This window comes from Microcebus murinus, chromosome 26, assembly GCF_040939455.1.
Source record: "Microcebus murinus isolate Inina chromosome 26, M.murinus_Inina_mat1.0, whole genome shotgun sequence".
Taxonomy (NCBI): Eukaryota; Metazoa; Chordata; class Mammalia; order Primates; family Cheirogaleidae; genus Microcebus; species Microcebus murinus.
Window position 1 is genome coordinate 6,514,729 of NC_134129.1, and position 125,602 is coordinate 6,640,330.

At 35.4% G+C, this 125,602-nt stretch overlaps 3 protein-coding genes across 4 annotated transcripts in view; 2 read left to right on the plus strand and 1 right to left on the minus strand.

The window, feature by feature from the left end:
- Positions 1-2,875, plus strand: part of GNRHR (gonadotropin releasing hormone receptor) — a 12,343-nt gene extending 9,468 nt beyond the window's left edge. Inside the window, exons 2-3 of one of the 2 annotated variants that reach the window (XM_012760966.3) lie at positions 114-333; positions 2,631-2,875. In XM_012760966.3, coding sequence (XP_012616420.1) covers positions 114-333; positions 2,631-2,875 — 465 coding nt within the window. The remainder of the gene's footprint in view (positions 1-113; positions 334-2,630) is intronic. The other variant, XM_012760967.2, reaches the window with a different exon arrangement.
- An 8,743-nt stretch (positions 2,876-11,618) lies between these two features.
- On the plus strand, positions 11,619-79,354 carry UBA6 (ubiquitin like modifier activating enzyme 6). Its single transcript, XM_020284242.2, has 33 exons — positions 11,619-11,732; positions 15,103-15,165; positions 23,923-24,017; positions 24,510-24,538; positions 29,190-29,284; positions 29,973-30,084; positions 33,148-33,228; positions 36,075-36,197; positions 36,570-36,693; positions 40,210-40,313; positions 41,545-41,607; positions 42,393-42,469; positions 42,973-43,039; positions 48,170-48,313; positions 49,975-50,042; positions 50,768-50,846; positions 51,721-51,801; positions 55,469-55,546; positions 57,719-57,900; positions 59,198-59,303; positions 61,536-61,625; positions 61,730-61,810; positions 62,711-62,839; positions 64,317-64,368; positions 64,454-64,517; positions 65,506-65,575; positions 67,107-67,178; positions 70,314-70,431; positions 71,530-71,723; positions 72,464-72,591; positions 73,506-73,593; positions 73,810-73,904; positions 77,172-79,354. Exons 1-33 carry the CDS (start codon positions 11,662-11,664, stop codon positions 77,305-77,307), a joined length of 3,159 nt encoding a protein of 1,052 aa, XP_020139831.1. The 5' UTR covers positions 11,619-11,661; the 3' UTR covers positions 77,308-79,354.
- An 8,558-nt stretch (positions 79,355-87,912) lies between these two features.
- On the minus strand, positions 87,913-119,750 carry STAP1 (signal transducing adaptor family member 1). The gene is given in 10 exon segments (XM_012760995.3): positions 87,913-87,936; positions 87,938-87,975; positions 92,249-92,345; positions 95,426-95,495; positions 101,906-102,034; positions 104,575-104,747; positions 107,680-107,736; positions 109,397-109,510; positions 114,796-114,867; positions 119,542-119,750. Coding segments are annotated over 10 exon segments (894 nt in total). The 5' UTR covers positions 119,662-119,750.
- Between the last annotated feature and the right edge of the window lie 5,852 nt (positions 119,751-125,602).

Genomic DNA, 125,602 nt, shown 5'->3' on the forward strand with positions numbered 1-125,602 from the left:
CTTAGAAATTGCTTTAAGCAATAATATGTTAGGAGGCTAGCCAAATAGCAGAGAGAAAATTTTCAAATAGTGTTTGGGAAAAAATAACATAAACTTCTTGTTTTCTCATACAGTTATACATCTTTAGGATGATCCATCTAGCAGACAGCACTGGACAGACAGAAGTTTTCTCTCAATGTGTAACACTCTGCAGTTTTCCACAATGGTGGCATCAAGCCTTTTATAACTTTTTCACCTTTGGCTTCCTCTTCATCATCCCTCTTCTCATCATGCTGATCTGCAATGCAAAAATCATCTTCACCCTGACACGAGTCCTTCATCAGGACCCCCACAGTATGTATTCCTTAGATTTGGTGGTAATCATGGGCAGCTTATAGACAGCAGTACTCACAACAGAGGGGCAGTTACTATGTGCTAAATGCTGTACTAAAAAGTTTATATATACTAGCACATTTGATATTCACAGACACCCTATGAGGTAATACTTTTATTATACTTTCATCATCCTCAGTTTACAAATGAGGTCATTTAATATCTCCTAATGTTCTACATTTGCACCATGAAACTAAGACAGAAAGGACAATTACTCCATTAATACCCAAGATAAGCATTGGCAAATTGTTCCTGCTGGGCCAAAGAACAATACACCAAACAAGTGATATTGAGACTATAGCAAAGTATAACCTGTTAAGTGCTAGCCGATAAAATTGTTAAAGCTGTTTTGTTTCACATTCAAATCTCCTATATCTACACAACATAAACTGTTCACATTTGTATGTGTGTTAGTGTACAAAATATGTAATTGATTATTTCATCCAAAACTTCACAGATGTGTTTGTACCTTTTTTGCTTCAGTAATCTGCTGCATTCCCCAAAACTAAAGTTTACAAACTTATAAAGTAAGCTTACTTTTAACTTATAAAGTTACGGTTATGTTGGCAACATCCAGAAGACATGTTGTCAGTAACATAGTGCATAAATTATACCTGGTATAATTTAACAGGGATATCATTTTAATTATTATGGTGTGAACACTCTCAGTGCATATTCTCACAGTCATGGTGATGCTGGTTAATAGGTATTTGGGCACTTTCCACATGCCAACACAAAATGGTATTTGATATTTCCAAAAAATATATACTGCAAAAGCAATTTGCCTTCCAAATTTTATCCCAGAAAGATTCTGTTCTATAAGGGATATCTAAGAAGGGCACAGAGAGAATAAGAAGATGAATTTCAAATAGGGGTTAGAGGGAAAAAAGATATGAGCAGTGCAGAAGCATAAAAATAAAAAGCAAAGGCAATGAGTAGTGGTTAAATATTATTAACACATTTATTTATTTAATTTTGTATCTATTCAACTAATGTGTACTGAATACTAAATATTGCTGGAAACTGCCAGGTTGGGGATACTATGGTGAATAAGATAAGCTAAGTAGCTCTCCTGCTGTCATGGGCTACAGTCTAGCAGAAAATGCAGAGAGTAAACAGTAAACTAATAATCAAGCATGATGATATTTCAAAAGAGGGAGAAACATAGCATGTGGTGGATATCTTTATAGTTTTTTCATATTCAGCCACCAAGCTGAGCCAAGATGCTTTTTATAAAATGTGTTCACTCTGATTGATTGCTTTATTACTTATATGTCACTAAAGTTTACAAATCTTGAAGATTCAGTGAAACAGCACGTGAAAAGAGCAAAGCCCATGGCAAGGCACACAGTAAATGGTAATTAGTTTTGTCTAAACAAAAATTCGTAACCAATCTTTAGTCAATAAATTACTTATTTTAACATTTCTACTCAAAAATTAATTTCATTATTAAAACATGCTAAATGTAAAAGATTTTCCTCTATATTTCCACTCTTTGGTGATCAATGAGTAAGAAGTTGCCAAAGGACTATTTCTGAATAGCATTATCTGTTTCCATTAAAAAAAATATAGTATGTGAAGAGTATTTCTTATTTTAAAGTACCAGTTCTGGATTATGAAACACAAGAACAGATTTTAAGCACTTTGAAATTGCAGCTTTTTGCCTTAAAGGACAAAGTCCTAAACTTCAGATAGGCAGCCTGACTGTTAAAGTCAGCAATTCCATTAATTCCCATTAAATTTCTTTACAAGAAGAGGAGCCTATGAACTTTAAAGGATGTATTAACATGAAAAGTGAACTTGTTTCAGAGATCATAAAAAGAAGCACACAGTTGAGGTGGATAATTTAGGGCAGCACACTTCTATTTGTACACAATTCTCATTATCCTTAGTGGCAGAGGCATTCAAGTAATATAATTCTGTTTTGAAGTCAGAATTCAACTCAGTCCAACCTCAGCCTATCTCTTCAATTTATATTTTAAGAGTTTGAATATCCCATATGCAAACCCAGATTCATTTGGTAGAAAATTAAAATTAACAGCACTATGATCTTTGATGTTTTCTATTCAGTACGTGACATATTAGAAAACTTGGTATAAAAATATACTTTTCAAATAAATTGTCATTATTAAAAATTTTGAAATTTTTCTCCCATTATATTCATTAGGTTGAATTAGTGATGGTCTCTTTCTTTTTGTCCATTTTGGTTTTGTGAGAAAACTGCTCTTTAAACACCTGCTCTTTTTTCTATCTAATAGAACTACAATTGAATCAATCCAAGAACAATATACCAAGAGCACGGCTGAGGACCCTAAAGATGACAGTTGCTTTTGCCACTTCATTTACTGTCTGCTGGACTCCCTATTATGTCCTAGGAATTTGGTATTGGTTTGATCCTGAAATGGTAAACAGGGTGTCAGATCCAGTAAATCACTTCTTCTTTCTCTTTGCTTTTTTAAACCCATGCTTTGATCCGCTTATATATGGATATTTCTCTCTGTAATTGATAGGCTACACAAGAAGTCGAGTAAAGAAGGTCAGGTAATGAATTTCTCCATTTGAGAATGACAAACACAAAGCCTTCAGCTATTTATGGACAAAGCAAGATTTAAGCTGAAGTTACAACTCTTGTTCTTTTTTTGTTTGTTTGTTTTGTTTTTGAGACTCAGTCTCACTCTATTGCCTGGGCTAGAGTGCCATGGCATCAGCCTAGCTCACAGCAACCTCAAACTCCTGGGCTCAAGCGATACTCCCGCCTCAGCCTCCCGAGTAGCTGGGACTGCAGGCATGCGCCACCATGCCCGGCTAATTTTTTTTTCTATATATTTTTAGTTGACCAATTCATTTCTTTCTATTTTTAGTAGAGATGGGGGTCTTGCTCTTGCTTAACCTGGTCTCGAACTCCTGACCTTGAGCCATCTGCCTGCCTTGGCCTCCTAGAGTGCTAGGATTACAGGTGTGAGCCCCCACACCCGGCCCAACTCTTATTCTTTTAAAAACCACATTGTCAGAACCTCAGTTACAAGGGTGAAAAAAACTTCAGGAAAAAGACTGAAACATTGTCTCATAATCATAAGCTTCTAAATTAATCTCTATGCTTTCAGACCTCATATAGCACATTATGTGGGTTTATTATCACTTTCTCCTTGCATAAAAATGTATAAATATTTAAAATAGACACATCTTAAAGCAAAAAAGGTACCAAAAAGGAAGGCTGGTTTACAACATAGTCCTAACCTCAGCCTGCTATGAAGTTTTTCTCCAAAAGGGATTTAGCAGTAATTACATTCTTATGCTATAACAATACGTAGAGCACAGAGGACAGTATGTCCCCTACCCATAAGATCAATTTTCCCTTTTGTGATGTAAAAACAAACAAACAAAACCCAAAAACCCAGTGGATCTAATTTTCTCTTTGGCTTCAAATGCATTCTGGCATTTGGAGTGCTCAGCAACCAAGTCCCCCTTCCCAATCCACTCTGCCAATCTCCTTCATGGTACAGGTTATGACGTGCCTCTATATAAAGAAGGATTTTAGAAGGGTTAGGATCAGACAGGGGTTTAGAATATTCCTCTAGGCTGTAATCCATGGAGATTGTGGTCATTAATTGCTCTAATAATGACAGTGCTTTAAAATACAGTTAAGAAAATGCTTGTACTGATTATGCTGTATGCATAATATACCCTCTGTTTTAACAAAATGAAGAAATTTTTGTCTGTCTCCTGAGTATACTAAATCCATTATCCATAAATCACTGAGAAAAGTCAATGTAAAATCAAGCAGATGCACAAGCAAAAAGATGTTTGATACATAAAAGGAACTCTGGGAAGAGAACTGTACAATTTCAATCTTTATAGGTCAAAGAAGACAACAGAGTATTGGACAAGGGGGGAAGGAAAAGAAAACTTCTCTGTAAATGTGAAACTAATGCCTACTGATATTCACATTAAATAGTATAGTTTCTAAAACATGTTTGCACAATAATATCTCTTTTATTTAATTCAGGCCTTAATTCTCCCTTGAAAAATGGGAAGGAGTGAAAATAATGGAAGTATAATATCCATTTAATGAGAAAAATATAATAAAGTTCTTAAAAGAAAAATCAAGCATTATTTAAGGCTTTTTAAATAGGTAAGATACCATTATACTCATAAGAGCTATGTAGTCCCACACAAAAGATGAAATGTAATTTCTAAATTACATTACACATTACATGTGGAAAATAGATTTCTCACTGAAAAGAAGTCCTTCCTTTCCTTGTTTTCCTCCTCTCATACTTTCAGTTTTGTGGAGTTGCTGGGTTTTTCCCCATCCTATTTTATTTTTCAATTGTGTCTCCTTTGAGCTCCTTTCCTGTACTCTTTCATTTATATCTTCTTTTTTAATAAACTCATACCTTTAGTTAACCAATCTGTGGCCCAATTCTACAGTTGAATTGGGTGAGACTAAAAATTTGAAGTGTGCTAAAATGCTCAAAGTTGACATGTACAGTGATTCCAAGATTCTATAGTTCTGCTAGATGACACAGGGGGGTAGATAAGTTGCCAAAAAAAAAAAATCTTCTCCATGTTTCTTTTTCATATACTTATTGCTAAATTGATAATAATTCTTACTTTGGATTTAAAGACAAAAATAACACACATGTACAAGGAACAATCTAAGGGCTTTATTACATGTGTACTTAATGAATGTATTTCAGCTTGGTTCTTATGTGTTCAAGAAACTGTTCTATTTAAGTATTTCCTCAGGCATTTTTTTGATACTTTAACTAAAGGGCTATTCAAAATCTTGATGTGGGGTTTTTTCATCTACAGTCCATGCACAAAACTATATTTCAATGTAATTGTTTTCATTTAGTCCTGTTTGTATTATTTTATGCATTTAAAAACATCATCCTGAAAGGGGGGTTAATGACTACATCAGACTGCCAAATCATCCCTGGTACAAAAAAAAAACTTGAGAATCCCTGCTTGATTTTGTATCTACACATAAGGGAGTTATACAATATTTATATTGTTTTTATACAATAAAAATGTATCAGAAATTATTCATTTGTTTATATACATGTATAATAATCTTAATATTTAAACTGGATTGCTTCAATATGCTTAATTATTCTTTTCAAACAAATTCTTTTAAGGTTCAATCTGTAATGAAAACAAACTTCACAGAAATAAATACTGTATATGAATATTATGGTCCATGAATTGTAATGTAGAGATGAATTTAAACTAAACTTCACAGCCCAAAAGGTAAATGTGGATTGTAAATTAAAGATATACTTCTTGCCGGGCGCGGTGGCTCACGCCTGTAATCCTAGCACTCTGGGAGGCTGAGGTGGGCGGATTGCTCGAGGTCAGGAGTTCGAAACCAGCCTGAGCAAGAGCGAGACCCCGTCTCTACTATAAATAGAAAGAAATTAATTGGCCAACTAATGTATATATATATATAAAATTAGCCGGGCATGGTGGCGCATGCCTGTAGTCCCAGCTACTGGGGAGGCTGAGGCAGAAGGATTGCTTGAGCCCAGGAGTTTGAGGTTGCTGTGAGCTAGGCTGACGCCACGGCACTCACTCTAGCCTGGGCAACAAGCGAGACTCTGTCTCAAAAAAAAAAAAAAAAAAGATATACTTCTTAACAGACAGTAGCTCATATTCAATATTACAGTCATTTATTCTATTTCCAAGTATATAATAAAAGATGAATATTCCTTGTAAAAAAAGAAATGTTCTACAGAGTAAATCCAACATATCAGATAATTATTAATAAGATTCTATCTTGGTGTCTTCTTTACTTAGCCTATAAAAGTAGCTAAAAATTGCATTTCTTTTAGCAATTCAGTTTAGTAAGAAAGTGACATAAACTAGTGACAATGAATTGAACAAAGTTTACATTAATTTCATTTCAGCCTATTAAGCAGCGATATAGTAGCTTAAAAAAATACTCTGGGAGAGGTATCAGGTACAAACATTATCTACCAGGAAATACAAATTAGCATGAATGAGTTAGGAATGGGATTTTGTCAGAACTGATGTGATAGTCATAAGGCATAATATCTTAGGCAGTTAAAGTATTTTTAGAATTTCATCTATTTTACCTGTGGCCCCTTTACATGTTAAACCAATGTCTTGGGCTTTTGTAATTACCATATAAATAAAAGAAATAAAAGAAAAAAGAATAAGGTTAAATTTAATCTTGCTTATTATTTTTATGATTATTAAGTTAAAAAATCAAGTTTAAGATAATTAGTCTAATTTTAAAAGTTACATAACATGAAATGCATGCATAGAAGCAATAGATAAATGCATGCAAAAGTGTTAATATAGCTAACTCTGAGTGATTTTTGAAATTTTCTTCCTTGTGAATTCCTATAATTCCAAATTCCCAAAATGAACATATACATTGCTTTTATAATGAGAAGAAGCACAATAAAAGTCATGTGTGTGTGTGTTTGTATGACTTTTATTTCATGCATCTCTGTTTCTCTTAGAATTCTTTCTGCTGTAAGGAATAGAAATGTCAAACTAAAAGTGGCATTTTTCCATCTCATGTTACAGGATGGCCAGAGGTAGGCATGTGGAATTGGTTAACCCAGACCTTTGAATCAGCTTTTCTGCTTCCACTAGGCTTTCCTTTCATGACTAGAGGTTGGTTGTCACCATTCTAAGTCTCAAAGGCAGAAAGGATGGGTGGCTTCTTATTATAGATCTCTCTTTCCCATAACCCTCAGCATTTTTTCTTTTTCTTTTTCTTTTTTTTATTTTTTTGAGACAGAGTCTCACTTTGTTGCCCAGGCTAGAGTGAGTGCCATGGCGTCAGCCTAGCTCACAGCAACGTCAATCTCCTGGACTCAAGCAATCCTCCTGCCTCAGCCTCCCAAGTAGCTGGGACTACAGGCATGCGCCACCATGCCTGGCTAATTTTTTATCTATATATATTAGTTGGCCAATTAATTTCTTTCTATTTATAGTAGAGACAGGGTCTCGCTCTTGCTCAGGCTGGTTTCGAACTCCTGACCTCAAGCAATCGGCCCACCTTGGCCTCCCAGAGTGCTAGGATTACAGGCGTGAGCCACTGTGCCCGGCCGCATTTTTTCTTAAATTGGCCAGAAAGGGACACAAGACCAACCCCAAACCAATCACTAGCAAAGAAAAAATGGATTACCTTGAACACTTTAAGGGCATAATTCATCTCGTGGGACAGGGCTCAATATCCCTGAACATTTAACAATCTGGTAACTGGCTTTTTTTCCTTTTTTTTTGGGGGGGGGGGGGCAGGGCTGTGTGTATGTGTGTGAAAGAGAGAGAAAGAGAGAGGGAGTGTGTGTGTGTGTGTGTGTGTGTGTGTGTGTGTGTAAAAGAGTAATGCCTTTTATGTCAGAAAACAGCAGTACTTTTTATAATCACCAATTATCTTTTAAAGCAAAATTGAGACTATATATACCACAACTTTACACAACACACAATTTAAATACAAAGCGTAAAGACTAAATGCAGTTCTTGGAACACAGTAATTGCACAATAAACATAGCCATAATGGAAAATAACATATTTTCATTGTTTTTCACAATTTGAATCCAAGCATATTAAACTCTAGTGCTTGGAATCATAACCTGATGTATAGAGAGTAGGTTCTGCATAATTATTGACTTTCTTAGGAACTCTTGGGTCCTGATTTTTTCTTCATTTGGTTGTCTGTTTTTATAATTAGTCCATTGGGCAATACATTTTCATACGTTTTTAAAAATCTGGCCATTACTTCAGATTCAGAGAATAATTGTCACGTACGTTAATAAATAAATGGCAACTTGAGGTAGATTTCCTGTAAAGCTCATGAAACCTAACTTCAAAGCTCCTCACTTATTCAGTCCACTCCTGAGCCCCTGGAAAAGATGCTATCACACAGTCACATGTTTTTATAAGATTAGCAAAAATAAGATATTTTAATTGCAATTGACTAAGACTATCTCTTTCCACTCTTACGTTCCCATTTTGAAACTTCCCCTGAGATGAGGTGGTGTTGGAATGGCCATGGAAATCTTTGGGATCTAGGCAAGGAGAAATTGAACTAAAGACATCTTTAGATTGAATCTAGAAGGATATTATATGGTTCTTGGTCACTTTCATGTTTATTTAAATCATTAGTAACCATTAAAATAAGCTTCTAAGCATGGTGCTAGATAAAATGCCTATTTGTACCGACTTACCTGTAAAGTGACAGGAAAGCGTAGGGTCAGAGTCATGATAAGAATGTGTCCAGATATATGTCACAAGAACTATGTGAGTTGTGAAGGGGAAACAAGGTACAAAATATACTGAAGGTGGTCAATGGAAAAATTTTCTAAGCCTTAGCACATACACACTAAGGTTGTTCCCAATACAGCATACCATTGTATAATCCCCATTCTCTGAGTGAATCCCCATTCTCTGGCTGGAACCCCTGGCTTACTTTCGACCATACATTACCTATGGCAAATTAATAAAATGTCACTCTTTGATTAGGTTGCATTATAAAGCAAAGGTGCTAAGTACAATGTCAGTCTTATGGTTATGTTATGTTATATAAGACTCTATCTTAGCAAACTGAAGAAAGAAATTCTGCTGTTTTTGAAGAAGCAAGCAGCCATGTTGGGAACTGCCTTTCAACAAGGGTTGTCAAGGAAGAAAGGATTTATTGGGGAGGTCACATCAACCAGAGGTGGGAGGGATGGACTGCCTCAAATCCACTTGCTTGCTACCCATGGACTCTCACTCCCTGGCCCATGATTACATTCGAATTATTGATCAAGTGTATTATAGCCACCTAGATTTGGCTGATCAGCCCTTGTCAGACTCAAATGAGGAGTTCCTAACCGATGGGATCAGCTTTCTAGAGCATGGACAACACAAAACTGAGTGCGCTGTGGTTACCAGCCAACAGGTAATTGAAGCACAAGCCTTACCCTCTGGGAACTCCACCCCAAAAGCTAAATTGATTGCACTGACCAGAGCCATGTATCATGGGAAAATAAGTGTATCACTATTTATACTGATTTAGAACAAAGATATCTTACTTCTGAAAATAAATTAAATATGATCCTCATATTCTTGAATTATTAAAAGCAGTTTTACTGCCTAGGGAGGTAGCCATCACACACTGCCTGGGACATCAGAAAGAGACACTTATATTACAAAGGGAAATACTATTGCAGATTTGATGGCAAAAAAAAAATGGCAGCCCAACCCAATTGACTTTAATTCCCTTTCTTCAACTGTATAAACATGATCCCCAACATGCTGAAAAGGATTTATAGAGAGCTAAAGAAGGGGATTCTCAAAGTATAATGATCAGAATTGGCTCACAAATCTGAAAGGGAAGGTCCTCCTTCCTGAAACTCTCATCAGACCAGTGCTTGAGCAGATTCATCAAAGTACCCCTTTTGGACGAGGTGTCACCTTACAATAAATACAGCCTCACATGGCTGGGCCCAACTTACAGAGAACTATTCAAATGATAGTCCAAAGCTACCCCATATGCTTGAAAAATAACCCAAAGTCTTTGGAAGCCTCTCAGCCACCCATTAAGGAAGGAACACAATGGAAAGGGAGTTTCCTGGGAGAAGACTGGCAGGTAGACTTTACCATGATGTTGAGAGTCCCTGGAAGATTCCAATATTTGCTGGTCTTTGTTGACACTTTTTCAGGATGGGTTGAAGCTTACCCCACCAGGACTGAAAGGATGTCAGAAGTCACTAAGGCCCTTGTAAAGGAAATTATTCCTACGTTTGGACTTCCATCAACTCTCCAAAATGATAATGGAGCAGACTTTGTTGCCAAAATCACCCAAGAAATATGGAGAATTTAAAAAAATAACTGGAAAATTCATTCATCATGGGGACCCTAGTTTTTGGGGAAAACTGAACAAATTAATAAAACTTTAAAGAAGATTCTCTTCAAAATCTGTCAAGAGACCAATTTAACTTAGGACAAAGTGTTATCTCTTGCCCTGTTGAGCATTCGGGTGGCCCCCAGAAGTAAGTTGGCACTTAGCCCCTGAAATTTTATATGGGAAACCACTCCTAAGAGCTTTCAGCTCTTACCTAATGATTGTCTGCTCCCAGAGATGGAGGTTCGCTTAGATGTAAAAAAGCTTCATATTATGCTAACTAGTATTTCTGAGTAAAAAGAAAGGAAATAAACTTAGTGATAGAGCAGAACTGTGAAAGAATAAGACATAGATCAAGTTCATTTTAATGGTTATGTAGAAAAGGTCCACAACAGGACTGTGAAACCTAGATAATGCCATAGGTGAACAACATGAGGCTTCCAGGTATTTGCAGATGTGCAATTTCAAAGACAATGGATAACACAAAGGATAATGCAGTTTTGCCTAGATCCTTGTCTCCACGAGGGAGGAAGAAATTCTAATTAAGTAAAAATATCATACATTACAGAAAATTATATAGTACCCAAAGTCAAGGTGGGTTTATCAATTTTTAAAATCCTCTGGACTTTTCTTCAAATACCCACTCTTATTTAAAAGGAAAGTCAAATCCTAATGTTATTGTGTCCAACTAAGTGTGGTTTTCTAAGAAAGGTGACATAGGAGTTAACAGAAAGAGAATTAGATGAGATGTCCTTAGACTTGTGTTCTGACAAACTGACCTTAACTAGCTCTATGATCTTGACCAAGTCACTTGCACTGACAGGAAGTTCTTTCCTTCACTCATAAAATGAAAGGACCAAACTGGATGGCCCCACGTCATTTATAGCTCTAAAAATCATAGGATTCTTCTACATTTGAGACAGTTCCTCACATGCAGTAGACACCCAAAGTTATTTGTTAAATGTATAAGGCCTTTAAATGGAACACCAGGCTGGAAATCTGGAGCTAGAAACAGAAAACCAGCCTTCGGTTTTCTATTTATAAAATAAAGGAGTTCCCTCTTCTTGCTGTAAGACTCTTAAGGGTTTGCAACACAGTCTCATCATTTCGCGGATCACTAGTCCTGTATGCTTGTCTGCAGAGCCAGCGGTGACGCAAAACTTCAGAATTTTGGCCCCGCATTCATCTGCCGGACCGCAGTGGCAGCAGGGACGCCCACTTCAGCCACCTGCACCACAGCCCGCCGGGCGGCCACACCCAAACCGGAAGCCAGGACGCCCCTGGGCCTGACGGGAAGGCGCTGCTGGGTGCCTCGCTTCCCTAGGCCCGCCCCCTCTGGTGACGTCACCGCTCGCCCCTTGACCCCTCGCGATCCCGCCCCCTTCCCCGTCTCTCCGTCGCCGGCGGCGGTGTGTGAGGCGGCAATGGAGCGCCCCAAGCCGGTCGGCGCCCCACAGGGGGAAGAGGCGTCCTGCTCTTCCTGGGGGACTGGCAGGTGAGGGGACGACAGGGGCGAGAAGAAGCGCGGGGTCGCGGGGGGACCTGGGCTCCAGCTTTCTGCTGCTCCCGCCGGCGGGCCGGGAGCGCGCGGAGGCCCCGGCCGGCGAGGGGCGCGCGGTGGGTGTGGCGGAGCCGCCCCGGCCTCGGCTCTCCCCGGCGGGGAGTCCGCTTCCCGCTCCTTCCCGCGCCTTCTCCGTTCCGGCTGGGCTCTGGCGTCCTCCTCCCTCCGGGTCACCGGACGGGGCTCGGGGCTGCAGCCGGGAGAGTGTTCTGGCCCCGGTCGCTAGTGTGAGCTTCCCGCCGGGTGCCGAAGCTCCCTGCCTGCTCCTCTCGGTGAAGCGAAAGCGGTGGGCGCGCCGTTCACTGTCCTGCTTTGAGATCCTGCTCTGAAAACTATTCGGGGGGAACTTGGTAAAGAATGAATCGGTGGCAGTCTGTGGGGGTGGGGGCGGGGAAAGCCGGGAAAACAGGCGCAAGTTATCCGTTCTTCTTTGCAACTTGGAACCGGGGTTCTCCTTTACGTCTTTACCGCCCCTGCAAAGTTAGGGGGAAATGTTCGTGGCTAGGCCCTTGCCAATCTTTTGGTTCGTAATTTCTCTTTCGGTCATCTCATAATTAATAAAGTAAGTGTTTGTAGTCTGCCCACTGTCAGAATACACTATGCCAAAGGTAGAAGTGAAGGTTGTGTTATTTTCAGCCAATGCGAGAGACTGTTCATAAACCTGTAGCTTTTTCGCCAGTTTCAGACAAAAGGGTTGCTTTTAGTACCATGATATTGTCTGCCATTCCCAATACTGCCACATTTACCTGAGGGCTATTATGTCATACATTACACACCACACCCCTTATTTGAAGCGTTTTTGATTGTCTTATAGATCTTCTTATTTTTAAACATTCTTGAAATATTCCAGTGAGGCAGAACTTTCTGCAAAGGCAGCAGCTTATCTTCTGGTTTGCTTTCATGATTGCAGTCAGGAGTTTTTGTAATAGTTATCCACTTAACTGCTAGAAGCTGATATTATTTGATGATACCAAGTCAATGTTTGGTAAAATAAATGGTAATATTTTAATTACCCATATTTACAAATCCTTTGGCTTATTTATCAATGCTAAGCCTAGAAAATTGGATTCCAAACCTGAATTTCATGTTGTGACATTGTTTTTCAAATCCTGTGATTGACAAGGAGAACTACCCAGAACCTGGAATGGCTTGCACTTTTGCCAAGATAATATTGATCGCAGCTCTCACAGTGGCTCAGGCCTAAATGCCACAGGCTGGTTCCTTCTGCCTGGGAACTATCTGTGCTTCTCAAGTGTTTCCTACAATATCATTTTTTTGTATGCCATGCTGTGAAAAAATGGAGACGGGCTACTGTAAATAATACATTAGTATAATAAGTATACTTTGTCACACTGGTATGTTTAGCTTAGTTTTTATTCCTAAAAAATATTCATTTAACAGATGTTTTAATTGCTTCCTTTATGAGAGGCAATAGGCAGTATAATATGGTAGTCAAGAGCTAGAGTGTCTGAGTTCAGATCCTGGCTGTGCCATTTGCCTGCTTCTGTGACCTTAGGCAAGTTATTTAAGTTGAACTCTGGTTTTTTTCCTGTGTTCATTGGAGATGGCAGTAGTGCCTTTCTCATAAGGTTGTAGCAGTTCACTGAGTTAGTACATCTAAAGCACTTAAAACAATGTGTGGCACAGGGTTAGCTATTACTGCTAAATACCAGGTACTGTTTTGGGTATTTGGAATGCAATAGTGAGTTTTTAACAGACCATACATTCTACTGGGAGGTGTAGGGGCAGACAATAAACAGTTAATGATAAGTGATTTGAGGAAAGTACAGCAGGTTAACCTAAGCATAAGGGGAGTCATCTTATTGATAGAATGAGGGAGTGATCTGTGTAATATTTGTAAGGCAGTATTTTAATAGAGGCTTAAGAAGTCAGCTATTCTGAGATCTGAAGGAATAACATTCCAAGCAGAGGAAATAGTGTAAAAATTCTGAAGTGAGAGCAAGTTTGGCTTCTTGAGGAACAGCAGGAAGGCCAGTGTAGCTTGTAGACAGTAAGCGAGAAAGGAGAGTACTGGGAGTTCAGATTGAAGAGGTAATTGGGAGACAGAACAAATAGGCTGTTTCAAGTGTGGTAAGTTGTTTGAATTTTGTTTTAAGAGTAAAGGAAATCCACTGAAGGATAATTCTAAGTCAAGGAATAATTTCTGACTACGTTTTAAGGTGTTCAGGCTGTTACGTACAGAATAAACTAAAGGAGAAGGGCAATAGTGGAAATAAGGGTACTAGTTAGGAGGTCTTTGAAGTACTTTATGTGAAATGTGATGATGGTTTGAGATTGTACTGACTTAATTAGTAGTGAGAAGTGATCAGATTTGCTCTCTTTTGAAGGTAGCGTTAATAGGACTCACAGGTGGAGAAAGCAAAGGAATGATTTAAATAAGATATCGAAATTTCAAGCCCAACTGGGAAAATAGAAGTACCAAAAATTGTTTGGGAAAGACTGGGGAAGATAAGATTAAGCAGCAATAGTTTGTGGTAACGTTTAGACATCAGAATAGAGTTATTGTTTTGGCAGGTGTTTAAAATCTGGAGTCAGGCCAGGTGTGGTGGCTCACGCCTGTAATCCTAGCTCTCTGGGAGGCCAAGGCGGGGGGATCCTTTGAGCTCAGGAGTTCGAAATCAACCTGAGCAAGAGCGAGACCCCGTCTCTACTATAAATAGAAATTAATTGGCCAACTAATATACATAGAAAAAATTAGCCGGGCATCATGGCTCATGCCTGTAGTCCCAGCTACTCGGGAGGCTGAGGCAGAAGGATCGCTTGAGCCCAGGAATTTGAGGTTGCTGTGAGCTAGGCTGACGCCATGGCACTCACTCTAGCCTGGGCAACAAAGTGAGACTCTGTCTCCAAAAATAAAAAATAAAAAAAATAAAATCTGGAGTCAGAGGAGAGATAAAATATGGAGAAATAAAGTTAGATATCACTATACAGTGACTTCTGTGGGACTTAAGAAGTTTATTTAGGGAGAGTGTGTTTATAGAGAAATTTTGTTCATGAAACAAAATTGCTAAAATATGGATCCATCAGAATATATGTGGCAATGATAAAACACCTGAGAATAAAACCATGGGCTCTATAATCTTATAGTACACACAGGGCATAGCAACCAATCAGAATTTAATTTCAAAACATTTTAAAAATCAAAAGTGGTACATAATAAAATATATATTTGGTGTGTAAAGAGTTTTAGTAACTCATAAATCTGATCCCATGTATAATCAGATGTTATATTATAAAATGTGAATAACCATACTTGCTCTAATAAGTTGTTTTTTTTTCCCAGTACAAATAAAAATTGGCCCATCATGTCAACAGAATCTGTGGAGATTGATGATGCGTTATACAGGTAAGAACCTCATGGAAACAGAAACGTATTTTCTCCATTCATTGTTCTCAAGTAATCAAGTAGTCTATTTGAAGAAACCATTAAGTTTATGCAGCATTATATATATATATATATATCCTGAATGTTCCTCTAGAGTCAAAATTAGGGTTTCAGTAATTGGGGTTTTTTTTTTAATGTAATCTGAAAGTTGTAATAATAATTAACTCTCAGTTGCTTTAGGTTTAGGTGAAAAAACTAATTAAGAAGGATTATGCTGTCCTCAACGAAATATACCTCTTGTTTTTGAACAATAACACATATTTCTTGACAGTGCAGGAGTCTCATTAAAAAATTCAATTTCACCTTATTTAGTCATATAGTAGCATCTAGTGAATATGATTACTTCAGTATAATCTCATTAAAACTTTGCTTGTTTGTAATTTGTAGACAATGGAGAAGTATATGATTGAAGAGTTGTGATTTGAATGGAATTTGGTGGGACTTCTTTTAACAGTACTTTTTCATGAAATCAGAATACTTCAATAATTAAAGAAAAGTTAAAAACATATACATTGCTGTCACACCTAAGAAATTTTTTTTAATAGTTGGAGTTGTTTGTATGGAAGACAGCATAGTCTCAGTTTAAAAGTTATTAGGTTTCCTCTCAATATAACCATGAAAAATATATTTTATGTCAGTCAAATTTTGAAGGATAGACTTATTATGTATTTTTAATTCCTCTTTATATTTTTCTAATGTGGGATGCAGAGTTAATTATGAGTATTTTATTAGGAGTTGATGCATGCCACCTGATATGTTGATTCCAAATTCTGTTTTGTGCTTTGCACTTGGAAAAAGAGATAGAAGACTAACATTTAATCTTGCTTATGTGAAAATAACTTTGCAGGTAGTCTCCTGATTATAAAATATACTTCAGAAGTCACCTTAGTTGGGATTCTTAATCTGTAATTACATTCTTAATGTCCTCTTGGGATAACAAATGGCAACTCTTTGGAATAGTATGGGCTAATTTTATTGATTGCATAGTTATGATTCTTATGAAACTTTTTTTATATCCCTCTAACCCTGTAATGCTTATTAAATAAATATAATTTTGAGTAGACCACTGACTAAATTTTTCATTTACAATGCTAAGTAGAACATAGTTTGCTTGACTAAAAGTTATAGACCATAGCAGTTTTAGCTGGTATTATTAAGAGGTAAACTATTTTCTTTTACCTGACAAAATATCTTTTAGTGTAGTTGTTTGCACTTTCAATGTATGACTTGTTGCAAACATGTTCTTGTTGTTTATCAACATCTTTCTTCTTATTTATATTTTAATATGTTTCTTAAGAATTTGTCATAGTGAGTGCAAGATTCAAGAAAAAATAATACATGATAAAGATAGGAATTTGTGTGGGTACTATTAGTGAATGCTGAAACAGTTACTACTTTTAAGTTTTCTTACTAGAAATCCAAAGATATATGTATATTACAAAGGCCAAAATGTGAGCTTTTTGACACAGAAATCAGCTTTTATGTGCTTAGATTTTAAAATTTATTATAATTGTAGATTTTTTTTTTTTTTTTTTTTTTTTTTTTAGTGACTGTTAGGGCGGGTGTTTTTATTATTACAGTGACTAAACCTGAAGGTTTGGGAGATTTTTTTTCTTTTTAATTTTCAATATATGTCTTTTGCTTATGGCGGACAAATACTAGATTTAGGACTTTGGGCAATGATTTATTTTAGGGACAAAGTGTGAAGTGAGCATCCTTAACCTCTTACCATCTTAGGGAGATGGATTCAGGAGTAAGGTGGATGAAGGTAAGGTAGTGTAAAGATAGATTCTACAAGTTCTCTTTTCTCTGCATTCTCTTTCACAAAGCCACATTTCTGACTATGTTTTCTCATAATACAAGTCCAAATGCTATAACTTACAGGGTCATTTAGAACGTGGTTCCAGTCAGATGCAGTGGTGCATGCCTGTAGTCCCAGCTACTCAGGAGGCTGAGGCGGGAAGATCACTTGAGCCCTGGGGTTCAAGTTCATCCTGGGCAACATAGCAAGACCTTGTCTTTTAAAAAAGTATGGTCCCCATTCATTTTTTTAAAAGATTACTATCATAGTAGAGACACATAACATAAATTCCACCCTATTAACAAATTTTTAAGTGTATGTTAAAGTACAATTGACACTTAAACAATACAGGAATTAAGGGGTATCAACCCCCATGCAGTAAGAAATCCAAGTATAACTACTAATAGCATACTGTTGACCAGAAGCCTTGCAAATAACATAGTCAATTAACACTTTTTTTTTTTTTTTTTTTTTTGAGACAGAGTCTCGCTTTCTTGCCTAGGCTAGAGTGAGTGCCGTGGCATTAGCCTAGCTCACAGCAACCTCAAACTCCTGGGCTCAAGCAATCCTGCTGCCTCAGCCTCCGGAGTTGCTGGGACTACAGGCACGAGCCACCATGCCCGGCTAATTTTTTTTCATATATATATATATTGGCCAATTAATTTCTTTCTATTTTTATAGTAGAGACGGGGTCTCGCTCAGGCTGGTTTTGAACTCCTGACCTTGAGCAATCCGCCCGCCTCGGCCTCCCAGAGTGCTAGGATTACAAGCGTGAACCACCGCGCCCGGCCCAATTAACACATATTTTTATATTACATTTTTTATGTACTGTATTCTTACAATAAAGTAAGCTAGAGAAAAGAAAATACTAAGAAAATCTTGAAGAAGAAATAAACTTACTATTCATTAAGGAGAAGTGGATCATTGTAAAGGTTTTCATCCTGTATCTTCACATTTAGAGGCAGGCACACTCTGTTTAATTTTATGGAAATACATCATAATTTCTGTCTGACTTTTTTGCTTCTTTTCTAATTTGGTACCACTCCTCCTTCCTCTGTTTGCTTTAGTTTTAGTGCCCCTGTCATAGAAGGGTCCATGTCCTACAAGAAGTCAGAAGCAGTCTGGTATAATCAGAACCCTTCGACCAGATTGTCTAATGTCAGTTTGTTTTTTGGCACTGCTTCTTTGCCGCCGCCTTCATCATCTGGCACTAGTTTGGAAGCACTCATCTATATCAAGTCAATATAAAGCCATCTTCTGTTAATTCCTCTGATGTGGTGTCTGTTAGCTCTTAAATTTCTCTAAAATCCATAGCTTGACCCTTCTCCCCCCCCAACCTTTTTTTGTCATATCTGTAATTTCTTTCATGATTTCCTTGATTGGCTCTGTCATAAATCAATCCTGTGAAGTCATACACAACATTTGGACACAGTTTTCTCCAGCAGGAATTTATTGTTTTGGGCTTGATAGCTTTTACAGCTTTTCATGTAACAATGACAGCATTTTCAGTGGTGTAATCCTTTGAGCCTTTTGTGATGTTCTCTCTGTTGGGGTTCTCTTCCGTAGCATTGACAGTCCATAGAGTACCATGTGTAATGAGCCTTAAAGGTCTTTATGAGGACTGAATTAGAGGCTGAATTAGACAAGTTGTGTTGGGGACAAGTAGACCACTTTGACCAACCTTTGGTGTTGAACTCATGGGCTTCTAGGTAGCCAGGGGAATTGTCCAATGTTGAAAGAACTTTAAAAAGCAGCCCTTAACTGGCATGGTGCTTCCTGAGTTTAGAGAAAAAACTATTGATGAAACCAATCCAGAAAACAAGTTTTCATTGTCCAGGCCATTGTACAACCAAAAGACTGGTAGCTGTTAAAATTTATCCTTTCCCTTCGAGGTTTGAAGTTACAGTTTTATAGATAAGGGCCCACCTGATCATAAACCTGACTATTTGTAGAAACCAATAAAGTTAGCCTAGCTTTTCCCTTCCTGTGTTAAATCCTGGTGCTTGCTTCTCTTTGCTACTGATAAATGTCCTTTTGGCATTTTTTCCAGAATAGGGCATTTTAGTCTGCATTAAAATACCTGTTCAGGCAAATAGCATTTCTTCTCAGTGATTTTCTTAATGGCATCTGGAAACTCTTTGCTGCCTCTTGGTTAGTAGAAGCTGCTACTCCTGTTATCTTGACATTTTTTTTAAGCCAAATCTCTTTCTAAAATTATCAAACTATCCTTTGCTGGCTTAAATTCTCCAACTTTAGATTCTTCACCTTCCTTTTGCTTTAAGTTATCACTTTTTCTTGAATAATATTAGACTCTATAGATATGCCTGTCTTATAGCAATCTTGTACTGACATGAGTGCTGCATTTTTAATATGAAATATAAAGGTCTTTTACAAAAGTGCAAGATTTTCTTACCTGCTGGTGTAGCTCCTGTGATGGCTTCATGAATTTCCTTTTTTTCTTTTTTATAATGGTCCTTATGCTGGATTCATTTTTCTTGAAATGGCAGGCAAGCACAGCTGCAGACCTCCATCTCCAGTACATATCAAGCAATTCAGTTTTTTCTTGTAATGTCATGACTTTTATCTGTTTCCTGGGAGCACTTCCAGCATCACTAATGGCACTGTGTATGGGTTCTATGGTGTTATTCAATATTATATAGGTTTACAATATTGCACTAAACATAATGAAAAATACACAAGAACCTCAAGGGATCACTTTTTATTGTGATACACAATTTACTGGAGAGACTAACTGCTCATGCAGAGATAATTAGAGTCACAGTGTTTTAAGCAGCAGCAGTGTTAGCACTTGCAACACTTGAGCTCACCACAATGGCAACAGGAGGTAGCTACAAAATATTATAGTTGTACACTATGTTCTGCAGTTAATTTTATGCAGTTATGATTTACTATTGCATCCTTTGTTTACATTTCTCTCAGCTGCAGATGGTGCCATGTACAGTTTGTGTTTGTATGCATGTTTTGATAAATTTTAACTTTATAGTAGATTTGTGTATATTTTATGGTAGTAAATTATAAAGTAGAGTAGTGTCTACCGATATGTTAGACATTCATGACATACTTAACATTTAATTGCTTTTTAAAATATTTTTCGGTTACACTGAGTTTTTTCAAATTGTCACAAATCTCCAGAAAATGTTCTAATGTATTTATTGGAAAAAATCCATGTATAAGTGGACCCATGCAGTTCAAACCTGTGTTGTTCAAGGTCAACTATATTGTTGACTCTGTGCACATTGTTGTTGTTCTAGAGATCTAGTAGATCTCTAGAATTTTTTCATCTTGGCATGACCAAAACTCTGTGCCTATTGCATAGCGACTCTCTATTTCCCCCTCCCCCCAACCCTTAGCAACCACCATTCTATTTTCTGCTTATGTAAGCTTGACACTTAGATAACTCATATAAGTGGAATCATGCAGTATTTGCCCTTCTGTGATTGGCATATTTACTTAGCATAATGTCTTCAAGGTTCATGCATGCTGTACCATATGAGAGGATTTCCTCCTTTATTTTTTTAAGATTGAGTAATATTCTGTGTGTAATATACCACATTTTCTTTATTCATTTGTAAGTGGACATTTAGATTGTTTCTACCTTGTGGCTATCATGAATAATACTGCAGTGAACATAGGAGTACAAATATTTCTTCAAGATGTTTTTCCAATTCTTTTGGATAAATAACCAGAAATGGAATTACTGAATCATATGATAATAAATTAGTATTTATTTCAATTTTGGGGGGAACTTCTGTACTGTTTTCAATAGCAGCTGTACCATTTTACATTCCCACCAACAGTGAGTGCACAAGGGTTCCACTGTCTTCACATCTTTGCCAACACTTTTTTCTGACTTCTGGAATATCAGTCTTTTTGGATTTGACTCTGCTCTTCTGACTCTGCCATCTCAGATTTGACTTTTCCGTCTCAGATTTTTTTTTAGACTCTCCTCACTTTACATGCATCATAAATGCCAGATTCCAACTTAAGGATTTTTCTGTTAGTTTGCATTCTGGTTCATATCATCTGTTTTCGTGATTTTGGCTATCTGTATGCTAGTGATACTTGAGTGTCTTCTTCATCTTTCTCCTAATAAGCTTGAGACCTTCATTTTTAAATACATACAGGTACATACTTTAAATGTAAAACAGATGTTCAGCAAATATCTACTTCTTAGAGAAGTGTTGTGGTACAGTGGAGTTAACATGGTCTCCAGAGACAGCTGAAAGTTCACATCCTAATCCTGGTATTTCTATGAACTTGTTATTTAATCCTTCTCCACAGATTTCTCATATGTAAACAGGAATAATATCTCATATCTTAATAATATCCTAGTCTTAAAGATTTTATGTAAAAACAGCATGAAATAGTTTTTAGCATAAAATAGCACTCAGTAAGTACCATGGGATCTCTTTTTCTTCTTCCCTCTTCCCATTCCCAAGCATTAATTATATGTATCCACTTAGTCACCTGAGCTAGAAACTTTGGTGTCATTTTAGATTTTTGCCTATCTCATTCTCCAGTTTCAGTTAGTTATTTTTAAAAGTCTTTGTAAACATCTGCTCTAAATTCCTACTGTTTCATTCTCTTCCCATTGCATTTGGTATCTCTTAATTAAACTATTATAATATTCTCTTTCAGATTTCTTTAGAGCTACTTTTGTCTCAAATCCATCTTCCACACTTTATCCAAATATTTTAAAAATCACAGAGCATATGGCTTCTCAGTTTAAAATTTTTAAATGGTTTTTCTGTCATCTTCATTGATGAGACTAAACTGTTGAATGTGCATTTAAGCCTTTTTTTGGCTACAGCATAACCTAGTGGCTGAGAGTATAAGGCTTTAATGTTAGATCTGAGTGTGAATCCTCCATCACCATTTATGAGTGTGTCATCTTAGATAGGCTACTTAATCTCTTAAGCCTAATCTTTTCATTCATTCATTCATTTTTAATACATTCATTTAACAAATATTTAATCAGAAAAATTCATATAAATTGCGAATTAATTATGAAGAATAGTACCTAAGAGCTCAATAGTTTTTAGTTAGTATTTACCATGAGTCATGGCTGTGTCTTTCTTTTTAGCCTCCATGCTGCTCTTTACCACTTTACCCTCCAACAGCCTATTCCTTATCCAGTGAAACCTTATATATATATTGTCAGGGCCTGGTATTTGATTTCACCCTACTTAAAAGTGAAAAACTAGTCTATTATTATTGTTAAGTGGATACTAACCAAAGATGTGAAACTTCTGGGTGAGGGAAAAGGACTTCATTACTCACGACATAGCAAGCAGCATGGGCATCACCATGGTGTCAGTTCTCCTTGCTCTCAAGGTCTAAGGTCATAATCCTCCCTGTCAAAGGGGGCAACTCCTGCTTAGCTCCACCTGTCTATTGCCTTGAGGGAATGTGAATTATGGTGCCAAATCATGTAATTTTTCAAAATATGTCATATACGTGGCAATTATTAGGTATGTATGGAATGTCTGATTTCCTTAAGTACTAAGTTTGACAGTTGATATCTCTGACAGTTCACTTTGACACTTCTTGCTTTTTGTTTTTTTGGACTTTTTTATTGTGAAGGTACGTCCTCATTCTTTCGAATGTACATTGTGGTTTGTGGTTATCTCTCAGTTTTTTTTTTTAAGAGCAATTTTTGTGAAACCATGAATGAGTCAGAAATTCATACTATCTTTAAATATGAATTCCATTATGGAACCAATGCAGCACAGACAGCTTAAAATACCAACGAAGTGTTTGGGAAGGACGTGGCTAATGAACATGAATGCACAGTACATTGATGGTTTGAGAAGTTCCATTCTGGTGATTTTAATCTCGAAAATGAGCCATGTGGGTGACCTGAGACCAAAGTGGATAATGATGAGCTGAAAGCTGTACTGTAAGCGAATCCATCTCACCTACATCTGAATGAATAGTAAGTTTTGACTATTGCAACAATATTGGACCATTTAAAACAAATGAGCAAGGTAAAGAAACTGGATAGATGGGTACCGCATGCATTAAATAAGGATCAGAAAAGAAATCATCTTGAAGTTGCTTGCTTTGCTATCACAACATTAATGCGCAAACCCTTTCTACACCATATTACGTGTGATGACAATGGATTCTTTTTGACTCAGTATTGTCAAAATATTGGTCACAATAATTGGATAAAGATGAAATGCTGAAACACAGTCCAAAACCGAATATTCTTCTAAAAAAGCTAATGGTATCTGTTTGGTAGTCCAGTGCTGGTATTATCCACTACAGCTTCATGAAACCTGGTCAGTCGATTACAGCAGATGTCTGCTGCAACCAATTGGACAAAATGATGAGGATGCTTGTGATAAAGCTTCTGATATTGGTCAACAGAGACGGGCCAATCCTCTTGCAAGACCACATGTCACAAACAATGCTGCTCAACCTACAGAAGCTGTACTTGGACACTCTTCTGTCATCTACTGTATTCACCAGACCTTGCTCCAACTGACTACCACTTCTTCCAGGCTTTGGACTACTTCTTGCAAGGAAAAATACTCAATTCTCAACAAGCCGTGGAAGACGCCTTTCATGATTTCATCGCCACTTGCCCTCCAGGCTTCTTCGCTGCTGGCATAAGCAAGCTACCATTAAGATGGCAAAACTATGTCGATAATTAAGGCACATACTTTGATTAATTGCACTGCTGCTTGAGATATAATAAACTAAACTTTTGATTAGAAATCAGACGTTTTATATTTAATGATGTAATAATTCAGAAATGTTTAAACATTGTGCAAATCATTCAAAACAATTTTGTGGGAAAGATCTAGTACTTAGGCTATTAGTTTATAAACAATTTTAAGGGATAGTTTTGTTGAAGTAATTTTTTGTTTTTCATTGTGTCTTACATGTAGTCGACAGAGGTACGTCCTTGGAGACACAGCAATGCAGAAGATGGCCAAGTCTCATGTTTTCTTAAGTGGTATGGGTGGCCTTGGTTTGGAAATTGGTAAGCAATATTTGTATTCATAATTTTGTGTGATGCTTTTGAGCAATATAAGATAATTTAAACAATTTAACTCCTTCCTCTTGTATTTCCTATAATAGAAGTTTAATCCAAAACCTTGATGAGATTCAGTTTTGATTCTTTTGGCAAGACTGTTTCATGATACTGTTACATTCTTCACAAGGAACCAATAATGGCTTTCATTGCTTCTCTTTTTGTGATGTTAATAGTTATTAATGGTCATTCTCTTTATCCATTAATTCATTACGTTAGTGTTAATAAAAACATGTCTAGAAGAATACACTAAAATTTTAGGAGTGGTTATCTCAGTGTGATTATGCAAATTTTGATTTTTTCCTTTTAATAAGGAACTTGTACTTCTTGAGTAGTAAAAAAGTCAAAATTATCTAGTCAAATAAGTGACCAAGCTCCATGAAGACATATCTAGTATGCAATCCTAATAGTAAGCTATTCCTTTTTCTTTTTCATTTATAGCAAAGAATCTTGTTCTTGCGGGAATTAAGGTGAGTAAATATCCTTAGTAAAAAAAATTGTTATGAACTTTCCCCCTTCCTTTTGTAGTAGTAATATTGTTTACACTTTGGCTTCATTATTGTGTCTTAATTTAATAGCATAATTGTTTTAATGTTCTACTTTAATAAAAAGAGCTTATCATGGAAATTTTAAAAGTATACAAAAGTAGGAAGAATAGTTTTAAAAAACCCCATGTATCCATCACACAGCTTCAGTTACCAACTCAGTGGACACATTTGTTTCATATATCACCTTCCCATTCCCCACTGCCCACACTGCCAAATTATTTTGATGTAATTTCAAGTATTGTATTATATCATCCTTAAATATTTTAGTATTATCTTTAAAAAATAACAGTACCTTTGAAAACATAACCACAATACCATTTTTACACCTAAAAAGTAAAAAGTGCTTAATATCATTGTATTAGTTACCTGTGGCTGTAAAACAGTTTACCTCATAATTTAGTTAGCTTAAACAACATTAATTATCTCACAGTTTCCATGGGGCAGGATTCAAGCAAGACTTAGGTGGCTTCTATGAGGGTTTCTTACAAGGCTATAGATAAGGTATTAGCAGGGCGTGGAGTCATCTTGAGGCTAGACTGGGGAATGATCTGTTTAATAAGCTTGCTCAAGTCTTGTTGGCAGGATTCAGTTCTTCATGGGTCATTGTCCTGAAGACCTCAGTTCCTTGCTGGCTGTTGACCAGAGGTCACCCTCAATCCTTGCTATGTGGCCCTCTCCATAGGGCAGCTCATGGTATGGCCGCTTGCTTCATTAGAGTAAGCAAGCAAGAAGAGAGGAGTTTGCTAACTAGACAAGTCACAGTCTTTTGTAAACTAATCTCAGAAGTAGGTCCAGCCCACCCTCAATGGGAGGAGATTACACAATGGCCTGTATACCAGGAAGTGGGAAGCATTGAGGCCATCCTAAAGCCTGCCTACCACAATCATCAAATATCTAGAGTTCAAATTTTCCTAATTGTCTTAAGGAATTTTTTTAAAGCTTTCTTGGTTCTAATCAGGTCCAAGTAAAATCCATATACTGAACTTGTTTTTTCTTTTAATTTATAGATTTCCCTTCCCTGTTTTTATTTTTTCCTTGAAGATTATTTGTTAAAGAAATCAGTCGTTTGTCCCATATAACTGTACTCCTGTGTTTTCTATAAACTAGTAGTTTTGTTGTATGTACCTCTACCCCTGTATTTCCTGTAAACTGATAGTTATATCTCGAGAATCAGAATTGATTCTTTCGTCAGGACTACTTCATAGTTATACTGTTCTCCATCAAGAAACAATGATATTCTATTGTCCCTCTTTTTGTGATTATTATTAGCCGTTGGTGATAGTTGCCTAGATTCATTATTTCATTAAGGCTGCAGTGATATTCTGTCATTCTTTCCTTATTAGTTGGAATAATATTTTAGAAAGAAAATTTTCCATTTATCACTTGGTTTCACAAAAGTATAAATTGCACAGGTATAAAAGGCAGAATAAATACTTAATTTTTCCTCTTTTATTCACCAGTTTTCAAAATCAGTGGTTCTGTCATTCCCCAACAGTGACCATTGAACTTTTATACATGTGGGTGTACATCATGATAAACTCATAGATTTAAATATATTTTTGTGTTTTGGTTCATTACAGTTGTTATTTTCACTGATTCTCAAATTGGTCCATGTTTGGTTATTTGAATCTTTTTCAAGTTTGAGTCCTTTTGACACAACCCCAGTAGTCTTTGTCACTGTTTATAAAGTGTTTTTGGTGGACAGACCTAGAATACTCTTAATGAGTAAACACTGAAATTTCTGATTTTCAAGTTTAGGATTATAAATATTCTAAACATTTATTACTATAATTTTATTAAATTTTAATATTTAAAATTTAACCACTTTCATACGAGCGTTGACTATAGTTGATAGCCACAGATGAACGCGCACAGCTGGGCGTGGACTGTAGCTGACATCCATGATATGAAGGCACACAGCCGAGTGTTGACTTTAGCGTTAATAACAAAACTTGACTTTTCTAATTTTTCATTTATCAAAATAAAATTGTGAATTACGTTATTTAAAAATAATGTAATAGCATACATGTATATGTTACCTATTTTGATTTACATTACAAGTAAAGCTGCCTGTAAAGTAAAACAAGCTTTCAGTGCTTTCAAGCTTTCCTCATCACACTAGAGCAAAACGGATTAGTCGTCAATGCGCAACACAAACTACCGCAGCACAAACTACCATGGGGACTGTGAGTGCCAGCTGTGGGCAAGGTTTCACAGCCGTTGAGTGCTGTCCCTAAGTGGTTAATTGTGAGATTTTTCAGGGGCAGCAAAAAGAAAAGACAGACAGAGAAAGAGTGGGGCCAAACCACGTGGCTTTGAGGTTCTGGGGTCCCAGCAGGGGGCCCCAGAAGTCCCCTCCATTTGAAGGGGGTGAGGCCTTTTATACATTATGGGCGGGGCTAGAGACTTTTGGCGGGAAGAGCTGGGGCGACCTTTCGTGGTCATTGAGAAATAGGAGGGTATGGCGGTGTTTGCGGAATCCAGGAGCCAAAACTTTCTTATCCGGGTGTAGTAGTTTTCAGCGGGGCAGTCGTCCTTGGCAGGTCTCGTCTCATGAGCCTTTTCTTTTTTGATCTAGGGAAGGGAGGGGGCCTGCCACCAGCCTTACATTAATATGTAGTATTTTTAAATTATTAAATTTTAATATTACTAAAATTTCTAATTCACATCTTGCATTATAAGATATTTACCTCTTTAATTTTATATTTGTATCTTTCTTACTGTAAGTGCCTTGGTTCTTGATGATATTAATTTAATTATTTATTTGCTTTATGTTATGTTTTACCTGTATGACATAGTTTCACCTGTATGACATAGTTTCAGAACACCAATTTCAATATTATTAATAACAGTGTATTACTGAAAATAATTTAAGATTTTTATTATATTTCTTTTTTTATACTACCTGGATTTAGCAAAGTAATTAACTGCTTTTTTTTAAGTTACTTTAATTCTTCTGGATAGTTATGAAACAAACTCAGTCAACAGTTTGGTACATTTATTCATTTTGCTTTGGATTTTTAGGGGGTTTTTTGTTTTGTTTTGTTTTTTAAAGAGGCTGGGTCTCACTTTGTCACCCAGGCTGGAGTGCAGTGGCCTGATCATAGCTTACTAGAACCTCTAGCTCCTAGGCTCAAGTGATCCTCCCACCTCAGCCTCACAGGTAGCTGGGACTACAGGCATGTGCCCCCTTGCCTGGCTAATTTTTAATTTTTTTTGGGAGACAGGGTCTTGCCATGTTGCCCAGGCTGGCCTCAAACCCCTGGATTCAAGTGATCCTCTTGCCTCAGCCTCAAAGTGCTGGGATTACAAGTGTGACCCACGGCATCCAGCTGCTTTTTTTTTTTTTTTTTTTTTTTTTTTGTAGTTTAATTTAGTTTTACTATCATATGGCATTTATATGATTAAAATTAGATTTATAAAACTAAGTAGCTTCTCACTACTCTGTTCCCTCCTTATTGGGTACCCCTTTTTAAATTTGTTTTTTCCTTCATTTGTTTTTAAATATAAGCAAATACATACACACTACTCTGTTCCCTCCTTACTGGGTACCCTTTTTTAAATTTGTTTTTTTCTTCATTTGTTTTTAAATATAAGCAAATACATACATACTTGTGTATCTGTTTATGTGTGTATATATGTATTTATCTTCTCCTGTACTTGTTTTCACCTTGCTTATCACTTAATAGCATATCCTAGAGATTACTCCATAGTGATAAATATAGATTTCATTGTTTTTTAAATTATTGCATGGTTATACATTTTGTAGGTGTATATTCTATAAACCTAATTCCCCACTGGTAGATATTTTGATTGTTTCATCTTTTGCTGTTATAAATAGTGTTGCATTTAATACCCTTGTACATTTGTCTTTTTGTATTTTTCTCAGCATGTCTTTGGGATAGATTCCTAAAAATGGGATTGCTATGTCAAAGGATAATTCGTATGTCTTTTTGCTACAGTTGTCAGATTCCTTTCCAGTGAGGTTGAGCCACTTCACATTCCCATCAGTAATATATGAAAGTGGCTGATTTATCTCACTCTTACCAACAGAGTATGTTCTCAAACTTTTAGATTTATACCAGTCTAGCAAGTGAGAAAACATGTTTCATTCCTGAGCAAGATTGAACATCTTTTCATATTTTCAAGGGCCATGTGCATTTCTTTTTCATTATACTCCTTGTTCATAATATCTTGCCCCTTTTTCTGTAAGGTTTGTGGCCTATGACATATGCTACAAGTTTTTCTCCTAGTTTGTCAATTATCTTTTTTACTTGGAACATGGAGTATTTTGAAGTGTTTGTTTATATAAATTTTTTGGCTTTTCATATGTTGATTCTCTTAATGTTTAAAATATTGTTTCATCAATTTAGTGGGGTTTCCAGATGTATAGAGTCATACCATTTGCATACAGATCTCGTTTTATATTCTTTCCAACTGTATTGCCTTTAGTTACTTTTCACTGTCCAATTACACAAAACAGTATTTCCAGTACAGTGTAAATAGTATCAGAGATAGTGAGCATCCTTGTCTTACTCCTAACTTCAACCAATACTTTTCCTCTTTTTTGAAGGCACTTACAATTCATGATACGGAAAAGTGCCAAGCATGGGATCTAGGAACCAACTTCTTTCTTTGTGAAGATGATGTTGTTAATAAAAGAAACAGGTGAAGATATTTTGATGTATTATGATATTTTTTATTTTACTCCTTCAATTACACAGAATATTTTCTGTATTAGAATGCCAGTGTTTAGCTCATCACCATAAATTAACACTACCATAAATTGGTATATGCTTATTTCTTTTTACTTGTCAAACTTTTGATACATTCACATATTTTTAAGGGCCTAGAAATGAATATCTTTGAATTTATTAAAGAAGTTCTTTAGTATTGCTGAATTTTTAAGAAACTTAAGATCTTTGGAACTATTAGACTGTGTGGCTTACTGTGGAATATGGTAGTACATCTCAAGAATGTATAGTTACCTGTAAAGATAAAGAAGTCTTGGTTCTTACAGTTTAAGTTTCTGTTGAAATTTCATAACATGTGTTTCCTCTGATGTTATTAAAGCAAGTGTCCTCAAACTACTGCCTGCCAGCCCATGTGGCCCGCTGAGGACATTTATCCGGCCGGCCAGGTGTTTTTGCCACAACTACCTGTCCTGCTTAGCAGCCGGCTAGTCCCAGGCCCACAGTGCACATGTGTGGAACGTGCGCCGCACTTTTCAACAGTCCGAGGGACAGTGAACTGGCCCCCTGTTTAAAAAGTTTGAGGACCCCTGTATTAAAGTGTCCAACTTTAGGAGATTGAGTATACTAAACAAAAGAATAATGGCAGTTATTTATTTTTTTAGGGCTGAAGCTGTACTTCAACATATTGCTGAACTAAATCCGTACGTTCATGTGACATCATCTTCTGTTCCTTTCAATGAGACTACAGAACTGTCCTTCTTAGGTAAATACCAGGTTAGTACTCCATTTTGTATTAAATGTTATTGACAAATTCCAAGGCAATTCATTAAATATTGGTGCAGTCTAACTAATTTAACCTAGTGTTTGAGGAACAGAACAAAAAATTTCAAGTTTCAAGAATTTTATTAGAATAATACCTTTCAAATTCTCCATTTTAGGGAAGGGGGCTATGAACTACTGATAAAGCAGTTATATCAGTTAAGTATTTTCACAGTGATATGCATTAGAAACTACCCAAATAAAAAAAAAGGAAACTACCCAAAACTATCTGGTTTATAGCAACATGCATTTATTTCTTTCTTATGCACCTGCATGTCATTTGAGGTTCCTAGGCTGAACTCAGCTTGGACTAAAGCTCAAGGTCTGGATTCTGCTTCAGATGTCTGTCTTTTGTGACCAGGAGGCTACCCAGGTCAAGTTTTCATGGCAGTAGCAGAAACACAAAAAGGAAAGTCTAACCACTCAAGCACATTTCAAGCCTCTGTGTTACTTCCATTAACATACCATTGGCCAAAGCAAGTTACATTGTCAAGCCCAAGGTCAAAGAGTGGGAAAGTACACTCTGCTCTTCCTAAAGCCATGGCAAATAATACAGTTACAGGGAAGCAAAATACAGGGATCAGTTGTTCAATCTATTTATAGGTAACAATTCCTTAAATAACAACAAAAATTCTCAACATCTTCAGTGTTCTAAAAGTGACTAGGTGGACATTGATTTTTTTTTTTTCTGTGATAAAATTATGTTGTTACTCATTTAAAAATCAGTGTAGACTTCCATTCTGGACTAGATAACTTAAAATCCATCCTGCTTCAAAGAATTTCTAAGCAGACTTCCTTCTAAATGACTGAGTTCAAAATAACATAAGGGACGTGCTCAGAGGCCTTAATGAACAGGTTGCTAAAAGACAGTTAACTATTTTCTGTCGTCACTCTCAGGGACAGGGCTTGCCTGTAACAGTAACCAAGGTTCTTGGGAATTAATGGTCACACAGAAACAGAAGATGCAGACCTAGGACTTCATGAGCTAGAGAAATGGAATTGAGACCTTCCCCTCTTTGTAGAGCTGGAACCCCTGAGAGCTACACCAACAGTGAAAGGGAGGACAAGAATAATCTGCCCATCAGAATAAGAAGTGTGTCTGTTTTCTCTTGAGCTACGGATGAAAAATAAAGGTCTTCCCTGGGAATTCATAACCATAGGCCTGCCCTCATACAGGTTTGGAGATCAACTTTATAATCTTTGTGGTCTGGAAATTCCCAAGCTGAGAATTTAACATAAAAAGTAGTACTATAGTGACTATACCCTAGAATGCTAGACAGAAAAAAAACTAAACAAATTTAGAGAAATACGCCCTCAACTAGGCCACAGTATATTCCAATATATAAAGTCCCTTGGAGTTCACAATCCAAAATAATAAGATAGGAAAAAGCAGTTCAACATGATCAAGAGTCAGTGGATATAATAAGCTAGAATTTAACCTCCAAGAATTTCAGGGGAACAGGATTATTGGATAGAGACTATAAAATACAGATGTTCAAAATGAGTAAATCTTAAAGAATTAAATATATAAAAATAAGACATTATTGAAAAAGACTAGGCATATGTGATAAACCAAGTAGAACTCTTGGAAATGAAAATGAAGTCTTAAAAATTAAAATTCCGTGTATACATTAGACAGTGCATAGATACAGCTGGAATAAGCACTAGTGAATTCAAAGATCTGAGGAAATCACTAAGACTACAGCACATGGAAATAAGAGAAAATATGAATGAGAGATTAAAAGAAATGAGAACTTGAATGAAAGATCCAATTTATGAGGTTGGATTTATAGAAAGAGTATTAGGAAAAGGCAGTATTCAAAGAAATGGCTGAGAATTTTCTAGCACTGATAAAACACAAATCAGTTTCAAAGTACATTGGGTCTAGTGTTTGATTTTATATTATTTGCAAACTATTAAGTTAGCCCAGGGGTCCTCAAACTTTTTAAACAGGGGGGGCCAGTTCACTGTCCCTCACACCGTTGCAGAGTGCTGCACACATTCCACACATGTGCACTGGGACTAGTTGACTGCTAAGCAGGACAGGCAGTTGCGGCAAAAACACCTGGTGGGCTGGATAAATGTCCTCGGCGGGCCGCATGTGGCCAGCAGGCTGTAGTTTGAGGACACCTGAGTTAGCCTGTTACTGTTTCACTGATACAGAAAAGATGAGATTCATGGGTCAGAGACTAAGGACTTCATTACTGAGTGCATAGCAAAAAAATATGGTGTTATATTGCATTTCCTCTTCCCTTCCCTCCCCCTCAAGTCCCACTGGTGTAATGCAGAGGGCTCAGTGGATGCCTGCACACGTAGTGGGTTGCTTTAGAGAAGAACACTGAGCTTGAGGAATCTGCTCTTTTATAGCAAACAGTAAATAAGCCTTCTCTTTGTCCCTGAGGAAGATAGGAGGATGTCCTTCATCCCGCAAGTTGTTCACAACTGATATAATCCTGAGAAATGGCCCTGAATAAAGAGTGTTAAGGGCCTTGCCTTCATAGCAAACCTGATAAGACGTGTATAGAGTAAGAAACCCTTGGAGGAATGTCTCCCTGCAAGAAGCATACCAATTCTAGATAATAAAACTAAATCCACACCCAGACATGCTCTTGTACTTTATGTATCTCTTAAAAATATAATTGTTACCCTTTTAAGCTAGCATGAAAATAATAATCTGGTGGTTAGGTTAATTTTTCCATGTATTTATAGACTCCAAATCTCTAACCATTTGGAGTCTATAAATACAATATGGGATATTCAGGTTTGCTTCTGATTGTGAAGGCTTTGACAGTTTTGAATTTAATGTGGGCAGGTTTTCCCCTGTATATGTTACTTTTAGTTTTGCTGTTCTATACTTTTGAAGATATTAACCTTAGAATGGAATGCCATACAATAATAATTTTTTACAAGAATAACAATGTATCTTTTCCATAGTGCAAACTGATATGCTTCTGATTCTTGTGTATTACCAAAATAATTGTACATTTTCTGGTCTTTAATTTCTTATATTCTCAACAGTGTGTAGTATTGACTGAGGTCAAACTTCCATTGCAAAAGAAGATCAATGACTTTTGCCGTTCTCAGTGCCCTCCAATTAAGGTAATATCATTTAATAATGACAGGTAGTTAACCACAGGAAGCATACGTTCACTGTTAGTATTTGTATCTTTTCAGTGGGTTATAAAGAAACTTTTTTTTACATGAGGACAATCAGAATAAGATTTTCCTTTTTAGTTTTGGTATCATATTCATTTCCTATTTTTAAAACTAGGGTCTAAGTTTGGATTATAGACAAATTACCAAAATTTTCCTGGAAAGGATGATAAACATTGAATTCATCATCTTATTTTAAACATGATATGATGGTGATTTTCAAGAGGTTCATTGGTTCATTTAATGAATATTGAACATCTATGTACGCAGTATAGTTCTAGGCACTAGGAATACATTAGTAAACAAGACAAACAAATTTTCTCACTCATGAAAATTACCTTCTGGTAGGGAACATAATAAAAAAAATACATGATGTGTTTTCAAATAGTTTCAGATCCTGTGAAGAAAAAATGTGAATATAGAATAGAGAACAATATCTGCATGGTGTTGGCAGAGGGGCCAGTGCTTGTTCTTTCAGATTAGAGGTCAGGGAAGTCCTCTCTTTGGAGATGACATTTGAATAGAGCCCTGAATAATGAGAACAAAACAGCTATATAAGAATCTGAGAAAGAGAATTCAAAGCAGGGGGATCGGCAAGTACAAAGGTCTACGAGCAAAGTTTGGTGTGTTTGAGGAACAGCAAGAGGCAAGCAGGACCAAAGTGGAGCTAGGTAAAAAAAGAGGATACCAGAAGTACACAGAAGATTAGGTTTGGAGAAGCAGTAGAGGGTATAGCCTATAGCAGCAGTTTTCAAAGTGTGGTCCGAGGACACTAAGTGTCTCTGAGACTCTTCAGGAATCTACATAGTCAAACTATTTTCATATTATTAAGAAGTTATTAGTTATTTGCCTTTTTCACTCTGATTCTCTTAGGAGGCACAGTGAAGCTTTCCAGAGTCTACATGATGTGTGGTGGTATCATTGCTTCAACAGCTAATGAAATACATATTTGAATATTCTTGTGATTTAAGTTTTGCTCAGTTTTAATTTCTAACACAGTAAATATGGATAACTGTGACTCACGTAAACTAGAGCTGTAGTCTGTTCTTCGTACAGCAACCCAGAATGATCCTTTAAAAATATAAATCAGATCAAAACTCATGGGCCTAAAACTCAGATATCCTTGAAGATCCTATAAGATACATATGACCCTCTTCCTACTTTTCCAAATGAAGAGTTTTTTGGATCCTCAGTAATTTTTAAGACTGGAAAGGAGTCATGAAAGAGATCCAAAAGAAAGAGAACTGTTGGATTATAAGAGTAGAGTAGAAGCAGTTTGACCAGTTAGGAGCTATTGCAGTAGCCTCGCTGAGAGATGCTGGTGTCTTAGACAAAAGAGTTGGAAGTAGAGATAGTGAGAAATCATTGAATTTTAGGTATGTTTTGTAGCCTTTCGGGGCTAAAAGAACTTGTGGGTGGATGAATGTGAGTTGTGAGGGAATGAGTGGTCAAAAAGACTTCTAGATTTTTGTCCAGCTTAATTAGGTGGTGGAGATATTGGGAAGAGGTTTAGATCTTAGTTCTTCCCTACTAACTCCATCTCCTTTGTTTTGGGGATCATTGTTCCTTTAGAAAAAAGAAAAAGATGTTTATTCCTTTGAGTTAGGTGCTAAGCCAGAATCATACTGTATGATATAGGTGTGGTGAAAATTTTTGGATTGTGGTATTTACATAGCATATTTACACTCTAGAGCATTTATGCTATGTTTTACAATTTAAGTTCATGAATAAGACAGAACAGTTAATTTACAACAGGGCACAGAAGTTTTACAAAATAATTATGCCAGGTTACAAATGAAAATCTTTATTTATGTAATTGGTATAGATATGTCTATACTTTAGAGTTATTTTGGAAAGAAATTATCCTGGAATTTGTAGCTTTTAAACTTAAAAAAAGATACTCAGTTTTGTTTCATAAAAAAATGCTTAAATGCCCATTTGATTAACAAAGGCAATGCATGATCAAGTGGGAGGTAGTCTTCCATTAGCCTCTCACCACTTCTATAATTGGGCTTATAAATTATTTTAATGAGATATGTTCTGATATCAAAATATTAATATACTTAATTTTGTTAGAAAAATATTACTTTATATAGGATTTGATGCATTACAGAATAAAGATTTCTCTTTATTAGCAATAGCCCTAAAAATAGCTTTAAGCACACAGATAATTTCTTTACAAATTCTTGGACTGGAAATAATGTATGTGTTATAAAAATTGCTTTTAATAAAACATGATTATGTTTAAAAAAATTAAAATTTTTACCTTTCATGACTTCACTTTGCACCGTTGGTTTCTCAGCTCTTTTTCTGCCAACTCTGCTCTCATGTAGCTCTGTTCTATTTTCCGTTAACTCTACTCTCCTCTTTTCTAAAATAACTAGTAAAAAGTCACGGCTTGACCGTCAAACCAAGATATCTGTTTCTTATTAGTTGTGCTTGAATTTATGACAAAGCCAGAATTTTAGTTATTTAAAAATTATAGAATGTATATTCTATATTATAAAACACTGATCAGTTTTGATTTTGTTACACTAGAAATCTGTTTACCAAATACCAAACTCTTTGATTTCTAAAACAGTCTGCAATTTATCTTGTTCATAATTCACTTTATATTATCAAGGATATACTTAATTATAAATGAAATTATCATAAAAGGGCCTAAGATAGTTGAGCTGGGTTGGTTTCTTTCTTTCTTTTCTTTCTTTTCTTTCTTTTCTTTCTTTTCTTTCTTTTCTTTCTTTTTCTTTCTAAAAATAAACAAGCTTGAACTTGGTTTTGCTGTTTCACAGTTCATCAGTGCAGATATACATGGAATTTGGTCACGGTTGTTTTGTGATTTTGGTGATGAATTTGAAGTTATAGATACAACAGGAGAAGAACCAAAAGAAATTTTCATTTCAAACATAACGCAAGTATGATTATATTAATGAACTTTTTAAAATAAATTTTTCAAAGTCAATGTGAATGCTATTTTCAAAAAGGTGATATTATAATAGCAAACTATTATAAGATGCAATATTTTTCATTTTTTGCAGTTTTAAGATAACTCATAAGTGAATATTTTGTTAACTTGAACATCTCCCACCAAACATGGAAATCATATTGTGAACATTCATTAAAAATAGTAATATTTTGATAATTATTTTGTGACAGTTCTTTAAAGGCTTGCTTTTACTTAAGTAGAAGAATGGCTTAGAAATTTGGTTTTGAGAATTTTATGATAACTTTATCTTTTTTGCATAAGATTTGAAAGAGTACATGAATTTGTTTTCTACTCTTTTTAGGCTAATCCTGGCATTGTCACTTGCCTTGAAAGTCATCCTCACAAACTTGAGACAGGACAATTCGTAACGTTTCGAGAAATTAATGGAATGACGGGTTTAAATGGATCTACACACCAAATAACTGGTATATTTATGTGTTTTATTTATTCATACTCATTATTCAGCATATTTATAGTTCTGACACTTTAGTCAGTGTTGAGAACACAACATCAACTCTGCCTCAAAACATTGAATCCAAGTGAAGACATTGTTAAACAGTTATAATATTAAGAGAATACAGACATTCTGGGAACTCTAAATTTAACAAGAAACTACCCAGTTTGGTGACAGCAGCAGTGGAACAGTGTGTCTTGATTAAAATCTGAAGATTGCATTGGCTTAGGAAGTTGTTGAAAAGAGTATTCTGTGCAGAGACAATTAGAAAAGGGTCAGATGCAAGACAACTCAAGGAACTACAAGTAATATAATGACAGGGCTGGCAGTGAGAATTGAGACCACAAGAGTTCATTTTAAGACATTTAGGAGGAAACTTTTTAATCATATACAGTAGGTGAGCAAAGATTCCTTCATGGTCATCTTATTTATTTAAAGAATGCAAGAAAGGGGGCATGGTGGCCCATTCCTGTAGTCCCAGCTACTCAGGAGGCTGAGGCAGTATGCACTTTAGCCCAGGAGTTTGAGATTGCTGTGAGCTAGGCTGACGCCACGGCACTCTAGCCCGGGCAACAGAGTGAGACTGTCTCCAAAAAAAAAAAGGAAAAGAAAGAAAATATAATTATGTGATTAGTGTGTAGACTAGTAAATGGAATTTTTTTTTATGACTGCAACATGTATCCTTAGGCTACATTTTGTAACAGGGAAAAATCAGTCCCTGTTACAAGCTCTTTAGAGATAAACAACTTTGGATGCATATTTAAGCATCTTTGGTAACAAAACTATTTGATTTTGTTTCCCAACTACAGCCAGATATCTTAAATACAGGTTCAGATCATTGATATTAAAGAATTTATTTCTGTTTTTATGAAAATTGACTAGCCTAATCATTTAGAATTAATTGTTATTGAGTTCCATGCAGTGGTAGATTATGGTGATGGATCAGAATCTCAAGGCTGCCTATATAAAGAGGAGCCACTGGATATCAAAGAATGGTGATAAGAAAACCCACATTTGTACCAAAAATGATTTGTGGTGGAGGTGGTGAATGCTTAAATAGAGTGGCTGTTAATGAAGGGTGTTTCTTTTTCCTTACCACTTATTAATTGGTATTTCTCTAGGGTAGGTTTCTGTTAATGTGAAAAACATTATACACGCGCGCACACACACACACACACATATGTTTAAGTAGAGTTAAAAATGAGTCCTGTTTCAGACCTGGTCCCCTCTTCAGAAGTAACAGCAGCTAAGTTTGGTGTTTATTCTGCTGACCTTTCTGTCTACTTACTATGTAAGTCTTATTATATTAAGGGGGTTTACTTGTGTTTTTTATTTTTATTTATTTATTTTTGAGACAGAGTCTCTGTTACTTGGGCTAGAGTGCCATGGCATCAGCCTAGCTCACAGCAACCTCATACTCCTGGGCTCAAGCAATCCTTCTGCCTCAATCCCAAGTAGCTGGGACTACAGGCATGTGCCACCATGCCCGGCTAAATTTTTCTATATATTTTTAGTTGGCTAATTAATTTCTTTCTATTTTTAGTAGAGACAGGGTCTTGCTCTTGCTCAGGCTGGTCTCGAACTTCTGACCTTGAGTGATCCTCTTGCCTGGGCCTCCCAGAATGCTAGGATTACAGGCGTGAGCCACCATGCCCAGCCACTTGTTCTTTTTAATTTAATTCTTTAAATAAGCAAATTATTCCGAAACAAGAAAAGATAAATGTTTACAGTGAAAAGTTTTCTACCCATCCTTGTCTCCGCCTCCTCAGTTCTCATCCACCTACCACAGGTAACCACTGCTCTTAATTTATTGAAAATCCTTTTAGGGTTTCCTTATGCTTTTTTTTTTACACAGAAGGTAGCATATTATATATAGTGCTGCCCTTTGCCTTTTTATTAAACAAAATATCTTGGTGATCTTTTCACAACAGTAATGGTAGAGTGTTTTTTTTTTCCTGCAAGTTTTCTTTCATGGCTATGTAATATTTCACAGTATAGATGAAAATGTTATCAGAGCATTTTTTTTTTCTTTTTAAGAGACAAGGGGTGTTGCTATGTTTCCCAGGCTTGAGTTAAGTGGCTATCCACAGGTACAGTTATAGTGCACTGCAGTTTCAAACTTCTGGATTCAAGCTCTCCTCCTGTCTTAGCTTTCCTAGTAGTTTGGACTACAGGCACATGCCACTGTTCTCTGGCCAGAAAATAATTTTAATTTGCCTTTTTCATATTATAAATGAGATGAGTATCTTTTTCTTAGGTTTTAGAGCTATTTAATATTTATTTTTCCTTTAATGTGAACCATCTGTCCTTTGCCGTTTTCTTTTTGAGTTGTTGATCATTTTCTTAACCACTCCCAGGAACTCCTGATTTATATGGCATACTTGCCAGTTTTTTTAATGCGAATTGCAAACAGTTTTCCGAGTTTGACATTTACCTTTTCTTTGCTTGTGATGGGTTTTTATTGTGAAGTTTTCTTTTTGTGTTTTGATATAATCAAAATATTCAATCTTTTCTATTATGGCTTTTATGTTGAGTGTCACTTAGAAAAGCCTTCCTTAAGAAGGTTTTTTTTTTTTTTTTTTTTTTTTTTTGAGACAGAGTCTCGCTTTGTTGCCCAGGCTAGAGTGAGTGCCGTGGCGTCAGCCTAGCTCACAGCAACCTCAAACTCCTGGGCTCGAGTGATCCTTCTGCCTCAGCCTCCCGAGTAGCTGGGACTACAGGCATGCGCCACCATGCCCGGCTAATTTTATATATATATATCAGTTGGCCAATTAATTTCTTTCTATTTATAGTAGAGACGGGGTCTCGCTCTTGCTCAGGCTGGTTTTGAACTCCTGACCTTGAGCAATCCGCCCGCCTCGGCCTCCCAAGAGCTAGGATTACAGGCGTGAGCCACAGCGCCCGGCCTTTAAGAAGGTTTTAAAGGAATTTTTCTCCCATTCTTTTATCTAAAAAATTTCTGCCATTTAAATTTTTTTGACATTTAAAACTTTCATCCACAAGGAATAGATATTTTCCTGGATGGCCTTTTTCCCCCAAAATATTTATTAAGTAATACGATCTTTTCCTCACTGGTTTTAGATGCCACCTTTATTGTGTCCTGTGTGTGTGTGGGTCTATTTCTGAATTCTCTAATCTATTCCATTTGTCTATTCATGAGCCAACACCATGCTATTAATATATTATTGTGATATATAATTAGCATCAATGTATTGAAACTGTATGATCTATTTTAATATCTAAAAATGAGTACTTCTCATTACTCTTTTTTTCTCATAAGTTTTCTTGGTTATTTTTAAATCCCAAAATTCACATTGGAAAAAATACTCTGTCTAGGTCCTCATAGGCCTCCCACCCTTCTATTAAAAAAAAAACAAAACCCCCAAAAAACACTACCTAGAATTTCCTTAAGTTTGTAAATTAGGGAGAATTAACATTTAAATATCTATGTTCTTATGTAATGGTTTTCTTATTTTCTTTCTTCTAGTGGTATCACCATTTTCTTTTAGTATTGGTGATACTGCAGAACTGGAACCATATTTACATGGAGGCATAGCTGTCCAAGTTAAGACTCCTAAAACATTTTGCTTTGTAAGTACTTTTTTTCTGCTTAAAAAGTATTTCTTTACAGGAAAAAATGGTAGAAGAGAAAAAACAAAATAAATATTCAGTTAACAGTTTAAAGGCTGAACAGATTGTTTTTTAATTTGTACCCACTCTGAGGAAAATGGAATTTAAGGAAATAAACTGATATCAACAAAAAAAGACTTATCTTCTATAGCTAGAATACCATATGCATATAGTGAAGGCGTATGAGTATACCCCAAAGGAACTTCTTTAATCATCAAAGAGTTGAGCATACTTTATAATTCAGTAAGATAGGAGATAAAACTAATGTATTTGCAAAAGATTTAGCAAGGGTTGTTTTGCTTTATTATTCAATTAATTGTTTAAAATAAAAGGAATATTTCCTTATCATACTTGTTAATCCAGATTTTAAAAATTTAATTTTATAAATTTCAGAAAGCAGTATATATGCTGGAAATGTAAAATAATTCCTGTAAACTTCTGGTACTGGAAGGAAAATGTAATTAGCTGTACAGAGAGAATGTAAAGACTACTTGTGTCTGGAACTGCTTACATACTTAAGCTACTTCTCAGTTTTCCCTTGCAAGTTTTCAAAGTTTTTAGCTTGATTGCCTTTTCTTTTTCAGAAATATTATTAATAACTATTACTATAGTCCTTTACAAGGCTTTGGGTAAGCCAAAGTTAGAACAAAACAATAAATTAAATTAGTATAGTTAGTCAGGTCTGCCCCCGCATACCTCCTTGTGCCCTGTTCCCAATTTTTAATTCGATGTTTATGCCTCAGATAATTTCAGATTGAGTGGCTGTTTTGGGATTGTGCTTGGGTTTTTTGTTTTGCTTTTGTGTTCTTTGCTCCACAAAGAAGATTTTAACATTGAGTATCTATTCAAGTCTTGTTGAGCATAACAAGTCTTGATAACTTGTTATCAGAAAAATATGGTAGCTTTTCTATTAAAACACATTTTTTTGAATATGCAAATGTTTTCACTAATTGGTCCCAAATTTACTATGTGGAGCAGGTTGTTTTATTGTACTTAATTCTTTTTTAATGTGGTCATAAGATAAGGGAGAATAGTGGCTATTTTATATTCAATTAAAATATATCAGTTTAACCTGATTTATTTCAGACCTTTGAGAGATCCCCCCATTGTTTTTAGTGCACTGACATATAACAGTATATTTTATCAAGTAATCACTCCCCTGCTCTGAAGTAATACTTTTTTTTTCTATTAGGAATCATTGGAGAGACAAATAAAACATCCAGAGTGCCTTATTGTAGATTTCAGCAATCCTGAGGTAAATAAACACTTTGCAGGTTTGAGAGAGGCAGCAGAGTGGGGGATGGGAATTAGCTAGTGATTATAAAGTTAAAATGGTGTAACCATATATATACCTTGGTGTCAGGTTTTCTTAATAAAGATTATACTCACATATCTAAGATTGACCTCCAAAGATTGGTAACAGGAATTTGTATCATGGAAAAAATGTTAGAATAATAGAGAAAAGTTTTACTTTTATAGTGATTTACTACCTTAGATAATTAAAAGATGATTTCAAGAACTCATACAAAGATGACCTTATTAAAAGTTTCTCAACCGTGTAGAGTTCTGTATAATACAGATTTCTTACAAAAAAAATTTTAAGCATATATTCTGTTTGTTTAAATCACTAGGTATAATTTTGTGACCATAATGTATTTTATGATAAGGAAGGAATTAACAGTTTCCAAATTTGTAAATATTAATAAGGAAAATGGATTTGGTATTCTTGTACAATTGTTTTCTCACTGTTGCTAGATATTACTCCAGGTTTCATATGGATAACCTAGTAAACACTAGTCACACCACCTGGAGTTGAAACTGGTAGCTATTGCTTAAATGTAGTCTTATGGCCTTAAAGTCAACTCATTTAGCTTCTCTAAGCCTTAATTTTCTTATCTGTTAAATAGAGTTAGTGATGGTATCAAGCTAATATGTTTATGATGAGGATTAAATTAAATAGTGCTCTAAAAGTATTTAACACAGTGCCCAGCACATATAAGCACTCAGTAAATATTTGACAATTTTTAATGTTCTCAATAGGCACCTTTACAGATTCACACAGCTCTGCTTGCCTTGGACCAGTTTCAGGAGAATTACAGTCGCAAGCCAAATATTGGGTAATGTTTTTTGTTTAAAAATAACTATTTTCCTTTTTATAAAAGTAATATTTCAAAAACTATAATTTTTTTTTTAAAGTAGCTAAGGTCCTTGAAATTGAAATACTAGTATATACACACCAAACTGTATAAAACATTCCTTACGGCTTTCTGCTTTTTCCTGGTGGGAGTGAAGAGATTGGTTTACAGAAGTGAAATCATACTAAACATGAATTTTTCCACTTTGAACCCTTTAAAAGCTACAACTTCGGCCTGGCGCAGTGGCCTGTAATCCTAGCACTCTGAGAGGCCAAGACAGGAGGATTGCTCAAGGTCAGGAGTTCGAGACCAGCCTGAGCAACAGCGAGACCCCCGTCTCTAATTCTTTCTATAGAAAGAAATTAATTGGACAACTAAAAATATATAGAAAAAATTAGCTGGACCTGAAATTTTAGTTTTGAATATGTCCTACTGTTTATGGCAATTGAGAAAATAGAAGTAAGTTGCTTTGTTTTGAATCACAGATGCCAACAAGATTCAGAAGAACTGTTCACACTGGCAGCAACTATAAGTGAAACCTTGGAAGAGAAGGTGAATATTCAGTTATAGCTGTTAAAAAATTAGTTTATAACATATAAATGTTCAATATTAATATTCTCTTATCCTTCAAATCCCAGCTTTGCTACTTACTGACTCTGTAACTCTTTTTTCCTTCGTTCTGCTTTAGTTTATAAATCTGTAAAATAGGGTTAACCTACCTCATTGGGTTGTTATGAACATTAAAATGATTTAATTTTGTAAGCACTTAGAATGCCATGTGACATAGTAATTACTATTTGCTGCTGATGCTGTTGTTACTGGTATTAGTATCCTTTTTTATTATTTTGTTCTCATTTACTTAGTTTGTTAACACAGTTAAATTCAATAAGTCATCAGCTTTCCTATAAATCACCTCTTTTACACATTATGCGTTTACATCTCTTGTGTTTTGCATATCAGATGGACTTGAATATATCATCTAGAAAATGATTTTTTCATGTTATGATGCCTGTGTGTGCCAGTCAACAGTTTCATTTAAGCAGCTGTCAACATAGCAGTGTTTGTATAATTACTTGAAAAGGATGTCATTTTGCTCTTATTTTATAAAAATAAAGGGGAAATGACAGTCTTAACATCAGTGGTAGGAAGCTTTGATCTCATATATGTACATAATTACACAAAGAAAAAAATAAACGTACTGAAAGCAGTGACTCACTAGCCATGAATGAAAGATCTTTTAGGCCCGGCACCATGGCTCACACCTGTAATCCTAGCACTCTGGGAGGCCGGGGCAGGTGGACTGCTCGAGGTCAGGAGTTTGAAACCAGCCTGAGCAAGAGCGAGACCCCGTCTCTACTATAAATAGAAAGAAATTAATTGGCCAACTAGTATATATAGAAAAAATTAGCCGGGCATGGTGGTGCATGCCTGTAGTCCCAGCTACTCAGGAGGCTGAGGCAGGAGGATTGCTTGAGCCCAGGAGTTGGAGGTTGCCGTGAGCTATGCTGATGCACCGGCACTCACTCTAGCCTGGGCAACAAAGTGAGACCCTGTTTCAAAAAAAAAAAAAAAAAGAAGAAAGATCTTTTATTGCATATTTAGTGGTTAGAGAAAGAAAATATGTGAAAAGCTAGAAATAGATTGTTGAAGTCTATGTTTAAACAGAAGGATGTGATTAAGGATTTATTAGGCTTATTGAGGTATAGTTTACATAAAGTAAATTTTACCTTTTACAAAATTCTGTGCATAATTCAGGTATACACAATGAATTCAAAGTGTGCAGGTATATATCCACCACCACAATCAAGACATAAAACATTTCCATAATGCCAAAAAGTTCCCTCATGCCTCTTTATAATCATCTCCCCAGCCCACAACCAAACCCTGGCAGCTCCTATAGTTTTGTCTTTTCCAGAATGTCATATAACTGGAATAATATAGTATGTAGCCATTTGAGTCTGGCTTCTTTAATTAAGTGTAATGAATTTGAGTTGTGTCCATGTTGTTGCATGTTCATTGCATTTTATTGTTGAATAGTATTTCATTTTTAGATACACCACAGTTTGTGCTTTTACCAATTGATGGACATATGGATTGTTTCCAGTTTGAGCAGTTAAGAATAAAGCTGCTACAAATATTTGTATACAGATTTTGATGTGAACATATATTTTCATTTCTCTTGTGGAGATATCTAGAAGTATATTACAGAGTCATATGATAGGTATATGTTTAATTTTATAAGAAACCGCCAAACTGTTTTAAAAAGTAACTACCATTTTGCATCCTCACTAGAAATGTATGAGAGTTTCAGTAGCTCTGTATCTCTCTAACACTGTGTGTTGTCTGTTTAATTTTAGCCATGTTAACGTGTGTAGTGTCTTGCCGTTTCAATTTGTATTTCACTAATGGCCATGAATTTGAGCATCTTTTAGGGTGCTTATTTGCCATTCCTATCTCTTTATTAAAGAGACTGTCTTTCCAAATCTTTACCTATTTTTTAGTTAGGTTTTTTATTTTCTTATTGTGAAACTTCTTTATATATCTTTATTTTTTTTTGATGACTTTTCTAAAGCAATATCTTTATATTTGGATGAGAGTCCTTTGTCACATACGTGTTTTACAAATATTCCCTTAAGTTCAGTTTATCAGTTTTTCTTTTTGCGGTTTGTGCCTTTTTGTTCTAAGAATTTGTTTTAATGCAGGATCACACAGCTCTTCTTTGTTTTCATCTAGAAGATTTATGATTTTGTCATTTTATAATTTCATTTCTGTGTGTTATGCAAAGTATGGATCAAGACATGATAATGCAAAGTACAGATCAGTCTACATGATTATATACTAATTTTGTGCACAATTTTGTGAGTTCATTTTTATATACTGTACAACATATAGAGCAAGATTCATTTTTTTGTATGTGAATGTCCAGTAATTCTAACCCATTTGTTGAAAAGACTATTCTTTCCTTAGTGAAATGTGAAAGCATCTTTGTCAACAATTTATTGCCCGTATATGTGTAGGTCTGTTTTTGTACTCGCTACTATCTTCATACTGATATCTTTTTGCCAGTGTCATTCTGTCTTGATTACTGTGATTTTTAAGTGTTGAGATCTGGTTTGGTCTAGAGTTTCTACAGTGTAGAACGAACTCAGGATTTTAGTATTCCTTGAATTTTTGTGTGTTTCAAATTTTTTCTATGGCCTTCATACTTGAAAACAAGCTTGGCTGGATATAAAATTCTAGGATATTACTTTCTTCACTGATATCTTACTTTGTATCTTACTATTGAGAATTAAGATGCCAGCTTAATTTTTTACTCTTACGAATAATAATCTGGTCTTTCTGCCTTGAGGCTCTGTATATTTTGTCTTCATATGTGAAATCTCAGTTTTATCAGATTATATCTCCGAGTTGATCATTTGGTAAATTTTCTCAGATACACAGTGAACCCATTTCAGTATATAGATTAAGATTTTCTTTTATGAATTATTTCTTTCCTTTTTTGGAGGGGTAGAATGGATGATTTCTGTTCTTAGTTTTTAAATTCCTAATTGAAGGTGCTTTTTGGTTGTTTTTTTCTTCCATCTCCAAGAGCTTTTTAAGAATATATAATTCACTCCCAACAAATTTCACCTAATTTGTGATTAGTTTGGGAGGAAATTTTCAATAGCTGCACTGTTTTGATTCTAATTTTCTGCTTTTTGATTCAACTTTGTATAGTAGACTGCTTTTTGTGCTTATTTTTTGGACAGAGTAAGGATTTAGGGTACTTTTTAGATTCCTGCTTTTATAACATTCTCTTCTCTTGAGTACTGACAACAGATTTCTTTAACAGATGACTTTTATTTTGGTGGAGAGGTGTTAGTGTGTTTTGTTAGTGTGCCTCTTTGATTTCTGCCATATCTTTAACTTCCCTCCCTTTAGCTTTATCAAAGGATGTCTCTCCCTTTCTATTCACATCTGTCTGTCTCACAGAGTTCTTTCACTATAGCCAGGCCTGAGATCTGTCAGATTCCTGCCTGTGTTTAGTATTTTTTGCACTTAGTTTGGGTCTTTCTTTTTCTTTAGATATTTTTTGACTGTGCTTTGTCACCATTAGGCCTTTCACTCTCTTTTCTGTGACCTCTTCATACTTTCTGCTGTGTAGGCACGTAGTACTGTGATGTCCAGAGATATCTTGGAGTTTGGTATCTGTTTCTCCACTTACAAATAATTTGAAGTTTATAATATTCTCTATTTCCTAGCAATGCTACAGCCCTGTCAATTTATTTCTTTTCTTTTTTTTTTAATTTTAAAATAATATTTTAACTATTATTTTTTATTTTTCCGCATATAAGGTCTGCATCCTTATAGATTATTTCTTTTCTTATAGGTATGTCTGTGTTTTAGAGATTGTGTGGGGAAATTTAGATTTAGGCTGTTGTCTATAGCCTAGGATAACCAAAAGATTATCAAGATTTGGATGTTTATTTACTAAAAAAATAATAGGAACTTCAGATAGTGTAACCTAATGATAAGAATAAAGCTGTGAAGTTGGACTTTCTGGATGTGCATACTGGCTTCACTGCTTACTAGCTGTAAAATCTTGAATAAATTAATTAATCCATTTTCTTACTTATATAATAGAAATTATATTTCCTAGGATTATTTTGAAGATTATGTAAGGGCTTAGTATAAAGCTTGGCATGGTATTTGCTCATTCAGACTAACTGCAATTAGCATCTCATCATTGTTTTTATTATTTATCACGACCAACATCTCTACATTCAAACATGACACAACTTAAATCATAATCTGTCTGAGTTGAGGTTGGTGTTTAATAGTTGAAAATAATGAGATACAGAAAATTGAAATGGAGGAGTGGAATAGGGAGTAGATATTTATAATTTTTGTATCATAGATATTTTTGGTAGTAATAAAAACTCTCCCCTGTTCGCTCCTAAATATACAAAAACTATTGTTCACAGAGGATTTTGGGAATTGAGCCCTTCTTGAAGTTTAAGATTAAAATTAAGATTACTGATGTTTAAGTAATAGAAAAAGAGATACCAGAGCTCGTGAAAAGATCTTTTTCACGTACAAGAAATTATGCTAAAACAGTAGCTCCAAAATCCAATATTTCCTCATAATGGTAATTAATTTTATTTTTAGTAACATAATTTGAATTTTCAAACATAGTTGAGAACTTTATCTTTTAACAATGTATTGTGTCATTATTTATTGCAGTTTTATTTCCACTTCCAGCACAAACTGATAGCTTCTTCTTATTTTTTATGAATCATTTTATTTATTTTAGTTTAGGTTCAAAGTTTTTCTGTAGTATTTCATTAATGTTTTTTTTTAAATTCTGGTTGTTTGTAAGTATGACTGGCATCACAAAACTGTACTTTAACAAAAACTATAAATGATAGATATTCTGGTTAATTCTAAGTGATGCTTTGGGTTGACTAGAGTCTGAAAGCAAAAATGGGCAGGTACTGGTAAAGAGAAACACTACATAAAGTAATATGCAAATGGGTGTTTCATCATGAGATTTGGATGTTTTTGACTTAAAAGTTATTTATTAGGGAAATTGAGTAGCTTTTTTTGGAAGTTGAGTTCTAATAATTCTCACATTTAGTCATTGAAATTTTAAGGGCACTATGTGAATACTCTTAATATTGTCTTTCGTGACGTGTGTTTCAGCCTGAAGTAAATGCTGACATCGTGCATTGGCTCTCTTGGACTGCTCGAGGCTTTTTACCCCCACTTGCTGCAGCAGTAGGAGGTGTTGCCAGCCAAGAAGTATTGAAAGCTGTGACGGGAAAGTTTTCTCCTTTGTGCCAGTGGGTTAGTTCTGAATTTTAATGTTTTATAAATTTTAGGTTGAATTCTTCACTCATAAAATGAATGTGTTATATATTATTATCTAGTATTAATTAATCTATTTAAAAAGCAACCTTAAAATATTTTTTGATGATTGAGAGATACAAGTAATATTCGCCTAAAACTTATTTCTGTAATTGAAATTAACAGGATTGTATTTTGAGGCTATTGAGATATATAACCCAAAATTGCTTTCTCAGATGTATTTCTCTCAGCTGTGAGAGTAAGGCAATGAATTTTCTATCTGTATAGTTCGTTGTTCTCTAGTACTATTATCTTAGCATTCTTAGGCTCTCAGAACTCTTGAACTTGTTCTTTAGAATCTTTCGCCATCATGAATCTTCAGCGCCCCTTTCTAGGTATAAACTTCTAAAGGTGGAGAACATAGGAATGGTACAGGTTTCAGGAATATAGGATAAAAATGTCACAAAATGGAATAAAAACCCTCATTTCTGTACCAAAAGGAATAATTGACAGAGGACACTCTCTTTAGGCACTTTCTTTTTTGAAACACTTTAGAATTTTGAATATAACATTCATATTATATTCTTAAAATTACCCACATAATGTTATTTTGCTGGTCCATTCTTTGACTTATTTTTAAACAGAATACATTAGTGAAAGTCTGATTTAGATATAACTTAATATCATGAGAGATAAAATATTGTTATTAATATAGATCCTATGTTATAAATAAATAAGCATTTGATCATGTTCAAATTTAACCACATAAGTTACTTAAATGAAAATGAGAGTGAAACTAAGTTCTTTTTTTCATTAACTTAAAACTAATTGTTTGGGTCGGGCAGCACTGTGGGAGGCCTAGGGGGGAGATTGCTCAAGGTGAGGAGTTCAAAACCAGCCTAAGCAAGAGGGAGACCCTGTCTCTACTACAAATAGAAAGAAATTAATTGGCCAACTAATATATATATGGAAAAAAATTAGCCGGGGATGGTTGTTCATGCCTGTAGTCCCAGCTACTTGGGAGGCTGAGGCAGGAGGATTGCTTGAGCCCAGGAGTTTGAGGTTGCTGTAAGCTAGGCTGACGCCATGGCACTCACTCTAGTCTGGGCGAGAAAGCGAGACTCTGTCTCAAAAAAAAAAAAGAAAAAACTAATTGGTAGTTTTTAATATGCTAAAATTGTGGAAAGTAGGAAACTAGATCATTTTCCCCATAGTATATGTAGTTTTGGATGACATATGATCTATTTAGGCTGGAAAATAAGTAGAAAGTAGGTACTTTCTTCTCAAAAAGTAATCAAATTATTCAGATGTGGCTGAAATTGAGGCCTCCAAAGTTTTTATGTAGTTACAAAAAACAGATTTGGAGATGAAATTTCCTTGGGTTTGAAATTAAAATATATCATCTTTCGGATGACTAAGTGACATGAATCAAATTATATATCTTTTAAAAGTTTCTTCAGATTTTACTATTGTTTTAATGAAAGAATATAGTACTGTATATTGTATTTTTAAAAATTATATTTTTAATATATTATTTTGCTCTGAATTGGCATTTTCATCATTTTTCCCTTAGTTATTAAATGATTGTAGAAGAGAACTTCTTTTCATAGTAATTGAAGTCTTATACTTAATAAATTGTGTTTTTAATCTTCTACTTTAAGTTATATCTTGAAGCAGCAGATATTGTCGAATTCCTAGGCAAACCTGAACGTGAAGAATTTCTCCCACGGTAATACTAAAATTTCTGTTGCTTTTTCTTAGTTGTATGAGAGCCAAATAGAGTGAAAAAGTTTTTGTCTAAACATGCATTTGTTTTATATATGTTTTCTTCTAACTCATTTACTTTTGTAGTCGTTTCTTCTCTACTAAAGGGTCATTTTAAGTATCATAATAATGCTGTGTCTCTTTCTTATTTTATAAGTAATGAATACAGAGTTTTAAATTGTACACCACGAGAATGGTTAGCATTCTGTAATGATATTAAATGAAAAATATCGCCATCTGCAGTCTTTATTTGTATCAGTCATTATTCAACTTTTGGAGTCATAAATCTCTTTGAGAATCTGATAAAAGTTTAGAGATTCATTCTCCCTAAAATATACATTACCCAAAGCTGTGCCTTCAATTTAAATGGGTTAATAACTCCAAAGCCCATCCATAACCTTTTTAAAAGAACTTTTCTTAAAAACCCCTGGCTTAGAAAAATGTTTTTTCTAAATAAAGTCACTTTCATTTAAATCATTTGGACTTATCCTGTTAAGTCAAATGGAAACACTGATTTCTTTATGGGGTCTTTCTCTTTTTCAAATAAGATAGTTCATCTAATAGGTTAGGGGAAACTCTTAAAGAGCATTCTGTTCTAAAGTATAACATTAAATTTGTATTAACCATAATGAAACTAATCTTAATGTTTTCTGTGCCTTCTGTTTCCTCGGTATACCTCGTTTTCTTCAGAGGAGATAGATATGATGCCTTACGAGCCTGCATTGGAGATACTTTGTGTCAGAAGCTACAGAATTTGAATATCTTCTTAGTAAGTATGAATAATTGTGAGAATAAGTAGTATTTCAAACTGCTATTGTATATTGAGTTAATGTATTAAACAAATATGAATCCAAGTGAGTAGAGTGTAAATGAGTAGCTATGACAGAAAATGGCCTGCAAAGTTCAAAATATTTTCTGTCTGGCCCTTTACAGAAAGAGTTTGGCATCCTCTGATCTAAAGAATTAATACATTTAAAATAAAAATATGAGTATGATAGTTTTGTACATTAAATGATTTTCTAGAACGATATTAAAAATTGGTGGGGTTCAATTTTGTTTTTTTCTTCACTAAATGAAGGAATATAGGCATAATTCTGTCTTTCTTAAGTGTCTTAGTGCATTGACAAGGAAGCGTAAAACTTCTGTTTCTGACATTTGTTTTTTACTATTATAATCAATTCTGAAAATACTGCTGATTTTTAGTGATCATTTGTAAAATGTTTTGAAAATCAGCTATTGATGAGCTTTTAAAAATGCATATGGAATCTGTTATCAGTTTCAAGTAAAAATGATAATAGAGAAGTCTTAGTTCTGTTCATCAAATGAGTTTTAAGAAATGTCTAAAAGTAAGGAATCTTTCATTAAAATGTACTAATGTTTCATGTTCATTTGGAATTTTTAAATGTCTTGTATTTAAAGGAATTGTAAATACTATGCTTTTCTTTATTTGGTTTATACTTTTTCTTTGAGAAATAGTATAATAAAGCTATTAAATATTTCAAAGTAAAATGAGTAACCAATGTTCAAGTTATTTTAAAAAATTATATTTATAAACATTTGAAGAAAAGTAAGATGAAGTTGCTCTTTAATAAGTAAATAGTCATGTTATTTAATCTGATATATGCCATTTTTCTCCTCCATAGGTAGGGTGTGGAGCCATAGGCTGTGAAATGTTAAAAAATTTAGCTTTACTTGGTGTTGGCACAAACAAAGAGAAAGGAATGGTAAGATAATAAATTCCTGAGAGTTAAAAGTATGTATTTCTGTCGTTGCCCCCTTTTTTTGAGGTCTATTTGACTGCCTAGATCTGAAGTATCGATATTTAAGGATAGAGCATTAAACTAGAAATTTTTACAAAAAGCCAAGTAATTTCTGTATGATCAGTAATCTTAAAATTCAGATATAAGTGAGAATAGATGAGTAGAAGATAAATATTAGTACCTAGAATATAGTATAGAAAGACATCTTTTTTTAATGAAAGATGTACTCACAAAGTCCAGCATAAGTCTAGTAGAATTTCCAGAGAGAATAAAGATAATGGATAAGAAGCAATGTATTCCATGAGTAATGACAAAAGTTCCCACAGCTGAAGAAAGACAAATCTTTTTAGATTGAAAAGATAAACTAGTTCCAAACAAATCAAAGACAGAGATTTAAAAAAAAAGATTGCATAATAGACTTCTCATCAGCAGTAAATGCTAGAAGACGATAGAAGCATATCTTCATAGTTCAAGGGAAAATAACCTCAAGCAGAACCTTGGAGGTAAAAAAAAAAAAAAAAAAGGGAAAATAACCATCAACCTAGATTTCTATACTCAGCTAAGTTATCTTTCAAGAGGGAGGGCAAAGTACAGATATCTAACAAGTAAAATGATTAATGATTACCATGTACTGGTTCTTATTGAAAGAACTACTAGATAATGTGGGAGGTTCATAAAGAGTAAGCAGAGGCATTTGACAGGATTCTTATATTTAAATAAGCATTGATTTTTTTTTTTTTTTTTTTTTGAGACAGAGTCTCACTTTGTTGCCCAGGCTAGAGTGAGTGCCATGGTGTCAGCCTAGCTCACAGCAACCTCAATCTCCTGTGCTCAAGCAATCCTGCTGCCTCAGCCTCCTGAGTAGCTGGGACTACAGGCATGCGCCACCATGCCCGGCTAATTTTTTTCTATATATATTAGTTGGCCCATTAATTTCTTTCTATTTATAGTAGAGACAGGGTCTCGCTCTTGCTCAGGTTGGTTTCGAACTCCTGAACTCAAACGATCCGCCCACCTCGGCCTCCCAGAGAGCTAGGATTACAGGCGTGAGCCACCGCGCCCGGCCAATAAGCATTGAGTTTTAAAAGCCTTTAATTAAAATAGTGACCAAGTGGGATGGTTAAAAATAAGTGTAACTAAAATGTTCATTGGTAACATGGAAAGCAGAGGGGGAGAGTTCCAAGTTAAATAGTTCAGATAGTCTCACATTGTTCAGGAGTAGGATAGAAATTTTAATTAATTAGATCTTAAATCACATGTGCATGTTAAAATTTCAAGCATAGCCACATAAAAATAGACATTTGGCTTCCAGACCAGTTTATGGGTGTGGGGGGAATAAGAATCAAGAAAATGTAATCCAAAGAAGACAGAATAATGGCCTGCAAACATATAAAAAAAAAAAGTGCTCAACATCTCTAATCATTAGAGAAATGCAAATCAAAACCACAACGAGATATCACCTAACCCCAGTGAGATTGGTCTGTATCAAGAAATCCCAAAACAACAAATGCTGAATGTGGAAGATGTGGAGAGGCAGGAACACTCTTACACTGCTGGTGGGACTGCAAATTAGTGCAACCTTTGTGGAAAAGGATTTGGAGATACCTCAAGCAGCTAAAAATAGAAATACCATTCGACCCAGCAATAGCATTATTAGGCATCTACCCAAAAGAGCATAAGGCATTCTATTATACAGATATCTGCACCTGAATGTTTATGGCAGCACAATTCACTATTGCAAGGATGTGGAAACAACCCAAGTACCCGTCAGTTCATGACTGGATTATTAAAATTGGGTATATGTTTACAATGGAATATTACTCAATTCTAAGAAACGACAGCGAGCTAGCATCACTTATATTATCCTGGATGGAGTTTAAGCCCATTATCCAAAGTGAGGTGACACAAGATCAGAAAAATGAGCTTCACATGTACTCGCCATCAAATTGGTACTGACTGATTAACACTATGGTGCTCAAAGGGTGGTGGTGTTCACCAGGGATTCGGGGGTTAGGTGGGTAGATCCACATCTGAGGAATGTGGTAAAACAGTGTGGAGGGGAAGGGCATACCTCAAATCCTTGCTAGGGAAAGGCAAAGATATAAAATGTAACCAAAATGTTAAAAAAAAAAACAACAAAACATTTATGGGTGTGAGGGAGGGGGAGGAGGGGACGGGTATATACATACATAATGAGCGTGATGTGCACTGTCTAGCTGATGGACACGCTTGAAGCTCTGACTTGAGGGGGGAGGGAAAGCAAGAGCAATGTATGTAACTTTAACATTTGTACCCCTATATTATGCTGAAATTAAAAAAAAGGAAAATGTAATCAAGTAGAAGGTAAAAACAGAAGAGAATAAAAAGTAGGATTGGAGGAGATAGAAGGAAAAAGCCTTATATCAGTAATCATAATTATGAATTATTAAGCTTTTGTGTTAAAAGATATTTTCTATTTAATTCTTTTAAAATCTATTAAAAGGGACACCCTGTAACATAATTATACAGAAATGTTGAAAGTATCAGGGAATTACCAGCTAAAATAAAATGAACATGGGGGCTGGGCGCAGTGGCTCATGCCTGTAATCCCAGCATCTACAGACGCTGAGGCAGGAAGATTGCTTGAGGCCAGGAGTTTGAGACCCCATCTCTACAAAAAAAATTGTTTTAAAATACCTGGGCATGTTGGTGCACACCTGTAGTCCTGACTTCTCCAGAAGGTGACAGAGGAGGACCACTTGAGCCCAGGAGTTCAATGCTGCAGTAAGCTATGATTGTGCCACTGAACTCTAGCCTGGGTAATAGAGCAAGACCCTGTCTCTTAAAAAAAGAGAGAAAATGAATGTGTTTGTGAATACCAATCAACATGTAACAAGTAGAACACAGTCTGAGAAACACTACACCTAGGCAAATCTTGTTTAAAAATACTAGCTTAAATGACAAATGTATTTTGAATACTCTTCAGATTGTCTTGGGTCTGTTTACTTTCTTCTTGCATCCTTTAGAATGGAAGTCTGCAAACTTCCTTATAGGACCAGATTGCAAACGTTTTAAGGCTTGCAGACCATCTCTGCTACTACTCAGCTCTGCTCCTAGGAGCACAAGAACAGCCATAGACAATAAATGTCACAACAGTGTTCCCAGTGTTCCAGTAGAACTTTATTTACAAAAACAGGCAGCTTGCCCAGAGATCTGTAGACTTCTGCCTTAGCCAGAGTTCCTTTCCAATTGGAACATGCAAGCAATAATTCCAAATTAGTTGAGATTAAGAAGAAATATCAAGTTTAGAAAGAAGAGCTAGCTCCTCTGTATTTCATTACTTAGTTCTAAAAGGTGATAGTGATCTTTTTTAGTCTCTGTTATAAATAATTAGAAAAAAGTTTTGAACATGAATTGCAGTGGAGTTATTCTGTTTGGTACATTCCTATGCTAAACATTAAGTATAATTAGATATAAGTATAAAAGAGTAGTATTGGTAATTTCTTTTGAATATTTGTGTTATAAACAAAATTTGTGTTACCAGCCAAAATAATTTAGAATAATTTTGGGGGGTTCTTTTAGTCATACTGAGCAAAGTCAAGTAGATTAAAATTTATCTGTAATATAATTTCAGCTATTTTCTTGATATTAGATTACAGTTACAGATCCTGACTTGATCGAAAAATCCAACTTAAATAGACAGTTCCTGTTTCGTCCTCATCACATACAGGTATGTTGCTAGTTAGTCTTTTTAAATCTATATTATACAAAAAATTTCCTTTTTGTAAATAGACTATAGTGTTAGAATAAGCATAATATGTCCTTTATTTTATTTAGAATCTCTCAAATTATCAAATAATGGGAATGACAAAAGAGAAAAATATGAAATTATTTTAAAGCAGAATATTGATTTTTGCATTGATTTTGGATATTAAAATCTGAGTTGTGAAACATGGGCAGTATTTTTTTCACTTTGTCATCACTAAGGTATGTTTACATATTTAATTTTAGAAAGGAAGTATATAGAAACAGATTTTCTAATTTGAAGTTTTGATGGATCATAAATTTGACACTGTCTTTTTTTTCTGGTCTTTGTTACAAAACAGGTAAAGTTTAGCATTTAGAATTTTTGTGCTTTTTTGATTTTGTTAAGACTATTTAAAATCCCTTTTTATTGTAAAATGTTTATTCTCAGTCTTTTTTTAGAGATCAAAATATTTAAGTCAGGAAAAGAAGCAGTTTTAGTCAAGTAAAGTTGCTTTTACTTTAGAATTGTTTTCCCCTTTATTGTTCAACAACTCATTGCCAATCTTAATAAGCTAAATTTAGGAATGTCATGAACAGAAACTAACAGTGGCATGTAGCATAGCATAGTTAACCTAGTTGCCTCACTTATCCAAATGTAAAGGACAGAATAACAGAGTCTCTTATGAACTAAAATATCACAAAATTTATTCGCTTAGTGCCTTTTATTTACAAAACTAAAAAGTCCTGTTCATTGTTATTTTACTGAGTTCTAACAAAGTTTTGATTTATTCGTAATCTGAGAATACTGAGAAATGAAACATGTCAGCCTAACAATGTGAGAAGAGACAGAAATACCATTAAAACTAAATGCATGGATTCAAATAGAATGGTCTAGAGATATTTAGCATCAAAGCAAATATAAATGAACTTTGATAACACCTGAAATGACACTAGTGATTTAATAATGATGCCTAAATCTTTAAGAAAAGAATGAGTTATATTTTGGGTACAGTAGTCCCCCTTATCTGAAGTTTCACTTTTCACAGTTTTTTATCTGCAGTAAACCATGGTCTGAGAATAGGTTAGTACAGTCTAGTACAATAAGGTACTATATTTTGAAAGACGGAGACCCCAGTCACATAACTTTTAATAAAAATTATAATTGTTCTATTTTACTAATTATTCATCTCTTACTGTGCCTAATTTATAAATTAAACTTTATCATAGGCATATATGTAAAAACATCATATATATATGGTTTGGTACCACCTGCAGTTTCAGGCATCCTTGGGGATCTTGGAACATATCTCTTGTACATAAGGGGAAACTAACTATACTCAATTTTTTAATAAAATTGAAACATAAGTAATTATTTTTGAAAATATTTCTGCCCAGAATTAGTAACAATTTTAAATGATTTTAGTACCAAATGTTAATCTCCCATACCTCTAACAGCTTATTTTCTGTAGAGTCTGGATTTCTAATATTTTACTGAATGTGTTCTTATTTTTTTATAGGTACTTACCAAGTTAAACATCATTACTAGGAAAAAAACTTTAATTGGACTTTTACCTATTATTTTTAAAACTCTAAAGCACTTAACTATGAGATAGAGGTTGTTTTAGATTTTTATTAAAAATGTGTGAATTATTTGGACTAATGTGCAATGTAGTGTGACTACAATGTAGTGTGACTACAATGTAGTGTGACTACAATGTAGTGTGACTACAATGAATGTAATTTCCACAAACCAAAAATACAAACTGATCTCATTACTTTCGCCTCATATATATATTTTAAAGTGATAAAACTTGGGACCAGCCTGAGCAAGAGCGAGACTTCGCCTCTGCTAAAAATAGAAAGAAATTAATTGGCCAACTAAAAATATATAGAAAAATTAGTTGGGCATGGTGGTGCGTGTCTGTAGTCCCAGCTACTCGGGAGGCTTGAGACAGGAGGATCGCTTGAGCCCAGGAGTTTGAGGTTGCTGTGAGCTAGGCTGATGCCATGGCACTCTAGCCCTGGGCAACAGAGTGAGACTCTGTCTTGAAATAAATAAATAAATAAAAATAAAGTGATAAGAATGTGTAAGTTCAAACATAGTTCATTTTTTTGTGTTTAACATTTATTCCTTCTGTTCTCATTATTTGTTTAGAAACCTAAGAGCTACACTGCCACAGATGCAACTCTGAAAATAAATTCTCAAATAAAGATAGATGCACACCTGAACAAAGTATGTCCGGCAACTGAGACCATTTACAATGATGAATTCTATACTAAACAAGATATAATTATTACAGCATTAGATAACGTGGAAGCCAGGAGATACGTAGATAGGTATGTTCTTAAAATTTAAGTCTTTTGTTTTTACTTCTATTTGCCGCAGCTACTTACTGAAAAATTACTGAATTTTCTGATTGTTCTTTATGTTCCTTTTGTGGTACTCTTCAAACCCCAAACCTTTTGGTGATTTCCTATAATACAATACTTAGGATAGAATTCAAAATCTGTAACATAGCCTAAATGTTTTCCATAGAGTAACTGCCACATGTCCAATACTGCAGTTTAAAATTTACCTGATCCTCCCTGATTTTCTTTATTCCAGCCACACATGACTTCTTTCAGTTCCCATAAGGCCTTCAGCACTTTTTTATCTCAGGAACTTGCACATACTATGCTTTATTCTCAGAAAGTTCTATTTTTCTTGGTCTAAAACTCCTGACCTCAAATCTACCTACCTTCTATTCTTCCCTTGGATTAGAATTTTTTCCCCTCATCCTTTCAGTTTGAGCCCACATTTCTAAATTCCAAATTCTAAATTAGATCCTCCTATGATGATCATTCACAGCAGTCTATACTTTTACCTTTATAGCACTTATTTGTATTGATATGCATATTTATTTAATGTTTGTTTCCTTAGTAAATCATGTATCCATGGACGTTTATTTTCCATCACTGTATCCTCAATACCCAACACGTGATGTCATTTAGTAAATAGTTGTTAAATAAGTAGATGAGTCAATGACTTAAATGTGTGCACCATACATAATCTTTCTGACATCTTTATGTGACTCCTTAATGTTAGGGTACTAGAGCAGGTGGATTAGCAGAGGAAAATTTGCCAGTTGAGAAATGTAGGGAAAAGTTTGCAATCTTGGGTAAAAGAGGAAAAAAGAAAACTTGAAGAAATTACAGTATGTAGAATATAGGTCTTGTAAGTATATAGAAAGGTTAATATTTTTTGTGATAAAGAAAACATTGAGAAGATATAGTGGGGTAGAACTTGTAGTCAGAAAATAACCAATGAAGAAATAGAAAGCAAGAGAAGAAAGGGTAACACATTAAGAATTAGCCTAGAGATAAAAGTTAACAAAGCCCAAGATTTGGTAGTACACGTAGTAGAAAGAGAGGAACAGAGGGACAGAAATTACTAAGTTGAACAACAAAATTTGTGTGGATGGTGGGAGAAATGATCAATGGATTGTTTGATATTAATGTATCTGTTTCATACAGTACCACATTCAAGTCAAGAAGGGTTCAATATGTGAAAAGGTCAACAGATAGTGGTAGGATGTCCTTTGCTTACATGATTACACTCACTTTTGTGTTTTTTACGTTTTATCTTTTCAAATAGCCGTTGCTTAGCAAATCTAAGGCCTCTCTTAGATTCTGGAACAATGGGCACTAAGGGACATACTGAAGTTATTGTACCTCATTTGACTGAATCTTATAATAGTCATGTAAGTGAATCAATATTTTGAAATGCATGTCTTCTTTATATCTCATAATTTTTTTGTCTTCATCAATCAATACATTTGATGTAGCTTTCCTAATCCTTCTGATTTTTCTCTCCCAATGATGTCCGTGCCTATGTGCATGTACATTTTTAAAAATATAATTGAACATATTATTTATCATCAAAATTTTGTGTGTGCTGAAAAGAAAAAAAATATGCGGTATACTGTACCTTCCTAAAAGAAAAAAAAAACTTTAATCTTTCTAGAATATTATTCTTGTGTTTAGTATTTATTTCTCAGAGCTGCTAGATTAGTTTTCCAATAAACTTTGAGTTTAAGATTGCTTGATAAGAATAATTAAACTGTTATATTGAGAATAGAACTGTTATATTGAGAATCAACAAGGACATAAAATTATATTCATTTGCTGACCACTCTGGTTTTATTCTGACATTATTAGACATTTGCTAGTATATAAAGAATAAAGAAACCAAGTCTAGTAATTGGGCACATATGTTTAATGTTTACTCTTATTAGGAATTATACCCCTGGCATGCATTATCAGAAATACCTGTGAAACTTGATAAAACACTAGTGACCTACCCAAAATCTTACTGATGTTTGAATAAAATTCTTTTTTTTTTTTTTTTTGAGACAGTGTCTCACTTTGTTGCCAGGCTAGAGTGAGTGCCCAGGCATCAGCGTAGCTCACAGCAACCTCAAACTCCTGGGCTCAAGTGATCCTCCTGCCTCAGCCTCCCGAGTAGCTGGGACTACAGGCATGCACCACCATGCCCGGCTAATTTTTTCTATGTATATTAGTTGGCCAATTAATTTCTTTTTTATTTATAGTAGAGACGAGGTCTTGCTCTTGCTCAGGCTGGTTTCGAACTCCTGACCTTGAGCAATCTGCCCGCCTCACCTCCCAGAGTGCTAGGGTTACAGGTGTGAGCCACCACACCTGGCCATGAATAAGATTCTTAATAGGTGGGACCAAGCCTTTCATATGCACATATTTTATATAGATGTAACTTTAAAATCTTCACAGGTGATTCTGAGATACTGTCAAGGTTGAAACCACTGATCTAGAAAATAATTGTAGGCTTTACAATTTTAAAAAGATCAATCTTAGTTGCAAAATTGAGAGAATACTTTTACAGGAGTAAGTATCTCTATTTAATGGATATGTTTGGTTTTGTGAAAATTTTAAATTTTTATGAAGTTTATTGTTTTCCCATGTGGTGTCATGACATCAGAAGGTGATTAAATAAAATAAAAATATTATAATAGACTAAATTGACAAGTTTTATTTGAAGATTAGGTGGAGAAAATCATGATATGTTGGGTATCAGAAGATTTTCAAAGTAGGGAATGTTATAAAATTCTAAAAATCACCTTGGTTTCTTCAATCTATTATACCTTTCCTAAACCTTTAGTATGTTCTGACTTCAGACTCCTAAAAACCAGAATTTAATACGTTTCTGGCTTTCTTCTTTGATTTCTATAATATTTAGTGATGTTTCATAGATCAAAAAGCTAAAATATGAATCTCTAAGTACAAAGAGACAAAGTGAGTCATTTTTGATTGGGTAAACCAGTAAGCCTAGGCTAAATGTACCCGATACAAGAATATGGATTTCTTCACTAGTACTTTATCCAATGAAACAGCTTATACATTTGCTGTTTATTTAATACATGTTTTCAACAAGAAATTGTGCCAATCAATGACATGTTATCCCTGCTAACAATTTTTTTTCTCCATAGAGAAGCTCATGGTATGCTGAGCTATATATATCGCTGGTATATTGGGGATTCTTGAATTACTTTTCAAAGTAGGGAGTATTATAAAATTTTAATTGTTACCTTAATTCTTGGAGAAAAAAATAATTATATATGGTGGTCTGCCATGAATGAGTACTACATCATAATACTCCAAATGAGTGCACAGATGATAAATGATAAGAGGATTCATATTTTTCATTACATTAATAACTCATGTTTACAATTGCGTTGTTAATAGGATTCATGCTTATCATTACATTGCTGTTAACAAATAGCTAAAGTGTCAGAAGAATTAACTTTTCCTCTTACTGCCTGAGAAGATATAAAAAATATGTGGTTGGATTTTATTTATTTTTGGACTTTATTTTTTAATGGCATTAAAGCTCAAAAGTAAACTTAATCAGTAAAAATGTGTCATTTCTTGAGTATCTTTTATCATATTTTATAAATTAGCGGGATCCCCCTGAAGAAGAAATACCATTTTGTACTCTAAAGTCTTTTCCAGCTGCTATCGAACATACTATACAGTGGGCGAGAGATAAGGTAAAAGTTTCTTTTCAAGGAATTTATTTTCTTTGAAGTAGGAAAAGTATTTCCAATTTTAAATAAACTTCTATTTGTAACTGTTCCCCTCTTCTCTCTTATAGTTTGAAAGTTCCTTTTCCCACAAGCCTTCATTATTTAACAAATTTTGGCAAAGCTATCCATCTGCAGAAGTAGTTTTACAGGTAAAAATCAAAACATTTTAATACAAACTTTTAACACTTTGTGTTAGTGTAATCTTATTTTCAAGTTGCCTACAAGTGATTTATTTTACCATAAAGAGAAATTATAACATTATTATTATACATAAGAAGTGAAATGATGTATCAAGAATCTTTTTTTTTTTTTTGAGACAGAGTCTCGCTTTGTTGCCCAGGCTAGAGTGAGTGCCATGGTGTCAGCCTAGCTCACAGCAACCTCAAACTCCTGGGCTCAAGCAATCCTGCTGCCTCAGCCTCCCAAGTAGCTGGGACTACAGGCATGCACCACCATGCCCGGCAAATTTTTTCTATATATATTAGTAGGCCAATTAATTTCTTTCTATTTATAGTAGAGACGGGGTCTCGCTCTTGCTCAGGCTGGTTTTGAACTCCTGACCTTGAGCATTCTGCCCGCCTCGGCCTCCTAGAGTGCTAGGATTACAGGCATGAGCCACCATGCCTGGCCAAGAATCTTGAAATTATGTCACTAGTGACCCTTTTTTTATTTTGGTTGAACTGTATGAAACAGTCAATATTTGACCAACAAGACAGCAATTCAGATTCTTCAGCCTATAAAAATATGATGATAATGATAGGAGGGCTACAGATAATAAAAGGGCTTATTTAAGCCATTTGCATGTTGAGGTAAATTCTAGTGAAAATTTTATGAGGGGACAGTAATCTTTCAGAGTTACTACTTTCATAATGAGAACAACTTCAAAGGTATTTTCCTCAAAAGAGGAAGGGGCAAGGAGGTTAAAGTGGGAAAAAAAGCTTAAAACAGGAGTTGGCACATCAAAGTTTGGCAAATACTTTTTGAGGGTGGGGATGTATGTGTTTTTAATTGGAAGTATATTGGTTCTTCTTTTTTCTCTCCCATTCTAGAAGATACAAAGTGGACAAAGTTTAGAAGGCTGTTTTCAAGTTATTAAGTTACTTAGTAGAAGACCTAGAAATTGGTCCCAATGTGTAGAATTAGCAAGATCAAAGTTTGAAAAATATTTTAACCATAAGGTAAGTATGCATTGTGATTTGAGACATTCAGAAAAGGTCTGCCTTGGCTCATTTAATTATTAAGAAATTAACCTGAAATGTGTACTCTTTCTTTCAGCAAGCTTTTCAGAAATAACTAGTAAGTTAAGTGAAAAAAGGTTCTGGGCACACAACTAATTTATCTTTGAATGTTACTGATTAAGGAATGTCTTTAAATTCCACTCATTTGCTTCTCAGTTGTGCATTATATTGATCCCATCCTTATGTGCACTAAGTCTTTTTTATATAGGGATTCCTCTAGAGAATAAGGAACACATTTCATCTGTAGTCTGAAAGAAGTTTGTTCAGAATAGAAAAAGCAAGAGACTGAGAAAAAAGAGATATTCAGTCAGAAATTTCATTAGAATTCTGCCTTTTCCACCCCTATAACCAAATTCTATGTCTATTTCCTCATCTGTAAAATGGAGATAATAAATTAGTGCCTATTACATAAGGTAGTGGTGAGGATCAAATGCATTAATACTCGTAAAGCATTTAGAACAGAGACTGGGACACTTAAATAATTACTAAATATTAACTGTTATTCTTAACTCCAGTTAACATACATTTGCTAGAATGTATCTTGCACTCTCTAGCCTTTCCCTCTCTTTAGGCTTTTACCTATCAGAATATAAATTAAGTTCATCTTTTTAAAAAAATCTTTTGGTTTCTCTTACCCTGTCTTTTCACTTTCATCATGGCTCTCCACCTTGGAAAAATGGTCTATACTACTCACTGTAGCTACTTCCTTATCCAGTAAATGTGACTTCTTTCCCTCTTGCTATGTAGATGATTATTATCAATGATTTCTTTGTTTTAAATGCTAAGGAATGTTTTAGTTCTTACCTTCTCTTCAGGGTTTTTAAAAATGTTTTTTAATTGAAAAAATTCAGCCATTGAAATGGAGAGGAAATAATTTAATGAACCCTAATGTTATTAATTACCTATCGCCCCGGTTTAACAATTATCAGCTCATAGATAATCTCATTTTTTCTATACTCCCACCCATATTCACCATCCCCCAGATGATTTTGAAGCACATCTCAAACATCATATTATTTCAAAATACAAACTACTATGTATTTTCTGGTATCATTATTTAAAGATTAGCTGTTTGAAAAGAGCAGAATGATATGTAAAATATGCCATCATTTGTATAAGAAGGAGCAAAATAATTTTATATTTGGTTTGCTGGGTAGGTGCTTCCCCTAAAAAAAGCTATACAAATATTGATAAAAAATAATAATGGAGCTTCTTCCAGGTATGGGAGGCAGTGAAGGGAGAATGGACAGATGGAATGCAAGCGTGGTTGGGAGACTGCGCTGTAGATCTTTTAATGTGTTTTGATTTTTGAAGCATGTGCATCTATTAAATATACATAAAATTTTTTAATTTTTAAAAAAATTTTTACCTCATAATATTAAGTAGTGGGTTTCTTTAATTCATTTTCTTTCTTTAGGCTCTTCAGCTTCTTCACTGTTTCCCTCTAGACATACGATTAAAAGATGGCAGTAAGTATAACTGTTGAGAAGAAATTTTAATGTAATTTATTACTGGTTACATACATTGAAAATAATATTTGTATCTTTTTGTTAGGTTTGTTTTGGCAATCACCAAAGAGACCCCCTTCACCAATAAAATTTGATTTAAATGAACCTTTGTAAGTATGTATATCTAGTTTTAGATGCATCCTTCATTGTAAATTTCTTAACTATAAATTACAGAGTGAAAACTTCAAGCTCTCTAATGTTAAATTATTTCATTGCTATTAGTCTAAGAGTTGACAAGTCGTTCTGTCTTACAAAGCAGCGACAACCCTTCTTCCCACAAAAATGTGAATCCATTTATGTTGTAAATAACCTCATATTTTATAATAAATATCTACTCTAAAACCAAAAATCACTTCTTTGACTTTATCCATAAAATAAAATTACAATAAGTGATTTTATATTTAATGAAGCCAGTATATAAGAATCTTTAGTTACATGGAAGAAAAAATGATTACTGAATATCTGCCTAAATAATGTCAAATTAGTTTTCAAAGGAGTTGGTCTCTGCGTGAATACCTAGATACACTATATTAGCTACACATTAGATTAACACTTACTGTGTATATATTTTAATTAAACACTTAGCTTTCCTTTTACTAACCTTTCTTTTAACAGACAACTCTATGCTTAATTCTCTTATCTGGTTTTTGTTTTAGGATTCTAGTCACCTTACCCAAACCACTTCTCCTATAAAAATTAACCTTTTTTGTTTTTAAACAAACTTGTTTGCTTAGTTTGAACCTGACATAATTTAATTTCTTATTAATTAAAATGAATTTTCTTTCACAAATCTGATTTTTTTGTACTTCTGTCCAGTCAATTCTCTCCCTAAAGGAATCATGATCACTGCCTGAATATTAGTGTTTTTGAGGGTAAACATTGATTTCTCTTTTGTAACTTCTTCAATGTTTTGATCTAGACCAGAATTTCATTGTCTGACTTTTTAGTAAGTAATCCTTTAACAAAAAGTCTGATTGTTTAACAAAATTCTGATTGTTTTTCTTCAAACCATATTTTAAAGGCTATAGTTCCTAATGTGTTAAACATTATCTTTAAAAGTATGCATTCAAACTTTGCTTTATTTTTTAATTTCAAAAGGCACCTCAGTTTCCTTCAGAATGCTGCAAAATTATATGCTACAGTATATTGCATTCCATTTACAAAAGAGGTAAGATACTCTTTATGTCCTAGCAAGTAATATAAAACCAGGTTACAATTAGGTGCCTGATCAGCTGATTGTATCAAAATATGTTTACAGGTTATAAGAATCATTCTTTTTGATATAAAATTTTTATTTTGTTGTATTGTTACCCCTTCCAACATAGCAGAAACTAAAAGCTCATTGCAGTATTACTAAGTAGATGAAAGTTGAATTTTTCTTTCCAAAGTTAAGTAGAGAAAAAGCAATATTTGTAAGTCATACTTTATTTTTAAGATATTTATAACCTGTTCATCAATTTCAGCTATCCAAATTCTGAAAAACCAAAGTGAACCATTTCATAGCAATTTAAAACTATTCCTTAGAGATTTTCTTTGTTAACATTTGCTTGACTTATTTTGTGGTACTGTGTGCTTTCAGGAAATCTGAAAATGCTCCCCCGTGTTGACATTTCTTACCTTATTATCATATCCATTCTCTTAGACATCATCTTCACTGATTAAGATAAAAGGTCTAATACAGTTTTATTTGAAAGGCAGATCTGCATTAGTCAATTTTTCTTCACAAATGCATATTAGAGCTACATAAATTGCTACACTTTTAGGTAAGGCTAAATGGAGAAATATGAACCAGGTACATAATTAACATTGGCTATTTTGGATCCAGATAAAAGTGCTTGGTATAGATTAATCCTTTTTGGAATTCAAATAAAATATACCACAAATGTCTAGTAAAGATAATGGCATTCAGTCTGATATTCTTTTTGTGAGAAGAGTGCTAGTTTTGTGATAAGAATGGTAGTTGACCTCAAAGACAGTATGCCTCAGTTCTTCCTAAGCAGCTTCTTAATAATGAATATGAATCTGATAGCCTTAAATTCATCTAAGTTCATCTTGAACCATTTAAATATTTTCTTCTCAAGGTATGAATTTCATTTACTTTATTTTATATATTGAGTATAACTTTGTCCAGGGAACTTTGTAAAATATTGAAGCTAAGGAAATGATAAAGATAATCCCTGATCTCAAGGCACTCAGTCTTATATTCACAACCACTCCTAAAACTACCTTTTTAGAAATTTGAAGAAAGAACTAAGATTTTAGGTTTTTTGACTAATACAGCAGCCCCCAATCTTTCATGGGTTGGGGGAGAGGCAAGGCAGGTGGGGCTCAGGCAGCACTGATGCAAGCGATGGGGACAGGCTGTAAATACAGAGGAAGTTTCACTTGCTCACCGGTGGCTCACCTGTTGTGCGGCCTGATTACTAACAGGCCACAGACTAGTACCGGTCCACAACCCAGGAGTTGGGAACTGCAAGACTAATTTGTGCTGTTTCACAAACACCTCCCTCCCCCAATAAACTCTATGGGTGATACTTCTATAGAAATAAAGGTAAATGTCTCAAATGGATGTGGTGTAAATATTCAGATGATAATTATTCAAATATTTCAATATGATTAAGGACCTTTTGTAAATTGTTTTTAGCTTTAGAACTCAGAAATAGAAGAATATCTTTGTTGATTACTTTTTTAAAAAACAGGACTTATCAGCAAATGCCCTCTTGAATATTCTTTCGGAAGTGAAGGTTCAGGAATTCAAACCTTCCAACAAGGTATGTTTGGAAATTCATTCATTGAGCAAATAGTTTTTAAAATTCCATTTGTATCCATAATGCTGAACCTGGAAAATACCATAATGAACAGTTCTTGCCCTTGTGGATGTGATAAGTATATAATATTGCAATCTGAACATCAGTGTTAAGAAGAAAAAATAAAACGGAAAAGAAATAAAGAATGATAGAGGCCAGGCATAGTGGCTCATACCTAATAATCCCAGCACAGTGGGAGGCCAAGATTGGAGGATCATTTGAGGCCAGTAGTTCAAGACCAGCTTGGGCAACATAGTGAGACTTGGTCTCCACAAAAAAAATTAAAAATTAGCCAGGTATGGTGGCTCATGGCTGTAGTGCCAGCCACTCTGGAGGTTGAGACAGGAGGGTCACTTGAGCCAGGAATTCAGGTCTGCAGTGAGCTGATTGTGCCACTGCACTCCAGCTTGAGCAACAAAGCGACACCTTGTTTCAGAAATAAAAAGGATGGAACTAGTGCTCCATCCATTTTATATGGATTGGAAGGGGAAAGCCTCTCTGATAATGGTAACATTTGAGCAGAAACCTGCAGGCAGTGAGGGAATGGTGAAAGAGCAATACAGGCAGCAGAGACAAATACAGAGAAAAGCTTTGAAGGGCTTTTAAGGCCAGAACTTTTTAAAAAGAATAGGTAACAGGGATAAACTGTGAAACTGGAGTGGTACTTGGGGTTATGATACGTGCTTTGTGCTTAACTGAGAAATGAGAAGTCAATAGCCTTTAAGCAGAGGAACAAGATGATCTGACTTATGTTTAAAAGGATGACTCTGGCTGTTATGTTAATGATTTTATGTAACATAAGAGAGAAGGCAGGAAAAGCTGATGGGAGATTGCAAGAGTGCAAGGCAAGAGATGGTGATGGTTTGAATGAAGTAGTAGGTAACAGGAAAGTGATGATAAAGGGTTGTATTTTGTGTATATTTTACTGCATGCCTGAGAGGTTTCTAATGGATTGGAATTGGAGTATGGAAAAAATATTATTATTTTCTTAGTTGAAATTATAAGCAAGTTTAATAGCTGAGCGTGGAGAGTATAGAAAGATAAAGGAAGTTAGAGCAGAGAAAAAAGGTATGAAATAATTGCCCAGCAGAGTAGGAAAATCAGTTAATTAGAATTGTAGTAAATTTGAGGACCCACTTAATATAGTCTACTAAATGTGGCTGGAGAGAAGATCATTACCTTTTCTCCAGCTACATTAGCTGTTTGCATGCTGTTGTTCTACAAAATAGATGAAACATTGAATAGGACTGCAGTTGGGATTTTGCGAGGCAAATACATTGGAAAGAGAAAGAGATAAGGGAGTATTAGTAAAGACGGGACATGAAATTTAGGCAGTGTATGTAGGAAAGTCTGAAAATATGAAATATTATTTCTTTTTTATATGATCAGTTTATACCTATCTTGTATGCACTCTAAAAATCATCCACAAAACAACCTTGTTTTCCCCTTATCCTTTATACTCAAAAAGATGCAATAATGACTGTCTCCTTGCAGAATTCAAGAAAGAAGTAATGTGTGCAAGTCTTCAATTCTGCAGTTTTATTTTTGGGAAAAGGAAGACTTTCGGCAGTTAATTTTACACAAGTAGATGGGTTTGCTGAATGAAATGTTCATGACTTGTAGCCTATAAAGCAGAAAATATAGAAAGGATAGACAGAAGTCCCAAATAAAGTTGTTAGCCTATGTTTCTCATGGGCAAAACTCCACAGAAGTCAACTCTTACACAAGAAGTTCAATAACTTGACTGGCCCTTATTACTCTTATTTCAATATGTTTTCTGGCTTGCACTGCTTCTGTATCTGTATCAAAGTTTGGGAGTAATAGATATTCCTGAGCAATTTAGCTACAATTTTAACATGAATTACAGAGTTTTTAACAACTACCTAAAGCCGCTCATACCAAAGCTTCAGGTTTGCACATCTAGTTACAGGTATCACAGCCAAAAATATTAACTAGACATCTGGCAAACAAAAAGTTTTTGCTTTGTTGACTCCTTAACATTTCTTATATACTTGTAATAACTTTTAATCTGTGAAAGCATGATCTGAGTGTATTATTTTAAAATAAGAAATAGTACTTTAAGAGCCATACGCAATTGCTTATGCTTGTAATCTTAACACTTTGGGAGGCCCCGGCAGGAGGATCACTTGAGGCCACAAATTCAAGACCTGCCTGAGCAATATAGCGAGACCCTGTCTTAAAAATATTTAAAAATTAGCCAGGCATGGTGGCACGTGCCTGTAGTCCTAACTACTTGGTAGGCTAAGACAGGAGGATTGCTTGAGCCCAAGAGTTTGAGATTACAGTGAGCTGTAACACCACTGCACTCTAGCCTTGGTGACAGAGCAAGACCATGTCTCAAATAAACCTCAAACAAAAAAGAAACAGTATTTTAGTGCTGATGAAGCTAGTTTCTTGGTTTGAGAATATTAACTCCAGTGCCCTCATGGAATGTCTAAAAAGTCATTTCTTAATGTAAATTACTTGTGGTATGGGCTGCCTTACTCATGCTAACCTTTCTAGATAAAGGAAAACATATTCTTTAGGAAAGAACTTCCTGTCAGCAATCAATAAATATTTAAAGGATGCTCATAATATATATTTTATGGATTTCTTCAATTTCTTTGGTAATATTAAACAGCTGTGCACTAGTTGGAGCTGTGCCACTTGATTTTAAAGTAGATTTTTCAGAATCACAAACTGTTGATTAATATTAACTTTTAAGGTGTAATTTTAAAAGAGATCTATATGGACTTAGAGCATATGAGCTATTCAATAAATATTTTTAACGCCCACTATGAGCAAGTTGTTTTAGACATATTGTAGTTCTCTTAGTGAACAAAATACATCAAGATCCTCTTCTCATAGAGTTTACATGCCAGTCTGAGAAGATAGATAAAAAGTAAACAAATACATAAATAACAATATTACTTACTAAAGGAAGATGTAAAATATATTGGACCATAATGATTAATAATCTGATTAAAATACATGGAGGAAATATTTTTATTTGTGATTTATTTGATAAAACAGCTAAGTGGTAACCAAACTTAGATACAGCATATAACATTAATAAAAAACATATTCATATATTTAAAGGTGGTTCAAACAGATGAAACCGCGAGGAAACCAGACCATGTTCCTATTAGCAGTGAAGATGAGAGGAATGCTATTTTCCAACTAGAAAAGGCTATTTTATCTAATGAAGCTACCAAAAGTAAGGGAAAACCTTTATAAAAATGTTTTGAACCAGATGGGTTTTTATTTTCACTAAACTCTATGCCCAAAAGTTTGTGGGATTTAATAACAACAGTAATAATAATACTGATTTCATGATTATATGAAAATCATTATTCATCTTTAACTGTGACTAAATTCATTTTTCCCACCATTGGCCTACCCTAGAATGTTGAAATATAATTCTCCCAAATCACATTAACTGCTTTATTGTTCTTCTAATTGCTTTAGTCCTTCTCATGGTGAGCAGATCTAAAAACAATGAGTGAATAGCTATGTTTTTAATGAATTAAAAATTCAGTTTAATGAGGTCCTCGTGGAGACAAATCTTTAGACAGACCCAATTAAATCACTTCAGGATAAAGAACCATAAACAGAACTCTTCTTAGATTCTTAGTCTCCATAATTACCAACAGAGGAAATATAAGCTAACCTATACATCCTTGCTAAAATGATCTTAAATATCAAAATATAGGAAAACTGAACTTAATTCCTTAAAAACAGAGCCAGTCAGTCATCTTTTTAGACCTGCTCTCCATCTTTTTATTACATTAATCAGTGGTTCCCAAACTTCTGGTATTTTATGTAAGAACCAGTATTTCATGAAAATAATCTAAAATAATAATAATTAGAATGATTTGGGGAACCACTGATCTACAAAACTTTCAAAAAGATACATAGTTTTATTTGACCAATTGGCCCTATTCTTAGTTACCAGAGGGAGAATGTTTCAGAGTAGGATTTATGGATAAATTTTTGAACAATAACAAATGTTGACTTTTGTATTATTAATATAAACCACTTGATAGCAGATGTGTGGTACACACCTTTCTTATTTTACTGTTTGTTAGCTTTTTTAAATATAGAAACTTTTCTTATTTATTGGTATTTAAGCCATTTTCATGTCCTTCCTTCAATAACTTCAGTTGCCTCAGTTTTTCTTGTATTTTTCAGTCATTTAAGAACATAAAAGGAATGTTTAAAGTATTAATAGTAAACCCACATTACTTTTTACCTAGTGAAACTGGCAGCTTAACCACTTCCTAGGAAAATTTTTTTTTCTGATTTTTACCATCAGGTGACCTTCAGATGGCAGTGCTTTCATTTGAAAAAGATGATGATCGGAATGGACACATAGATTTCATCACAGCTGCATCAAATCTTCGTGCCAAAATGTATAACATTGAACCAGCTGACCGTTTCAAAACAAAGCGCATAGCTGGCAAAATTATACCTGCTATAGCCACATCCACTGCTGCAGTTTCTGGCTTGGTAAGTTCATTATTCTTTGAATAAAAATGTTCCTTTTTCATTGCCTCTTCCCTGTCTTTCCTATCATTACCAACCCCAACCAGTCACTCATAGATCTTAGAGAAGGAAGGATAAATACTAGATTTTATAATTTAAAATTTGAAGTTATTTCTGAAAATAGTCATCTACATTTTGAGGTTTTCTATACATAAACATTTTAACATCAAAAATAAGCTCAAGATAGATTATAATTTTTCTTACAGGCAGTAGTCCTCTCAGTCATCTTTATAACCACCATACAATGCAGATGCTCTGTTTTGTTGAATAAAATGAACTGCCTTAATCTTTCTTTACTCTTAATGATTCAGAATCTTTAGTATGGCCCTAGTTATACCATATGGTATCATTACTCTGGAATTATTCTTAGAAGCTATGTAGTTACCTGTCCTTATATTAAGCGATATTAGACTGTTGTATTTTTTTAGTTCTGGCATCTGCTTTCAAAGTAGGGAAATTATATGCTCAAATTAATATTTTTTTAAATAACTTTGTTGACCAGGTATAGAGTAGATTGAGAGTATAAAATATGCTAAAAGTATAGAGCCTTATAAATAAGAAATATACATTATTCCAGTTCTGTAACTGCTTTTACTATTCACAGAGAAATGCTTGAGTAGAACTTGGGAAAATTGAGCAGATCCAGTCAAACTCATGAATTGTTCTAGGCTATTTATATGATCATATTACCTTGTTTTATCTAGGTTGCCTTGGAGATGATCAAAATAACCGGTGGCTATCCATTTGAAGCCTACAAAAATTGTTTCCTTAACTTAGCCATTCCAATTATAGTGTTTACAGAGACATCTGAAGTAAGACAGACTAAAATCAGGTATGTATGAAGGTCTCTACTACTTCTCTTGTATAATGAGAATGAAATAAAATATTTTAACTTTTAAAAGAGAGAAAAACTGGTTTCACGTTTTTTTCCTCAATATATATATAAATCTTTGTTGTTACTTCAAGGTCAGATCAAACCTCATCTTCATGAACATTTCTGACTAAACTAGCCAAAAAGAATTCTTACAGAACTTGATCTGCCACTCTATTTAACATTATGTTTTCATCTATGTCTGCCTAATCCAGATGAGTTAGAAATATTCTAGTATCTAACTGAATCATGAGATCTAGAATCGAATTCCACAAGCTTGTGACAAAGCAAAGCAATTCCTTGGGTCTCTATTTTGCACTTTTCAGATTGGCAGCAGCCAAAACTTGAAAAAAACCTATCTTAAGGATGTGAGAAAGCAAGCACTCTCTTACATTGCTAATGAGAGTACAAAATAGTATAATCCACAATAAGGGAAATACGGTGCTATATTTCAGAATTGCAGATAAATTTGCACACATTTCAAATTACATGTAAACAAGATTATCATTCTGGCATTGTTTGTCATACAAATGATTGGAACAACCCAAGTGTCTAGTAATAGAGGACTGGAACCTCCACACAATGAAACTCCGTGCAGCTGTTTAAAAAAATAGAGAAAACTCTCACTAAGACATACTGATTTATAATGAGATACTGTATGGATCAACAAGGTATTGATAAAAGTGGTTACTGTATGATGTGATGGTGAAATAAGATTATGAAATATTTTAGAAGTTGTATTTTCCTTTTTTTCCTCATGTTAATTTCTAGCGAAATCACAAATAATGAACTGCTGGGTTTGGGTTTTTTTTTTTTTTTATTATCAGTAAAAGGAAAATTTAAATGTTTCTGTTCTGAATATTTTTCTACAACAGAAATGGAATATCATTTACAATTTGGGATAGATGGACTATACATGGAAAAGAAGATTTCACTCTCTTGGATTTCATAAATGCAGTCAAGGTGAGATACTTTTATTGCCTTGGTTCATTAGCTTTGAGTATGGTTTCTGTTTAGTTTTTATTCATAACTTTATTGGAAATTAAAAATGTTTTTTAGCACAAGTTTGCTCTCTTTATTGGCCATAAAATGTTGTTTGTAAACAATGTTAAGTTATGTTTGGGTAAGGCTTTGATTTTTTTTTTTTTTTTTTTTCCTCTTTTGGGTATTGACTTTTAGGAGAAGTATGGAATTGAGCCAACAATGGTGGTACAGGGAGTCAAAATGCTTTATGTTCCTGTAATGCCTGGTCATGCAAAAAGATTGAAGTTAACGTAAGTATTGAACATTATATGTAAACAATTCAAACAAATTGAAATATAAGCTGGACACACAGTGAAAATTAAAATATAAAGGTTATTGAAATTCAGGTAAAAGTGTTGCTCTTGTCTAATGGCATTAATGAAGACAGTGAAATTGCCAGGTGAAGCCCAACAGGCTACCTCTCAAGTGTGAGATTGACAGGATTATAGTACCCTTGTGAATTTATAGGAGTTCAGAGTCAGCTCTTCAGTTAACAGATTTAGAAACCTGATTTGGTCGAGACATTTAAGTGAATCCACTTCTTAAGTTTAAATATAATTACCTGGCTTAACAGGGCAGGATTAAAACAAAAATGCTAGATTGTTATTTTTATTCATCTATTCAACAGATTTTTGTTAAAGGTGCCAACTGTGTACTAGGTACTATTCAGAGCATTAGGAATACAGCACTGAGCAAAGTTCCTTCCTACTTGAGTTTGCATAACTAGATAGGTATGTCAGATGATGGTAAGTGCCATGGAGAAAATGAAAAATAAAGGGAAAAGGAAATGTGGGAAGTTGGGGCTGTTGAGTTGCTGTATTATACTGAGTGATCTAGGTGTTCCGTCTGTCTATCATATTCTCACTTTGTAAGGTGGTATTTGAGCAGAGACCAAAGGGAAGAAAAGGAACCCAAAAAAGCCATAGGCTTTACAGGGGTCTACAAGGCCCAAAATAATCAGGTTCCCAGTTATCCCTCTAAGTTCCTTTCCTGTTTCTCTCCTTGTCGCTTACAATATTCCAGCTGTACTGGCCGCCTTAATTTTCCTTGGATGCTCCAGTCATGCTCCAGCATGGGACCTTTGCTCTAGTTGTTCCCTCTTGTTGTAACTCTTTCTGAGATGGTGAAATAGCTAACTCTTGCCTCTAATCTTTGCACTTCCTGCAGAGGCCTCCCTGACCCCATTTAGTACAGCAACCTGTCTCCAACCCCAGTCTAGTATTCCTAAACTCTGCTCTACTTTCTCTCTTCTTCATGCCACTTATCAGTGTCTTAAGACTGCTGTATGTTTTGCTTATATTTTTTGTTTGTATCTGTCTCCCCCCACCACTAGAACATAAGTTTCACAAGGGCAAGAATCTTTATCTGATCTGCTCAGCATTGTATCTCAAGTGCTTAGACCAATACCTGGTACATAGTAGACATCAGTAAATACATGAATAAATGAATCTCTGTATAATGGTTATCTTTAACATGTCTGTTGGCTCTGCCTACAGAAGTTAATTGAAGTTAATCACATTTAAATTATGACCCAGTCTTAATAATCTATACCTTAAAAAATAAAACTATTATATTAAAGTGTTGATTTGCCTTATATTGTTTTTCATAAAGGTCCCTATGTATTTTTGGATAAATTAAGAGTAGTAGTTAGAATTCCTTTATTGTATGTTACCTAGATGATAGTGGAATGTGTGGTCATGAGGTGTATCTATCAGTGGGATTTAAAATTCACTGCAAATAATTAACGAAAGTGCTTTTGACAGTTGGCCAGTATTTGAAATGTCCAGCATGATAATGTTTGTGAAGGATATTTCTCATTTTATTGCATTACTTATTTAGCAGGTATTTATTGAGTACCTATTAAGTGCCTGGACACCTTAGGTCAGTCAATGGGGTCATGGTTCAGAGCATGAATTCAGCTTTAGAAAGACCTGGGTTCATATCCTTGCTTAGCCCACTTAGTCATTTTGCCATTGGAGTAGTTTTTGAAACTTAGTGTCTTATCTAATAGGATGAGATGATTGTGCCTTAAAATAATATTAAGGGCTAATAGTGTAATGGCATATAAGTATTCCGTAAATGTTACTCCCGTTTATATTTTATCATGTATCTTCATCCAATAGCCCTGCTTTCAGGGAGTTCACAGTCTACTAAGGGAAATTGACATGTTAATTGATCATTAAAATGTTATTGAATAATTATTATAATAAAGGGTTTTTTTTCAGAGTACTTTGGGCACTACTAACTCTAACCTCTAGTTCAGGGTAGATTTCATTTGAGCTACCTTTGCAGAAGGACTATTACAGACAAAAGCAATAGTTTGTGTAAACATATGCAGCTTATAAAGAGCGTGCATGGGGCTGGGCGCAGTGGCTCACGCCTGTAATCCTAGCACTTTGAGAGGCTGAGGCGGGCGGATCACTCAAGGTCAGGAGTTCAGAATCAGCCTGAGCAAGAGTGAGACCACGTCTCTACTAAAAGTAGAAAGAAATTAATTGGCCAACTGAAAATATATAGAAAAAATTAGCTGGGCATAGTGGCGCATGCCTGTAGTCCCAGCTACTCGGGAGGCTGAGGCAGGAGGATTGCTTGAGGCCAGGAGTTTGAGGTTGCTGTGAGCTAAGCTGATGCCACGGCATCAGAGTAGCCAGGGCAACAGAGCAAGACTCTTTATCAAAAAAAAAGAGCATGCATGGTCTATTTTGGAAATTAAGTATTTTGGGATGACTTATGGGTAAGGTGATAACAATGAATGGTAGAAAGATGAAAAGTAATATATGGGACAAATTATCTTAGTAAAGTGGAAAGTTATTGAGGATTATAAATAGATTATATAGTTCAGAGCCTAGCATGAAGTAGGTATACAGTATATAATAGATAACATTATTAGGCAGGAATATAATATCAGATTTACATTTTAAGAGAATGCTGGCAGCAGTGTAGTTTAGAGGGAGAAAAGAGACTGAAAGCAGCTAGCTAGAAGCTAATGTAATAATCTAAGGGGTATATAGATGATGACTTAAGACAGTAGCAGTGGCAGTAGCAAAGATGAATTGGTTTTTCAGTAAATAGGATAAACAATTGGATATGAGAGCAAAACTTAAGAATGTCTTTTATTATGGTTTTTCTATCTTGCATTTTAAGATTTAAATCTGGCTGGCTTTTTTACTCTTTACAGAGAAATGCTTGAGAATTTATGATGCCTCCAAATTTTATAGGGAGTATAGAAGAGGAATTTTTAAAAATCATTGCTTATATTATGGGAATTTTTTTTTGTCTTTTAATAAATGGTCTATACTCTTTCTTATGACCAGCAGTGGTCCAGATTGATTGTTAGTTAAATGAGTATTTTAAGTTCAGAACTTTTAGTAAACTGAATATTTGAAAGCAAGTGGATTACTAAATTTTAAAATAAAGTCTAGATACAATTCCACATTTTCTGGATGGCATTAGTTAGCAAATCATTCTTTTATTTTATAGAATTTACCAAAATATTCATCCTTGCTTATTTTTCTTAGAATGCATAAACTTGTAAAACCTTCTACTGAAAAGAAATACGTGGATCTTACTGTGTCATTTGCCCCAGACACTGATGGAGATGAAGATTTGCCTGGACCTCCAGTAAGATACTACTTCACTCATGAAACTGATTAATGGAAGTTGTCTTACGGTTACTCCAGAACTACTTGATTTTGAAAAGAATATACTTAATTCAGAAACTAAAAAAAATCAGCTCATAATATTATGGATTTCTCTTTGATGAAGCCTTAATTTAAGAGAAACATCAGAATATGGAACTACCCTGAAAAATTGTAAAACATTTTGGAGCATAGTATACACTTGTCTAACGGTTCACACGTGACTGTGATTACAAGCAACTTTGAACTGGAATGCCATCTTATAAGACTTAAAGCAGATTTGTGTATTTACCTGTTTGGATAAAAAGAAAGAAAAAATATTTATGACCAGAGGAGATAAGGATCAAGAAATTGAAAGTAACAATTGGAACTATCCAAAAAGTTTAATCCTATTTTATGAATTTTTTTTGTTTGTTTAGTATTTGAAGCCCATTTTTCTACACAAACAGTGGCCCCCTGTACCTGTCCAGTGAGTAGGCTTTGAGAATTAATACCAGTGTAAAGGGTAAGGATGGATGGTAGTGGTGGATGAAGAATAGACTTTTAAAATTGTGCAGTTAGAGTTACTGTCCTATTACCTTTGCTAGTGTAATGAGAGTTTGTTATATCACTGTCCCCCAAAAATCAGGATTTTTATCGATAGCATCATTGTTGTAAGCCATGAGCAGTAGGTCAGATGACACGTTAACTTGGACTCTACATTAACAGTATTATATGGACTCTGACAACCTGTTTAGATAATCCATGAATGTGAACAGATAAATGTAACTAATCATTTGATTTTTCAGTAAGCCTTCTAATGTGGTGTTTTTATTTATTTAAAACTGTAAACCTGATTGTCATAGTATATAAGACTAAAAGGGGCCGGGTGCAGTGGCTCACACCTGTAATCCTAGCACTCTGGGAGGCCGAGGCAGGTGGATCGCTCCAGGTCAGGAGTTCAAAACCAGCCTGAGCAAGTGCGAGACCCCTAGTTTCTAGTTTTCTACTAAAACTAGAAAGAAATTAATTGGCCGACTGAAAATATATAGAAAAAATTAGCCGGGCATGGTGGCACATGCCCGGCACATTGGGACCTGTAGTCCCAAGGTACTCGGGAGGCTGAGGCAGGAGGATTGCTTGAGCCCAGGAGTTTAAGGTTGCTGTGAGTAGGCTGACGCCATGGTACTCACTCTAGCCTGGGCAACCAAGTGAGACTCTGTCTCAAAAAAAAAAAAAAAAAGACTAAAAGGTTTTTTGAGGGGAGTATCCTTAGAAATTGAAAAATCATCACTAGTAGGGTCTTGATTTTTTTTTCTTCCAGAAACCTAATGAACAGAAAAAAATAATAATATTTTTATTTTAAAAGGAAGCATTTTATTTTATTTCCCATCCCCAGAAAGGGAATTGACAAAGATAAAAATTTATTTTTTTAGATCTTTATTGAGAGAAACTTTCTGTTTTCTGATATGAGCTATGTTCATATAAGTGCTTTTATTAAAATGATGTAAACAGTATTCAACACTGTAAACTCAGTGAAAACAGCAAGTGATTCTTTCCTTACTAAGGCTATCATGCATTCTAAAGCAATTGGCATTTTATAATTGTAGGAAGTCATTTCCCTGTAGCTCTTTTCCTTCAACTCCCCTGTTCAGACCATTAATAGGTATTTTGATAAATTAAAAACCAGATGTATATCAGTGTTGCTTCAATTTCGTATCTTTTTATACTCTGTACTTTTATTCCATTTACAAATAGTTTGAATTGCTTTGTCAGTGGGCATGGTTTCTTTTGTAAAAATATCTAGTTGGGAAAATACATTTGGGAGTGGAGAGTGAATTTGTGTGATTAAAGGATATTCTATACATTGGAAGCTGGGGAAAAGTGGATGGGGTGAGTTTAAAGAAATGGCTACCTTTGAAATAAGCAATTTTTTGTTCACCATATCCTACTCTCTCGAGGTGTGCAGATCCCAAGTGTAATACTTAAAATTAATGTTACTTAAAATTGAATCCAGGAATATCAAGACTCAATGACTTGGAACTTTAGAGGATAGAACTAATAAAAGGACTTTTGTATAAGAAGCCTTTTTTCCACTTTCACTTTGTTTTGTGCTCTTTGAAAGTAATTGATATTTTCCAGGTAGCCATGGAACAATCCTCATATATGATAAATAGCTTGCTTATATTTTGTATAAGTCTCCACATCTTTTCAGAATTGAATTTAGAACCATGCTATCAGTTCATATTTGTAGACATCAGTGCTTTAACTGGTAAGAACAAAATCAACAAGGATTAAGTTCATTTTGTGATTAAACCTATAATCATTTTGTCATAATTTTTTTTTTCTATAGATAGTGGTTATTGCCATCATTTATTTAGTTCTAGTAAGCTAGAAAGCCAGAGTGAAGCTAATGACAGTTCTTCTTATGTTATCAGTTACTGCACCATGAGATCACCGTTGGTGATTGAAATACCAAATGTAGAAATTAATGATTTGATTTTGTACATTTCCACTGAGTAACTTTTTACTTATTAAAAAATAAATTAAGAAATTTGAAAATATCTTTGTAAATCATGTTCCATCGTTAACTCTAGAGATTCTGATTCTACTATTCATTTTGTGAGTAATGTTGCTTTGGCGTTTCCTGATTTTCAAGTTTTGCAGTCATGGAGATACAACAGTCACTAGTTGTGGAGGGACATTACTTCAGAGTGCTTTTGGCTCCTGGAAATTCTTTTAAAACAGTTGGAAAGAAATAGTCTTGACCATGTAAAACCTAGATCTGTTAAATCCAAGACTACTAGTTGGATATTTCTAATGTCCTTTCCTTTTTAGAGTTCACAACAGTTACGTTACTTGTCTGTAAGTTCCTAATAAATTGTCCCAAAGGTAGAATTTGGAAATAAATATGTACCCTTTTTTTTTGTTTTTTAGCTGCTATGACACACACTGGTGGTAATAGTGACAAAACATTAAAAAGTCAACTATAAATATATTTAGAATCATTTTATAATTAGTAAAATGAAAACAACAAAAATTGTTATCTTGAGATCTTCAGGAAGAAATGTCTTTACCTAATTTTTTCAACTATAATGAACATAATAAATTCATTGTGATTATAAGTAATCATTTAGTATACAATCTCTGGGTATGGGTTTAATGATTTTTTTGCTTTTCACAGATTAAAAAACAAAAATCAGAAAGTTGAAATCTTGGGGATAAGAGTACCAATTGACAATCTATGTTCATTTTTCTCTTTCTACATCTTAGTTTTGTTTTTTTTTAATTAAGAAATATATGTTCAAAAATATATATTCAGAGGAGTACATAAAATATAAATATGCAGTTTAGAGAATAATGTTTAAGTATTTATATAACCACAGACAAGTTAATAGAACACTGACAGCAGTCCAGAAACTCCCCATGTAGTCCCTTCCCAATCACAACCAGCTTCCCCACACATCCCTTGGTAATTATAACTGTCCTACCTTTTATGGTAGCTCTCTCATTTTTATAGTGTTACCACCTATATACGTAAACCTAAATAATAGTTTGCTTGATTTTGAATTTTATGTAAAAAGATCATACTTCATTCTTTTGTGGCTTCTTCTTTCATTCAACGTGTGATTCATCCATGTTGGTTGCAACTATACTTCATTCTTCATCATTGGTGTATAATTTACCTTTGTATTAATATACCACAATTTGTTCATTCTATTGACTGGACAATTGGGATGTTTTTTAGTTTGGGGCAGTTACAGTTCCACAATGAACATTATTTTATTTATCCCCTGGTACAAATAAGATATATATCTAGGACTAGAATTGCTTGGTCATATATGGGATATTCATATCTTCAGTTTTATTGGATGATTATGTTATTTATTCTAAGTGTTAGAAATGTCCTATGTCTCCACATTTTGGTCAACACTGGTATTGACATTTTATTATTTTGCCAGTCTGGTGGATATGCAGTTGTATCTCATTGAAATTTTACTCTGTCATTCCCTAATTACCATTGAAGTTGATCACCTTTTCATAAGTTTACTGGGCACTTCAACTTTTTCTTTTGTGAAGTGTCCTCTCAGGTCTTTCACATTATTTTTTTATTGTATTGGACATCTTTTTATTTGTTGATTCATAAAAGACCTTTATAAATCCTGTTCTTTATTGGCTATATAGTTGCTAGTATCTTCTCCCGTTCTGTAGCTTGGCTCTCCCTCTCTTTATGATGTTCTTAGGTAAAAGAATTTATTAGTGGTTAGGAACTGAAAAGTATTAATCTTTTGTTTTATGGTTAGAGTTTTTTGTGAGTTTTAAGAAATCATTCCATACCCTAGTGTTATGAAGATACTCTTCTATGTTGTCTTCTAAAAGCTTTAGTCTTACCTTTCACATATAAGTTTTTGTATGCTAGGGGTTCCTCACCACAATTTACTGAAAAGTCTGATTTTTTTCTATTCTGCAGTGCCACCAAAGTCATGTATCATATCCATATTTCTATATGTCTCTTTTTCTGAATTTTTTCTTCCTTCTTTTCTATCCCTGTGCTAATATACTGTCTTTGTCACCATAGCTGAAATATTCTTGATATTTGGTAAAACAGGTCCTTCCAACTTATAATTCTGTTAGTATCTTGGTTATTCTTAGCCTTTTGTATTTTCAGTTCTCAATTTTCTAATTGCAAACATGCAAATCTGTTACTTTTGCAGTTTCCAATTGAATTGTCTTGCCAAAATTTTTAATCTCTTATCTACTTGATCATGAAAAGCATAATTATTTTATAGTCTGTGTGTATAACGTATAATAATTCCACAATCTAAAACCTTCCTGCAGATTTGTTTTTTTCTTTTATTTCTTTTAGTCTTCATTCTTATTGTCTTATTTCCTTTGTATGTGGTTATCTTTAATTGTTTGCCAATATTGTACTTGCAAACTTAAAATAATTTGATGCCTAGGATGATATTTTCATCCTCTAGAGAATTTTTTGCTTCTGTTAGGGTACCTGGACACTAGTACTTTAGGGTCATTTTGATCTCGTTTCAGAAATTGAGGTTTTTCTAGGCTATCTTTGTGACTAAAAGCTGATCTACAGGCTCTGCTAGTGGTCTGTCTTCACCTTACTCCTAGGGTGCAACCCTTTAGGGTTCCAAAGCGTGGGTTAGAGTTATCAAGGGCCCTCACCTCTTTACTGGCCCTAGCCTCTACCTTTGCATACTTAGTCCCTTATCTCTATTCAGCTTCTCAGTAGCTTCTTGGAAATATGTAAATGTTTCCAGCACATGGTGGTCCAAATGAAGGATTCACCTTTCTGAATTTCTGTCTTCTCCTAGATATTAGCTTGGTAATTATTCACTAACTTAGCAGCTCTCTGTTACCTTGCCATATACTTTTTAAAAATATTTTTTATCCAGCTTTTCTAAATATTCTCTAGTTAGAATGTTAATCCAAATTACTTAGTCCACATTATTTCCTGTTGATTTTTATGTGTAAAATGTAGTTCATTTATTTGTATTGCTTTTGTGTCTAGAAACCCACTATACTCTCAAATGATTCTTGTAAATTATTTGCATATTTTTTTGGATTTACTACATAACCTTAACTTCAAATAGGGACAGTTTAGTCTTTTCTAAAATCCAAATTTCAGTTTTCTCTATCCCCTCTCTATTGTATGTTTCTTATTTCTTTTATTTCTGCTCTTACCAATATAACTTCTGTTTTTTTTTTTTTTACTGTTCTTTTTTATAACTTTTTGAGATGGGTTACCTCATTCATTTTCAATTTGTCTCTTGTTTCTAAAACATGCATTTAAAAGTTATATCTGTACTACTGTAATATAATTATATTATACTCTACTATTGTAGCCATATTCCACAAGTTTTGATATATATTTAAAGTATTTTCTGATTTTCATCAGGATTTCCTCTTCAACCCCTTTTAAGGAGAGCATATCTTTATTCCAAACATGGAGGTTTTCTGATAATCTTTTTAAATTTTGATTTGTAATTTAGTTGAATTTTAACCAGAAAAAAATCCTTCTGATTTTCATTCTTTGAAATTACTTGAGACTCACTTTATGGTGCAGAATATGATAATTCTTGTAGTAATTTTTATGCATTTGAAAACACATTCAGTAATCATTAGGGGCAGTATGGTGCATGTACCTATTAGATCAAGTCTGTTAATTGTGTTATTTAAATCTTCTATATCCTTATTGATTTTTCATCTACGTATTCTGTCAGTTACTGAAATCACAACTATGATAATTTGATTTGCATCTTTTTTCTGTTTTATATGTTTTGAGGCTAAATTATTTGGTGCATGTACATTTTTAAACTTGATATAATTTCATGATGAATTATACTATATCACTATGAAGTGCATCTCTGTAATATGTTTTGCCTTAAAATTTGTTTTCTCTGTATGTATTCCAGCTTGCTCTTGGTTGATATTTTCATGAAATAACTTCTTCCTTCCATTTACTTTCAGTCTTTCTCTATTCTTGTATTTTAAATGTGTGTCTAGTAAACATCATAAAGTTAGGATTTTAGTGTTTGGGTTTTGTTTGTTTTATTTAGTTGAGACTATAGGCGTGCTCCACCATACCTGGCTTTTTTTAAAATCTCATCTGATAATCTTTGTCTTTTAACTGTGACTCTTAGGCCATTTACATTTAATATAATTACTGATAGAGTTATTTCTGCCATTTTATTGGGGGGGGCTGTTTTCTTTTTTGTCTAGCCTGTTTTGTGGTTCTTTTTCTCTATTTTCCTGCCTTTTTAAATTAGTATCTACTTATTTTGTTATTCTAATTATGCCAGTTATTAGTTGATTGTCTGTATTCCGGGACCTGTGGCTGAAACTTTGCAAACTCCATTTCTCCTTTGCCTTCTGGCTTCCTTTTGGTTCCACAAATAAGGGTCACTACAAGAAGACTAGAATGCTGGAAATAGGGAGAGGAGACTTTTCCCCTTCCCATTTGCCTCCCAATATAGTCAGCAGTGGTTCTTCTAGCAGCTGTGGTTGGTTCCCAGTCTCTAGCTTTTCTCTGGCATTTTGCAGGGTATCTCTTTTGACCTTCTAAGTTCTAATAATCCTACCTTCTTACCTTTAATATTCATAATTGTGTACCTTGTGGACATTTTCTGTCCCCCCCCAACACTTGTATGCCAATTTCTTATGTTAAATTCTTCTTAAAATAAATGATATTGTTTGTTTTCCTAAGCTATAACACATTTTTTTTCTTTTTACTAGTTTATATCTTTGAATTATTTCTCTGTATTATATCATACATATTCAGGTTAAGAAAGACTTAAAGTAATCATTTTCTTTACCTTTTGGCAGATTATATTTTCTGAAAATGGCCACAGCAATATTTTCAATACCACTTACTCTTGCCACCTTCTAGAAGCTTGCCACCTTCTAACCTTCTTTGAGACCTCCCAGGTTAGATCATAAAGGCTATGTGGCTTTCTTGGCTCTCTCTCACTCTCTTGCTTGCCCTTTCTTTTGGAAAGCTCACCCTTGGAACCCAGACACCATTTTGTGAGGAAGCTCAAACTAGTCCACATGGAGAAAAACAGGCTACCACCCTGCAGCCAGTATCAGGTGTCAGACATGTGAGTAAGCAAGCTTCCAGATGATTCCAGGCCCTAGACTTGCTGGAGCAGAGACAAGACAAGCCATTCTTGCTGTGTTGAGCTGTGCCAAATTCCTGACCCACTGAATCCTTGAACGTGGATTGTTTATGCAACTAAGTTTTGGAGTGAGTTATTGTGTAGACATAATAACTAGAATGACTCTCTAATTCCTAACTTAAATACGATTGTCATGTATTTTATTTCTGTTATGTATTTTAATTCTGTTGTCATGTATTTTAATGCCTTTTAATTCTAAGACTAATTTATACACATATCACTTTCTTTGCTCTTTATTATTATTTTTTTATCTAAGGCTTACTGCTATGGTCTGAACGTTTGTGTCTCCACAAAATTCATAGATTGAAATTCTAACTACAAGGTGATATAAAGTAATTTGGAAGTGGGGCCTTTGGGAGGGGATTAAGTCATGGGAGTAGAGCACTTACTAAAGAGGCCTGAGTCACACACGCCCCTACCATCTGAGGACCCAGTGAGAAGGTACCATCTTTAAGCCAGAGTGTGGACCCTCACCAGACATGGAATCTGCCAGTGCCTGCATCTTGGACTTTCCAACCTTCAGAACTGTGAGAAATAAATTTTTGTTGCTTATAAGCCACACAGTTTATGGGATTTTGTTACAGCAGCCTGAGTGGACTAACACATTTACTGTCTGGGATAAATTTCTAACTAAAATACTTTTTTTAGAATTTTATTTTGTGAGAGTCTACCAGTGGCATACTTGCTCATAATTTGTTTTCTGGACATATGTGTATTTTGCCGTCATTCTGCAAAGATAATTTTGCTAAATACAGAATTCTAATTTGGCCTTTATTATTTTTCAGCGCAGTGGAGGTATTTTTCCACTCTCATATGACTTCCCTTGTTGCTGTTGAGTCAGTTGTGAGGCTGAATATTGCACCTTTAAAGAAATTTCTTTGTTTGCTTTGGTTTTGTCAATTTAATTATATGTGTCTGGGTATGGATTTCTTTTTCCTTTTGATTAATCTTGCTTGGGAATTGTTGAGCTCCTTGACTCTGGATTTATGTCTTTCAGTGGTTCTGAGAAATTGTCAGATATTACTCCTTATATATCGCTTCTTCCCCATTGTCTTTTCTTCTATGAGGATTCTCATTAAACATGGCAGACCTTCATATTCTGTCTTCAGTATTTGTCACCCTCTCTTTTATATTTTCCAATTGTTTTTTCTTTTCATGCTTCATTCTGTATAATTTTTTCTAACCCGTATTTCAGTTTACTAACCTCTTCATCTGTTTCTCATCTACTTACTGTTATATCCATTCATTGTTAAGGTTTTATTTTTCAGTCTTAGAAGTTCTGTTTGGTTCTCTTTTTTAAAACTGCTAGATAATTTTTTATAGCTTTTTATCCCCTGCAGATATTTTCTGTCTATTCTTTAAACTACGAGGTCATTTTATGGTCTTTGTCTGCCAGTTTAAATTTCTGAGGTTTTGTGGCTCTGTTTCTCATTGTTTCTTCTAGCTAAATGTGTTGTTGGTCTCCTAGGAGACTCAGGACTTTGGTCAGGCCCTGGGCTTTGATTTCTCTTTGCCTTGTTCATTCCTTTTCAGTTTATTGCAGTCAACTACATTGCCTCACCAACTTCAGGAGTCTAATTTTTTAAAGCTTTCCATATTAACCACTGTTTTCTTGTAGAATACAAGAATTCACTCAACATATGAGATGGTAAGAAATTGGACTTTATTCTCTCGTTTCTTACCTATATTTGGAACAACTCAATTATAAGACCCTTGAGAATAACATCTATATGTGCTGCTTTTGTAATTTTCACGTCCGTTAACACAATGATATATATAAGTATTCAGTAGATTACAATAAATACGTATATTAATGCTCAGGCTTTATATCCCAACTCTCATCATATCTAAGATTCCTGATTGTCACTGTCTCTTCATTTAAAAGAAACCTTACTTGATTTTGCATATATTGCTACACAGATAATTTAATACCATGGTAGATCTTAAGTGGTTCTCAAAATCAATTTAGAAGTTTTTTTAATGAAGAAAAAATATTTATGAAAAAGTATCCCAAGCCAAGCATGGTGGCATGCACTTGTAGTCCTAGCTACTCTGGAAGCTTAGGCAGGAGGATCTCTTGACCCCAGGAGTTCAAGGCTGCAATGAGCTATGATCACGCCACTGCATTCCAGCCTGGACAACAGACACCCTGTCTCTAAAAAAAAATAATAATAATTAAAATAATAGAGAACTTTTAAAAATATCTCTGAGATTTTGATTCAGTAAATGTAGTCTGGGGCTAAGGGATTAGTATTTTTAAGGAACTCTAGGTATTTATAATCAGGCTCAGACTGTGCTATACTTGTGAAAGAAGGTGATGATACAGCCTTTTGCCATCTTTGTAAGGTGTTATGAGTTGATTTTGAGCTAGCAAGAAGATGTTATCAGAGAAAAACATGGAATAAATAAATTTCATTTATTTCCAGTAACAAAAAATAGGGCATAGACTATTTCTGTTGGAAAAGGGCTTCTCCAAGTATATTTCATGTCTCTGGCTTCTAACTTGATTATTAAAATGACTTATATTTGATAAATTGGTCAAATCAGATTTCAACCAAAACCTAGTGGGGTTTTTTTTGGAATTGGTAGGATTTAGGAAAACTAGAGAATCTGCTGTGGAAATTGTATAGGGGAAATGTATTTAATTGAAGCCTAGGAAAATAAAAACTCCATCTAGAAAGTACTATGTTTTCAACTTTTATCAGTTCATGGGAATGCATGTACTAGGAGTTACCCCCACAGCCATAGTCTATGGTTTCCCAGTGAATTGATTTCATTCTGATAAGATAATGAAATTGTATGCTACAGTGTTTTATTTGGTGTCCAGGTGACTGACTTGGTCATCAGGATCAGGAGTATAGAGGTAATTCTCTAAAAGTAAGATCTTCCTTTGAAAATAAAAATTACCAAGATACGTGAAGGAGTACTTTTCACATTTTATTTCATGCGATGTGTGGATTTTTCTTCCAGCTTCTCATTTCTGCCCTCCATGTTGAGTTCTTGGCCTAGAAATTGTGGGTGGAAAAGCTTGATTAATTAAAGAAACACTATCAGAGAACAAGGTTTTGTTTATTTTCAGTGTTAGTTGATTTTCTTGCTTGTGTGTGGAATATCAGTGGTATGTTACCCAGGCTGATCTCAAACTCCTGAGTTCAAGTGATCCTACCCCCTCAGCCTCTCAAAGTGCATTATGTTCCTGCCTTCTGATAATAGAGAGAAAACTAAATGTTAATATAGTTTAAAGATTAAAGAAAGTTTTAAGTTTTATAGTTTTAAGATTAAAGAAAATCTCGTTTTCTTTTAGATAGTATTTTATTGTGAACTACATTAACTTTTTCCAGATCTCCAGATTTGAACCCTTTATGTGTTCTACAACTCAAGGCAAAGCAACATGGCCTAGCAGTCTCATTGTGCCCCAGCCAGCCATGAGTCCAAATTCCTGAAACCATTTTAGGGTTTTACAAAGTTTCCTTAGAACATCAGCATTATTTGTCAAGATAAGTTTTAACTTTTTTGTAGCTTTTCTTAGAAAATCCTATTCTATTCTCACTTATTTTCCAGTTCACTTTTCCATCTTTCTGCTTTTGAAAGAAAATACGTCACTCTACAGAAGATGTTCTGATTATTTGAATTCTTCCTCTACGTGCCCCTCCCTGTTCCATCTGCTCCATTCCCCAATCCTTATAGCAAAGAATATGAAATGCAGGGAGGTTGAGTAATTTGTTCCTGATCACATAGCAATGGCAATCTGGCTGGCTGTTCCTAAAATCATTGACATTTTACATCAACAGCCTATTTTCTTTCTTTCTGTCTGTTTTTCTCTTTCCTGACCCTGCCCTGAGGGCGGCCCCTAGCCAAGGTGCTGCACTGTGACAGTGGCAGTAGCCGCATGGGCATCTGAAACCCCAAGAACATTTAATCTGCTGGCCAGAGAAACCAGTAGAAAATGAGCTTGAGGCAGTAAGGAGAGTTGGAATTAATTTTTTCTCCTTCTTTTCTCTAACTTTTTTAGAGAGATTTGTCAGCCCCAGTCTCACAAGACTACATGACACCACAGGTGGCTACAGCACTCAAGAAGCCCCACTTTTCTAGCTAGAAAACCAGGAAAACAGACCCTTAGTAGTTAGTGTGCAGGAAATCTTGGAGAGGTGAGAGCTAAAAAAAGCATTCCTAGGTCTGTGTGTGAAGTGACACAAGTTCCAGGCTTACCTCTGAGCTATGCATGCGCAAAACAGATATTAAAGGCTTTGAAAACTAAACTAAGATAAAAACCACTCCCAGGCTAACATTCCTGAGATGTACAGACCCAAAAGAGCATAACAAAGAGTCTGAAAACTGCACTAATATTGGAATGGGTTCCCACAGAAAGTAAGACAGAACTGGTTCAATTTAATTAGAATGATTATTTGCTTTAAAAAAATGATCCAGGCCAGGCATGGTGGCTCACGCCTGTAATCCTAGCACTCTGGGAGGCTGACGCAGGCGGATGATTTGAGCTCAGGAGTTCCAGACCAGCCTGAGCAAGAGTAAGACCCCGTCTCTACCAAAAATAGAAAAAACCCATGTTTCCCCAAAAATAAGACAGGGTCTTATATTTATTTTTCCTCAAGAAGATACCCCAGGGCTTATTTTCCGGGGATTTTTTTTTTAAGTATGATACAACAATCTACATTTATTCAAATATAGTTAAGTCGTCTTTTTCTGGAACATCATCATAACTCTCCAAACCCCAAATTTCATCCTGAATTTCTTGCGACTCTGTTTCCTTTAGAACCATTGGAATCATTAGAACCCAATCTCTCATGTCTAGCAATAGGGCTCCCATCGTCTTTACCGCTCCTCAAGGAAATGCGTGGGTTGTGCAGATGCCCTGCGTAGCCACGCCCATCACTAGGTCTTATTTTCGGGGTAGGGTTTATATTGTGCAAATGCTTAGAAATCCTGCTAGGGCTTATTTTTATGGGTAGGTCTTACTTTTGGGTAAACATGGAATTAGCCGGGCATGGTGGCGCATGCCTGTAGCCCTAGCTACTCGGGAGGCTGAGGCAGAAAAATCGCTTGAGCCCAGGCGTTTGAGGTTGCTGTGAGCTAGGCTGATGCCACGGCACTCTAGCCCAGGCAACAGAGTGAGACTCTGTCTCAAAAAAAAAGAAAACTTTTTTAGAGATGTTACAGGAAGTTCTTTGTTCTCAGGGTGGTGGGGGATAGATAATAGCTTATTCCCAGAAAATCCTATTAGGTGGTATTTTCTTGTATAATGCCCAGGTAATGTATTATGTTGGTCCTATCTGCAGCAATGTGTTCATCCCTTGTTATATTTTAAAAGAGATGTTTAGAAATTAGACAATGTACAGAGAAGGTCAAAGATGACAGTGAGAGAGCTGCAAGTACCAATCATTTAGATGATGGAGAGCAAAAAAACCAAGAGCAGACATTGTGGCCATTTAAAAATACTTGATGAGCTCTTACAAAACCTGTACTGGGCTGGGTGCGGTGCAGTGCACCTCTAGTCCCAGCTACTTGGGAGGCCGAGGCAGGAAAATTGCTCGAGCTCAGGAGTTTGAGACCAGCTTGGGCAACATAGCGAGACTCTTGTCTCTTAAAAAATAGATAAATAAAAATAAAAAAGCTATATTGTTTAAAAGCCACAAACTAGATTATTATGTAGAAGTTGAAGAAATGTTTCAGACTCAATATTAAGGAAGTTCTTAATAATATTAAGGAAGTTCTCTAATATGAGAACTGTCCAGAAGTGAACTGTGCTGTTTCCTTCAAAAATCAGCGAACCCCCTCACATCAGAAATTTTCAAACAAGCTGAATGGTCACATCTTAAGAGATGTTTCCTGTATGGAGTGTGTAGGTGACTCCTATACAGATAAGACACTACTCGATGATTTTTTGCAGTTCCTTCAGACTCTTGAGTTTTTGGGGATTTTGTTGTGGTTATTTGGCATCATAAGATTCATAATGATGTTTTAAGAATTTGGACTTTTAAACTTGCTGACATATTAAGTAGTGTGACTTTCTAGATAGGTCCCTGATGCAGGCTGCCCAATGAAGTTGTTTTCCCTCATAATCTGTAGGAACAGGGACTTGTTTTGATAACTGTAATCCAACAAGCTGGAGATATTTTTCTCTCTCCTGCTTACAGTCTGCCACGTGACTATGTGTGGGAGGAATCGTTGCAAAGGATAGAAACTATTGCATGCAGGCTGGCCTGCTCTGCCAAGAGTTGGACTGTAAACGGGGTCAGTTTCGTGGGCATGTGAACTGTGCAGTTGCACACGGCCCCAAACGTGGTTTAATGGCCCATCATAACTGCTTCTGGAACTCTTGATTTATGAAGACAGGGCCCACAGATTCTGTAGAATGTCCTAACTACAATCTTTATCTGTAGTTCCTCCCTACCCACTCATTCCTTGTTATCCTGCAATCTGACTTCTGTCTTTATAGTGGAATAAAATTTCTCTCTCTCAGATCATCTATTGCCTCATGACCAGTTCCTGTAGTTTCTTCTTTTTTTTTTTTTTTTTTTTTTTTATATTTTTTTTTTGAGACAGAGTCTCACTTTTGTTGCCCAGGCTAGAGTGAGTGCCATGGCGTCAGCCTAGCTCACAGCAACCTCAAACTCCTGGGCTCAAACGATCCTCCTGCCTCAGCCTCCCAAGTAGCTGGGACTACAGGCATGTGCCACCATGCCCGGCTAGTTTTTTGTATATATATTTTTAGTTGGTCAATTAATTTCTTTCTATTTTTAGTAGAGACGGGGTCTTGCTCAGGATGGTTTCGAACTCCCAACCTCGAGCAATCCGCCCGCCTCGGCCTCCCAGAGTGCTAGGATTACAGGCGTGAGCCACCGCGCCCGGCCTGTAGTTTCTTCTTAATCCACATTTATTTTATCCTGTCTGGAGCGTCTAACATTTTTGACAGATCACCCCTTTAAATCCCTTGTTTGGTTCTCATTAATCCATTTGATTATGGTTTTCTCCTATCTCTGAACTTGTTTGATAAAGCCGAGTAGAATGATGGCATGAAGTTAATAGTCACAATACATGCGTGTCTCAGGGCTTTTCATTCTTTAGAATAGATCCATACTGGATTCACAGTGTATGTTGGTACTCCCTTATTTTCACAGACTCAGTGACAAAATGATTTCCAAATGGATAAACATAAAGGCTGAACTACATTTCCTACCTGGCTGGTATTACAAATCATATGTAGGGTTTTGGGGGCTTTGTTTTATTGTCCTTAATACAGCTATGATGTGAAGAACATACCAAGATTTTCATCAGTTGAATATATAAATGGTCTTAAATTCCCTCGAGTCTCCTTCATAAAATAATCAATGACGCTGAAAAGGTTTGGGAGTGTTACCTGTATAAAGAGAGAGTAAGAGAAGGCTCAATTGGAATTTAATGGATATCACTGTATATTTCCTGACCTCCAAAACATCATGTCAGTACCTCACTTCAATGACTTACTGAATGACCATAGTTTTACTTATCTATGTGTCTTCTCCTTTCTACTTGACCATGTGTCAATTGTCTGTTAAGTAATTACCCTTTATCCATTGGAAATAAGTAGGCATCTTGTTCTCCCTTAATTAAGGCATAAGAAGGTGACTCAAGTTAAGTCAGAAAATGGTTTCTTCCTGAAATTTGAATTTCAGTAGAGGAACAAGGAAGGGCAGCAGCTTCCTAATCAAATGGTTCTTTTTTTTTTTTTTATTAATTTTTTTTTTTGAGACAGAGTCTCACTCTGTTGCCCGGGCTAGAGTGAGTGCCATGGCATCAGCCTAGCTCACAGCAACCTCAAACTCCTGGGCTCAAGCAATCCTCCTGCCTCAGCCTCCCGAGTAGCTGGGACTACAGGCATGCGCCATTATGCCCGGCTAATTTTTTCTATATATATATTAGTTGGCCAATTAATTTCTTTCTATTTATAGTAGAGACAGGGCCTCGCTCTTGCCCAGGCTGGTTTCAAACTCCTGACCTCGAGCAATCCGCCCACCTAAGCCTCCCAGAGTGCTTCAAATGGTTCTTAGTACAAGTAACTGCTTCCTAGTCCCTGAAGGTTTGCAAACCTTCCAGTCATTCTGTGTGCTGATAATAAATTTATTTTTGCTTAAGTTAGCCATAACTAGAGCTGGGTGTGGTGGTTCACACCTGTAATCCTAACTGCTTAGGAAGCTGAGGTGGGAGGATAGCTTCAGTCCAGTTTTATTAAAAGGATTTGTTCTGTAAAATATGGATCCAGTCAAAAGGCTACACTCAAGGATCCAGAAGACCACATGTGGCCCCAAGGCTATAGGTTCCCCATCCATATTTCCATACAAGTAAAATCGGGTTAAACCTGAATATCCCAGGTAACCCTGAAGAGGAAAAATAATTCATGAGTTAAGTGTGGGCCTTGTGCCTATAGTCCCAGCTATTTGGGATGCTAAGGCAGGAGGATCGCTTGAGCCCAGAGGTTTGAAGCTGTAGTGTGCTATAGTCACATTTGTGAATAGCGACTGCACTCCAGTCTGGGCAACATAGCGAGACCCCTGTCTTTTTGTTTTGTTTTGTTTTTGAGACAGAGTCTCACTCTGTTGCCTGGGCTAGAGTGCCGTGGCATTAGCCTAGCTCACAGCAACCTCAAAGTCCTGGGTTCAAGCAATCCTGCCTCAGCCTCCCGAGTACCTGGGACTACAGACATGCGCCACCATTCCTGGCTAATTTTCTCTATGTATTTTTAGTTGGCCAGTTAATTTCTTTCTATTTTTAGTAGAGACAGGGTCTCGCTGTTGCTGAGGCTGGGTTCGAACTCCTGACCTTGAGCAATCCTCCCGCCTCGGCCTCCCAGAGTGCTAGGATTACAGGAGTGAGCCACTGCACCTGGCCAGAGACCTCTGTCTTTTAAAAAAAATAATTAAAAACAAAAAATACAACCTGATTGAGGGGTTGAGGGATAGGGTTGGGGAGGGTGAAAGGATAATCTAGACTGTTAGTTTTCTTTATACTGTGGACTATATGGGCTAATGACAGAAATGAGGCCCAGTTCACCAGTTGCAAAGACACATTATTCTTCCCTGAGCATGACTTCTAGTCACTTGGATTATTCTCTAACACTCTAGTTCTTTGCCTCCTTCATTAGAACTTTATTTAAAAAGCCTACTCAGGGGTGGGCCTGGTGGCTCACACCTGTAAGCCTAGCACTTCGGGAGGCCAAGGTTGGGAGGATCACTTGAGGCCAGGAGCTTGAGAACAGCCTGGACAACAGTAAGACCTCATCTCTACAAAAATATTTTAAAAATTAGCTGTGTGTGATGGTGTAACCTATAGGCCCAGCTGCTTGGGAGGCAGGAGGATCACTTGAGCCCAGGAGTTTGAGGTTGCAGTGAGCTATGATGATGCCACTGTACTCTAACCCTGGCAACAGAGTGAGACTATCTCAAAAAAAGAACAACAACAACAACAAAATGCCTGGTCAGGCATGGATCTGAGAATCTCTGGGAAGCATTCATGGCACAGGTGTAAGCGGGCTGTATGAATCAGCAGCTGCCTTGCTCTCTAAGGGCTATGGTGAAAATATGAGCAGTCCAACCACATCCCTTTTTTAAATTTAATCTACACAATAAACCTGGAGAAGCAGAGGAACTAGGAGCTCAATTTTAGAGAAATAAAAATATCTGTAAGACCCACCAGTTCTATATAAGTAACACTCAGAGACATCTTTCCTGGCCCAGTCTTCTCATTCTGCAGCTTAAAATCGCAGCGTTACATTCCCCTTTTTCAACACCCTGGAATGTAGGCCACATCAACACTTTCTTCATTGGTTGAGACCAGTGTAAATACCAGTTTTCTTACCTGGATAATAGGCATCACAATATCTACCTCAGAGCAATAATGATGATTAAATTAGATAAGATGTGTAAAGGACTCAGCTCTGTGCCTAACATGGTATCTGGTAGTTACATCATTGGCCCATGGTAAGTCAGCTAGGGTAGGAGAGGACTTGAAGACAAAGAAAGAAACCCTTTCTTCGCTGGAATGTTTCTATTAAGGGGATTTCTGAACTTCTGCATGGGAGGTATTAGTGGACTAGGAATTCACAGATTTCCTCCTATTAGAAGTAAACACACTCAAATACACACATTGTAACTGGAGCATGTAAAACAGATGTTTAATATATCTTTCTCTCCCTGAAATACTTATTTTGATAAGACTTGCAAAGAAAGAAACGTGGAAAGAATTTTTAGAAGCAGATTATCTTTTATTCTGCCTTACCCACCTGTTCTGGCATCTCACTTCTTACCCTGTATATCTGCCACCTTCAGGCCTCTTTAACTTGGCTATTTTTTGCCAGTACTAGGTCCCTGGGGAAGAAGCCTGCTTTTCCATCTCTTTGCATTCTGTAAGGCAGGTTTGGGAGGAATCGAGAGAAATTGCATCAACAAAAACATAACTACTTACAGGTTTTTCCAGTTCAATAGTGTAGTTTTTTCCTATGCTCATCACTTTGTAGTGCTTGATTCTCGGCATGCTGAAATGAAACAAATGGTTAATCTTCATTTGATGACAGGATTGGACAAGGCAAACTAAAGTAAGTATAAAATATCACCTGTGTAGTAAGTAACTGTAAATATCACCCACCTATGTTCCCATGACTATAGTTCGGTTGGCAAGAAATCCCTGGTGGTTTTGTTGTTCTATTTACATGGTTTGCTATGTCCCTTTTTGGGGGGTTATACACTAGGATACAGGAAATCTGGGTCATTGAGTGGGTGAATGAAAAAGAATAGAGAAAAAAGGAACTAAAAATCTTTTAGGTAGAAATAATTTCTTCAAATGTTGGTAACTTACAAAGTAGACAACATTATAAAATCCTGTGTAAAAGGATTTAAGCATAGGATATAAGCAAGGATATAAGCATTTATAAATCAAATATATATTCTCTATATTAAAAGAGAAGTGGAAAGAATTATTGAAAGCAAATTGCCTTCTACTTTACCTCATCACTAATCCAACCAGATAGACCTCAACAGCTGTTCCTGATAGCTCATGTATTACCCTGGGTATCTGCTAACTTCAGGGCTGACTTAGAGATACAGAAAATTCTAGGTGTTCGGCACTATGTGAACACATAGATGGGAATGTAAGCACAGTAGATGAAACTTAATGTCTTCCTCTTCTACAGTTACATAGCACTCTAAATTATTACCACTCTAAACACACAGTATTTTATTGATTATGAACTGCTTTTGAACAAGAAGCATTTTCTATTCATCTTTGTATTCCAGCATTACACAATAAATATTTATGAAACTGAATTTAAAAATATAATATTAGGAGCCCATCTCCCAGTGCTATCTGCTAGGACTAAATGAATTTATATTGAGATCATAAGTCATATGTTTGTGTTGAATTCCCTTCGTTCATATGGCAAGAGTGTTAGAACCAAAACTTTTTCTAATGTTGATAAGTTAATAGCATTTATTACATTGTCATTTGCTTGAACAACAAACTAATTCAACTTTTGTTCTGTGTAGAGAAGCTATCTAAAGCAAAATTGTTCATCAGGTTAAGCTTGACTACAGGGCCTTTTCCATTGTCCTTTTTTTTTTTTTTTTATCACTTCTCTCTTCATTTCCAGTCCACATTCCTCTAGGACTGAACCACACCGAAGTCTTCTATTCAGGGGACATTTTCCTCATTTTATACAGATATCTTCTTAATATATCTCACAATGGAAAACAGCTAATAAATTAATTCCAGTGGCCTACTTTCAAAACATGGAGTAAAACCTAACCAACACTTTCCCTTCCTAAAAGAAAGTATTCCTTAATGCTGAAACTCCAGGAGTCATTTATAGACAGGTGAAGGAAATATTATGGGACAAAGAAAGTCTTACAAATGCCCTTTTGGAGTGGTTGGCTCTGGCTTTATCTTTGCTTCTATCACGAAAAGATCTTTGTAATCAGACAGTTACTTTTGAAAACACTCCAATTTCAATTAGAATTCCTATGAAATAAATAATTGCTATTTGGAAGACTGGTTAAAAATATTTGTTCAAATTCTGGTTCTAATACAGTGGGGAAGGGACAGCCTCTTCAATAAATGGTGCTGGGAAAACTGGAAATCCATATGTAGAAGATTACTAGACATTTATCTCTCATCATATCCAGAAATCAAATCAAAATGGATTAAAGATTTAAATCTAGGACTTGAAACTATGAAACTACTAAAAGAAAACATTGGGAAACACTTCAGGACATGGGTCTGGGCACAGACTTCTTGAGTAATATTCCCAAAGCACAGACAACAAACGCAAAGTTGGAGAAATGGAATCACATCAAGCTAGAAAGCTTCTGCACAGCAAACAATCAACTAAGTGAAGAAACAACCCAGAGAATCGGAGAAAATATTTGCAAACCATCCATTTAACAAGGGATTAATTAATAACTAGTATATATAAGGAGTTCCAACAACTGGATAAGAAAATTTCAAATAATCTGATTTAAAAAATGGTCAAAGGCTCTGAATAGACCTTACTCAAACAAAAACATATAACTAACCAACAGTATGTATATGCAAAAATGCTCAACATCATTCATGATCAGAGAAATGTAAATCAAAACTCCAATAAGATATCATCTCACCCTGGTTACAAAGGCTTTTATCAAAAAGATAGGCAATAATGAATGCTACCAAGGATGTGGAATCCTCCTCATGCACCACTGATGGGAATGGAAATTGGTGTAACCACTATGGAGAACAGTATGGAGGTTCCTCAAAAATCTAAAAACAGAACTACATATGACCCAGAAATCCCACTGCTGGGTATATATTCAAAGGAGGGGAATTCAGTATATCAAAAAGATAGCTGCACTCCCATGTTTATTGCAGCACTATTCACAATAGCCAACATATGGAACCAACCTAAGTGTCAGCAGATGAATGTGGTACATGCACGAAGAAATTGTGGTCCATGCACGCAATGGTATATTATATAGTCACAAAAAAGAATGAAATCTGCCATTTGTAACAACATGGATGGAACTAGAGAACATTATGTTAAGTGAAATAAGCCAGCTACAGAAAGACAAACCTTGTGTGTTCTTACTCATATATGGGAGCTAAATATTAAAATAACAATTGATCTCATGGAGACAGGAGAATGATGGTTACCAGAGGTTGGGAAGGGGAAAGGGGAGGGGGGCATAAAGTGGGGTTGGTTAATGGGTGTAAAAATATAGTTAGATAGTTAAATAGAATGAACAATATTTGATAGCACAACAAAGTGACTATAATAAACAATAAGTTAGGGTGTACTTTACAATAAAAGAGTGGAATAGAAATGTTGATAACACAAAGAAATGTTAAATGCCTGAATGATGGATACCCCAATTACCCTGATTCGATTCATTCACATTGCATGTCTGTATCAAAATATCACACGTACCGTGTAAAGATATGCAACTATTATGTACCCATAATAATTAAAAATAAAAAAATTTTAAGAAATTACAAAAAAAAATTTCTGGTTCTGTCATGTAGGTTCTCTGAGCCTCCGTTTCTTCATCTGTAAAATGGACATGCTGATGCCTTGCTGTTATGAGTTAATGATTCCAAAGCCTAAGCTTAGTACAGTGTCTGACACCTTTAAGCACTCACTAATTGATAACTATTTTTTACTACTTTTAAAATTTATTGTTTTAATTGAGTAGTTTCTGTGAATCTCATCCTCTTTTATTTGTTAAACATGGAGAAATACTACTGTCTCAAATTTTTTGTTCTTCCTGAAGGAAATGTTGGCCAGTACTCAAAGCAGGGCCGACAAGTAACCTGAAAGGGAGAACAATGATTGTTGTTATTGATGTCATCATCATCATTTATGGCAAAGCTGTGGGAAGAAAAGTGGCAAAGGTCTTGGAACTTTTTGTTAACAGGACTAAATTCTGAAACAAAAAGTGATGCGGAAAAAAATCCTGTTGAAGTTGCTTAAGCTTTGACTCTCATATTAGACCTTTCGTTTTTCTTTCATGTTTTGTTTTGCTTTTCCAAAGGATTAAAGACAGATGAAAAAACAAGATTGACAAAATTTGCTATTTTGTCAAAATTTGCTTTCTGATTATGACCTCAAAAAAAGGTCTTTTTTTTAACGTATGGCCTTTAAAGTGGTTATAAGTGCTTGTTCTTAGCTTCTGACCTCAATTTTTGCAAAGAAATGAATGAATTTTAGGTAAATAATTTCTATTGCCTCCATAGAAAATGGCTTTTCCAAGTGTCTCTAGTACTAGCTTGGCACCTAGTCACAAGAAAACAAAACCAAAACATAAAGTCTGTCATAAGACTGGCTTTATGTCTTAGGAATTTGCACACCACTGGGCTGGGTAAAAGTAGATGATATTCTACATCATGAGAGGAGTCACCTGGTAATATGGCATTGAATGACTTTTGTTTATTCCTGGTAACAGTAGCCGTCCCCTCCACAGCTGCTCTGTTAATAGATGGAGGTAATTTTATTTTTAAGTTCTGCTTTGTAAACCAACTCGTCCTTTTCAACTAGTGTTTTGCCAGATACACTCATCTAGCTTGTTGGCTGAACATTTCTCCTATAACCTGTAAGAGAATGAATTGATTATGTGGGAAACACAGATTTAAAAAAAAAAAAAAAGCCTAAGTTTCTACCAAATTCTATACATCAAGCTCTACAGTATAACAAGCTGAAATTCTAATACTCTCTACAATTGCTACCCTTTAAGATTAAGTGACCTGTTAGAAGATGTTATTAATGAATGCAGACATTCTAAAAGGCATGTTTTGAGGCATTAAGAAAACACATATAACAGTACCTAACATCATAGATGTATTTGGCTTGTAAGGAAAACTTGTGCAATACAATTAACATTTTTCTCAGCCACTCAGCCAGGATAAGCTATTCCCCAAAGCCTAAATAAGCAAATACTGACTCCAGTGTTAGACTGCTTCATTTTGACCATTCTACCTCACTTCTTGATTTCCAAATATGAGCTTTGGTGAGGGAAGGTGATTAGTTTTATGAAATGTGATAAGTTTTTATGACCGTCAGGTGACAAAAGCATGAATTTCCATATGAATTCAAACTGAAAGTGAGCTTACTTAAAATTAGAATTATGCAACGTTGATATGAACTCCTTTGCCACACTCTCTTTTATGAGGTTAAAATACAGCTTGCTGGGTGTGGGCTGGTTCGCACCTGTAACCCAGCTGGGATTTCCCAGCTAAGATGAGAAGATAGCTTGAGGCCAAGAGTTGGAGATAAATATAGATTAAAAACAGTAAAAATATAAGTAAAAATTGTGACATTGAATTCATATCCTAAGTATAGAACTTCATTGTGTTTGGTCACAAACCGCATCTGTAGCAAAAAACACTATTCCTCAGAGAATAAAAACACAGATACAACACACACACACATTTCCTTACACGCAGAACCATGACCTGATTTGCCATGCAATGCTCTTGCAGTTTGTTCAGTGCTCATGGCTAAGGTACAAAGACAAGTATCTGTACAGAGTAATAGGCAAGTGAATGAAGTTTATTAGGGCCTGGCTCATACTAGCAATGCAGTCATAATGCCATAATTTAAATTTTGTCCTGCAAGAGAGTATTTTATTTTTACTGCCTTTATTCAGCATTAATGTCTTCATAGTCAATCTATTTAGAATTAGAGATATTTATGGGATGGATTGGTAGATTCCTTGATAGACACGTTATAGTAAAAAAGTTAATAGAATAATCTTATCCCCACAGATAATAGCAAATTCAAGAATCAAAGTTCTGTTTATGCTTTTATATTAAAGATAATCATTTATTAAATATTTCCATCTAGGACAAACTTCTGTATTTTCATTATATTATCTGTTGTGAACGTGTTAATGAAGCCAGGATCTGTATGGAAATGTAAGTTTCGTACAGTCTAAAAGCTGGGAGAGACCTTAAAAAGAAAGATCCAACCACCAGGGTTACAGAGAAAAACCATCTTTTGCATGCTAAGTGCTACTGACTTTATCAAAGGTAAAACATTTTACCGGGAGGAAATTTTTAACCTTGACAAGAGGTTCCTAAGTGGCCAGTGGTCCTTTTTATAAATAAGTTAGATTATGTCAACTCATGTCATTCAGAGTAAAACCCTTGTCCCTATGGTGACCTCCAGGGCTTTGAGTGATCTGCCCCTACCCTACTTCTGGACTCTCAACTGCTACCACTTTTCTCCTGGTCACTCCACTGCAGTCACAGTGTCCTCTCTTTCTTGAACAAGCCAAGCACTCTTCTGCCTCAGGGGATAGGGACTGCATTTACCCCAGATACTGGCATGCTTTGTTCCTTCACTTCCTTCAGGTCTCTGTTTAAATGTCAGTTAATAAAGTAGGCCTTCCCTGACCACTCCATGTTAAAACAATAGCAAGCACAAAAATTTACTCTCTATATCACCCCTGAGGGTTTCCATCTCTCTCACCCTGCTTAATTTTACTTGACAGATCTTATCATCATATATATGAAATTTTAAATTGTGTTATTTATTTATAGTCTATGTTTCCTGACAAGGAGGTAAACTCACTGAAGCCAGGGATGTTGTTTTTTGTACCACTGTATCCTCGATGCCTAGGCTGTTGCTTGGCACATAGTAGCTGCTCAATAAATATTTGTTGAATTGAATGAATGAATAACACAACTATAGCCAGGACCAAAGTAATGTATGTGCTCATTCTTCTTATTCTTTACTGTAAATATCAGTGTTGGTTCAGTATTTAATACTGCTTTTGTAACATTTCCTCCCTATTCTTATGTTCATATTTTTAGCTCCAATAAAACACATAGCAGGTGATGATCTGAACTTGTATGGTTTTGCTATCGAAAGAGATATCATGCCTTTAACAGCAATTTCATACATTTGAAAATTTAACGTACTCTATCTCCTCCCGGATAGTGATGGAGTAGTTTCTACTGTCACTGCCAGGCCTCAAGATCATGTTTCCCAGGGCAGGGTTCTTCTCAAGCATCTCGGTTGCTTCTTTCCGGGACACTGTATAGAAACATCTACAGAGGTGAGATAAAAAACAAAAATGCTCTTTTCAACTGATGAAGATCATTACTTGAAAGAATGCTACCAATGCTGAGAACTGCAATTGTTAACATTTCTTAAAATGTCCAGCTTTATTATTACAGTAATAATTACATAATTATTAATATAATGAAAGATACTGATAAGCCTGTGCCACTATGCGTTATGCTAATGCTTAAGGCACTTCTTCCAGCATTCCTCTGAAGCCTCTTTAAACAAAAGTTATCTACTGATGAGTACATAATCACCAATACCATTTGAAAATATAAGAAAAAAATTAACACTGTATCCCCAGTTTCAGTTTATAAATAAGATCTTTGTTTTTTGGTTTTTTTTGAGACAGAGTCTCACTCTGTTGCCCAGGCCTAGAGTGAGTGCCGTGGCGTCAGCCTAGCTCACAGCAACCTCCAACTCCTGGGCTCAAGCGATCCTCCTGCCTCAGCCTCCCGAGTAGCTGGGACTACAGGCATGCGCCACCATGCCCAGCTAATTTTTCTAGATATATCAGTTGGCCAATTAATTTCTTTCTATTTATAATAGAGACGGGGTCTTGTTCTTGCTCAGGCTGGTTTTGAACTCCTGACCTTGAGCAATCCTCACGCCTCGGCCTCCCAGAGTGCTAGGATTACAGGCGTTAGTCACCTTGCCCAGCCTATAAATAAGATCTTGAATAAAACTTTGTTGGCGATTTCCTTTCAGGAATACAAAATAAATCTAAATGCTCCTCTTGTATGGTCTCTGTTTTTAAAAACTGGTATTTAAGGACACATCTGAACTCAGTCATTCCTTTTGGTATAATATGTCCTTCTATGGCATTGGCGGTATTTTTATGCATAAAATTAAAAAATAAAGCACTTAATTTTATAAAATACAGATACATCTTGACTTATGATGCTTTATGTCCCGATAAACCCATCAGAAATTGAAAATATCATAAGGCAAAAATGCATTTAATACAACTAACCTACTGAACATCATAGCTTAGCCTAGCCTACCGTATACATGCTAAGAACACTTACAGTTAGGCAAAATCATCTAATACAAAGCCTATTTTATAATAAAATGTTTAATATCTCATGCGATTTATTAAATAGTGTACTGAAAGTGGAAACAGAACTCTAATGGGTACTCAAAGTATGGTTTCTACCGAATGCATAGCACTTCTACACTATTTGTAAAGTTGAAGAATCATAAGTTGAACCATTGTAAGTCAGGGTCCATCTGTATATTATAGTCAAGAAAATACATAGTCATAGAAAAAGAATCTGGCAGGAAATGCAGTACACCAAAATATTAACAGCAAATATCTCCAAGTGATGGGACAAGGAATTATTTTAATCTTTTTATGTATCCGTAATAAATATATAACACTTGTTTTATGGGGGAGAAACAGGAGCGTGGGTGACTTAACCTATCAGTCCATCAATTGTCACTGGTTTGTTTCAGCTAAAAGTGATAGTTGGCAGTTTTCAGCGATTCTAGTACAGATAGAATATGCATCAGAATCTGATGGCAAAGATGGTATCAGGACAAATTTCATTGATGAGAACACCAAGATTCCAGGGGGAAAGGGCTCACAATATTTTCAATAATATAAGACAAATATAGAATCTTGCTGAATTTAACATGTTCTGTGCCTCTTCATTTTTCCAACAACACCTTACATGCTTTACATGGGGCCTTTCTCAAAGCGTAAGCTCAATGACTACTCACTGATTGGTCAATTGAATAGAACATGCCAGGTATTTAAAATCCTTTGGTATGTTTTTCTGTTAGACAATCAGTCAATCATATCAGTGATTGCCAGGGATTAGATGGGAAAAAGAAAGAAATCAGTGGACTTTTAGTGCAATGAAACTACTCTGTATTATAATGGTTGATACATGTCATTGTACATTCGTCCAAACCCATAGCATGTACACCAAGAGTTAACCCTGATATAAACTATGGACCCTGTGTGTTAATGATGCATCAGTGTTAGTTCATCAGCTGTAACAAATGTGCCACCGTGGTGGGGGACGTTGATACTAGAGGAAGCTAGGCATATGTGGGGGGAGGTGTTATATGGGAAATCTCTGGACCTAAATTTTGCCATGATCCTAAAGATGCTTTATAGAATAAAGTCTATTTTATATGTGTGTGTGTGTGTGTGTATATATATATATATATATATATATATATATATGAAATGAAAATCAGTCAATCATGTATTTTCATGGTGAAAAAATATCTTTTCCTTCCTTCGTAAGAATATTTATTTAGGTTTGAGCTCCGGAAAGATCTATTTGATCTAAAGATACAGGCGGAAGAGGATTTCCTGTGTGGTAAGAGGGCTGGTTGAAATTTGCATTTTGTTGATCATGACATAGAAGAGGAAATGTGGCATGAGATGCAGTTTATCCCCAAGCCCACTTATTGTCCCTAGTTTAATAAGGTCAAGTAGCTAACTCTCCTTGATAATTAGAAATTAGTCTTAGCAATCAAGTGAATAAACTAGAGCTCATTGTGCACTTACGCTGGCATAGGGGTTAGTACATCCACATAATCTTCAGTTGGTTCCTTCTGTTTCTCCACCGACGTACTTGGCAGCTGCTCTGTCTCAATCCTCCTTTTCTTTTCTCTCTCGAGGACTTCATGCAGTCTAATTACTTGCCCGGGTAGGAGTGACACATGTTGGGGAACTGACAGCTGAAACCAATGAAAACAGTGGGCAGATGAGAAAGCCAGCCCAATAACTTACTGATTTTAGTAAAGATGACCCTGTTCTGGTCTTACGGAGCTTCAGTTACCAGACAGAGATGGATGGGTGGAATCACGAATAGAAGATCTTGGTCTACAGGGGTATCTTAGAACTGCCTCTAAACCAACTAGAACCTACACTGGTGCCCATCCTTCTTTCAAGAAATCTTCCTTTTTGTCTGTCCCCAAAGCAAAGTATACCCCACTGTGCACTACAAGCTAATTCAAGTAGCAAAAAACCTCTCATTTTGCACTCTGAGCTCACTAGTTTATCAAGGCCAGGGAAGTTCCAGAGCACCACTGAGGTGGCTCACATTCCCATGAGTAACCTGGAATAAACTCCCCAGCCACATGGCAACATAGCATCGAGATGGAACTATTCATTAGATGACTGAGGGTCAGCAAACAGAGGTCTGTATTTTGTGTTTGTGTGTTTCATTCAATCACACATTAGAATTATGATACTTCTCTACTTTGTTGGTTTTATTGTTACCTTTTCTAGAGATGTACACGTGTCCCAAAAGTCTCCATATGATAGAAAAATTTTGTAATGAATATTTTGTAAATAAAGGTATATTTAGTTATAGTTTCCCGTTTTTGCTATGTATGGTGACTTTGGGGACCACCTGTATTTTGGATTGAGTTACCTACAAATGTTCTGAATTGTATTCATACCCCCAGTTTAGACCTCATTAAGACCAGCTGTGTGCTCTTGGAAGGTGTAGTCTGAGTGGTAGAATATTTTTCTGTAGGTGATGCTAGCTAGTCCGTATGTGGAGGCAGCCCTGTGTGATTATCACCTTTATTTCCAAATGGGAGTGCATGCTTTCCAGGAGGTACAAAAGAAAGTCCACTAGGGTATGGGAAGAAAACATCAAAACTTCACTTTCTATTATGTTTCTATTTCCTTAATTCCTATTATTTTTTATGTTTTATTATGTATATATATACATATGAAATTTAAATAAAAATTTACTAATGAGATGCACAGTCAAAAAGGTTTAGAGAGCATTCTTCTAGATGGCTAAGTAATGGGGAAAATATCTAATGAAACAGCTACTCCTTATTGACTATTACAGCTCAAGCAGGATACATGTGTTATTGTAAATCCTCACAGCAATGCTACAAGATACTGTTATCCCAACTTTACAAATAAAAAAAACCGAGGCTCAGAATGATTAAATAACTAGTCCAAGGTGACATAGCTAGTAAGTTCAGGACTCAAACTTGGGTTTGATTAGAAAACAACATCTCAGCTCTTCCAATTGCATACAGTTGGTGCTTCACACACTTCCGTACTAGAGTTTTCCTAATAGCAACACAGTGTACATGTTCACACACAGTGAGCTGGGACCATAGCACAAAACACTGGCAGAGCACAACATTTGAGGCTATTCATCTTCTCTTGAAAATTCACATGAAGTTTATTTTATATTCTGTAATATATGTATGCATGTTGGAATATTAAAATAATGCTTTTGACCCTTACCTCAAGGAAAAAAACTCAAAATGTTTGGCCAAAACTTCAAGTATAATTAGCATACTGGAAGATGCAACGAGTTTTTGCTGGGTTTTAGGGTACTTCTTGACACTTACTCACATACCCTTGGGATACTCGTACCCCAGTATAAGAAGCACCACGCCACACAACGGTGCTTTTTTACACCAGAGGGAGAGAGTGCAATCCCCCAAAGAGTTTCTTTGCCTACTCCACAAAAGTCAACATGACCTTCACACCTTTAACTGGCCCACTTTTCTGGCCTCTATGACTTCTCTACATGGTAGTTGAACCTCCAACTTTTTACCTGTTATTGGCTGAGATAAAGAAAGTATCCATCATCTTGGTGAAGTGCAGTAGTCATTTCATATATGACTTTACTTAGAAATTAGCTTTGGATAGGCTGTTTTTAACTGGCCCTAATAAACATAGGAAAATTTCATATCTTCTAAAAGTATTAGAGAACATGGTGCTCTTTTGGGGGCTGATTATCAAAATACCTCATGTTTCCAAGACAGTTGCTACCATGGGTTTATTTAAAATAATGAATGTTGGCCGGGCGAGGTGGCTCACGCCTGTAATCCTAGCACTCTGGGAGGCCGAGGCGGGCGGATTGCTCAAGGTCAGAAGTTCAAAACCAGCCTGAGCAAGAGCGAGACCCTGTCTCTACCATAAATAGAAAGAAATTAATTGGCCAACTAATATATATATATAAAAAAAAAATTAGCCGAGCATGGTGGCGCATGCCTGTAGTCCCAGCTACTCGGGAGGCTGAGGCAGGAGGATCGCTTGAGCCCAGGAGTTTGAGGTTGCTGTGAGCTAGGCTGACGCCAGGGCACTCACTCTAGCCTGGGAAACACAGTGAGACTCTGTCTCAAATAAAATAAAATAAAATAAAATAAAATAAAATAAAATAAAATAAAATAAAATAAAATAAAATAATGAATGTTATATTGCTGTTTAACAGTTAACTCTAAGCAGTAGATCTTACTATTTGCCTCTGATAAGATGCCACAGAGTTGAAAAGATAAGCATCCCTTTGTTTTAAGACTCACTAAGCAAATGTTTAAATGTGAGTTTTCATTTTGATGGTCTTTCCTTTTCATATTATCTGTGTTATTCATAACATTCATCTCCCTAATACGTTGCATTGTTTAATTTTCTTCGTAACAACTATCACAATGTGAAATGATCTTGTTTGTTTACTTGTTTACTTTATTGCTCCATCTCCACCACCTGATATAACTTTCAGGAGTAAGTGCAAGGGTTTAGATCACTATTTTTTCATTACTTTAGTCACTTTCACTCTGCATGGTTCATAGTAGGTGTTCAACAAATATTGGTTGAATAAAAAGAATCACTCAAAAGTAAGGACCTTCTTACCTCTGTTACCGTAAGAATGAAGCCTCTCCATTCTTCCCCACCTTCTGTGTTCTCCGTCTAAAGTTGAAGGCAAAAGCAGATAAAAACAAAGAAGGAAATCGGTGAGTGAATATGAGCAGTGATACTTTTATTAACTTCAAATAACTTTAGAATTTCATATAATTATTTTATAACGTGAAATATGTATGCTATCAAAACCCAGGAAGATCGACAAAATGCATATTCTTCTATTGAAGCCACATTGTTGAAAAAAGGAGAAAATAATTTACTTTCTTTTGTTTATAATTTATCAATTTGTATTTATTATGAAATATTTCAATACTATTTTGTCAGAAGACAAGTATTTAGCTTTAATCTGTTTGCTTACTTAAATAAAATTGTACAAATTTACTTAACAGAAAAATGTTAGCAAATTTATTTTTGCAGCATGTCAATTCGCAGTTACTCACTTCATTAGTATTTAATATTGACTGGCTTTAAGTTTGGGGCAACCAATGTAGAAACTTCCAATTCTTAGCTCTAATTACTATTGTTTATTTTACTGTGGCATTTTATTTTTTGTTTGTACAGAAGGTATGTATTGAAATATAATCACGTTCTGTTTTAAAAAAAATAAAAATAAATAAATGCTATTACTACCATTAATAATACTAATATTAACCAGCAACTTTTGAGTGCTTATAATGGCAGCTACTGTTTGTTCTAAGCCCTTCACAGGTATTCATTGATTTCATCTTCATGGCTACTTGGCAAAAGGTACTATTAGTTTTTGTTTATTTGCTATACAAATTTGTTCATTTAACATATTTATTGAGTAACTTCATGTGCTAGGTGTTATTCTAGATACTGGTTTATATCAGGGAACAAAACAAAAATCCTTGTTCTCATGGAGTTTAGGTTCTAGCAAGAAACAATAAATAATAAACCTAGTAGTAAATTTTATAGTGTCAGAAGGAAATAAGTAGAAAAAATGTATAACAAGGTAAGAGAGATTGGGAGTGTGACTACAGGTAGGGGAGGAGAAAAGTGTTGCCATTTTTTATTAAAGTGGTCCAGGTAGGCCTCAGCAAGGGGGTTACATCTGAGCAAAGACTTACTTCTGGGTGGAGAAACAAAGACTACAAGGAGGATAAATAACTTGCCTGCACTCACATCTCTAATGAATAAAACAGCTCAAATTCAAACCTAGGCACCTGACTCTAATCCTGTGCTCTGAACCACTGCATCCTCGAATTATCTAGAGAGCTTACCTAAAATGTACATTCTGCAGTGGGGCCCCGATTGCCTAAGTACAGGTGATTCCTATTACGCTAAAGTTTGAAGGACCAGTGCTTTCAAAGTCGATCAGTAATTTCCTGGGAAAGTCTCCGATTGCATTTTGTTCAATTGCAAGTTGTTCTCTTTATGTTATTACTGGTAGTTGTTGGTTGACTCGACTTGGTTCACCTTGAGTGCTGCTTCAAGAACAGTCTTTTTAAAAACACCAGGTGGGATCCCTGACTTTGTCAGAGGACAGAAGTGTATGGTTTCATGGTGCTTGTGTACTAAACAAGTCATCATGGTCCCAATTCAGAAAACTGGTTCCTGGCCAAAAGCAAGCAAGGGATGTTAACAAAGTCTACGACTTAGCCTCTCTTTTAATTCCTCTTTACTTGAGCCACTGAGTAAATGTTATTTATAACCACAACCCTTTTACAGACTCTTTCTCCTCACTCACCTTCAGTTGCACTTCCTCTTTTGGTAAAACAAGGGTGAATTTTGCACAATTCTTTTCAGCTGAGCTCTGGTCAGTAAGGCGGGTGAGGTCTATTATGTCTAATTTGTCAACGTACTGCAAAGATAAAGGAAAATCTCATTAGATTATTTCATGGTAACAAACAGTCCTAGTAGGAAAGAAATAAGTAATATCTTCTTGTCAACTGGTTGTACTTTGCATGATACCCTGGTTTTCCTAATCCCAGAGGGCATCTGGAAATGTATTAGTGGTGGCGTGCTAGTCCTGACTCATGCAGGATTGCTAAAGCCAATTGTTAAATTTTCAGGTATTTTGCATGTAGGTTGTTTAACACAGCCATTATTAGAAATTAAATTATATAAACATACCAGTAAGTAGATTACATATATATTTATTTATTTATTTATTTATTATTTATTTATTTATTTATTTTTTGAGACAGAGTCTCACTTTGTTGCTCAGGCTAGAGTGAGTGCTGTGGCATCAACCTAGCTCACAGCAACCTCAATCTCCTGGGCTCAGCGATTCTCCTGCCTCAGCCTCCCAAGTAGCTGGGACTACAGGCATGTGCCACCATGCCTGGCTAATTTTTTTGTATATCTATTTTTAGTTGGTCAATTAATTTCTTTCTATTTTTAGTAGAGACGGGGGTCTCGCTCTTGCTCAGGCTGGTTTCGAACTCCTGACCTTAAGCAATCCGCCCACCTCGGCCTCCCAGAGTGCTAGGATTACAGGCGTGAGCCACCATGTCCAACCTAGATTATATATTTAAAAAGTAATTAAAACTTAAAATGTGTTACTTCCTAATTATATTAGTTCATTTGACTATTCTCTATGCTCTTGAAGTTATTTACGTCTTTGTTTCTGCATTGTGAAAATACCAAATAGTGGTGTCCTACTGTAATCTTCTTCAAAGCTCAATGACTTTTGTTGCAACAAAGGAGGACGCAACTCCATGTTCAGTGAGGTCACATTGGCAGACTGAAATCAGCCATGGTGGGAGTATTTACACCATGGAAATTGATAAACCTTGTTAATCAGGGCTGGATCAATCAATGGTTTTGTTGATTGTTCCAGGGGCAGCTCTTTTTTTCTGCAAAAAGCCAAATAGTAAATACTTTACACATACATATAATCTGTCTTGCAAATTCTTCTTTGTTTTTGTTATTTTCTTTACAACATTTTAAAAATGAGAGAAGCCATTCTTAGCTCAAAGACTGAACAAAATCAGACCACAGATCAGATATGGCCGAAGGGCCATAGATTGTGGCCCCATGTCTAAACTTAAGAAAGAAAAGGAAAAATGTTAATCATATAGATGAAACTTCAAAGTTTGTTGTGTCTGAAGCTGTTTCACTGTAAATAGAACAAAAATTGACAAAATATTCTTTTAGATTTCAAACACTATTATCTATTGACTTTAAGAATACAAGTTCTGGGCCAGGCGCGGTGGCTCACGCCTGTAATCCTAGCACTCTGGGAGGCCAAGGTGAGTGGATTGCTCTAGGTCAGGAGTTCGAAACCAGCCTGAGCAAGAGTGAGACCCCGTCTTTACGATAAATAGAAAGAAATTAATTGGCCAACTAATATATATAGAAAAAATTAGCCGGGCATGGTGGCGCATGCCTATAGTCCCAGCTACTAGGGAGGCTGAGGCAGCAGGATCACTTGAGCCCAGGAGTTTGAGATTGCTGTGAGCTAGGCTGACGTCAGGGCACTCATTCTAGCCTGGGCAACAAAGTAAGACTCTGTCTCAAAGAAAAAAAGAGTGCAAGTTCTGAAATACATAATCATCATTTTACTTTTCTTTTACTCATTAACGTAAATGAAAATGTCAGTCAACATTCATGTCAAATATATTTAATGCCAATAAATTTATTAGGGAAAGAATAGATTGGAATACATCTCCATTTGTCAAATCATAATGGAATTACAATGAGAGTTGGCTATCAAGACAAAATCAAGGAAAAATCAAGGAACACATTCTGTGAAAATCAATCTGCTATATGGAAATTACCATAAAGAATATTGTAGGCCAGGTGCAATGGCTCATGCCTCTAATCTTAGCACTTTTAGAGACTGAGACAGTAGGCTTACTTGAGGTCAGGAGTTCGAGACCAGCCTGAGCAAGAGAGAGACCTCATCTCTACAAAAAATAGAAAAATTATCTGGGCATGGTGGTTTACACTTGTAGTCCCAGATACTCAATAGGCTCAGGTAAGAGGATTGCTTGAGCCCAGGAGTTTGAGGTTGCAGTGAGCTATGATGACACCACCGCACTCTAGCCCAGGCAACAGAGCAAGACTATGTCTCAAAAAAAAAAAAAAATTGTACATTTTTTAAATTGTGTGCTACACATTTTTTATATCAGTAATATTTATAAGTTTATGTACATATATTCATATATACATTTTTTCCAGAAAGCCATGCTCAACATTTACCACACGCCACTGGTTATGAGGATTTTTAAAAGAAATTTCTATCTTGTCCAAGTACAATAAAGTGGGAATGCAGTATTCCAACAACAAAAAAAAAAATATTTCTTATGAGCAATTAGTCCATATGGACTGGTCTATATGCCATAAGCCAGACTTGCCCTCTAATATTAGAAAGAACCACCTCTACTAAGCGTAGTAGAGTTTTTATGGTATATATATATAATTTTTCTAAATTAGTCTCATTCTTGTCTTCTTTTTATCTCCTTTTATTTTCTTCTCAGTTATGCCTAATATAACTTACTTTACTGTATTCTTGTAAGTCTATTTTATTTTTCTGGATAAGATAGGGCTTAACAATAGGTCAATAAATTTTTTCCAGAGCTATTTCTATATTGATAAGGTTGAAGGTGAGTTTAGATTGGCTTATTTATTTTCAAATCTAATCATTCCACAATGTATATATACTCCAAACCATCATGTTGTGCATGATAAAAATATACAATCTTATATGTCAATTTAAAAAATAAATAAATAAATTTGAAAAAAAAAGGAAGGAGCGGTACAAGGGAAGGAAGACCGAATTTAAAATTAAACAAGAATATTTTTCTGATGGAGTGTCTACATCAAGCTCAGTGAGTTTTGTTGCAATAAAGGAGGAAGCAGCAGAGGAAAAGGTGGCTGAGTTAGATAGAGTGCAGTAAGCTGATCTGTTGATTAGAGGAAAGAAAAATCATATCTTTTTGTTTTTAATTATAGTGTTATGAAGAGGCTTAAAGGTCATCATCGGTCTAACCTAGCTGCTGTCTGATGCTTGAGTGTCCTGCAGGCCTTGCTTCTATGTAGTCTGTGCTCAAACATCTCTAACAACATGGGACTCATGCCCCCTAAGCAGCTCTGTCTATTCGCAAGCTTCTTCTTACATTGAGACACAGTACTTTCTCCTGAGACTATCACCCAAAAAAGTTCCCCAAAGTCTACATCCTCTTTTAACACAATTGGTAAAGGGGCAATTCTGTAGCATTTAGTTATAATAATCTCTTCGTGGTGTAATGATTAAGACGGCTGGCTCAGGAGCAAGACCCGGATGGTACCCCTTTTATCAGCTGTCTGATCTTGTACAATTTCTTAATCCTTAAACTTGACTATTCCCATCTATAAAATGGGGATTAAAATTGTACCCATTCTGTAGAGTTGTGAAAATTAAATGAGATACTTTAATGCTTGAATGCTTACCATGTGCCAGCTTGCATATACTATCCTCATTTAATTCTTTTGCTAGCCTTATGAGATGGGCTGCTATTTTTACCTGAATTTTAGAGATTTGAAGACTGAGTGTGTTAGAGATCTTCTGTTTGCTCTTCTAGCGTCATTTTTATTCCTTTATCACCCACCATCACACCAGGATAGGGACCCAGATGGACAACATTGAGGGGCTCCCTTGTCCTTTGACTGCCTGTTGGATTGGACCACCAGAGAACACTGGTAGGAGACCAGAAGAGTGAGGAAAGGGAGGTTGGGTATTTATTACCCTATGCAGGTACTCCCTCAATCAAAGATCATACTCCTCTCAAGACAGTCTCCTCCACACAATTCTCCTGACTACTCTCCCACTCTTTCTTGTCACTCCTCGGCGTGACAAGAGGAGACTGTAATTATTAGCATCAGGGGCTGTGCTATCTTTTGTGATTTTCCTGCACCCTGTCAACTGCTTTGAGTATTTATTGAACTTTTATTAAATGTTCTTCAAATTGCCAGAGTTGAGATGTCATATGTTTTCTACCAGTTCCCTGTCTGATATACTGAGACACAGAGAAGTCAGGTAACCAGCCCAAAATCCCACGGGCAAAAATGGCAGGGCCGGGATAAACACGCAGGCCAGTCTGTGCAAAGAGACCAGGCTCTCAATGCTAAGCTGTAGTGACTCCTGCCTCTCATTTACTATGCATTATACAAAGTTTAGACCAGGGGCTTTTATATTTATTGACATCAGTGGGAAATTGGAATGCACAACAGAGAAATTAATTTCTAAGCATTTAGTATGGTATTTGAAAACACCCTTGTGTAAATCTTGTCTATCTAGAACCCTGGTGAAAGAAGACCATTTTAAGTTTGTTTTAGTTTATTTCTTTAAGAATGGTTTTCGCCTAGTTCACCACTAACGGTGCTGAAATGCCTAGAAGTGGAATATATCACACAGGCTCTTTTCCTGTTTTCCTCATTAGATCTAGGCATCTAATAATGATGTTCTAAGAAGTATGGGCTACTATACGTAGGGTAGACAATGTTCATATTGAAATATGTTACTGGCTTATAAAATCTCTTATAAGTATAGCATTCCAAGGTAGGTAAGCATTTGCCACTAAGATACTACATCTTATTTCTGGAAAAAAATGAACCACACAATCAGAATTTGAAATTAATACGAATACATAAATCTCAGAATCTCTTTATTGTTATTCTTATGGTTAAGCTCTTAGAAGTCATGCTTTGTGGAGCATGTTTTTGTCTTTTTAGAAAAGTTTAATTGTGAGTTTGTATGTTATGATGCTCTGGAGATCATCTTGTTCCTTTCAGATTATAACTGCATGCTACAGCAAGATAAAAAGTGGGAGAAATTGAAGCTATCACTTAGTATTAAGCAACTTATATACAGATGTCTAGTTAAAATTTTCAATTTTTCACTAAGTTTTCATTATCAAGATCAGAAAGAAAAGAATGCAAAGTAAAAAAGCATGAATTAATACCTTCTTCTGAGTTGCCCAGGAAATTTTACCATTGGTTATCATAATTGATGCCCTCACAGATTTAAATTTTTGTATTTGAATTGGTTTTAATAGAGCATCTTTATTCTTGGATGGCAAAAGTTCCAAATTGAAAACCAGACTATGTGACAAGGATACATTGGGAACAATTTGAATCAGCTGAACATGTTCAACTACTTACTATTGTACTTTTTTTGTCAGTATAAAAGAAAAGTGTAGTTCCTCTCAACTCTGTCCAATAATGTTTATACTCCTGTAAGAAAGAAATCATAAGCATTATTCATTAGTATATATGCAACTATTCTCCTATTGCTATCTTCCTTTGTAACTTTTTAAATTGCTTATGTGGTATAAGGTTCTTCTTCATCTTGGGTAATTCACCAAATTTTTATGACTTAACTTTATAAATGATTCTTCTTTTGTTTTTCTTTTTATGGTAGAAATGGCCTTTATTGGTTGCAACGCAAATTCTAAGAGGAGGGGATGGGACAGGTCCCACTCCTGGGGTGGCGACCACCATCCTCTGAAAGCTGATTCTTCTCAAATTAATTGTAGTGTAATGTTTGAGGTAAAGATGAACAGTCATGCACCCCATAACGATGTTTTGGTCAATGACAGACCACATGTACTACAGTCATCCCGTAAGATTGCAATGGACCTGAAAAATTCCTATCACATAGCATAAGGCATTACTCGCATGCTTGTGATAAAGCTAGTGCAAACAAACCTACTGCTCTGCCAGTCATATAAAAGTATTGCACATACAACTATGCACACTATGTTTAAAATGATAATAGGCAACTATGTTACTGGTGTATGTATTTACTATACTATACTTTTTATTGTTATTTTAGAGTGTACTACTTATTAAAGCAAAAAACCTTAACTATACAACAGCTTCAGACAGGTCCTTCTGAATTTATTGCTAGCTTCATAATCATTAGATGACGTTGCATTTAGAATTTAAGGTCACTGTCTCATTTTCATCCAATTAAACAAATGATTTTGAAAGTATACTGAGCTTACTGATGCACTCAATGTGATAAAATGTCTAGTGAGTAGACATTTCTAGCCTTGGAAGCCTACAATGAAATGGAATTAGGACCGGGCACGGTGGCTCACACCTGTAATCCTAGCACTCTGGGAGGCCGAGGTGGGCAGATTGCTTGAGGTCAGGAGTTCGAAACCAGCCTGAGCAAGAGCAAGACCCCATCTCTACTATAAATAGAAAGAAATTAATTGGCCAACTAATATATATAGAAAAAATTAGCTGGGCATGGTGGTGCATTCCTGTAGTCCCTGCTATTCCGGAGGTTGAGGCAGGAGGATCGCTCAAATCCGGGAGTTTGAGGTTGCTGTGAGCTAGGCTGATGCCATGGCACTCACTCTAACCTGGGCAACAAAGCGAGACTCTCTCTCAAAAAAAAAAAAAAAAAAAAAAAAAAAAAAAAAAAGAAATGGAATTAGAACTAATGGATGAGGAACCTTGAACATAACTTCTGTGAGCCCCAACTCACTCATCTGTGAAGTGGATAAAATAATCTCTACCCAGAAGAGGGTTATTGCAAGGAACAGAGTGACAGGACATTAAGAGCCCAGGGTGATATCCACCCTATGTGACAGCTCAAAAGAATGTGCCCCTTATCATATAGTCCCTCTCGTCACCACAGCGACACATCCAGTTATTCAAGAGAGTCATCATCCATTACAGAAAGGAGGAAACAGATTTAAAGAAGTAAAGGAATTGCCCAAATTCCAGAACTGGACTGATACTTTTATCTCCTGACTCCCTAGTGCTCTTTTCTCACTGAAGTAACTAGTCAGAAAAATGAACTACAACGCAAACTCCAGTTAATTTCCTCTCTATCACCCCACCCCAGTAAAAAGCTCCTATTATTTTTCTTGTGTGCTAGCAAAATACATTTGCCTAAGGAAGGATATTGTGTAGTGGTCTCCAAAGTGGGTTGCATAAACCTCAAAGGTATGCAAGATTGATCCATTGGGAAAGAAAATTTTAGAATATCTAATTACATTTCATTTATTTCATCTTTCTTAATTCCTTTTTGCATATATTTAATAATTTACATGGACTATTAGTACAGTACATTTATATAATTTCTAAATGGATTAATATTCGTATAAGAGGGATCTGTGCTCAAGATGTTTGCCTGAAAGGTATTATTTTAAAAATTCGGAGATTACTGCCGTAAAGAACTGTGTTTGAGAGCACAACTTAGCCCTAAAAATGTCCTAAAGGAATCAGAGGAGAGTAGAGGATTAGTCAGTGAAATGTTATTTTGATACAGTTATAATAACCACATTTTAATGTTCCTAATAAGACATATTACAGACATTGTTTTTTAATTTTAATACATCACAAATTGAAGGCACTGAAATGTTGCCCAAATTCTCTTATTTTCAAAAAGTTCCATAAAAATGAGAATTTTTCTTTCCCGTTTGTATGAACTGTGATGCAGCTGGTATCCCACTGTGGCGTGTAATAGCTTTTGTTATCAAATACATCTTCCTGGTCTATCCATAATCCTAACGCTGTGGTTTAAGTCAATCTTCCCACATTATTTTTTTCCATGAAAAATATGTGCTTTTCATAGATTCTTGAGCTGAGATCTAGGGACCTTGTGGAATTGCATGCAAAATTTTGTATGGTGGCACATATTCCTGGAGCAAAGTTTCTTATATTCTTAAAAATGTCCCATCACAAAAGTAGCTGAGAAACATCTCTCAATGTGTAATCCCCTTGTGGAGCAGATTACTCCTCAGATATATTTTTTCTAGTTTTCATGTTCTGAATTACTTCAGCAGAGACCCCACTTAACATTCTGCGGAGCCTCTCAGCCCATTAGATCCAAAGATGAGCTGGTTCCTCTTCCTTCCAAAGATTCACTGGCATTTTGCTGCCAGTTGCTTGCAAATCCCACTTGTTTTCCTTGGATTTTTCTCATAGCTTCTATATCCAAGCACTTCAATTACCACTGTGGCTCTCCTAAGAGCCATATTGCATGCAGACCCCAAATTAATTTTGATATGTTACTGAGACTATGATAAATGATGAAAGGGGAAGAGAATGAATCTAACCTTTAGTGTGAGCCAGGTGTTTTACATACGTTATCCTTTTAATCCTTGTAACTACCCTGTAAGTATGCATTATTATTGTCCCCTTGCTCTCTTCTCTCTGACATACAAATAAAAGATAATTTACTAGAAGTTCAAATGGAAAAATCAGTTAATTTCATCTGTAATATTTATGCCTATAGTTTATTCCATTTCAAAGCATGCTTTCTAAGAAAAGGTAGTAATTGGGTAAGGGAGTCATCACCTCTACTAGACTAAGCCTCTTGAAGACAAGAGCTTTGTTTTATTCATATTCTCCAGAACTGAGACTGATACTTAGTGCATAGTAGGCACACAATAAACATTGCTGGAATGACTCAATTGATTGAGCAACTACTATATCCCAGATTCTTTACCTTGGGAGGCAAAAGTAGTATTCTCTCCATTTTATAGGTGAAAAACTGAGTCTCAAAGAGAGTGAATAACTTGCACAAGATCACAATTTGTAAGTGGCAAGACCATTAGATAAAGACATGTTTTACTGACACTCTAAAATTCTTGTTCTTTCTGCCAGTCACAGTAATAGCATGCCTTCTTTAAACATTAAAAAGAACCTGCTATCAGAAAGGTATTATAAATATTTCGGAAGACATTCGGTGAGTAACAAAATTTAAATTACAAAGAAATTTCTTTTTCTCAACTCCCCTTTCCTAACAAAGTGTCACGATGTGCCAAACCTGTCGTGACAAGATTGAATTTACTTTAAAAGCATACATAATAGAATCAACCAAAAAATATTCCAATATAACTGACAAAATATTACTCATACATGTTTAACACCTATAACAATACAAGTTATGTCATTACTCATGAATAGTAAATGATCTTATTATTTATGTAGGAAATATAAATGTGCTATTACAGGTATTTTCATATTATATAATTTTTCCATAAGTATTAATGAATCCTCAGAAAATATTTTATTATCATCATTGAACATTTCTTATGGCATTTCTGAAAACACTTAAAATTTTCCTAGTTTCTATGAGTATAAAATTCCATAAAATTTGATCTAAGCCAATGATTTTTTTTCTCTAGGAATAGGCAATTTCAGTTTATTTATCTTATTAATTTCAACTTAACCACAATTACTATTTTCAAAGCAATGATTTTAACTAACTAGAGGTTTTAATTTTGACATTTTAAAAATATGGAATGCTTTGTGAATTTTATTAGAATAAATATATTTATGTAGCTTAGTGTACTTAATACCTGCAATTGCACCCTAAATATTATCTTTTAAAATCATTATCTTGAACCAGTGTTTTTAGAATGTGTAACTATACATAATGTTAAACAGTATTAATTTTATCATTTAAATAATTTTTATAAAAGTTTAGCATTTTTATAATTTGATCATTATTAACTTTAAATGACTGCGAATAGTAGCAAAAGCTTTAATTTCAACCATAATATCATTTTTCTTAATGGTACACTTCATCATTGAAGTATAGTAGTAAATGGTGCAGAAAATATAAGAAATATTTTATCTCCTAATCCAAAATCTTCTGCGGTATTTAAATAAATTATTTGAAAATTCAGCTTATTGAATGTTTTATATTAGTAACAATATTAAAAACCTATTATCATTATATATAGTATACATGTGTGTACTTATATGTTTAAGCCATATTTTATATTTAAATTATGAAAAATTGGAATCCTTTTTCTGAGCTCAAGGAAAAGGGTTTAATTCCAACAGAAACAAGGAAGTTTTGTTATATCACATTACTATGAGATAAATTGTATAGTAAGACAGAAGTTTCAGGTTTAACATGATCATCTACAGACTCACCCGGTATCCCGACCGCTTGACTAATAAAAAACCTTCAAAGTACAAGGGTAGAGCAGTCATCTTTAACCTTTCCTGGAAGATCCTGCGAGGGGCTGGTTTTGGGGGCTTCTTGGCCATCATGCTCTCTCTTTAGTGTGTGGTTTGGTTTCAACTATATCGAGTTTCAAACAAAATGAAATCTCCCTTGTGTGAGAGGAAAAGGCAACTAACTGTTCAAGGAGGAAGTCCCAACTTGCTTTTTAACCACCAACAGTACCACCGACAGGAGACACACACACACACATATACACACACACACACTTTTTTCCCTTTACGTTTTTTTTGGAGGAAGAAAGAACTGGCATAGACCAACTTTTGGAGGGTAATCTCTGAGTGAACGACACGTACTTAGATTTACAGTAGCAAAACAAACAGAAGATTAACATCACCCAGGGATGAAAGAAACAGGTGTAGAGATTGTAGACTTTAGGGGAGACATCAAGGACACATTTGTTTTTTCTTTTTTTGTTGTTGTTGTTTGTCCATTTTTATTTCCAGAAGACATGACTTGAATAAAGTCTACTTCATTAAAAATTACTTCAGGCCAGGCATGGTGGCTCATGCCTATAATTGTACCACTTCAGGAGGCTGAGGCAGGAGGATCACTTGAGGCCAGGAGTTCTAGAAGAGCCTGGGCAATAGCAAGACCTTATATCTACACAAAAGTTTTAAAATTTAGCCGGGTGTGATGGCGTGCACCTGTAGACCCAGCTACTCAGGAGGCTGAGGCAGGAGGATCGCTTGAGCCCAGGAGTTGGAGGCTGCAGTGATCTAGGATGATGCCACCGCACTCCAGATTGGCCTTCAGAGTAAGACCTTGTCTCAGAAAAAGAAAAAAAAAAAAATTCATGGGATCATGAATTATGTTCGTACTATTTCTGTTGGTTAAATATTTCAGGGCTGAGCTTTGTTTAAATTAAAAAAAAAAATGGTTCTCCCATCTCATGCCCATTTTGATTATTCACTAAATAAAAACACAGTTACGAGAACATGGAATTTTTCACTTTTTTGCCAACGGGTATTCCAAGTCTATGGGTCACTGGCGGATATTTGGTGCTGTGGTTTGAATGTGTCTCCCAAAGTTCATGTGTTGGAAATTTAATCCCCAATGCAACAGTGTTGACAAGTGGGACCTCTGAGAGGTGATTAAGTCATGAGGACTCTGCCTGCATAAGTGGCTAAATGCCATGATTGAGGGAGTGCATTAGTTATCAAGTGAGTGAATTTCTTGTAAAAGCAAGTTTCGCTCTCTCTTGCTCCCTCTTACTCTCTCCCATTCACTCTCGCTCTCTCTCGTTCTTCCACTCTCTGCCATGGCCTAATGAGCATGAAGGTCTTTGCCAGTTACTGGTGCCAGGCTCTTGGATTTCCAGAACCATAAGCCAAACAAATTTCTGTTCATTATAAATTGCCCAGTCTGTAGGATTCTGTTACAGCAGCACAAAACACAGTAAAACATTTGGCAAAAAATATCTGGCAGAGAAAGCTCTAGGTTTTCAAACTTCCATTTTGTTCTTTTATGTTTTATGAGCTGTAGATCACTAATGAGCTATAGATCACTTTATGAGCTGTAGATCACTATGATCCATGGATGGGATCCCCACAGTTATCTAGTGAGATTTATAGAGCTATACTGGGGTCAAAATGCATTCAACAGTTGCATGTGAGAAATGGTCTTCGAGATATTGGATTTGGCCTAGTACAGTGCAGGGAATGATGGAAGCAAAGACTATTATTAGAAGGAATTCTGATTTGTCCTACAGGGGTCCTGAGAATTTTCATCATTGTCTCTTTCACCTTCAGTATTTCAGAAATTACTCTAGATTTAGGAAAGGGTGGGCCCCGGTAAGACCAGCCAATTCTCAGAAATCAAAGCAAGCCAGGAATTTTCTGTCTGATCCTCCTCTCCTAATGGAAAAACCACATGGTTTTCTCCACTAGTATGGGTCCCACTGACCCTGCAACTGTAGCTATGGGGAGCTAAATTGTCCACAAAGTGAGTAGAACAATACAGACTAATAATGAGTAAATCAGAGAAGAGTTTTCAGATGCATTATCAAAATGAAAACAGTTTGTAACAGAAATTGGGAGTTGAAAATGCAAAATTACTGCTTTGCCTTTATAACAAGTCTAGACCTGCTTCTTGCTACCCAAACCTTCAATGATAAAATGTAAGTCCAACTTAATTTTTTTTATCATGCCTGATCTCTCTGCTCAAGTCTAATGTTTTGAGGCAAAAAAACATAACTAATTTTTAGTTTCAGTGTACTAAGAAAATGAGTTAAATGGCATAAGAAAACTTCCCAAAAGGACAAATGACCTAATCTATTTTCTTGGCAACTGGTAGTTGATGTAATACAGGAAGGAAGAGGAGGAAGATTGGATGCTGACAATTAGAGTATGAGAAAATTAGTCACTGATTTTCTGGCTGGAGAGTTTCGTGAGAGAGAGAAATGAATTCCTCTAGGATAATATGTAAAGATGGAAATATTTTTGTGAAATAACCACAAAATTATGTCTTTAATTATGTCTTTCTAATTTTTTTTTTTAAATAAGCAAAAAAAGGAACAGTTCATCAGACATTGTAAGTTACTTTCAGCTGCTGGTTTGTAAGTCAAATTCTTCTTTAATATACCAAGTATCAAATTATGTCGCTCTAAAAAAGAACCCTACAAAATGCAAAAAATCTTACTTAAATATTACTAGCCAGTTAGATCTGCTTGCAGGTATCAACATTATTGTACCACGGCATCATTACAATGGAAATCCTCTTCTAGATATTTCGAGCATTGGGCAGTGAATAATGAATGTGTAGGTAAGGAAATGTAGCAGAAAAAATGTTTGGGCACGGGGAGAGAAGCCAATTTTGCTGCTAACCAGTTCTGAGGATTAACAGAACAAGAAATTTAACTTCTCTGCAATCACAGCTTCCTTGCTTATGAAATGAGGTGACAAACTAAATTGACTTCTTGTCTGAAGAGCTGCAATGGGCTTCTAAGTAGCCCGCTGATTTCTATTCTTTCTATTCTCTAATTTATTTAACATGCAACCTAATCAAGACTCCCTGCTTCAAACACTTTAATGGACTGTCATTGCTTTTGAGATTCCTTCTTTTATTTTTTCAAGAAACACTAAATATCGAGTACTGACAATGTGCTCAAGCATGGCACACAATGTCCTTCCTAATAAGGCCTTTTAAATCTCGACTCCTCAAAATACCCTCTGCTTCAGTAATTTTGTTTACTCTCAGTTGCTTCAATACCCTATGATCTTTCTTATCATCTCATACTTTTTCAACCACTGTACTCTTCCTTGGATACCCTTCCTCCCCCTTGTTTATATGGCAATGTCCTGCGCACCCTTCAAGATCCAGGTTAATGGTGAAGATTTTATGATTTCCTAAAGCTTTCTCCATCCCCCAGGGAAAAGTTATTACTCTCACTTCTGCATTCCTATAGCACTTGGCACATTTCTTTTTTTGAGACAGAGTCTCACTTTGTTGCCCAGGCTAGAGTGAGTGCCATGGTGTCAGCCTAGCTCACAGCAACCTCAAACTCCTGGATTCAAGCAATCCTCCTGCCTCAGCCTCCCAAGTGGCTGGGACTACAGGCATGTGCCACCATGCTCGGCTAATTTTTTCTATATATATTAGTTGGCCAATTAATTTCTTTCTATTTATAGTAGAGACGGGGTCTCGCTCTTGCTCAGGCTGGTTTCGAACTCCTGACCTTGAGCAATCCGCCCGCCTCGGCCTCCCAGAGTGCTGGGATTGCAGGCGTGAGCCACCTCGCCCGGCTCATTTCTATATTATAATATTTGTCTCGTTGTATTTTAGTTTAGTACATATTCTGTATCAATGGGAAAATGAGTTTTTTCAAAAGGGGAGATTGTGCTGAAGTAGCAGTTGATGAGAATTAGATTACACTCTGGGAGGCCGAAGTGGGCGGATTGCTCAAGGTCAGGAGTTCAAAACCAGCCTGAGCGAGACCCCATCTCTACTATAAAAAAATAGAAAGCAATGGACTTGGAGGGGTCAGCGGCCCCCACCCCAGGCCACAGCCCCTGCTGGCCCTGCCGCCCCACTGACCCTTCCTCTTCCTCCTCCTCCAGCCCTAGCCAAGTCCTTTGAAAACGAGTCACCCTTGTGGTCACTGCCAGGGTGTCCTTGGCCGGATGCTGCAGGGACATGGGGCTGGGGCCGCCACCACCCGCACCCCGACAGGCCAGGCCTAGCCAGGCAGCATGAATAAGTGAAAAGTTACTCTCACATTGAGGGTGACCCCAATCAAGTCCCATTTTGCCAACGTGAATGCTTTTCAATATCAAATTTCCTGTATCGACAACACATAATTTCTGCCCCCATGTCATTCCTTGCAGTTTCTCTGCCTATTTCCTTGAACTTTTTAAACTCTCTTACTGCCAGAGAGCTACAGTTTTGGTATTTTATCATTTATGAGTTTCTATAGACACTTGAATTTATAAATATCTATATCTATATTCTATATCATGCCCTAGGATTACAGGCTTAGCCGCCATGCCCGCCAAGCCTTACCTATATTTAATTTTAAATGATCCAACCTTGCAAGCAGTATGATATTCACCAAAAGATGCTTACTCTGTAGCAGAAGTTATAGAAGAAGGCAAGCACTGTTCACACTACTCTTGATAATTTTTTACAAAGAACTAAAGCAATTTATTTCTTAATATTTCTAACCTAAATTACAATGTACAAAATAAATATTAGTTTTATTCTTTTTTGCATTTCCCCATAAGTTTATAACTGACAATAAGATAGTTACGGTTTCGACAAAATTGAAAAGATCATGAAACAATGAGAATTTTCCTCATTGATTATTAAGATGCTAAGATCTCTTTGCATATTTTCAGCTTACGTGGTCATTTCTAGGGTCCCATGCTACCTTGCACAACAGCTGCCTAAAATGTAAAAGCCAAGGCCTACATTATTTGCCAATTTGCACTCAAAGTAACTTAAGTCTTTTCAAAGCTAAAATTATGATGTAGAACTCTATTATTAAGCTTTTGAAAAGCAAAATGTGTTTTCAATGACAAAAGTTCATTTTGGGGAGGTAACAATTATGTTGACTGCAAGTAAGCTATAGGATATGGAATGAAGATCTGAGAATCTACTGTTATTTGTTGTGTTCTTGGATTAAGAGAAACAATAAAATATAATTGCAACTAAGAATTAACTGGTTGACACAAAGGTGATTTAGGAAATGTGAGGTCTGCTAATTTATATAGCTCTTTACAATTGAGGGCTCATTGCAGACATTAGAACTTACCCTGCAAAAAAACTGCTTTTGTGTGAACATTGCTGCCACCTACCGACACATTGCAAGTATTCTTTATTAACTTGGCAATTATGGATAGCATTTCTATCTGAGGATAATTTTGTCAGAAAAGGCTACTTAAAGCGAATCTACTTAACCACTGGGACCACATTTGGCGCTAAATAGTAAAAAACATAATAATTAAAATGTTATAAGCTAAAAACTAAAATGATAAAAATGCGTTTATTTTACCTTGGCAACTTTAAGTTATAATTGCAACTATGTTATACTTTTTAGAACAAATTCATTTTTGGTGTGTAACTATTCTGACACAATTATATGGTAGCAATTTGCTAACATTTTCACTTCTGAATTTTGAAGAATAATAAATGTTCGTGCAAAAAGTTTTAAGAACTTCAGCAATTTTATTACTATCACTTTCCTGCATCATTTTACTATGAAAGATTTCAAACATACAGAGAAGCTGAAAGAGTAGTATTAATAAACACCTATGTACAAACCATATAGGGTCAATAACTATTAACATTTTGCCATACTTATTTAACTATCTCAATTTCTTTTTGATTAATCATTTCAAAGCAGTTACAAATACCACAAGACATTTTATCCCTAAATACTTTAACATGTATATCCTAACAGTAAGGAAAATCTATTACATAAAGATAGTGACATTATAATGCCTAAGAAACTTTTACAATTCCCTAATGTCA

Excerpts from the sequence above, each read along its gene's own strand:
- UBA6 (XM_020284242.2), top strand. The coding sequence starts at position 11,662 with ATGGAGCGCCCCAAGCCGGTCGGCGCCCCACAGGGGGAAGAGGCGTCC. Across the intron at positions 70,432-71,529 it reads ATCTAATGAAGCTACCAAAA|GTGACCTTCAGATGGCAGTG; the intron begins GTAAGGGAAAAC and ends TTTTACCATCAG. Across the intron at positions 71,724-72,463 it reads CTGCTGCAGTTTCTGGCTTG|GTTGCCTTGGAGATGATCAA; the intron begins GTAAGTTCATTA and ends TGTTTTATCTAG.